Source organism: Gorilla gorilla, chromosome 9 (assembly GCF_029281585.2).
Source record: "Gorilla gorilla gorilla isolate KB3781 chromosome 9, NHGRI_mGorGor1-v2.1_pri, whole genome shotgun sequence".
Classification (NCBI taxonomy): Eukaryota; Metazoa; Chordata; class Mammalia; order Primates; family Hominidae; genus Gorilla; species Gorilla gorilla.
Window position 1 is genome coordinate 110,423,819 of NC_073233.2, and position 144,179 is coordinate 110,567,997.

Sequence of the window (144,179 nt, forward strand, 5' to 3'; positions counted from 1 at the left end):
ACAGGATTTTAATTTCAAATGGAAACATTTTATATTCAACAGCAGGATTTATGCAGAGAAAGGGAAGGTGGTGGAGCACCTTAGTGGATGCACCTGATGATATGGGTGGCCCTCCCTCTATTTGGGTGAGAGGCAAATAACAAGGTGACAACTAAGCCTTTTGCAAGGCAAGTGTGAACTGCTGCAGCAACATTGCCTCTCAGTGCAGCTGCCATTGCCCTGGGGCTCATGCATCAGTGGATGGAAAGTTCTAGAACTACAGGAAGAAGGAGCATAAAGAGGAAAGGACAGTGAAGGAGAGGATGGTCTGAGAGACTACAGCCTTCCTCAGATGCCATGCTATCAGAAGCTAGCTCTCTCCACCACCAAAGGGAGAAAGCAAAATCAAAACCACTTATTCTTCCTTTCTGTCTATTCCTTCCTTTCCCCCCAAACTCCAGCCTATGAAGAATTTAGACGTTAGTTAACTAAGTACCTCTCCCCTCCTTGCAAGAGGAAGGGCAGGGAAACTTTCAAATGGGGCTAGATATTTTTTTCATCAGTGCCAATTTTTACAAGTTACACTTCAGAAAGAAAGTGAAGTAATAATCCTTGTCCCAGCCTGAACTCTGAAGTGGGATGTAAATGTATGCTTGACCTCCTCCATACAGACTCACAGAAGTAGCTTTGTATAATAGATTTTACTGGTGAGTAGGGAGTAGGGAGAGGCAAGTTTCAGCCCAGGATCATACTGTAGATAACTTAAAAATTAATATTAAGCTTCCCTGTTCTTAAAAAAAAATCTTTCACCAAATAGATCTTCTGATCCTGCCCTGGCTTTTCCTATTCTATTTTCCTTCAGTCCTTCCAATGAACTTTCATTCCTTTTTTAAAATTAGGGGCCCTTTACTAATCTCTAGGCTGTCTCCTTATAATCCAAGCACTCAAGGCCTTACTTTCCATTGTCAAGCAGTTAGTTAGGTTTGTTGTCATTGTTGTTTAAACAAAGACAGTTATTTCTCTAGAGAAACTCTGTGCCTACTGGTGAAACAAGAACTTAGCTGCTCAGCTACATCAGATAACATGAATTCCCCTTGGAGTTTGTATAGAGGTAATCATAGTTATGACTATATTTTATTTCATGATTAAAAAAATAGAAGCAAATAATTTACTTCAGATCATGCCTAGAACTGTGATGGCAAAAATTCTCTGAGTAAGTACTTGGACTATCTGAGAATATTTTTGTCTTTCAATGAGTTACTCTCAGAATATTTGACCTTCCCTGTCCTCTCTTTTCTCATGTTTAGATTAATATTGAAAATGAATTAGATTGATGCTTAGAGCCAAAATATTTATTGGGACTTTTTATTGTATTGTTTATATCCATAGCTTTATGCAGTTTACAAAGCTAAAATCAGCAATAATTTTTGAAGAAATCCAAGCACCTAGAGCTTGGGCTGACTCAGGAGGAGGAGGGATAGAGATACCCAACACACCGAATCAGCTTGCCACTAACTAATCTGTCAAAAGGGCAGCCCCTGGACTCTGGCTGGACCACACCACCACACTCTCTGGTTCTTTTGAGGCCAGATCTGTGGTTCATCAAGGGTGGTATCTTCACTCATTTTTCTCATGTGGTTATGGCTGAGGGAATTTGCAAGTTTAAGACTGGGTTCAAGTTGGGCACAGTGGCTCATGCTTGTAATCCCAGCACTTTGGGAGGCTGAGGTGGGAGGATCACTTGAGCCCAGAAGTTCAAGACCAGCCTGCGCAACATAGGGAGACTCCTGTCTCTACACAAATAACAAAAAAAATTAAGCCAGGGATACTGGATTAAGATGGCAGGTAGGAGGCAGGACTAGCTTTCAGCTCCCACTCTGATGGACAGAGCATGTGGAGACTCACATCATGAACTTTTGCTCCAAGAAGTATGGCAGGAATATATCAGGACAGCTGAGAGAATCCACAGACCCTTTGAAGGAACTGGATCACCTCTGCAAACTCCCTGACACGCCAAAAAACTGTGAGTCGGCTTGCTTTCTCAACAAGGAGGCTCATGATCTGGGGCAAGTTCTCAGCCCTGGTCACCGGCTGCCTGGAAATAGTGCTGTTGAGGTGACATGGTGGGAGTGAGACTAGTCTTTAGGACTGAAGGCTGAGTGGGAGTGGGGTGAAGCCTATGACTAAACAGAGGCGGCCATAATCCCCCTGCGAATGTAAATACATTAGCCTGGGAACCACATTCCCATCCCTGACAGTAGCTGCAGCAACTCCCACCCAAGAAGAGTTTTGAGCTCAGACACACCTAACCCTGCCCCCACCTGGTGGTCTTTCTCTACCTGTTCTGGTAGCTGAAGACAAAGGTCATAATCTCTTGGGAGCTCTATGGCCCTGCCCACCACCTGAGAAACCTGAATACTTAACCAGGTGTCCCTAGGGCATGTTTGCATCCTCCCTATAGGACTGCAGCTGATGCACTTTTGAATGTGCCATTTCCTGGCTGAAGGCCAACCAACACAAAATCAGCACACTAAGCAAGAAACACAACCAAGGACCCTCAGAGTTCACTTTACTCCCTTGCTATTTCCACCAGAGCAGGTGCTGGTATCCATGGCTAAGAGACCTGAAGATGGATCACATCACAGGACTCTCTGCAGACACTCCCCAGTACCAGCCCAGAGCCCAGTAGCTACACTGGGTGGCTGGACCCAGGAAAGCAATAACAATCACTGAGGTCTGGCTGTCAGGAAGCCTCATTCCTAGGGGAAGGGGGAGAATACCACATCAAGGGAGCACCCCGAGGGAGAAAAGAATCTGAACAACAGCCCTCGATTCCCAGATCTTCCCTCTGATGTAGTCTACCCAAATGAGAAAGAACCAGAAAAACACTTCTGGTAATATGACAAAACAAGGTCCTTTAACATTTCCAAAAGATCATACCAGCTCACCAAAAATAGATCTAAACCAAGGTGAAATCTCTGAATTGCCAGAAAAATAATTCAGAAGGTCAATTATTAAGCTAACCAAGGAGGCACCAGAGAAAGGTAAAGTCTAAATTAAAGAAATCAAAAACATGATATAGGATATGAAAGGAAAATTCACCAGTGAAATAGTATAAATAAAAAACAGTCACAACTGGAAATTAAGGACACATTTAGAGAAATGCAAAATGCACTGGAAAGTCTCAGAAATAGAATCAAACAAGCAGAAGAAAGAACTTCAGAGCTAGAAGACAAGACTTTTGAATTAACCCAATCCATCAAAGACAAGAAAATAGAAAAAAAAAATGAACAAAGCCCCCAAGAAGTTTGGGACCGTGTTAAACATCTAAACCTAAGAATTATCAGTGTTCCCAAGGAAGAAGAGAAATCTAAAAGTTTGGAAAACGTATTTGAGGGAATAATCAAGGAAAACTTCCCTGGCCTTGCTAGAGATCCAGACACCAAATACACCTCAAAGAACACCTGGGAAATTCACCATAAAAAGATCATCGCCTAGGCACATAGTCATCAGGCTATCTAAAGTCAAGACAAGGGAAAGAATCTTAAGATCTGTGAGGGAAAAGCATCAGGTAATCTGTAAAGGAAAATCTATCAGATTAACAGCAGATTTCTCAGCAAGAACTTTATAAACTAGAAGGGACTGGAGTCCTATTTTTAGTCTCCTTAAACAAAACAATTATCAGCCAAGAATTTTGTATCCAGTGAAACTAAGCTTCATAAATGAAAGATACAGTCTTTTCCAGACAAACAAATACTGAGAGAATTTGCCACTGCCAAGCCAGCACTACAAGAACTGCTAAAAGGAGCTCTAAATCTTGAAACAAATCCTTGAAATATACCAGAATAGAACCTCCTTAAAGGATAAATCTAACAGGACCTATATAGCAATAACACAATGAAAAAAAAAAAAACCAAGATATTCAGGCAACAAATAGCACAGTGAATAGAACAGTACCTCACATCTCAATACTAACATTGACTCTAAATGGCCTAAATGCTCCACTTAAAAGACACAGAATGCGTAAGAATTCACCAACCAAATTTCTGCTGTCTTCAGAGACTCACCTAACACATAAGGACTCACATAAACTTAAATTAAAGGGGTGGAAAAAGATATTCCATGCAAATGGACACCAAAAGCAAGCAGGAGTAATTATTCGTATGTCAGATAAAACAAACTTTAAAGCGACAGCAGTTAAAAAAGACAAAGAGGGACGTTATATAACGATAAAAGGACTAGTCCGACAGGATAATATCACAATTCTATATATATATGCACCTAACACTGGCGCTCCCAAATTTATGCAACAATTACTACTAGGCCTAAGAAATGAGATACATGGCAACACAATAATAGTGGGGAACTTTAATACTCCACTGACAGCGCCAGACAGGTCATCAAGACAGAAAGACAACAAAGAAACAATAAACTTAAACTATACCCTACAACAAAGGAACTTAACAGATATTTATAGAACATTCTAGCCAATAACTGCAGAATATATATTCTATTCAGCAACATGGAACGTTCTCCAAGATGGACCATCTGATAGGCCACAAAACAAGTCTCAGTAAATTTAAGAAAATTGAAATTATGTCAAGTACTTTCTCAGACCACAGTGGAATAAAATTGGAAATCAACTCCAAAAGGAACCTTCAAAACCATGCAAATACCTGGAAATTAAATAACCTGCTCCTGAATGATCATTGGGTCAACAATGAAATCAAGATGGAAGTTAAAATATTCTTTGAACTGAATGATATTCCTCAGAAGGAAGTCTAACACTATGTCACATCCTAGTCATTCCTTGAAGTGTATTATCCCTCCTCTCTTCATTTTCCAAGCTCCCCAAGACTCATTCTTCCTTCATCAGCTCTTAGGATCTATATAGGTTATCTATGCCTCAGTGAGATCTTTAGCCTCCATTAACACTCCCACTTACATTTTAATTCTATGTCTATAACCGAGGATGCTCATCTCCTTTTCAAGAGATGTCAAGCATCAGGGAATACATAGAGTCATTTTGGAGAAAGAGAGCTCTTCCTTACTGTTCCCATCTCCCTACTTTTTTCATTCAGTTACCCTCTGCTTTGCCAATGCCTAGGGACCTGTTAGTCTGTCTCTGGCCTTTATTACATGATGAGGGTCTTGTTACTAATTTTTTATTGCCTATAATTGGGGCTCTCAAACCTCTCTACTCAGGCGCCCTTGGCTATCCTAAGGGTGTGGCATGAAGTATCTCTCCATAGGTGGGGAAAATTCTTTGATATCTTAGGCTTCGTTTTTAATAATTCATGCCAATTTTGCATTTTAATTAATAATATCTTTAATTAAAAAATCTTCCATTACTAAGTCTTTAAGCAAAAACACAATAAAAGAATTAACAAACAGATACTTCAGGAACTTTTTTTTGAGGCACTGTTCTAATGTTTTATGAGTATTTAATCTTTGCAATCCTATGAGGTAGCTATTGTTAATCTCATTTTTACAGATGAGGAAAACAAGGCACAGAGAGATTTAGTAACTTGCTCAAGGTCTCATGAGCTCCTAAATATTGGAGCTGGGATTTAAAACCAGACAAAATCTGATGCCTGAGTCTAGAAATCTAGACTTAATCACTTCTATGCTCTTAAACACTTTTGGTTAAGGGTCTGAACCACTTTTCTGAGCCCTTACCTTGTCTCTCCATTACCGACCCTTTTTCCACCTCCCATTCACCCTTGAAGGTATAAGTGACCTACATTTGTGAAGCTGAAACCTAACAATAAAGACAAAATTATTTTAATGTGGCATTAAAAGAGTTTTAGGATCTGATAACCATTTACCTCTCCAGCCTCATTTTCTGTCACTTCTTCTCACTTAATGCTTTAATTATACCAAGCTACATCTGGCTTCCTGAACTCGCCACACTGTGCCTTTCCTGCTCTCCTTCCTGAATTCCCTACCCACTGCACCCTAACCAGAAAAATTAACCGTCTGGAGAATCTCATTTGTCTTTTACAACATGTTAGATGTTGCTCCCTCTTGAATCACTCTCAAGTCCCAAGGAAACATTATTCATGTTTCAATATTTGCATGTCTCTCACTATAGCACAATTTACACTTTAGCACATCTGTCTAGACTCTGAAATCCTTGAGGCAGGAGCTGTCTCATATCATCTCTTCTGCCCCATGCGTGATACATACAGTATTTGTTTCCCGGGTTGATGTAGACAATGCCTGAGAGAAGGTCACTTTCCTTTTTTTTTTTTTTTTTTTTTTTTTTTGAGACAGGGTCTTTCTCTGTTACCCAGGCTGGAGTACGGTGGTGTGATCACAACTCACTGCAGTCTCAAACTCCCAGGCCCAAGCAATCCTTTTACTTCAACCTCCTGAGTAGCTGGTACTATAGGTTCACGCCACCACTCCCAGCTAATTTTTGTATTTTTAGTTGAGACGGGGTTTTGCCATGTTGCCCAGGCTGATATGCAACTCCTGAGCTCAAGCGATCTTCCCACCTTGGCCTCCCAAAGTGCTGGGATTACAGGCATGAGCCACTGCATCCAGCCAGTCTTGCTCTTTTTCTGCAATGTGAGTTATAAGGACTATACAAACTTGGAACACATAGTGGCCATCTTGTTAGCACCTGGAGAAAATCTGTATTCAAATAAAACCAAGCAGAGGTCATTAGATTCCCAGTAGTAGAGTTTGAATCCCTTTTTTCAATCAGACTTAATGGAAGTTACGCTACGTGGATTTCCCAATTATGCAAGTCAATAAAATTTCCCACAGTTTTAGTTTGTTATTGATAGTTTGGGCTGGTTTTCTGACACTTTCAACCAAATAAGTTCTGTGTGATACAGGAGGTTATGATTGTATCTATTTCATCCCAAAAGTTATGTAGTTAACACATGTAGAGCTTGGGTATGAATTCAAGCCTGCTTCTCTGTTAAGCTCATTTTCCTTTCAATATTCCATGTTACTCCTCATTCAGTAATTCAGACATTTTTCATTCATTCTACAAACATATAGTTAGTATATGTCTCATGCCAGGTGCTAGGACTATAGAGACACATGACAGAATGACAGATTTTTTTTTTCTTTTTTTGAGATGCAGTTTCACCCTTGTTGCCTGGGCTGGAGTGCAGTGGCACAATCTTGGCTCACTGCAGCCTCTACCTCCTGTGTCCAAGGGATTCTCCTGCCTCAGCCTCCTGAGTAGCTGAGATTGCAGGCACATGCCACCATGCCCAGCTAATTTTTGTATTATTAGTAGAGATGGGGTTTCACCATGTTGGCCACGCTGGTCTTGATCTCCTGACGTCAGGTGACCCACCCGCCTCAGCCTACCAAAGTGCTGGGTTTAGAGGCATGAGCCATCGCACCCTGCCGAGATTTCTAACACTAGGTTTTTGTGTCATTGTGATAATCATGGCTATTAATAATGAATATACAATATAATGGTTTCGCCAACCAAATTGCTACCTGTTCTGATTCTCCCTGTATCCTGAGCCCATTGTAGTTATGAAAGGCTCCCCCACTCTTGGTGTGGTAACTGTGAGGGGGCATGCCCTCAGAGTCAAAGGACAGAGGATTCTCCAAACCCACTGCTACTGCCCTACTTACAGCTCTTAGTATCCCTCATTTGGGTATTTGCATGAGTTTTCTCTCTTTCTCTTTCTTTGTCTTTCTTTCTCTTTCTCTCTTTCTCTTTCCCTTCCTTCCCCCCTTCCTTCCTTCCTTCCCCCCTTCCTTCCTTCCTTCCTTCCTTCCTTCCTTCCTTCCTTCCTTCCTTCCTTCCTTCCTTCCTTCCTTCTTTAAAAGACAGCATCTTACTCTGTCACCAGGATGGAGTGCAGTGCTGTGATCATGGCTTACTACAGCCTCAAACTCCTGGGCTCAAGGGATCCTCCCGAGTAGCTGGGAGTACAGGCACATGCCACCAAATCAGCTATTTTTTTTTTTTTTATTTTGTAGAAACAGTCTTGCTATGTTGCCCAGACTTGTCTTGAACTCTTGGCTTCAAATGACCCTCCCACCTTGACCTCCCAAAGCATTGGGATTAAAGGCATGGGCCATTGTGCCCAGCTGCATGCACTTTTTATTCTTTCATTTACTTACCAAATATCTATAAAGCTTATGCTATGTGGTCTGGCCCTGTGGTAGGAATGGGGAACTCATGAAGAATAAGACCTGGATTTTACAGACATACAAAACTGGAAGGCAATGTGGGCTGCACAATGGTAAAGGTATTTGCTGAGGTAAAGAAATATACAGAGGATTTAAACATTTAGCAGGGTCTCTCTGACGGATGCACTGAGGGCAATGAAGGCAGACCCATGCCTGTAATCCTTGTCAGTCCTAATAAGCATGATTTGCTGTCCCCTACAAGGTAGAAGGGCTCTGACTTAATTAACTTGTAACCAAGTGACTGGTTGGTGCCATTGAAGGATGGTACCATATTGAGGGTTTAGATTCAATCCTTAATGCTGCCAAGTCAGACCTCCAGCAGCAGCAGCAGAGGCTAGGTCAACTGTAGCAGGGCTCATGAGTCGCCTCCATGCCTATTACCATGGCCATGCAGTTTGTGGACCCAGTGTTGTTCCTTGGGTAGCTGAGGACACAGGCCGGCTGACCCCCAGTGGATGCCTCATCCTATCCACACAGGTGTTCAGTGCTTCCTCCTCAGGAGATGTTCTGTTTTGGGCATTGATCTGAGACACAAAGATCCACACATTTTATGCTTAAAATTCCATAAATTCATTCAGGCGCTACTTTCCCAAACATCTCTGTCTCTGATTTTATAATCTTGGTATCTTGTTTCATCCAGAATGTGACAAACCAGCTCAGCAACTTGTGATTACCCAGTAATCTATGTGCACTCTTAACTATGATCACTTCACTTCCCCCGCCATGCCGGGTTGGTGACTGCTTGTCATCATCATCATCAACACCAAATGTACTCAGCGCTCTGCTTACTGGAAGCGGTACTCTTCCCCATCACCTTTCACAGTCCCCCTGTGTGAGGTGAAAGTGCAGCAGTAGCCTATTTTCAGTCAGCCAGGCATGAACTTTTTCTTCCTACTTAGTGAATGAAGGGCAGCATAATATGCCACCCCAAAACATGCCACTTTGGCATAAGGATCATATTAAGCTGAAGGCAATTGAGAAGAAGCAGATACAAGAAAAGCTCTCTGCCTTTTCCCTGTTTGCCTAAAAGTGTGACATGAATTTGTAAACTAGCTATTATCTTCCATTAGTTAGTTCCCTTGTGCATTTCCCTTCACATAATTTGCAGCTATAGAAACTCAAAGCCCTTTTCTTTTGTTGTGTCATTTCTCTAAAAATTTGTTGTTCTTCTGTTAAGATGCTATTTAAATCCAAGTTCTTACTACTGCTTTGAGGTACTCATCGCTGAATGCTCCTTTGTGTAAACACATGTTAATCAACGTTTGTTTGTCTTTTTCCTGTGAATTTGTCTTTGTTGGTCTAATTTTTAGGGCCTCAGCCAGAGAACCTAGGAGGGTAGAAGGAATAATATTTTTTCTACCCTACATTAGTCATAGGGAACTCCCACAGGGCTGAAAGTATGGGCTGGGGAAGAGCTATTGGTGCAAAAGACATAGGTGACGTGAGAGTTTTGGCTACTTGGTCATGTGAAGAATCTCCTACGTTTCCTTAAACTCAATAGCTGTTTTTTTTTTTGATAATTTGCATTTGATTATTTTTGGTCTTTTTCCTCTCAATGCAAATCATGATTGAATTATATAGCATGCCACTACATTTTTTTTTGTGGCATTTAATAATCGATTCAATACTTTTGCCATCAGGATTTTCTTTTGCCTACTTTTTTGTTTTGAGGAAGTTGTATTCATTTGTGGTGAAGGAAAGAATTCTCTAATGTTTTATATACTCCTTGGAAGGAAGTCTGACATCATGTTACATACTAGTCATTTCAGTCTGAGAATTTCCTAAGGTGTTTGTACCATTAGAAGTGTTCTGCTTGGTAAATACAAAACTCCACCAGTTCTTCTTTTTCAAGGCCTGCTTCATTGACTGAACTTCCCCAACCTGCATGTGTAGCCTCATCACAGATTCCCTAAAATGATGTCACATTGCCATACATTATTAGCAGAGTTATTTTGTATAAGGGACATTCTTTTTCCTTAGGGACCTGTGTTTGGAGTATGCTTATGAGCCAGACAGAGAATTGGGGAAGCAGAATTGAAGTTCCTGGTTGGTTATAAATAATGTGTGTGGGTAGCATGATGCTGGAGGTGTTGGTACAGCCCCCACGATGCACTTGACCACATTTATGAGTCCCTTGAGGCGGTGACCGATCATGACCCTGGTTTGTGTTCACAGAGCTGGTTTGTTGCCTGACATGCAGGAGGTAATGTAGGGTGGTAGAAACAACATAGACTTTGAAATAAGGAACCTCTGGATTGAAATCTCAAAATTTAGATGTGGGTAGGGTATTAACTTCCCTGGGCCTAATTTCTTACCTCAAACATGTTAATATAGAAGGTCTAAAACTTTCTTGTTTCTGGCCTCCCGGGTCTTATTGATTTCTTTCATAGTGCCCTTAGGCCCGAAAAATGACCAACAATCCTGTTTATTAATGGTCCTGTTTATTTAGTTAGGTCTAAATCAACTTATTAAGTATGTCCCAACAACTTGGTAGCTATTTAAAAAAATACCCATAAACTGAAAGAAAAAATAAATTTTTATTTTATTCTTAAATAGTCACAATTCCTTATGGATGGAATTTGTGTGCCTTTTGGATACCATACAATTTCTTGATATTTGGAATAAGGTCAATTGATTTTCATTCAGTGTTTCCTTTTTTTTTTTTTTTGAGACGGAATCTCGCACTGTCACCTGGGTTGGAGTGCAGTGGCGCGATCTTGGCTCACTGCAACTTCTGCCTTCCGAGTTCAAGTGATTTTCCTGCCTCAATCTCCTCAGTAGCTGGGATTACAGGTGTCTGCCACCATGCCCAGCTAATTTTTAGTAGAGAAGGGGTTTCACTATGTTGGCCAGGCTGGTCTCGAACTTCTGACCTCATGATCTGCCCACCTTGGCCTCCCAAAGTTCTGGGATTACAGGCGTGAGCCGCCGCACCCGGCCTCACAGTGTTTGCTTTTTATTACAGCAACAGCAGAAAACCCAGCTTTGCAAAATTCAGTGATATCTAATGGAATATAGCATCATCTACTATTGAAATTGTGAACTACTTCGAGCAGTTTGTGAAGTGTCCAGCAAACATTGAGTATCACTGTATTTCCCTTGAAAATTTGAAGTATTCTGTGAGTTCACATTTGCAGCTCAGGTTTCTCAACATGCAGTTTGAGAACTGTGCATAGAATTGAGAAGGTGTAAGTGCAGGGATGTTGTGAGAATGAATGTTATAGTGATTAGGCAGTGCCTGATGCATCATAGGTGCCCAATAAAGCAGCTAGGGACATGTGCTTGTTGAGAGAAGGAGAAGGGGAGGGGAGGAGAAATGGAAGGAGAAGCGGAAGGGAGGAGAAATGGAGGGAGCAAGGGATAGAGGACTCAGAAAAATATGGCTCATAACTTGATCCAGCAAAGATTCCTCTGAAAAATAAAATCTCAATATGCCAAGACCAAGTCTTCTATGTATACCTCTTGCTGTTGCACTGACATGGGCTATGAGGTGGTACTGTCTCTTTGACACACACACACATACACACATACACACATGCGTGCACGCATGCAATAGGCAGGTAGTGCACTGGAAAGAACCTGGGAATTCTACCTCAGAAGATCTGAGGTGGTGGTTTCAGCTTTGCTGGTTGAGTAATCTGGGGGAAATTATATGGCCTCCCTGAGCCTCAAGGGAGAACAGAACAAGTTGGGGACACCTTCAATTTGTACAGTAGTTCATGGCAAACCAAGTGCTAATTGGCAACCAAGTGTCCAAGTGTCAGCCTCCGGGTCAGGGTGGTGATAAGGGAGAAGTGGTGACTGCATTCAGCTGGAGAGCCACGGCCATGCTGAGTGGGGCAATTGCTACTCAGCTCTAATTGATTGTGATGGAATTGTCTGATTTTTCAAGAGATGTCAGAAAATGTTAACGTTGCATGAGAACCCTGATTTGTAAGTATCAACTAATTAAAACAAATACATTTTTAAAAGAACACTACTGTGTGGTCAAACACCATGACTATATATGTATATATACATATATGTATATATATATATGTGTATATATATGTGTATATATATGTGTGTATATATATGTATATATGTGTGTATATATATGTGTGTATATATGTATATATATGTGTGTATATATGTATATATATGTGTATATATGTGTATATATGTGTATATATATGTATATATATGTGTGCGTATATATATGTGTGTGTGTGTGTGTGTGTATATATATATATATATATATACCCACATACATTTAGGTTAACTTTCACCCAGGGACCACTCCTTTTCAACCCTGGAACCAGTCCAATCCCTTTACTGCTGGTTGGCAGAGGCAGCAGCAAACCTAGCATATACGGCCCATGGATTGGACCATCTTTTGACAGACCATTCTCTATACAACGAAGTTATTTCCCATAATAATCAGGAAGTTATTGGCTTGGTGGGATGGCCCAACATCTAATTGCAGCACTTTGGGAGGCTGAGGTGGGAGGATTGCTTGAGCCCAGAACTTCGATAGCAGCCTGGGCAACGTAGGGAGACACCGTCTCTATTAAAAATACAAAAATTAGACAGAGCAAGACCCTGTCTCAATATATATATATAAACTGAAAAAGAACGGAGGAAGCAAAATTTTCAGTTACTGAACATTTTATAGATAAGCATGCTAGGAAAACAAATAGAAAATAAAATACATATTCAAGTACAAAAGGGAAAATTATATTAATGTTGAAAAAAGGAAAAAATGTATTCCCCCCAGCAATCATCGTAGTAATAAATAATGTTACGGTTTTTATTTTTGAGCCTGAACTTCATCATAATTGATCTTTATGTATTTATGTTAAACAATGTGTCAATCTATTTAGACTCATGGTTAATTGAAGAACACACTTTTTATTAATTTTAATTTTGAAAAGTTTCTTCACATGGAATAAGTAATATATAAATAATTAAGAAAAGTCTTAAACATAAGATTAAATTTGTCAAAGTCATAATAAATCCCACTGTGCCTCAATTCCAGAAATCACAATGCTATCATGCAATTTCATATTCTCTCTACAATTGAAAAATTTTAAATACAAATAAAAGCTCTATGTGTCACAGACAATGGCAAAATTGGTGAAATTCAAGATCTGTTTTCCCATCTTTATAATCCCATGCTTCTATTGTTAATTTTGAATCAACTGTTTAAATGCAGGCATGTGTAGTGCACAGGAATTGGCAGAACAAATTGTGCCAGAGTGAGCAGAAGCCATTATGGACACACATTCAAAGGATGTGTGTGTAGCTCAGTCCTCATTTGTCCGAGGCTAACTGAATAGCTAGAAGTCCTCCAAACTAACTTCCATGTGGGACACAACATCTATTAAGTGATAAATATATGCTAGTTTGAAGTATACATATATATTAGCAAAATTCAACAGTCACTTCAGCATTTGTTTAGAACATAGACCTATACGAGATTAGTGGGGAAGGAAGATTTTGTCAATGATATTGTTTAGAATTTCTGGCACATGGTGATTATAAAATACAGACTGAGTTTTAGTTAGTCTGAAAAGATGCAGCAAGTCATCCAAGAACACAGAGCTCATCAGCAGGACAACTGGACTAGAACCCAGATTTCTTATTACCTGGCACCAAGTAACAAGATGGATAGCACCACCACATGGGGCAGGTCCTTAGAGATTTAGAAGCAACATAAAAATACAAATTATTCTAATATTATACCAATTATTAAATGATTGCTTTTGATGAACTAGACATTGTGCTAAGATCTTTATCTAGATTATCTCAATTCTCATAACATTAATTCTATAATTATTATTCCCATTTTGCAGTTGGGAAAACTGAGGCTTAGAGAAGTAAATAATTTGTTCCAAATCACATAGCTCTTACTGGCCTGATTACAGACCCCATAGCCAGTGATGCATTAATAAGGTGTGTGTCATCGGAAAGGTAAAGGAGGACAAATAACAGAACCACATAACTAACTGCCTAACGTTGTGAGCTCCTGCTGTAGCCACTGCCACCTTCCCCCAGTCTCCACCCATCTAGCAATTTGCCTTTTAACTTTTGGATTCTGGGAACATACGCTGGGTCTGAGTTTTAGACTCTATTTGAGAAGCTGTGGGATCACAGACATGTTATTTAACTTTCACTGCCTGATGAATGATGCAAGAAAGTGGGACAGATGTCATCAAGGGCCCTTCTGGGAGTGAAGCATGAATCCCTTATAATAGCACGTTGACCATAGCAGCTCCAATGGAGTCCAGAGAACGTGCAAGGCAGCTCTCTCAAGCTGCAAAATCCTGCTTGTGTCTGGAGTTTTCACAGATAGCCAGGGAGACTTTGAAGCTGCTTTGTCTCAGGCGTGTGGTGCTTGGTCACAATGCATTGCTTAGCAGTCTACATCCCCTGTACACTGACGCTTTCTTCTCACTTCTCAATTGACATTCTTCTCACTCATGGCTACAACAGTTGGGCTGGAAATCCTGCCCTTCCTTCACAGTATTACCCATGAAAGAGGATAAAACAAGAGCCTTAGCCCCTGTGTTTGCCTCCCGGGAGACGGGGAGACTAGAGTGTTAACAGTTCTCCTTCTACCTACGAACTCCTGGGAGGGGAAAGCCTAGGTACTTTTACCAAGACGCTAAGAAACTGGAACTGGAAACTTTGAAGCTGTTAAAAAAATAATAATTTCAGAGATCCAGGCTACCACTGAAGTTGGAAGACTAGAGTGAACAGTTTTCTCTTGAGAATATAATTTATGGCATTTTGGGATTATGAAAGTCATGATCCAGGAAATAGGAAATGGAGGCAAAGGAAGTAAAATTGATTGATGTAATAAAGCAACAGGCCTTTTCTCTTCTTCATAGTGGTCCCAAGGAGTATTATAGGGTCACTGAATGTGGAGAATTAGGAAAAGGGAGAAGAGACGCAAGAGGAGAGAAAAGAGGCCACAGCAACTGTTAGGGACTAGGGCCCAGGAAGAGAAACAGGAGCAAACAATATTGAGATGAGAATGGCCAGGCAAGGTTACAAGAGTGAGGTCTGATACTCATTTGTAAATTGTTTCCTCTCCTCTGCTCTGATCTCCCTCTTGAACCTGCTGCCCTCATCAACATTGTGAAGAGGTGAGATGGAGTTGAGGAGGAGCTGTGTCCACATTGAAGAACTCCAGACTCAGGAAAGGTGACAAGCACAGACAATCACGACAATGCTCAGGGGTGGAGCTTGGAGAGGAGATGGTGTACACAATGTGGAGAATGCAGGCATCCCCCTGACAGAAGTATTCTCAGAAGGATTTGGGTGCTGGTGTTGTTTTGGCAGGAAGGGGATAACTAGAGAACCAGTCAGGATGGGGGATTTCGTCATTGTATTTGGATATTAGAGAAATGTGTGGCCTCAAAGGCGGAAATCTGGAGACACTTGAGCTAAAATGTAATGCTATAAGCTGGCTCAGATAAGTGTCCTCCAAAAAGTAAGGCCAGGCCCTGTCTTGGATCTCAAAGAGGGAGATTGAGTTTCCCAGGGTTTTCTTCCCTCAAGGGAGGTCCAAGTGTTTTAAGAGGGGAAAACCGATGATCTGTGCACAGAAACACTCCATTTGTGGGTTGTGGAAGGTGGTTAGACAGCCAGAGGTTCAGGGCATCCTTCCAGGAGTTTACCTTAGGTCTGCAAGGCGAGGCTTATCAAAGAGACTGCCGGCATTTTAAGAGGAATTCCCATCAGAGTGGTGACAAGCACCAGCGGAATGAGGAAGAAAGGAAAAAATCACACTCAGAAACAATAAACAGCAAAAGAAGGAGTTCCAAGGAGAGACAACTGAGTAGTGTTCTCCCTTGGGAAAGGTGAAATATCTGGAAAAATCACTCCTCCATTTAAGACCCTGGGGTCTGTGTTATTCTGGGGAGAGCTCCGGAAAAATTAGACAACTCACTGCTAAGGATGACATCGCTGCATGAGGCTGGAAATGCAGAGGGCAGAGTGAGCCAAATGCATAGAGCTCTTGACCTTGCTTGCATATGCTTTACCTCCCAGCCTTCCTGGGCCATCCTTTCCCTCCTTCCAAATTGCCTATCTTTCTTCCTTTGCTAACTCCATCTGGAAGCCTCTTCTCCTCATCAGCCCTGTGCAGTGCTGATGGTTAACTTATGCACAAGATGAAATGCTGCTCTTCGTTTAGTGTGCTATGATGGTTATTTTTCACATGTGTTTTCTCTGTGGCTATAATTGCATTGAAATCTGTCTCAGGAGAAGCTTAATGGCTAAGAGCATTCGACATGGGTTAAAATCCTGGCTTGCCTCTTTTTAGTAAATGACAGGGGCAGGTTCACGTAATCTGAAAATGGAGAAAACAGTAATACCCACCTCACTGAACTGTTGTGAAGATTAAATGAAACAGCACATGTAAGGCACTTAGTGGCTGGCATATAATAAAAGCTCAATAACAAAGATCATTCAGTAGAACTCAATAAAAACTCTCACACACTGCTGTTGGGAGTGTACATGAGAATGACTGCTTTTAAAAACAATTTAGTGGTATATATTAAAGCTGAACGTATGCATAGATTATGGCCAAGCAATTCCACTTCCATATACTCTTAGGCCTTTACTTTCCCAAATGCATGCGTATTAGTTATCTAATAATAAATCACTCCAAAACGTAGTAGCCAAAACAGCATTTATTATCGCAGGTTCTGTGGGTCAGGAGTTCAGGTGTGGCTAAGCTGGGTCTTCTGTCTCAGGGTATTTCACAAGGCTGCAGTCAGCCAGGGCTGTGGTCACCTCAAGGCCTGTTTGGGGAAAAATCCACTTCCAAGCTTACCAATGAAGTTGTTGGCAGGATTCAGCTCTTCATGTGTTGTTGGAATGATGACCTCAGGTCCATACAGAAGTCTGTCCTCAATTCCTCACCACTGAGACTCTCCATAGGGCAGCTCAAAACAAGGCAGTGGCTTCATCAGAGAAAGCAAGCAAGAAGAGTGAGAGTGAGAATGAGCAAGAGAGAGAGAGATCCCCAGCAAGTCCAAGGTCACGGCCTTTAATAACCTAATCTTAGAGAGCAATGCTCCATCATGTTTGCCATATTCTGCTTGTTATGAATCACTACATCCACTTCACACACAAGGGTGGGGATTACACAGGACAAGAATAGCCGGAGGCAGGAACCATTAAGAACTGTTTTAGAAGCTCTCTACCACATGGAGTTTCACTAATAGATACTCACAAGAATATTCATAGTTGAACTGTTTGCAACAGTTAAAGCAGGGAAACAACCCGATGTCCATTAGCAATAGAATGGACAAATATATTACAAATCAATTGTAATATATTCATACAATTAAATTCTAAACAACAGTGAGAATGAACAAATTATACCTACATGCAGCAGTATGAATAAGACTTTCAGACATAATGATGAGCAAAAGGAATCAAACAAAAAAGAATGTATATTATACATGCTTGTTTCATTTCAAGGGTTTTATTCTTATTTAGAAATAAGTATAGCATAGATAACAAGCTTGGGAAAACTACTAATGTTCCCAATCTAACGAAGTAAAATCTTACAAAGCAGTTGCCTTATCTAACATCCTGACTCCCTCCATTTTGTGTTATAGCTGGAAGTTACTGGAAACCTTACTGAAATTCTTTTTCCCCTTGGATCTTATTTCTGAGAGACAGAGACACTCTTCAAAACTTACCCTCTTCCTGGGTAAAGAAGCAGTCCTTTCCATTAAGACTTCCTTTTCAGAACTTTGGTGATACTTTATAATCTTTTTCTATCGTATTATAAAATAGCAATAGTAGACATTACCAACAATATGGATTTAGTAACTCACATTGATCTAGACCACAGAGTACCTTTAAAGAACAGAAAATCTAAGTAAAAAATATTAGATATATTGAAAATTTAGTTGTGAGGCCTTTTGGGGTACAGAAAGCGATACCCCAAAATATGGTGCTTTGGCATGTTGAGTGCTTGGAATTAAAGAAAATTGAAGGAGCTTAGAAATAAGCCTCAGAACCAAGGTCTTTCTCTGACCTTCCCCTTCCTCCCTGTCTCTCTGATCCTTTTTCTTCATGAAGAAAGAAGGGACTCTGTGGAATTTTCTCTTCTGACTAAGAAAGCTTCTTACAAGAAGAATTGCAATTGTCTTAAAACACCCTTCCTAAGAATCACATGAAATAACCAGAAAAGATTAACCACCAGAGAAGAGGAGATACTGGGAGTCATCACCATGCCTAGACAGACTTTCCATCTTTTCTTCTGAGGGCAGCTCCAGGAGATTAACTGGGAAGCTTTAACTGGATAATAAGACTACCTTTGTTCACTATGAAGTTCTGCCCCTTGCCTTCTCGCCACCTCCCTCCGAGCTCAAAGGAACTTTGTTATTTACTCCGTGCTGTATGAAGAAGGCTATATAAGCATCCAGACCTCATTGGATTATTGGGCAATCATTTTCCTGTGATTCTCCCATGCTTATGCACATTAAATACATTTTTTATGACTTTTCTCCTATTAATCTGCCTTTTGTCAGTTCATTTTCAGCAAACCTTCAGATGGCAAAGGTGAAGCTTTCCTTCTTTACCCTACAGGCCCTTGAGAGATCTTGAAATATATTCTTCATTACATTAAAGCAGTTCTGGGCTGTGAGAAAGAACGGCAACTAGTCTCTGTCAATGTATTCAAAAAATTATTAGGAGGCTATTATGTGATAGGAAATATTTTCAGTGGTAGAGATAATTTTTCCTTTTCTACAACAAGCTTAAATTGTACTAAGTCACTTAATATTTATTTGTGTAGTCATTTATTGAACTACTACCATGTAACAGGTTTTATGCACATTAGTAATCATTATTTTATTGTATCAGCTTTTGCTATATAATAAATCACTCCAAACACAGTGGCTTAAAATAAACATTTTATCTAGCTTTTGGGTATCTGTGGTTGGCTGGGATGTTTGGGAAGGCTGGGACTTTTGAGGCAGCTAAAATGGCTTAAATGGCTGAATTCTCTCTGTATAACCTCCCATTCTCTGGAAGACTAGCTGATAATTCTTCACATGGTGGTCTCAGGGTTTCAAACAGCAAGACAACTCAAGCTCCAATGTGTACATATTTTTCAATCCTCTGCTTGCATTACATTTGATAATGCCCTGTTCAAGCCCAAATTGAAGTTTAGATTTAAGGAATAAAAAAATAAATTCCACTTCAATATAAAAAGAGTGGCAAATTCACATTTAAGTGGGCACATGTACAGGGCTGGTAAGAATTACTGTGGCCATTTCTGCAAACAGTTTACCGTGTTTAGCATCCCCATTTTTCATTCAGGAAAACAAACTCAAGGAGTAATTTGAGCAAGTTTATAAAGTCGGACAGGATTTGAACATAGAGGAGTGACCATCAACTTTATATTCTTCCCATATATCACCCTGCTTCTAGGTGGAGCGAGCTTCACAAAGCACTTTTCAGAGATTGCCAACTCTGAGAAAAAGGAAAGATGTGACTTTGCGACAACCATTTTGCCTGCTGTAGGAAGGCAGTCAATACAAATGCACTCTTTTATGTCATTATGTCAGTGCTCTGGGCATAGTCAGTGCTCTGGGAAGTCTCCCAGGCAGCCTATTTTCCAGTACAGGGACTAGCTTAGACCGAGGCAATGAAAAATTCATGACAAGAGAGTTCAGAAAATGTAGTGTACTTGCTGCCTTCAGGTACCACTTGATTGACTTCTCTCATATTGGGCTCTGCAGTAGCCATGTAATAAAGCAAGGGTGGGAAATTCCATGTTGGAAGCCCTCTTCCTGGGGCTCATCCCTGAAGGCTGTACGGTTGCTGCCTAAGATGGTAAGGGTATCAGGCAGGTTTACACGATGTCTGTGGCTGTGGCAGTACGTACAGAGGACAGTGACCATACTAGTGTCATGGAGGGGAATCTTCCTAACAAGATTTAGTTTACTAAGTTAACATTGCAGGTATTACTTGAATTGTATTCCCTGCTATATGCAACTATTAAATTAGATTTTTTCTTAGGGATGATCCTCTTTATATTTTATTGATAAAAATTTAGTGACAATACTTCATCCATTTCACAGAGTTGTATCTGCATTCTGACTAGTTAGTTCAAAATGTTACCTCTAGTCTGGGCATGGTGGCTCATGCCCATAACCCTAGCACTTTGGGAGGCCGACACAGGAGGATCGCTTGAGCCCAGGAGTAAGAGACCAGCCTGGGAAACATGTGAGACTCTTGTTTCTACAAAAAAAATTTAAAAATTAGCCAGGTGTGGGGGCATGCACCTGTGGTAATAGCTACTCCGAAGACTAAGGTGGGAGCATCACTTGAGCCAAGGAGGCAGAGGTTGCAGTGAGCTATGATCGCACCACTGCACTGCAGCCTGAGCGACAGAATGAGACTTGTCTCAAGCAAAAACAAAAACAAGAACAAAAACCCAACAACCAAAATGCTGCCTCTAGTTTTCTGCCTATTTGTGTAATGCATATGCATATTTCTGATATGTTTATGTTTGCAGAATGAATAGACTAATCAAAGCTAAAGCACAAATGCAAAAATTGGCATTGATGAGAACTGATTCTACTTACGTGACATTCTGGAAAAGAGAAAATATACGAACAGAAAACAGATCAGTAGTTACCACGGACTAGAGAAAGCTGAGGGAATTGACTACAAAGGGGCACAAAGGAACTTTTCTGGGTGATGGAAACATTCTACGTCTTGATAGCGGTGTTGGTTACCTGACCAAAACTCATAACTGTACACTTAAAATGGGTGAAATTTACCATATGTACCTCAATAAGCCCAACTTAGGAAAACAATAAAAATAATGATGCCCCAACCATCTTATTTAAATAATCTACAGTTTAAAAGATGCTAATTTAGGATAAATTTTAAAATTTTTCAATGAATTTTACTGTATAGAAATTTATCATTAAGGAAAACTATTCCAAACTTAGAAAACGTAGAGATAGTTGTGTCCTTTCAAACTCATATAAAAGCATTGTCTAACAAGCTGACCTGAGGGACATCTGATGGTTTAGAATGATGTTACTGATAACAGCAGGAGGCAGACATATTCCTAGGCAGACAGGGGTGGGTCTGCAGTGAAACCTGACCCTCAAGCCAAAAACAGCCTGAAGCCTGAAAACCTGGCTCCGGATTCCAGATAGAGTCCACAACCCAAGTGAGAACTATTTCTGTGTGCCTGCTCTTTTCTGATTGGTTATTTCTGAAAACTTCCTTTTAATCGATCAAATGTTGCCTTTTCCAAGGGTACCTACAGCCCACATCTCCCCCATTCTGAGCCTATAAAAACCCCAGACTCAGCTGCATGGAGGGACTACCCAACTTTGAGTAGGGGCTACTCACTTTGGGAACCCTCTCTGTGGAGAGCTGTTCTGCCATTTGATAAAACTCTTCTCTGCCTTGGTCACCCTCTGGTTGGCTGCATAACTCATTCTTCTCGAACGTAGGACAAGAACCTGGGACCTGCTGAATGATTGGTGCAAAAAAGACTGTAACATGTTCCTGGCTGGCTCACTGAGCTGTGGGCATTGACACGCTCCCATTCTCTGGGCCGTGGGAGAGAAGAGCTGCAACCCTTCTGGAGCCCAGACCTCAGGACTCCCCAAGCTGGAGCTGTAACACCCCCTTTGGGTTCCACAGTTGCTGATGTCTCTGAGTTTTTCAGGCACCACCATGTTCTTCTCATCCAGATGTTGGTGCCCAAGGTGGAAGCCACTTGCAGTATTCCTGGTCCAGCTGCAGACTTGTACAGAGCTGGCCCCTGGAGTTGCCCCGCACTGCTGTAGCAGCTGGTGCTCCTGGCTTACCCTTGGTGGGTGTGAGATCCAGGTCGGCAGCATGAGCACAGCACAGCCTGCTGGGCCGAGTATGTGGGGCAAGTCCAGCAGTGAGCCCTGAGTGGAGTGAAGCTGGGGCACGAGTGCTGCCGGCCGCAGAAATTTCCACCTGGAAAGCAGCACCTAAAAATCCTGTCATTTCTTTCGTTAAAATTACTATTTACTATTGATTAGGACTAGATTCTAGGAATTAACATCTATCATTACAGAGTTGAAAATAATTTTCATTTGGTAGAGATGAAATTGATTTCTGTGTGATTGTGTAGGGGAGGAAAAAATGCTCCCTTCTACCCTTCTATGTTCCGTGGCTGGTCTAAGAATTAAATGGACATAAAACACATTAGTAGGAGAAAAATAACTTTAATTTATGGACATATGCATGGGAATCCCACTAAAAATGAGACTCAAGGAAGTACCCAGATAACTGAGACATATGTCAGCATAAGCTATAGGAAAAAATAGGGCTTTGGAACTTCTGGGGAGTGGTGGAGGCAAATGATGGGAAGGTGAGAGGAGGAAATGTAGGGCGAATATAGTTTAACTTCTTATGTGGATAAGAGTCTCTCGGGCAATAAAAATTGTCTTGGAGTTGTTCTCTTCCTGGTATGGATACCTTTACTAATAGAAATTTTCTTTGTAAATGTAAATTTTCCTTACAGAAGGGGAAGTTTATACATTATTTTAAGCAGGTGAGGGGGAAGTGAAGAGCTTTTTCTGCATTGGCTGTTTCTTAATTTACTTTAGCTTGAAATAAGCAATATGCCAAGTGGCATATTTTGAGGGTAGCATGTTTTGAACCCCTTCAGTAGAAAACATAATCCAGAGGTTATGATTTTATAGCTCTTTACGACATTAGCCAGTTTTGCTCTGTTGGGAGGAAAACTTTCCCCTAACCCTCTTAGGTTTGAATGGTCTAGGCCTTTGGATTAGCTAAGAATAGATTAACAGAACAAAAGTTTTTGTGCCTACAGAAGTACTCAGTAATGAGTAACTTGTTTAGTAGCCAGAGATAAAGGTTTGTATTCCAATTTAGCAAAAATGGAGGGGAGGTTTAGGGCATCAACAGGAAAGTATGAAAGGCTCTATTTGGCTTTTTGATGCTAATAGGCAGCTAAATTCATACTTCCTGGTGCTGAAAGTCAGTATTTTCTGAAACAGGAAACTCATTGGGTGAGGGGGTGTGGGTAGTGTCAATGGCAGGTATATTTTTGTGAGTACCTGCATAAGTGTAGATAATGTTTTATTTTTATTTTTTGGTGATTGTAGATTAAGATGTTCTCAGTTTAAAATAATTTTTATACCACTTTGGTGAGCTGTTAATCTACCCAGTATCTAATTTAGCAATCTTATTTTAGCATCTTTTCTTTTACTAATTCTGTACACCAGTCTTGCATATACTTCTTTAAACAGCCTTTACCATCCTAATGGTTCCCTCATTAAGTTTAAATATTTGAAATGTGCTTACTATGTATTCTCATAAATATATTTTTGAACATTAAAAAGTTTATACTTTGGCAATTTTCTATACTTTTTCATTCCTAGTACACAGTAGTTCTCTTACATATGCATGTATTAGCCTTTTGTTAGTTTATAATATCATCATTATGGGAAAAGTATTCCGAGTTCTGAAGAGCCAGTGAAGAAAGTTTTGAAACACACCCGATTTTAACTTGGGGACTGTCTGTACTATATTTTTTAATAGTCTGTGGTTTCGTGTTCTCTGGTACTTAAATTCCTAAGCTTTACTGCCTTGAAGTTCTTGGCACACCATAGGCAGATTAGCCACGTGGTCATGTTTTGGAGTTTGGGTTGTATTAGAAGTTTGGGTTCTGTTAGAAGAATAATTAAATCTTAGGCAGAAATTGGCTGACTTCCTAATAGGCAAGGTTAAGTCTCATGATGCTAGGCTACTAGGCAGGGTTTCTTGGCATGACAGCTATTACATTGAAGTACTTGACAGTTTTCATTGTAAAGAACATTCTTATTTATAAAGTAGCTCCCTCATATTTGTGGTTTCACTTTCTGCAGTTTCAGTTACTCACGGTCAACCGCAGTAGGTTATTTTTATGAACATAAGATATTTTGAAAGAGAGAGACAGAGAGAAAGAGACCACATTCAAATAGCTTTTATTGCAGTAAATTGCTATAATTGTTCTATTTTAATATTAATTATTGTTAATCACTTACTGTGTCTAATTTATAAATTAAACTTTATCCTAGGTATGTATATATTGGAAAAAAATAGTATATATAGGATTTGGTACTAACCCCCCACTGCAAGCACCCACTGGGAGTCTTGAAATGCAACCCTTGTGAATAAAGGGGGACTGCTGCACCTCATTAAATTCTCACCTGGTAAATTTAACCTAGTGTTCTTTTATTCCCTCCTCAGTGGAATTTTGACTCTTGGTTGTGATATTTTATGAAAAAGCCCTTATTCAAATAATTTTTGATGCAGTTATGAAATTGATCGCCAATTTTATTTTTTCCTCCTTCCTTCTTTTCCTTCTCTGTGGTATTTTAAAATATTTCACAAAACTAGCGTATAGAATATTAACACACTTTACAGATGATAACTTTTAGTCACGGCATCCTCAGTTTGGAAACTTGCTGAATAATATTGTTCATATGATGGCAAGTTTGAAATGAAGGCACATTATTTTGAATGGCTGTGTCCTATGGCCCAGGGTTACCGAAAATGTGGTCCATGGGCCAAGGCCTGCCTGCAAACTGTTTACTACCTGTCTGTAATGAGATTTCTACAGAACTTGAAAGCATTTGTAAACTTTTGTAAGCAATTTCTCAGAGTAATTTTATGTCTGTTGAATAAACCTATAATGTTTTCCTAAGAGAAGGATGTGGTTTGTCACTTGCTGTTTCTTCTCCTCCTCCTTACTTTCTTCCACTCCTCTTTCTCTTTCTTCTGTTACTGTTACTGCCCCTGCTGCTCATCTTCTCTTTCCTGACTTTATTCTTTGTCTTCTTATTCTTCTTTTTGTCTTCCTTTCCCCCTCTTCCTGCTCCTTGTGATTCTTCTCCCTTGTCCTCCTCCTCCTCCTCTAGATACGAAAGTCCACTATATTCACACAAGGTATGTAAGTAATTGTTCCTTTCAGTTACCTTGAGGAGAACTAATTAATTTAAAATATTATTTTAAACACCACCTTTATCTTATAACTCCAGTGAAAAACTGCATTTTGTAACCTACATTTTTTTATGGAATAAATTCCAGTTTTTCAGCTTGATTTTCAGGATCTTTCCAATGTAAGCCCAATATAAGAGTCCTAACTCTTCATAATTCCCTTAAAAATTATGACGATTTCCCCTTTATTGTGTATTTATACCATTTATCTTCTAAGAATGGATTCTCCGCTGATTTATAATTTGATTCACCCATCTAATGAGTATTTAGCATCAATTAAATGCTGGGCAATAAGTTCCTGCCACTCAGGAGTTTAACATCCAGAACGTAGTCAAATACTTACCTCTTCTTTGGGGGCGTCTCCATGAGGTATAATTAGAAAAAGCAGAGCCAGGCACAGTGGCTCACGCCTGTAATCCCAGCACTTTGGGAGGCCGAGGTGGGCAGATCATTTGAAGTCAGGAGTTCGAGACAAGCCTGACCAACATGGTGAAGCCCCGTCTCTATTAAAAATACAAAAAAATTAGCTGGGCATGGTGGCACATGCCTGTAGTCCCAGCTATTCAGGAGGCTGAGCAGGAGAATTGCTTGAACCTGGGAGACAGAGGTTTCAGTGAGCTGAGATCACGCCACTGCACTCCAGCCTGGGAGTCAGAGTGAGCCTCCGTCTCAAAAAAAAAAAAAAAAAAAAAAAAAAGCACTAAGAGTTGTCAGAAGAGTTGAGAGTCACAGGGATTGGGGACTGGGATATAAATCTTAGCTGGTCACGACCCCTAACTCCTTGGGTCTCCTTTGTGTACTCATCTGTAAAGTGGGTATGATGCTGATCTTTCCTTCATAAAGGATTTTTTAAAAAAGATTATATTAAATAATAAGATGAAAGAACCCAGCACAATGTAGAATTTATTCAATGCTATTTTCTTCTTGTCACCTATGAAAAAATTTTACTTTCTATTTACTTTAATTCTGACACCAAAGGCTATCCTTTTCCTGTTCTACACCATTCACATTCTAAACTAGTTCCATTTCCTGGTACTATCTTCCTGTTCCAACTCCCCTTTTTATTTATGCAATGCCCACTCTTCCTTTTCCATCTGCCCAAATTGTGTACTTCCTTCAGGATGAAATTCAAAACCTCACTCCTCCAAAATCACTCATGGGCCCCTTGACTTTTCTGGAATTTTCTTATAGAACTACTTCAGCTCTTGGCTATGTTATCTCTGGTGTTGACCATTTTATTAATTTCATCTTGCCTTCCCAATGAAAATGAATGTTCTTTGATGGTAAGGAATTTGTCTTTTTTCTCTTTCTTTCTTTGCATTTTTTCTTTTTTTTAAAATAACAACCTCCTGTCCAATTATATCGTATTTGTATTTTTCTGTTCCCTAGAGTGTAGAGCATACGAAAGATAGTTAAAAATACAGCAGAACCTTGACACTGGTGAGGGATATGGGTAAGCCATGCTATAATATGGATGCCCACGGGCCAGGGGGATTTACTGCTCATGTACTTCTCCCATCTATACCATCCTCATGATGCAAGTGCACCAAATTTGCGCTATAGCAAAATGGCAAACTCATGTCCTTGGACATCTTGTGCTTGCAAAAAGCTGAAACCTCAACTGTCAAAACCTCAAATGCCAAGAGTTTCTTATGTTTTTGATAAAATTGTGGTTGTACCTAAAAGTACTTGATGAAAATTTTTTATTTAGCCCATTATTTTGGCATTGTACTGCCTCAGTACTCATCTCCGATTACCTATCAGGTGTGGGTTTGAAGGGTGGTTCCAGGGTGAATACAGACAGGGGAATATCTTCTAGTTCTTACCTGGAGGCTCTGGACCCACCCGCACTTTCCCAGACCTGAAGGAACAGCAACTACCAGATGCCAAGCACTGCCTTTAGGTGCTCAGATGAACTTCTGAGCCATATCACCTGTCCTCAAAAGCCCTGACCCAAGCAGTGTCCCTTCTCTCAGATGTCCCCTCTCTCAGTAGGTTCACCCAGTAGCCAGTTTTATGAAGAATAGTGTTCTTCAAAATGGGAAGAGAAAGCAGTGCTTTGACTTAGAGGACTCTCTTCTGTTTAACTTTAACTTTCAATATATAGTTTTTAATTGTAGAAATTACTTCAAAAGGAAATTAAAGAATTGAAACCCCAAGTCCCAGCATATTAGGAACTAATATTAGAGCTTACTTTCAAATAATGGCTAACTCTAGTGGAATGCTTACAAGGTACCTGTGTTGGTTTTTCATCGCCCTGACACATACATGAAAGTATGTCTCTTCCAGAGAGTATCTGATTCTATGACTTTCTCTGATGACTCACCTATGACTTTCTCTGATGACTAGGCTATTTTATAGCTCCCTAGAAATAGAAACTATGTTGTAGAAAACTGATAACAATGCAGGTTTTTCCTGTCCACAGTAATGCAAATCATTCTTTTTTTATTCTTATTTTTATTATTATTATTATTTTTTTGAGACGGAGTCTCACTCTGTCGCCGAGACTGGAGTGCAGTGGCGCGATCTCGGCTCACTGCAAGCTCCACCTCCTGGGTTCACGCCATTCTCCTGCCACAGCCTCCCGAGTAGCTGGGACTACAGGCGCCCGCCACCATGCCAGGCTATTTTTTTTGTACTTTTAGTAGAGACGGGGTTTCACCGTGTTAGCCAGCATAGTCTTGATCTCCTGATCTTGTGATCCGCCCGCTTCGGCCTCCCAAAGTGCTGGGATTACAGGTGTGAGCCACCGTGCCCGGCCGCAAATGATTCTTGTTCACAGAAATGCAAAGGCATATTGCATTTAGAGATAAAACTTTATTATGTTTTATAAAACATTATAGAGATAAAACTTGAAAATGTTTACTGACCTATGGGATATCAATCAGTTTTGCATTTATTAGCAAAACCATTTTAGCATTCCTAATTGCATGTATACATTCTCCAAATTCTCCTCATTCTCCAAATTCTGTTTCCTCATTAATTAATTAAATCAACAAATTATTTGACACCGGTTCATTTTACATTTGTTTGAGAGTCATGATTTTACTTTGTAAAAAATTATAGTTTAGCAATTTTGAAGGTTCCACTGAAAAGCCCAAGTGGGCTTTCCTGACAAAGTAAACTTCTGATGGGGTTCAGGACACATTACTCCAAAATATAGCACCTTGGCATATTAAATATTTTAAGCTGAAGACATTTGAAAAGCAGGAAGTTCACTCCACTTTCCTCCCAGTCTTTCTCTCCTGAAGCAGACCATGAAACCTAGGAAGGATTTTCTGATCTTTCCCTGAAGAAAGAGGCCGGGTGCCCTCCCAATACCTGGAGGAAAGGAATGTCCTTATCTTTGAAGATAAAATGACACTGAGAATAATCTGTACAAACAAGATGAAACTGCCTTTGCAAAATTATGACAATAAGAGAAATCTGACATAGTTGACTCCATCTTGTTTCTGACCTCCAAGATGTCCTTGGTCATTCCTGGGCATAGGCCAACTTAACTTTGGGAGAAGTTTATTTTTTTTCTTTTTCTTTTTTTTTGTGATGGAGTTTCACTCTTGTCACCCAGGCTGGAGTGCAATGGTGGTCTTGGTTCACTGCAACCTCTGCCTCCTGTGTTCAAGCAATTCTCCTGCCTCAGCCTCCTGAGTAGCTGGGATTACAGGTGCCTGCCACCACGCCAGGCCAATTTTTGTTTTTTTTCGAGATGGAGTCTCGCTCTGTCACCCAGGCTGGAGTGCAGTGATGCGATCTCGGCTCACTGCAAGCTCTGCCTCCCGGGTTCACACCATTCTCCTGCCTCAGCCTCCCAAGTAGCTGGGACTATAGGCGCCCACCACCTCACCTGGCTAATTTTTGTATTTTTAGTAAAGATAGGGTTTCACCTTGTTGGCCAGGCTGATCTTGAACTCCTGACCTCAGGTAATCTGCCTGCCTTGGCCTCCCAAAGTGCTGGGATTACAGGCGTGAGCCACCGCACCCAACCTGTTTATAATGTAACTTGCAAGCAAGGATGAGAATAATCCCTCAGTAAACAAATCCCCTCCTTGTTTAGGGACCAAAGACCATCTTTGTAAGACTAATGAAAGGCCCCAGGAATAGGATTATGTGGGGTGGTGGGCTGAACTCTGCTAAGATGTAGGCATCTTTCTATAATCCTTTACTGCTCAGGAGTCATGTGGCCAGAGGTCACAAGATTTGTGACTTCCTTAATTGCTCCTGTAGATAACATCACGATTGTAATACCTAAGATTATTTTTTTTTGAGACGCTTTCTGACAGACCCAACATGGACTCATGACTCAACTGAACCTGTGGCCCCACTCACATGTTGACTCAGGGCTTGAGGACTGTTTTCCACACCCTTATGATTTCATCCCCCGCCAATCAACAGCACCCATTCCCTAGCCCTCTGCCCACCAAACTCCATAGAAACCCTAAACTCTGAGCCTTTGGGGCTATTGATTTAAGTAATATTATAATTCTGTTTCCTGCATGGCAGGGCCAGCCTCGTGTCAATTAAACTCTTTCTTTACTGCAGTGCCATGGTCTCCATGAATCAGTTTTGTCTGTGCAGCAGGCAGGAAGAACTCATCAGGAGATTGCAAAGATTTGCTGTTTTCCCCATTTTATTACTATTAGATCATACATTTTGTCCAAACATATTTCTCCATGACAGTTCACTTGTCATCAAACCTAATATAAAAATATGCAGATTTTACCATTTTTTTCCTGGTCTTCATTTTTTTAATGAAAGCTTCTGTGTCATGTGAAACTTATATTAAATAAATTGTATATTTTTGTCTTGAGAATCTGTCTTTTGTTAAGGGGTCTCAACTGTGAACCTAGGATGGTTACAGAAAAGATGGTTTTCTCACCTTGCACTATGTTGCTGGAGAAATTTACCAATGGTTGCTTAACATTGGCACATCTTTTCTTGATTGCCAGAGTAAATTCCAAGTAATAGTAGAACTTTGGCTTTGTTAACTCACTCTCTGTTTATCTAGTTTTATCCCTCTCTCTCTAGTAATTTTGTGTTTAGTTCTTGTTTCTGGTTTGCCTATAGTCAACGACTTATTCTCAATTGGTTGTTGCAATGATTGGGAATTTGGTTTTTATGATGTAACCATTTGGTGATTGCTGTACATGATGGAGAAGATTTTTTTGTTGGGTAAAAAACAACAGAGAATCTGGTAAGTTTTTGTTTGTTTTTCTGTATGTTCATCTACTTGTGAACTCAAATCAATTCAGAATGTTGTGCCCACTGGGAAGAAGACTAGATTTTTTATATCAAGCCTAGTTAGTGTTCGTATTTCTGTGTTTATTCTTGACTCATGGCAGAATTGAAAAACTGAAGCCACAAGCTCTCTACATATCAATGTGTCTATATGTATTAGTATTTGTCATTGGGAAAGATACTGCCCTTTAATTGTAAGAGTTGGAAAAGTTTTTCAGCTTTTGGAAAGTATTAATACTAGAAAGTATTTATAAATTAGATTATAATGTCTCTTAAAGAAGCTCTCATCTTATTTTTATAGAGATAAGTAAGCCCTTATATAATTCTAATATTTCCCCAATTCACAGAAAATAAGAAAATTGAATTTTTAATATGTTAAATGTACTTGATTTTTTAAAAAATTCTTTTTACAAAGACTGTTAGCTCAAAAAAATGATAAGACTTTAAGTTTACATAGTAACGTGAAATCTTTGGCAGATCTGACTGATTTAGTAATTTTTTTAAATAGCTGAAGCTTTTATTTGATTTATCAATATTGGGTAAAATATATGCATTAGTCCATTTTCACACTGCTATAAAGAAATACCTGAGACTGGGTAATTCATAAGGAAAGAGGTTTAATTGACTCACAGTTCCTCATGGTTGGGGAGGCCTCAGGAAACTTACAATCATGGCAGAAGGTCGAGGGGATCCAGGCAAATCTTCACAAGATGGCAGGAAAAAATGAGAAACAGCAAAAGAAGGAGGAAGTGCCAAACACTTATAAAACCATCAGATCTCCTGATAACTCACTCATTATCATGAGAACAGCATGGAGGAAGTCACCACCATGATTCAATCACCTCCCACCAGGATCCTCCCACCTGGGGAACATAATTCAAGATGAGATTTGGGTGGGGACAAAAGGCTTAACCATATCATTCTGCCCCTGGACCCTCCCAAATCTCATGTCTTTTCACATTTCAAAACTAATCATGCCGTCCTGACAGTTCCCCAAAGTCTTAATTCATTCCAGCATTAACTCAAAAGTCCAAGTCTAAAGTCTCATCTGAGACAAGGCAAGTCCTTTCTATCTATGAGCCTGTAAAGTCAAAAGCAAGTTATTTATTTCCAAGATACAGTATCAGATAGTATGCTCCCATTCCAAATGGGAGAAATTAGCCAAAACAAAGGGGCTACAGGCCACATGCAAGTCCAAAATCCAGCAGGGTAACCATTAAATCTTAAAGCTCCAAAGTGATCTCCTTTGACTCTGTGTCTCATATCCAGGGCATGCTGATGCAAAGGCTGGGCTCCCAAGGCCTTGGATAACTCTGCCCCTGTGGCTTTGCAGGGAACAGCCTCTGAAGCTGCTTTCACGGGCTGGCATTGAGTGCCTGCAGCTTTTCCAGGTGCATGGTGCCAGCTGTTGGATCTGCCTTTCTGGGGTCTGGAGAACAGTGGCCCTATTCTCACAGCTCCACTAGGCAGTACCCCATTGAGGACTCTGTGTTGGGGCTGCAACCTCACATTTTCCTCCCACATTGCCCTAACAAAGGTTCTCCATGAGGGGTCCACCCCTGCAGCAAAATTCTGCCTGGACAACCAGACACTTCCATACATCATCTGAAATCTAGTCGGAGGTTTCCAAACCTCAATTCTTGACTTCTGTGCACCTGCAGGCCCAAAACCACATGGAAGCCACAAAGGCTTGGGGCTTGCACCCTCTGAAACAACAACCTGAACTGTACCTTGGCCCCTCCATCCACAGCTGGAGCTGAAGTAGCTGGGATGCAGGGCGCCAAGTTCTGAGGCTGCACAGAGCAACAGTGGGGACCCTGGGCCAGGTTTATGAAACCATTTTCCCCTCCTAGGCCTCCAGGCCTGTGATGGGAAGGGCTGCTGTGATGATCTCTGACATGCCCTGGAGACATTTTCCCCATTATCTTGACTGTTAATATTCAGCTCCTTGTTACTTATGCAAATTTCTGCAGCCAGCTTGAATGGGTTTTTCTTTTCTACTGCATGATCAGGCTGCAAATTTTCCAAACTTTTATCCTCTGCTACCCCTTTAAATATAAGTTCTAGTTTCAGATAATCTCTCTCAAGTTCAAAGTTCACTGATCTCTAGGGCAGGGACAAAATGCTACCAGTCTTTTTGCTAAAGCATCGCAAGAGTAACCTTTACGCCAGTTCCAGATAAGTTCCTCATCTCCATCTGAGACCATCTCAGCCTGGACTTCATTGTCCATTATCACTATCAGCATTTTGGTCAAAACCATTCAGCAAGTCTCTAGGAAGTTCCAAACTTTCCCACATCTCCCTTTCTTCTTCTGAGCCCTCCAAACTGTTCCATCCTCTGCTTGTTATCCAGTTCCAAAGTCACTTGCAAATTTTTGGGTATCTTTATAGCAGTACCCCACTCTACCAGTAACAATTTGCTGTATTAGTCCTTTTTTACACTGCTATAAAGAAATACCAGAGACTGGGTAACTTATAAAGGAAAGAAGTTTAATTGACTCACATTTCCTCATGGCTGGGGCGGCCTCAGGAAACTTACAATTATGGCAGAAGGTGAAGGGGAAGCAGGCACCTCTTTGCAAGGTAGCAGGAAAAAGAGAGAAAAAGCAATAGAAGGAGGAACTGCCAAACACTTATAAAACCATCAGATCTCATGGGAACTCACTCACTATCATGAGAACAGCATGGAGGTAACCACCCCCAAGATTCAGTAACCTCCCAGTAGGTACCTCCCTCAACACCTGGGGATTACGTTTTGAGATGAGATTTGGATGGGAACACAGAGCCACCCAGAAAAGAAAATGGATTTTCTTTCTCATTAAGAAGCTATTTTACATCTTCTTAGTGAGGGCTTTCCTGGCTGATCTACTTAAAATTACAAGCTACCTCCCCAGCTCATGATTCTCAAATGTCTGAGCACTGCCCTACAGTTATTATGTTTTCTATAGGCCTTATTTTCTAACATGCTATATAATTTGATGACTTATTATGTCTACTGCTTATTGCCTGTCTTCTCCTTGTACATTGGAAGTTGTACAAAGGCAAGGGATTTTGTTTTGTTTCCTGATATAACCCAAGGGTCAAATAGGGATTCAATGAATATTTTTGAATAAATTAATGTGAAATTGATGTTGGATGTCAGCAGAGATGGGATGTCTATAACAAGGTGTGTAGTCAGCCTCACCAGCTCCTGAGAGACCCCTTCCTTCACTCCTCCCCAGGCTAGAGACTGGGTAACTTATGAAGGAAAGAAGTTTAATTGACTCACTGTTCCTCATGGCTGGGGAGGCCATTATAGACATAGTAGCAGCCCCCAGAAATACTCAAAGCCTAAGACTGAATTTCTGAGGGGTCCCTGAGAGAAGGATTCACTGATAAGAGTGAATGAGAATGACAGGGATTGAGTCCAGACCTCATTACCAAGAATGCTGCCCAGAGGTGCTTCAATCCCATCCCAGCCTCTGCGCTCATCAAGCAGGGAACAAAAAAGATACAGGCTTTCACACTTCTCCTAGCTGGGGACACTGATGATTCCATGAAAATGTGAGCTCACAGGGGAAATAAGTGAGACATCCGAGGAGAACAAGATGTGCAAAAGAAAGTTCACTTACTGAAAACCTATATCTGAACACACAGCATTTACAAAAATTTGTAATCATATGGTAAGTCAAAAGACAAATTTAGGTAAGTCTCAACAAATTTAAAAAAGCTTGTATCATTCAGACCACATTCTCAAACTACAATGCAATTAAATTAGAAGTTAATTAAAAAATTAATTGAAAAAACTGCCTTATTTGAAAACTTTATTAAGGGAACTTGCTACTCACTTTCTCTATAAGACGTGATGAGATAACAAACAGAACTGTTTTTACTGTAAGAATAAAACAGATGTTTTTAAATCTCAAAAATTCTTTTATCCTTCTTAGTAAGTTCCTAAGCTACTTATTAGAGTATTAATACGTTCTTAGGCTACTTATTACTGTATTAATAAGTAATACTTATTAGCATAGGATCTTGTTAGTTCCTGAAGAACAATCCTTAAGATTTTCAACAACTTTCATTCAGAACAATCTTGAAGATTTTATATTTTCTTTTCTGATTTCTTCTTTGATTTTGGAAACAAGAAATAGAAAAATGAAGACTAAAAAACAAAAACTTCAAAAAAAGTGTGCAACTTTTGTTGAAAACTAAACTATGTTCTTGAGGTGGGAAAGAATGCGCTTACTAACACCCGACAATAATTAAAATCTTGAGATCATTTTTCACCTGCCTTCTTATATTTTAATAATTTATGTTGTCCTAAATTCCACATAGAATGTGGAGGAAATCAAAAGGAATGTAGATAACAATTTAAGGCTTAACTCCTAAATTTCTATTGGGTCTCAAACTCTTCCTTGAACTCAAGCTTTTTACATCTATCTACCTACTTAAGCTTTTTATGTATGGACATTTCCCCTTGGATGTGTAATAGGCATCTCAAACTCAATGAATTCAAAATTACACTCTTGACCTCCAGCCCCCATAAACCTGCTCTTACTTTGGTCTTTCCATTTCACCACTACTCTTTCACTTGTTTAGGCCAAAAACGTTGGAGTCATTGTGGATCCTTCTCTTTTTATTAAATTCTGCATGCACTTTAGATACAAATACTGTTGGCTTTACCTGGAAAATATTCCTCAATCTGACAATCTTAGCATTTTCACCGACACTTCTTTGGTCAGTGCCACCATCATTTTTACCCTGGCAAATGGCACTGTCTAGTGTCCCTGAATCCATCATGTGCTTTTATAATCTGTTTGCTACTCAGCAGTCAGATCATGTTATGAACCTGCTGAAAACCCTTCTTATCACAGGGACCCGCAAGGCTTCCATAGCTTGGTTAGCTGCTTCTCTGATCTGATCTGTTTCTACTTTTCTTCTCCCTCACTGTCTCCAGCCACACTGGCCTTCCTGGTGTGCCTAAAACAGGTGCAAATCCTTCCTACCTACCTCAAGGTCTTGCGCTTATTGCTTCTTCTACCTGAAACCTCTAGAGACTTCCACAGCTTCCTCCCTCCCTTTAGTTATTCTGCATGAATACCCTGGACCCAGTATGCCCTTTTCCTAAACATATTTTTATAAAATGGCACTCCAACATTCTTTATTACTTGCACTGCTTTATTTATTTTATCAAAGCACTTTCACTATCTTTCATTATAGATCTCTATTAATTTGAATATTGTGTGTCTCTTTAATAGAATGTAAGCTGCTTGAGGGCAGAAGTTTATGCAAGAAAGCAGCTGAGCATAGGTTGGTGCCAGCACAAAGTAGGCACTTAGTAATTATTTTCTAGTGTATTGAGAGTGAATATTAAGGGTAGAGATGAGGGGGGTAGCTAGATCCTTCAAAAAGGCTGAATTGGCTGTTTGTAAAGATGAACTAATTTTAGAAATTAAGCATTTCAAAAGAAACCACTGATAAAGTTACTCACAGAAATTGCTCATTCATATATGGAAATACATTTAAAATCTGGCAAAGTGACATGCTACAATCATTGAGCAGTCTGCAGTTCAAGTGGAATGGGCTGTAATGGGACTTTTGACATCCATTCTCTATAGAGGCAGCTGTAAACACATTTAATACCCAACTCAAAAACTCACATTGTTTATCACTGCATTACAGACCTGGGACTTTCCAAGAATAAACAAATTGCTAACTATTTATACAGACATTCTTTTTTTTACGGACATTCACTGCAAATGATCTGAGATGGACTTAAGCGTTACATTTCTTAACTGATGTTTTGCAATTGTTTTCTCATTAACTCCCTCCCATGTTTTCTCTTCTCATCTCTCCTCAAACTCTTGTCAGAACAACATGCTGCATTGTGCAACAAAAGTTTACTTTCATCTCCAAACATGTTAAATGATACATTAGATTAAAGGGAAGAATGTTAAGACTAATGGAGAAGACATTAAAATGAAGAGATGTTGCATTAAAAAAAAAAAAGACTCCTATTTTGGATCCCAAAGCCATTCACTAATTTCCCATTGTAATTTATTTACCAGCAAGCTTCCCAATTCTGCTTCTAGTTCAATTCCAAGGGTCTAGGTGTTGGGAGCAAACCCGAAATTATGACATTTTGAGTATAACAGGATACCTTTTAAACTGATCTTGTTGACAAGCCACGTAGGGATTGGAATGAGACCAAAGACAGGAGACTTGGCAGATGACAGATGATCAGAAGATGCTGTTTCTACTTTTTACCCAGACCTACTGGGGAGAAATGCGGACGATCTTTTGGCCTGGACTCTTCTAAGCTCCATTATGGTAGTCTAAAACACCAACCTATTGGCCAGCAGTATGCATTTCCTCCCAAATGGCACTTCACTGGGTAATTTTAGCTATGAATATTCACAAAGAACCTTCAATATCATTGTCTGTAGAAGAAAAATAACTAACAGGAATAAAGAAAAACATCTGGATAATATATAAATAAAAGCACCCTGAAGACCCTGTGAGCATTTAAAAATATTACACACAGAACTCTGAATGAAAAACTGCATAGTTTTTTTGCCATTTGCTTTGTGAAATGGACATCTAAGGTGTTTTGCAATAAACATTTGAAAAGAAACAGAAGACCCAAAAGACAAACTTAGGTCTTTCATTTAGGACTCGGCTAAATGGAAGAGGGCTTGGTTTATACCGGAGAAAATTTAATATGGAGCTGTTAGGAAAGCTCCCCATGGAGGTGAATCCATTCATCCTTAGTAGCATGTGTAGTGCTTTCAAAGGTTCTGCCCACAAAGAGTCATCACTGAGATTAATAGGATAATGCATAGAATTCATCAGGAAGTGAACTCTGTTTTGCTACCTCGTGATCCTCAAGGGAGTACTTCAACCACACTTTGTCCAAAACTGTTATTTAATGAGTCATGTTTGCACTCAGTTACTCTGAAGTCAAATGAGTAGTTTATGTTATAAATTACTTCTGCACAACGTTCTTGTATCATATGAGGATAAGTGCTCTGTGTTATGACACAATCACCCCTTCTTGTGCTTTAGAGAGACTGCATCTTTCCAAAATACATACTAATTTTATATCTGAGAGCAAAGAGCTTTCTTTTTAAGACAGGGTCTTGCTCTGTCACCCAGGCTGGTGCAGTGGCACAATCTCAGCTCACCGCAACCTCTGACCCCTAGGCTCAAGTGGTCCTCCCACCTCAGCCTTCCAAGTAGCTGGGACCACAGGCATGTGCCACCATGCCTAGCTAATTTTTTGTATTTTTAGTAGAGACGGGGTCTCACCATCTTGCCCAGGCTGGTCTCAAACTCCTGAGCTCAAGTGATCCATCCACCTTGGCCTCCCAAAGTGTTAGGACTACAGGTATGAGCCACTATGCCTGGCCTAAAAGCCAAGAATTCTTTAACTCAACAAAAAATAATGATTTATAAGAATTATTTTTTGGAGATGGGGGATAAACATCGTATTTTTTAATTATTTGATTTAATTTGACATTTGGAAGAGAAAAATTTCAGGTCATTGATTATCAATTCTTGTGATATTATAGCTCATCAGATGTTTAGCTATCTCAAGGGACATATACAAATTCTCCAAAATATCACCAAACAAAATGAACTCTAATGGCTTCAAAAACAACAATTATAGAGCCCCTGTAGAGTGCCAGGGACTACTTTGCATATTCTGACTCATATATTTAAGGCTCTAAATATCCTTAGGAGATAAAAACTGCCATCATTCCAATTTTATAAAGGAAGACACTGAGACAGAGAATGAGGATGAGGGAATTTGGTCAACATCACACAGTTGAAAATAGAAGATCTGGAGTTTGAATCCATTAGTCAGACCTGAGAGCATATGCTTTATTGCTTTCAGTGAATTCATTGACTAGCGAAGTGTCTTCTGTATGCACAATTCTGGGCTAGTGCTGGACATGAGGAGGACATCTGGCTGGTTGCATGCAGCACTGGATGTCCTCAGGCTGGTGCTTCATTGTCATGTGGTCCCTGACACAGTTGCCAGAATGCATGACCTCCATGGATCATCACACTACTTTGATCTCCTTTTTTTTTTAATGTAACAGCTTTATTGAGATATAGTTAACATAACATATAATTCACTCATGTAAAGTGTACAATTTAATGGCTTTTAATATATTCACAGAGTTGTGCAACCATCACCATCATCAGTTTTAGAACATTTTCATTATCCCCAAAATAAAAACCTCATACCCATTAGTAGTCACTCCTTATAACCCCCTCCCCCAACTACTGACAAGCACTGGTCCGCTTTATGTCTCCATAGATTTTTTTTTATTATGAACGTTTCATATAAATAGAATCATACAATATGTGACCTTTTCTGTCTGGCTTCTTTCATTTAGCATGATGTTTTCAAGCTTCATCCATGTTACAGCACGTGTTAGGACTTCATTTCTGCTTATTGTCAAATAACATTCTGTTGTCTGAATTTGCCACATTTTACGTATTCATTCATTACTCAATGGACATTTTTCCACTCTTTGGCTATTATAAATAACGATGCTATGAACATTTATGTGCAAGTTTTTTGTGTAGACATGTTTTAATTTCTCATAGGTATATACTTAGGAGTGAAACTGCTGTGTCATGGGGTAAGTCTACGTTGAATATTTTAAGAAATTTCCAGCCTGTTTTTCTCCTTGCTTATTGATAGTAAGAAGTCCTTCTTAGCAGTTTTTGCAAAAGTGACTTTTCTCCTCTATAGAAGCACCTTGACATTAGAAGGCAAGGATGCCAGACCTTGTCTTCAACAAATATTCAACATCTGGTGGACTATAAGTGGCCACTTTCAGTAACAGAAACCAAATGGAAAGCGTAGAATAATCTTGAGTAACTACCCCATCCTTTCTTAATATTAGGTCTTTTAAGTGACTATATGAAACAAATTTAATAAATGATGGTAACAATAGTAGCATCTGTTAAACACTGTAGATGTATCAGGAGGTCTATGAAGTATTACAAGTATTTTATCATTAAATTTTAGAACCACTAAAATATTTTAGAATCTTTACATTCTAGAGAGTAAGATTAAAGCAAAATTATAAGAATGACAGAGCCATAGTTTTATCTATTCTGATGACTAGGTAGGGGAAAAAGGTTTAGCTTGACGTAAGAAAAACTAAAACAAAAAGATGAACTGCCCTGAATGTAAGACTATTCAAAAGACGCTCACTTAGCTGGGTAAAAGATAGTTTCGCTGAGGCTGTTTTCAGGAAGCAGGAAGTAGAATGAGTTACTGTTATTTCTTTCCGGGTCTGTGTACTTATGATGCTATCTTACGGTTTAATTTTTCTATAGGTACACAGGATGTGTGGGTAGCCAATTAAAGTATTATAGAAGCTAGTAAATATTAACAGAAAAAAGAAATGAGGAACTGTTCTATTAAAACATTTTATTAGCTATTGTTAAAAAATTTTTCTGTTGCAAAGTGCCCATCTCTTGACTAGTATGAAAATTTGTTTGAATAGGTTTATCCACCTAAGCCTACATCAGAGACAAGTGAGTAGACACAAAGTTAAACACACAAGAAACAACTCTTATGCAGTATTTTGTTGTGATGTCTTTTAAAAAAATTGGGAAATTTATATTTATTATAACAAATGATGGCCAAATGATGGCCACAAAAGCCATTGCTTGTAAATAATTATAATTCATACAGTAATGACATTTCCTATGAAAAGAATTACAATATATGTCATGGAATCCACCACTAGTCTTCCTCCTGGAAATAAAAATCAAACTGATCAATTTGCTTCAGTATATTAGGTAAGAAAAAAATAATGGTGTCTAACTGCAGAGTGCATTGTGTTGATTTGGATTTCGTATAAAGTTGCCCATATAAAAACTTTTCTAATGTGGATTAAAATTCTGATAATATAACTATGAAAAAAATTGGAAGTATTATTATTCTCAGTGAATTCTAATTTGATTTGAAGGCCTTTGGAAGAATCTCTCTCCTACATTCTGCTTTAGTCCTTAAGATCCAGTTAGAGGCTGCTTGTAGTCATCCTCATTGCTTGAGAAGACTAGGCTTTTCTATTTAGCAGCCAATCCAGGAACTAGATTTCACCACACTAACCACATCTTCCTTCTCTGTGTCATACTTGTATGTTTTTGGTCCTGAAAAGAAGTAAATGTAGCCTAAAAGAGACAAAGTTGAAATTGGGTTACTGAAGATGTCCAGCACATATATAAATGGAAGGATTTGTCACTGTCACTTTCTTAAAGTGTCACCAAAGGGGAATTGTGAATTTGTCAGGTGGCAGTTAGCTTGTCTTCTGTCTTCATGCCCTAGAACCTGACTCCTGAACTTCTCAGTCATTTCTGAGCTTTCTCCTTGTTCCAGCCGGGGTAAGGCCTTCTCGTTGGGGTCATCCAATGTGCCATGCTCAGTTATGTGCTGTGCTTCTGCTCAGGCTGCTCTCCTCCAGGAAGCCCCTCCCCTTTTCTTTCCCTAGTTAAGCCTCTGGCAAATCTTCAAAACCCATCTGAAGTCCCACTATAAAATTTCCAATGACTGCTGCCGATTCTGATATTTTAATTCTCAGATCAGCTCTTGCAATTATTGTGCAGTCTACCACATGACTCAACACTAAATTATAGATTGTCTGTTTTCCAGTCATTTCATCTGTGTTGGGTGAACCATTCTGTGAGAGCAGTGGCCACATCTGGAATGGTCTTTGCACTTCTGAACAGTGTCCAGCCCTGTGCTATTTTTTCAAGAAGAGTGTGCTAACTGACTACTTCAGAAGATTCAATTAAATTTATTCAACAAAGTTCTATTCAACTTTCCTAGCTATGTGTTAAATTGCAGGAGTTGGATGATGGAGTGGGAAAAGCACTGAGAAGCTCGAGACAGATTTTTTTTTTTTTTTTTTGAGACAGGGTATCACTCTGTTGCCCAGGCTAGAGTGCAGTGGTGCAATCACAGTTCACTGCAGCCTTGACCTCCTGAGCTCAAGTAATCCTCCCATCTCAGCATCCTGAGTAGCTGGGACTACAGGTGTGTGCCATCATTCTCAGCTAACTTTTTTGTAGAGACAGAGTTTTGCCATATTGCCCAAGCTGGTATTGAATTCCTGGGCTGAAGCGATCCTACCACCTCATCCTCCCAAAGTGCTGGAATTACAAGTGTGTGCCACTGTGCCCAACCAAGACTATGTGTATTTTAAAGTTAGAAAAGGTAATCTTGACCCCGCTAGACTTTATGATCTAGCTGACTAATCGATTAAAGCTATACTTTAAAAACTTTCCGTTAGGTGGCCAACATGGTGAAACTCCATCTCCACTAAAAATACAAAAATTAGCTGGGCCTGGTGGCCGGCGCCTGTAGTCCCAGCTACTTGGGAGGCTGAGGTAGGAGAATCGCTCGAACCTGGGAGGCGGAAGTTGCAGTGAGCAGAGATCGCGCCACTGCAGTCCAGCCTGGCCACAGAGCGAGACTCCGTCTCAAAAAACAAACAAACAAACAAACAAAAAACAAAAACAAACAAAAAAACACAAAAACAAAAACAAACAAACAAACAAACAAAAACTTTCCATTAGGAAAGAGAGAACTACAATACCAGAACTTTTATAGTTACTCTTTCTAGTGGACAATCTGTTTAGATAAACTTATGAAAGGACCTAAGACCAAATATAAAAACCAAGGACTCCCACTTGGAAATCCACTTTCTGTTGTGTTAAAGCAAAGCCCAGATTTCTTATGATAGTTTTCATGAAGAAAGTTTTCAGTGGAAACACTTACCATTTAATTCTACAGCAGCATCGATTTGGCCATTTACTCCTGAAAATTCTTCTTCAGTATTCTTTGGATAGTCTTTTTCCATTTTCCTTTTCCTTTCATCGTAGCTAGAAAAAGTATTATTTCATAAATAATATTACTAAGAGGTTTTTACTGGTTGTAGATGACACTATACTGGTCAGGCATATGGACACATAACTTATTTAGGTGTTCCTCTCTCTCTCTCTGTTTCATATACACATACACATGCATTTATGTTGTTATTTATTTTTTCTTTGTTGTGTTTTTGTTTTTTTTTTGAGATGGGGTCTCACTGTTGCCCAGGCTGAAGTGTAGTGGTGCCATCATGGCTCACCACTGCCTTGACCTTCCAGGCTCAAGCGATCCTCCTGTCTCAGCCTCCTGAGTAGCTGGGACTACAGGCATGTACCACCACACCCTGGCTAATTTTTATTTTTTATAAAGACAGGGTCTTGCCATGTTGCCCAGGGTGGTCTCAAACTCCTGGTCTCAAGCAATCCTCCCACACCTCAGCCTCCCAAAGTGCTGGGATTACAGGAATAAGCCACTGGGCTTGGGCCTTGTTGTTTAAATCGGGCTCTCAAAATACCTAAAAGAGATTATAGACCTTTATCACTATGCTCCCATGTTCCTGAGATTCTGGTACCACAAGCTTGGAAGTCACTTGCTTAAAGCAGTCTCCAAAAAATTTCCACATACATTGTTTAGAATTATTCATTCTATATATTATAGCAACATGTTCTGTTAACTCAAAAAAAAACTTGCCACTTGAAATGAACTCTATATTTTTTATTGCCTTATTTATTGTTGTAATTATTTCTCTATCAATTCCTTGGTTCATCAAACCATTGAAAGCCTTTCATAGGTGCTTTTATTCACGAACTTAGTGCTATGTATCCGTGGAGAAAGGGTTGAACAAATAATACACATTGAACAAATAAAGAAATGTGTGAACAATAAGTAAATAAGAAGCAAGTAAATATGTAATAATTGAACTTCTGCCTTTTAAACCAATTTACTTGAATTCCATTGCTTTTGTTTCCTGGAAAGCTTATATGACTGACTGAATAGTAGACCTGATTTCTTTTTCTGGATCAGCAACCAGCATTCAATGATAACTCTGAAGATTGATTAATATATCTCTTTGTGATCTAAATTACTCATTGTTAAAAAAGACTGTGACTGTGTGAGTCAGCATGACTTGTATGAGAATCAGACTTCATTTAAAGTTTGAGGAAGTCCCTTCTTCATTAGCACAGAGTTCCAAATGGGGACACTCCCAGGTGGACACCCCACTCCTTTCCCACCAAAAGGTCAGACAATTTCTCCCAGTGCCTGGGCTACTGAAAAATTTCCTGTGGCAGCAGATCCCACCCACCATCTCTTGAAATGTGCCTCTTGTGTGGCTATGACTACACAGGCCAGGGATAACTCTCTAGTGATGTTGAGCCAAAGGCACACATTGAAAAAGATGTACTCAGGCTGAAACTAAGTGCAAGTGTGAGCTGCTTTACAGAATGTTTGGAGCTAGGGGTGGAAGCTAACTGTCCCAGCATATTATCCATATTAACTATAACCATTAATATTTCATGTGGACCTTACGTGTAGACATTATGCAGGGGCCTGCATAACAAACACAAGGTTACCTACTTTTCATTTTACTAAGTAAGGACATTACCATTTAACCATCAAAAGAACTACTACCACCTGTTTTCATAGTCATTTCATAAAGACAAAGAAACGTTAACACCAAAAAGGCAGGAAGGACATAAACTGAGAATAAAAGATGGTTCTCGCCAATAATCTGTTTTTACGCTGACACAGACTGCAGCTCCCTGATTTATAATATTGTGCTGTCCTTATTTAGCTGTGAACTGGTGAGAACTTTGTGATGATCTAGCCCTTTGTTTGTGGACAGATATTTAAGGATTTCTGTTATAGTCCAAAGAGCTCAACAGATACAGTCTGATGGTACTGGGTTTGAATTTCTGACTCTGTTACCTGCTGACTCCGTGATCAGGAGAACGTACTTTGAGCTCTGAGCCCTGGTTTTTCTCATCTGGAAAACATTGGTCATGAGGGTAAGAGACAATTTACACACACACACACATACATGCACACACCACACACACACACACACACACACACACACACCTGGCACATGTAGCACCAAGAGTAGGCCCAAGCCAGCAGTCTTTGTCATTTATTCTGGCCCCAAGAACAATGAACTCTGACTTGTCAGTATAAGGTTGAGTGAACTTCATGGTTTGATCTGGGATTCTAAGTCACTAAGGAGTTTAATCTTTAAACTTACTTTACAAGATAATATTTGCGGTGGTAGGCAAGGTTGAGAAGGGGTGAAAAAGGAGGGCTAAAAAGTGTTGGAGGCAGTCCAGAGAACCAAGTCAGAGAGGGGATTAAGATGAAATAGGTCTGCTGGTGTGGTGAGGATTTTGCTGACAGAGTAACAGAAAAGGAGATTATATGATAGGATGAAGATCACGGGGATTTTTACCAATAATAAATAAATGATGAAGAGAATTGAAGAATGAAAATATGTGGTGGTTGGGAAGGCCCACTGAATTTGAATTCAGAGGACATGAAATACAGCTTCAGATGGACCACTGTATCTGTGTGATCTTGAGTGAATCATGTAACCTCTCAGAGACACAATGTTCAATGAAAATAAAAGAAATACCTACTTCTCAAGATTCTTGAAAAGGTAGATGGGACAATGAGAGAATATGAGAAAACGCTCAGCATGATTCCTGGCACATAGTAAGCCAGCCATCAAGAAATAGTAACTGAATTTCAATATTAAGGAAATAAATACAATTTTTATTGAGAATCAACTGTATCTTGAGTATCTGCTAAAATCATTGCATATATCCTCTCATCACTGAGGTCTTGTTTGTGAAACCTAAATACCAAACTAGAAATAGTGATCTGAATTATGTTTACTTCCTTTGTGGGCATTTGTTACATCATTTAATATTGATTCAAGGTATTTACATTTAATATATATTAAATAAATCATTGCCTGCAACAGATATCTGATGTAGTTTTTCAGATATGTTATCTTACTCTCCACATTTGTATTGTAAGGACTCAGGGACTGTTTTGATAAAGTGCCTGCATTTTTGTTTAACCTAATCTGCATGCTTAGAACTTAGATTTGTTAAGTATTTTTGGTGTTTTGATTGTGCTGATTTCAGTCACATGTCAAGGGCATAACTGACTCCATTCTACCCTCTTAGAAGCACTAAATGGGGAACTGAGTCTGCTAAAGGATGCTTAAAGAGAATGCAAGAAAGGGTGGCAAAAAGGGGAATTTGCTGATAAGGTTTCTAAGATGGTTTCAGGAAGTTTTCTCAAGGTGACCTTTCCAGTGTGGGTCAGGAGGGACAATGAAATAGAAATCTGAAATTCCATTTTAAAGTTAATGATTTCAGCCAGAAATCACATGACTTTCATGAATGAAGTGGCCTTTGTGATCTATACTAGAGAAGGGCAGGTAGGACAGTGATCGGGAATGAAGAGAAGGCAGGAGAGGAGGAAGCTGCCATGTACAATCCCAGGTGAGGGTCAGGAAACAGGACCCCATGAGGAAAATGATTGTGAGGAGATTCTGGGACAAATAATTTGTAACAACATAGAAAAATATGTATCCTATAGTATTAAGTAGAAGAATGTCAGGACACAAAATTTCATACATAATTACTTAAAAATGGGGAAAACTGCAGGAAAAAAATAGAAGAAAAATATTAAATGAGTATCAAAAGATGTTGCAAGTGTTGGCCATTGAAGAATTTCTTTCCCTTTCATATATTCTGTGTTTTCTATAACAAACATCACATGCTGTCCTTGGACCCCATCTTCCTGGGCAGTCTTATATCCTCACATGGCCTCAATCACCATCTGATTACATGATGAATTCCAAACTTATCTTTCCAGCCTGACTGCTCTTGAGTTCAAGACCTGTATGTCCAAATCTCTTCTGATATTTTTCTTCTCAGTTCTCACCAGCATGTCAAACTCCATATGTACAAACTGAAGCTGCTTCTTGTTCCCCTAAATCTGCTTCATTTCTTAAGTTTACTGTCTTGATAAACGCCAAAATTGAAAACCCATTTATTAAGGAAATGACCCCCAACTAGTCAGTCATCCAGACCTGTGTTTTCTACTGTTTGAAGAACAATCAAATCTACCCCAACTCCCAAACCCATCATCTCTGGCAGAATTCTTGCAACAGTTCTCTCTCTTATTTAAACAATTCAGTGGTTTTTTAGTGCACAGTCATTTGCCATATGTTGACATTTCAGGAAATGACAGACCATGTACAAGATAGTGGTCCCATAAGATTATAACACTGTATTTTTACTGTACCATTTCTAAGTTTAGATACACAAATACTTACCATTGTATTACAATTGCCTACAGTATTCAGTACAGTATCATGTTGTATAGGTCTGTAGAAGCTATAGGAGCAACAGGGTATACCATATAGCCTAAGTGGGTAGTAAGCAATACCATCTAGGTTTGTGTAAGTACAATCTATGATGTTCACTGATTGACCAAATCACCTAATGACACATTCCTCAGAACACAGCCCCATTGTTCAGCAAGCGATGCATGACTATAGTCACAGAATTGTGCTACCATCAACACAATCAATTTTAGAATGTTGCCATCACCCGCCCCCACAAAAACCTTATGCCTTTTCACTGTAAGTCCCCATATCCCACATCCTCATCCCTCCATCTCAACCAGACCTAGACAATCACTATCTACTTTCTGTCTGTTTTAACTTGCCTATTATGGACATTTTATATAATATGCAGATTTTCATGACTGACATCTTTCATTTAGTATAATGCTCTCAAGATTCACCCATGTTGTACCATGTACCAGCATTTCATTCATTTTTGTGGCCAAATAATACTCCACTGTATGAATTTATCACATTTTATATATCCATTCAACACTTGATGGAGATTTGGGTTGTTTCCAGCATTCATCTATCATTAATAATGCTGCTATGAATATTTGTATACAGCTATTATGTGGACTTATGTTTTTACTTCTGTTGGGTGTATCCTCAAGAAAGTGGAATTCTGGGTCAAATGATAATTCTATGTTCAATTTTTTGAGGAGCAGGAGACTGCTTTCCAAAGTGGCTATATTAATTTGCATTTCTACTACCAATGTATGAGGGTTCTGATTTCTCCATATTCTCACCAACACTTATTGTTATCTGACTTTTTGATTATGGCATTCTAGTAGGTGTGAAGAAGTATTTCACTGTAGGTTTCATTTGCATTTTCCTCATGACTATTGATGTTGAGCATCTTTTCATGTGCTTATTGGCCATTTGTATATCTTTGTTGGAGAAATGGCTATTCAGATCCTTTGCCCATATTTTAACTGAGTTATTTTTCTTGTTATTAATTGAATAGTCCTTTATATATTCTAGACACAAGTTCTTTATCAGATATATGACTTACAAACATTTCTTCCCATTCCCTAGGTTGTATTTTTACTTTGTTGATAGTGTACTGTGAAGCAGAAAAGTTTTCAATTTTGAGTAAGTCCAACTTGTCCTTTTTTTCTTTTTGGCTTGTGCTTTTCATGTTGTATCTGAGTATTCATTGCTAAATCCAAGATCACGAAGATTTATCTTACATTTTCTTTTAAAAGTTTTGTCAGATTAGCTCTTATATTTAAGGAATTTGATCAATTTCGAGTTAATTTTTGTATATGTTGAGAGGTAGGGGTCTAAGTCCATTCTTTTGCATTTGGCTATCCACTCCTTCCAGCATCATTTGTTGAAGATACCATTTTTCTCCTTTGAATAACTTTATATCCTTGTCAAAAATCAGTTGCCCATAGATACATGGTTTTATTTCCTTACTGTAAATTTTATTCTATTAACATATATGGCTATCCTTATGCAAATATCACAGTCTTAGTTACTGTTTCTTTGTAGTAACTTTTGAAATTGGGAAGTATGAATCCTCCAACTTTGTTCTTTTTAAAGATACTTTGGCTATTCTAGGCCCGTGAATTTCCAGTTTCAAGAAAAACTTGTCAATTTCTACAAAGAAACCAGTGGTATTCTGATAGAGATTGTGTTGAATCTACAGATCAATTTGGGGACTACTATCATCTTAAAAACATCCTCATCCATGAACATGAGATATCACTCCATTTAGATCTTGCTTAATTTCTTTCAACAATGTTTTGTAGTTTTCAGACTACAAAACAACATATTCCATTTCTTTTGTTAAATTTATTTTTAAGTATTTGACTCTTTTTGATGCTATTCCAGTCGGAATTGCTTTCTTAATTTCATTTTCAAATTGTTTGTTGAGGTGTATAAAAACACAATTGATTAACACATTGAATTCATTCCTTGCAACCTTTCTGAACTCATTTATTAGTTCTAAAAGTTTTTTTAGAGTATTCTGTAGGGTTTTTCTATATAAAAGATAATACCATATGCAAAAAGAAATAGTTTTACTTTCTCTCCTATCTGGATAATTTTTATTTCATTTATTCTTGCTTAATTCTCTTGGTTAGGACCTCCAGTACAATGTGAATGGAGAGATGAGAGCAGAAATTTTTGTTTTGTTTTTGATGTTAGGAGGAATGCATCCAGTCTTTCACCACTGACTATGCCATCAGCTATGGGTTTTCATAGACACTCTTTATTGATTTGAAAACGGTTATTTTTATTCCTAGGTTGTTGAATGTTTTTTTATTATGAAATAATGTTGAATTTTGCCAAATGCTTTTACCGCATCTACTGAGATGATCATATGATTTTTGTTTTTATTCTATTGATATGGGACATTACATTAATTGATTTTTGGATGTTAAACCAACCTCGAATTCCTGGGACAAATCCTACTTGTCTTGGTGTATAATTCTTTTCATGCGTTGCTGGATTTAGTTTGTTAGTGTTTTTGGAGGATATTTGTAGCCATATTCACAGTAGATATTGGTCTGAAGCTTTATTTTCTTGTCATGTTTCTGTGTGGTTTTGGTATAAGGATAATGCTGACTTCAGTGAGTTAGGTAGTGTTTTCCACTCTACTATGTTTTGGAAAAGTCTGTGAAAAACTGGTATTAATTCTGTTCTTTTCTAAGGTTTGGAGGAGTTTGTAAAAAAATTGACATTAATTCTTCTTTCAATGTATTGGTAGAATTTACCAGTGAACCCTTCTGGGCCTGGGCTTTTCTTTGTGGATAGTTTTTGATTCCTGCTTTAATCTCTTTTCTTATTGTAGGTATATTCAGACTGTGTATTTCTTCTTGACTCGTTTTTACTAGATTGTGTCTTCTTAGGAATTTGTCCATTTCATTTATCTAATTTATTGGTATACAATTGTTCATAGTATTCCTTTATGACCTTTTTTATTTCTGTAAGGTGAGTAGTAACGTCTCCTCTTTTATTTCTGATTTTAGTAATTTAAATTTTTTATTTTGGCTGGGCGCGGTGGCTCACACCTGTAATCCCAGCATTTTGCGAGGCTGAGGCGGGCAGATCACGAGGTCAGGAGATCGAGACCATCCTGGCTAACACTGTGAAACCCCATCTCTACTAAAAACTACAAAAAAAAATCAGCCGGGCATGGTGGCGGGTGCCTGTAGTCTCAGCTACTCAGGAGGCTGAGGCAGGAGAATGGTGTGAACCCAGGAGGCAGAGCTGGCAGTGAGCCGAGATAATGCCACTGTTCTCCAGCCTGGGGGACAGAGCAAGACTCTGCCTCAAAAAAAAAAAAAAAATGTTTCTTTTTTATTTGATCAATCTAGTAGAAAGTTTGTCACCTTTGTTTATTTTCTCAGAGAACCAACCTTCAGTTTTGTTGGTTTTCTCAAATTATTTATCATCTATTTTATTTATTTCCATTATAATGTTTATATTTCCTTCTTTCTTCTTGCTTTAGGTTTAATATGTTCTTGATTTTCCATTGTCTCAAAGTGGAAGGTGAAGTTATTGATTTCAGATTTTTCTCCTTTTTAAATATAGGCTTTTATAGCTATAATTTTTTTCTCTGAGTACTGCTTTCACTGCATCTCATAAGTTCTGGTATGTTGTATTTTAATTTTCATTTATTTCTAAGTACTTTCTAATTTCCCTTGTGATTTCTTCTTTGACCCATTGGTTGTTTAATAGTATGTTGTTTAATTTCCACATATTTGTAAGTTTTCTAGTTGTCTTTCTGGTATTGATTTCTAGCTTTATTCTATTGTGATCAGAAGAGATACTTGTACGACTTAAGTTGTTTTAAATTTGTTGAGACTTGTGTGGTGGCCTAACATATAGTCTGTTCTGGGGAATGTTCCATGTTCACTTGAAAAGAATGTGTATTCTGCTCTTTTTGGGTATAGCATTCTATAGATATATGTTAGGTCTAGTTGGTTTACAGTATTGTTCCAGTCTTTTATTCTTTATTGATCTCTCTGGTTGTTCTATCCATTATTGAAAGTGGGGTATTGAAATCTTTAACTATTATCGTTTCATTATTGACTTATCCTTTCATTTCTGTCAATTACCGCTTCATACATTTTTGGGGCCCTGTGTTAGATTCACATATGTTTATAATTACATCTTCGTGGTATATTGACTCTTTGTCATTATAAAATGTCCTTCTTTATTGCTAGTAGCATTTTTTATTTCAAAGTCTGTTTTGCCTGATAATAGTATAGCCATTCAAGCTTTCTTTTGGTTGCTATTTGCATGATATATTTTTTTCCATTCTTTTACTTTCAATCTATTTGTATCTTTGAACCTAAAATGTATCTGCTGTAGACAGCATATAGTTGGGTCTTGTTTTTTACAATCCAACCTGGCAGTCTTTGCCATTTGATTAGACTGTTTAATCTATTTACATTTAATGTTATTGATAAAGTTGAATTTATGCTTGCCATTTTACTTTTTGTTTTCTGTATAAGTCATGTCTTTTTGGTTCCTCTATTCATCCTTACTGTTTTCTTTTGCATTAGTAAAAATTTTCTAATGTAACATTTTAATTTCTTTTATAATTGTTTAACTATATTTTCCTAAGTGATTTCCTTAGTGGTTGATGTAGGGCTTGCCATATACATCTTAACTTACAAAAATCTGCTTAAGACTTATACTAAATTAATTCCAGTGAGATATAGAAACATTACTCCTATATAACTCTATTTCTCTCCCCTTCCTTCTGTGTTATTATTGTTATACATATTGTATCTATATACATCTGAAGCCCTAAATTAATTGTTATAATTATTATTTTATATAATTTAATGTCTTCTAAAGAAGCTGAGAAGAGAAAAGAGAAGATGTACATATTTGCAGCTTTTGTTATATTAATTTTCTTAGTTGCCATTTCTGGTTCTGTTCTTTTGTTCCTGTGAATTTTAGTTACCAACTAGTGTCTTTTCTTTAGCCAAATACAGTTTTGCTCCCACCTACTTCCTTCATATTATTATTGACAAGTATATTTCTACATGTTATTCCCTTAACAATACAATTATACAATTATATGCACATTGTTTAATATAATTGATTTTCCATTTTTAAATTAAGAGAATAAAGAAGAAGAAATATGCATTTATACTGTCTTTTACATAATTACACTTACTACTGACACTCTCTGGATTTTTGTGGGGGCTTGAATTGCTATCTAAGCTCACTTGCTTTCAGCCTAAAGAACTTTCTTTAGTATCTCTGGTCAGGCAATCTGCAAGTAACCAATTCTCTCAGTTTTTGTTTCTCTGGGAATGTCTTTATTTCTCCTTCATTTTTGAAAGATAACTCTAGTGGATATAAGATTCTTGGTTGAGTCTTTTCTTTGAGAACTTTGAGTATGCTTTCCACTGCCTTTTGGCCTAACTAGTTTATCTGGCTTCAAGTCTCGTTTCCCTCTAATTCAGTCACATTGCTGGGGGAGTGTTATTTTTATAACATTAATCTTATTGAGTTTCTCCCTTATCGAAGGTATTTAACATGTCCCTCTTCTCTGCAGAATAAACACTGATCTCCCTAGAAAGGCATTGACACTATATGATCTGTAACCTGGTTTCCTTGGGCCACCGTTCTGATTTTAGTCTATATTCTAGTCATACTGAACTGCTTGAGGTTTTCCCCATGCTCACATGCTATTTTGTGCATCAGTAACTTTGCTTCAACTGCTTTCTCTGCCTGGAAGCCACCCACCCGCACCTCACCCTCTGTCTGGGAAACTCCTACACAACTCTCAAAGTGGAGCTCAGCCATCACTTCCTCTGAGAATTATTTCCTGAAAATTTTGCTAAGTTGGCCATTTCCTCTTTGTTTTGACCCACTGATCTTCATGAAGTCTTGCATCAGAGCACTTTTGGCACTTGGATTTCTGTTAGTTATTTATCTATATATTTACCCTCAACTGTAAGATCTGTTGAGGGCATTAATAACACCCAACATGAGCTGAATGCTTATTATGTGACAGGCATTTCACATTTTTCCCTTTCAATGCCATAATTCTAGGAAGTGTATACTATTTCTACCCCCATTTTGCAGATGATGAAACAGACAGAAAGGTGATCCAAATTGCCAGATAATTGTTGGTAGAGTTAAGATTAACACTAGGACTCTTTTACTTCTGCCCATTCTTAACCAGCAAACTCTACACCTTCTCTTGAATGTCACTAGTACACAGGCTGACACATAATATGTCTAATAAATGTAGGTTGAATGTGGTAGCTTAGTCATAAGTTTTTTAAAATTTAAAACATGAAAAAACAAGATTTTTGAACCCTATTTTATCTTGTTTTTATTACTTATTATTTATTTATTTACGGTGACTATAAAGTCCTCAAATAAAAACATCTATTTCTAGTATTTCTAAGGCATTCAGGAAGAAGAGAATGTGGAAGACGTATTCTACTTTGCAGCAATGATGCCCCGAGTCTGACTGTACAGAAAGAGTGATTCAGGGTAGAGGGGCAATATGATTGAAAAGGGGTAGGATCTGCAGATTTGCAAGTCACTTTGCATAAAATTCAGAAATCATTGACTATCTTGAAGAATTATGGAGGTGATGACACGCCCTGCTGCCAGAAATCCCTTGATGTAGCCACTGCTCTGCTACTGGTAGGCAAGGAAGAACATCTAAAAGGAGAAATCAGCCATAGGTAGTGGAAATAATGTAAAAAATGAAAAACTGATGGAACCATTAGGGCCTGCTAGAAAGAGAATAGGAAGGAATAAAAGTAAGGCGAAGTGGTTCTAGTTGGCAAAGTTTAACCAATATGTCATTTGCTGACGTAGCATGTAACGGCATCAACATAGTAGAGCCTCCTATTTGGATTTGACATTGTGGTCCTCTGTGCGCTGCTCCCCTGTAAGTAACTACCACACAGAGACATGGGTCCTCCCTTTTAGAGCCTAATCCAACCTGGCCCCAAGCCAACCTTCAATCCTCTGTGGAGGAAGTTCCTCGGTCATTTCCTCATGGCATTTCGTTCACTAAAACTGGGTCCAAACTCTGGGAGTTCTTGGAGAATTTCCAGAGACTTTTCTTCCCTTGGCACATTACTTACGTCACAGACTGAACTAGCATGAGGAGCAAGGAAGAACTTGAGAAATGTCTAAGACAAATAAGACCTAACACACTTTCAGTGGATGTCAATGTAGTGAAATTCTTATTCCATAACTTGAGGCTTGGGACCTTCCATATTTTTGAGTCTGGCCATGTGCTTACCTACAAAACTTCGTTTATCTCCTTTGTCCTTTCTTCTCAGTTCCATCCTTCTACAGTAGGGACATAATGACTAAAGCTTCCCTGGCCACCTCGAGTCATGAGGCAACCACAAGAATGGAAGTATGTGTTAAGAATAGCAGAGCAAAATGTTTAAGGGAACTTGGGTCCCTGGTGATCACCAGCCTGCCATACTGGCTCTAAACTGTCAGACTTTTTACACATATGAGAAAAAAAAACCCTCATGTGTTTAAGCCACAATTATTTTGGGGTCTCTGATACTAGTGGCTAAATTAAATTTCAAACCAATAGACGGCTTCACATGACAATAAGATGTCACACATATGAGGCCCTGTAAAGCACACTGCAGAATTCAGGGGTGTTTATGAATAGGGCCAGTACAATAGCTTTCTCTAAACTTTTGAGCTATAGATCGGGGTTGTCTTACTCCTTGTTGCATACACCAGTGTTATGTGTTGGAGTGCGTAAAGTAGAAGACTGCCATTGCTGAAGGGATTGCCTATGTTTTGCCAAAAGCAGCAATTTCAGTCCAATGTTAGGAGCCTCCATTATTTAAAAAGGAAATTCCCTTTGACCAGATTTTTGACTGAATCGCCGCTCAGAGAAATATTGAGGTTTAAGCAATTTGTTATGCATCACAACTTGTTAAGAAATTATTTGTTAGTTACCATATAAGTTCTGTTGCTGAAGAATAACTCTTTTTGAGCACCTGCTCTGTGCAGACCCTGCTAGGTATCTGTGTCTTGCATGCATTACATCACTTAATACCCTCTGTAACCTGAGAAGGTTAGACGTGCCTACCATGGTTTCCTTCCTTAACCAGAAAAATGAGTTGTTAACATTTTAGTTAATGCCCTAGACCAACTTTTTGGTGATTCTATTTATCCAGATTACAAAAGACTTCTCCTTAGTAGACACTCACAGAGGCCCAGTTGGAAAGGTACAGTACGATTTTCTCTGGGGGCAAAGAGCATCACTAAAATCAGAGAGCCTTGACCTCCCCATCCTAAAACTTACAGAGAATTTTGAACCTCTGCCCACATCTCTTAACTTAGCTGTTAAGTTTCAATCCAGCCTGGCTGAAGGTATATGCTTTACTGCAGGTGCTGGTGGGTGGTAGATTAGACCAAAGATCAGGTGATAAATGGGCGAGAGAGACAATGGGAGAGTGGAAAATTCCCCCATTGAGAATCACACTGTGAATACCCTTTAAAAAATTAACTGAATAATCCTAACATAAACACCCTCATACTCCAACACACGTGCTTACACATGCATCTCTTGATTTTATTCTCTGAAAATTCACCAGGGGAATTGGATTTCTCAATACCTATCTTCCTGTATATCTGCTCTGTGACTACAGCCACCTTAGCTTAAAGAAAGACTTTAGAGAATCATACTCTGTCTTGCAGATATTAGGGCCTTAATAAGTGAATTCCTGTCATCATGTTTTAAAAAGGAAGGTCTGAGAGAAAAATAGCTAGCCTAGTGGTTTAAACACTGGTCTGGAAGTGACAGCTCATGACACCGCATGACACTGAGCAATGCTTCCAGGGCTCTCAGTGGCCCAGAAGAGTCAGCAGAGTCCATATTTGTTTGCAATTCCTTCTTTATAAAAGAAATTTGCTTTCTTATGAAATATATTTATGTGCCTCACTTATATTATTTTCTCAACTCCAAATTGGGGAAGAAAATATGAATCAGATAGAATAAGATGACAAATATTTGTTTTGAAATTTCTTTTATACCACAAAAATGATTATTTAAAGTACGTGATAGAAAATAAAATGAAAGCTCTTGGAACAAAGTTGGGTGCTCTCCTGTTTTCTTCAAGACCCTTTCATGAGCCTAAGGTGTCTAGCATTGTCACCTGCTTAGAATCTGCTTTTGCTTTTCTCTTCGGATGTTTAGATAAACAGGCAAAAAAGAGAAAACTGGGAACAGAGGAAAGCTGTGCAGAGGCAGAGGTGATCTTTGAAGGAGCTCCACTCATTCCTCAACATGAGTCAACTAAGGATAGAAACTCAGTAGCTAAGATAAGGTGTGACCCTATGTGCAGTGATTGGATGACAGATGACACCTGATTCAGATTTGCTCATACGAAGCCCCTGAGGACAGGAATTGAAATTATATGGTTTCCTTTGGATAAGAAGGATCTTCATATTCTAGGCTGGATAAAAGGACTAAGTAATAAGGCCTTTTCCTTCGGGCGGAACTATCCTTCAAAGAGACCCACGGTCAGGACCATCTCCATTTTGCCCCAAATCATGGAATATTTGGGATGCATTTGATGCTCACATAACAGCAAAGTCAGGCATTCTCAGTGGGTAGTTAGGGATTTGGTGATGCTGCATCTACTCTTTTAGGCCACTAGGCGTCCGGTTAATGAGTGCATTGAAAGATCAGGATGTGTCAAGTCCTACAGACCAAACAATGGGATTATTGAATGAAGGTTTCACTCATTATTTGGATGGTTCCATATCTTGAAGACAGTCAACCATCTGTAAATCGCACCCCAGTGGCCGAGAAGAGTCAACGGGCCTATTGCAAACTTGCTTTGCATTCTTTCGTGGAAGGGTTTTTTCTTTTTTAAATCATTCTCATTAAATAAAGATAGACAGTAAAAAGGAAAAAAGCCATACCTGTAGTATTCATCTCCCACAAAGAAAAGGGTCTTCTGTGGCTCCCTGAGGTAGACAGCAGCATCTATTTGCTGCACATGCCTTGGAAATCCAAAGTCATAAATAGTCCGAGGAGGACCCTGCATTTGGAATCCTCTTGTTATCCAGTAGTGTGGACCTGAAAACAGAAATTAAAGTTTACGAAAACTCTGCACCACTTGGTGATGCACTTCTCTCATAAAGATTTCTATGAAGGCTCTTAAATGGGGTTAGTTTATGTGATACTTGCCACGGTTATAACCCAACAAGAGATATAAGCTTCTAACTATTCAGTTCAGTAAAAGACTTCAAATTTCCCTGGAGGCAAAAGTCCCTAGTTATGCCTTAAGAAAGCAATAACATTGATAAAATTGTGTTTTACATTTAACATATTATGTCTTTCAAGATATCCTTCATTTATAATCTCATTTCACCTTCATAGATCTACGAGAGAGAATGGGCAAGTGACATGCAAATGTCATGATTTTTACTTAAATTGGCACTTGCTTTCTAACCTTATCCCTCAGTATCAAGAACATATAAGCTAAAACTGATAGTTATCACCTACTGGATAACTTCCATTGGCTCGCCATTGTCACAACACATCTTCAAGGTTTATATTGCTATAATCACTTTGCAGAGGAAGAAATGGAGCTCGGAGCCATGAGATAACTTTCCAAAGTCACTCAAATAGTAAAGGGCTAGAGCCAGAGATTGGTATGTGTGTCCACCTCCTGAAGTCAAAGGCGTCCTCCTCTCCTGGCTGCTTCTGACCGCAGCATAGAAGTAAGGGTATTGTTTACCTTCCACTGAGTTCCACACTGGCTTTTATTTATTAAAGGGTCTCAGTAGAGTATACACTGTCACTCTGAGCAGAGGTCCTGTGTGGCAGGGACCAGGTTTCTAGCTCCCTAGGCACTATCACCTAACACAGTGCCTTACTAGCCTAACAGGCTTGGTTCTGAGGGCCACTGCCATCATTTCCACTGTTACACAATGTCGGGTATAAAAAATGTAGGGTGGCATTTCATACCCAACCTGAGGACAAAGAGCAACTGAAATGTGCTCCATGATGACTGGAAAAATGCTGGCAGGGCTAGATATGCCAAATGAATGGGGCACTGCAGCCCTGCCCTTTCTTTCATTGAGGGATCTTTAGGGTACCTTTGAAGAAGTAAGCAGTGCCCCTCTCAGCCACTTCGTAAGCTGCATCCACATTGGACATGAGCTGGGGGAAGGAGCTGGTAATAGTGCTGGGCCGAATTCCTGTCCGCAAGTGAACCTGCCGTCTCCAGAAAATCCTATGGGACATTCCAAAAAAAAAAAAAAAAAAAAAATCAAGATCAATGATTGATTTACATATAAAATTGCACTTTGACTGAAATGTACTCAGAGGCCACTCACTAAATGCCCTTTGCTCTTGCCTTGCCTTGCCTTGTTTTTTTTTCTTTCTCTTTTCTTTTTTTTTTTTTGAGATGGAGTCTCGCTCTTTGGCCCAGGCTGGAGTGCAGTGGCATGATCTCGCCTCACTGCAACCTCGGCTCACTGCAACCTCCACCTCTCCAGTTCAAGCAATTCTCCTGCCTCAGCTTCCTGAATAACTGGGGCTACAGCTGTGTGCCACCATGCCTCGCTAATTTTTGTACTTTTAGTAGAGACAGGGTTTCACTTCACCACATTGGCCAGGCTGGTCTCGAACTCCTGACCTCAAGTGACCCACCTGCCTCGGCCTCCCAAAGTGCTGGGATTACAGACATGAATGACAGTGTCCATCCCACTCTTGCCTTGTTTTTAAGGAAAAACACAACTTTTTGGACCTTGGTAAACAGTTTCTACTCCCTTTTCATTGTCTTAGCATTTCTGCGATCCCCTCTTCTTCATTTATTTAAGGATGTTCAAAATAATGAAAGAATATAGCAAAGTAATAGTATCAATTATTTACACATTTAAGCTATGCACCCCCCCATTCCAAATATCACTTGATACAAATTTCTCTTTCCTTTTCTGATCTTTTAAATGTTAAAATCTTACAAAGGTAACTATGATCCAGAAGGTGGACATTGTGAATAGTATGTAAATGAACCAGAAGTCTGTGTTCGAGTCATGCTAATTATACCCTGTAAAAATAGCGAAAACATTAATAATCATAAGTTATGGTGTTGCCTACATAATTGTGTGCTGGAAGCGTTTACATCTTTGAGCCTGATGGCTAGTTAACAGAAAATCTAGTACACACATATTGATTTAAGGCTTAGCAATTCATCTATCCATTTACCCAATATTATAGTCATAAAATTGTGGCAGTATACCCATGAGGGTACTGGATTGAAACTGACAATGTAATGTGCTCTATTTTATAGTTTGAAGATGAAAATCATTTTTATAGAACACGAATAATTTACTTGGCTTCTTAGGAGCCCAGAATTACTGCACAGGATTATTTGGGGACTGGGAAACTGTAATAAAATTTTGACGTTGAACTTTCCTAGTGGCTAATTTAGGAATTCTCCAAATTTTTTGTAGAGTTTTCCTATTCAGTTAATCTAACAAATATTTATGGAGCACCTATCATCAGGCACTGTGGTGGACATCAAGGATGAAACACTGAAGAAGATGTCGGCCCTGCCCTCAATATGTTTACAATCTAGTAGTAGACACTGATTAGTAACGATCACAGTGATTGGTGCTACGAAGAGTTAAGTTCAGGATACTCTGAGAACACACAAGAAGTATATCCCATTGCATTTAGGGGCTTAATAAAGGTATCCCTGATGAGGCAACTTAAGCTGATGATAAAATCCAAAAAAGGAATATATTGAGAAAAGATAAATATTTCCTCATGTTTCGTAAGAGGCATCATGGTGCAGAAGGAAAAGCACATTGTGTTTGAGAAGATGTGGGCTAGAGTTTTAACTCCACTGCTGACCAGCCTTTCCAAGCCTCAGTTTAATCATCTTGCATGGGAAAAATAATTTCCTGGCCAATATCATGAGACCATTATAAGGATAAAATGAGATAAAGAATATGAAAGTGTATTATAAACTGTAAGGTGCCATATGGATAGATACTGTTAGTTTGAAAAGGTATTATTTGCTTAGGCCTTAATTACCTGCTAATTGGGCACCCACCATAGACAATACACAAGCCCCAAACATCACAGCCTTATCTAAAGCGTATATTTTAACTGATGAAAAACTGAGATCCAGAAGGGCTGCTGGCCCAAAGGTCACTGGCGGTGAGGGGCAGAGAGGGCCCAGCTCAGGCTCTAGCTGCCTTGATGTTAGTCACATGTCCAATCTCACCTACTTGCTCATGCTCAGTCTCGTGACCTCTGGTTTTTTCTTTGTTTCTACTTTGACCCTTGGTCCAATCAGACCTGGGCTTTTCTGAAGGCCAGAGGGACTGCTTCCCTTTTCTCTTTTCTCTCCACCACCTCGTAATGAATACAGTTTTGGGTATCCAGAATCCCGCAACTACTTCTTGGATTAATTGGGAACCTGGGATGAAACCTGAATAGCAAGTGTGTTCCAATTAATGCAATTCAATACATAGCTCTGAAATGTTGTCTCTTATAAGTTGCTGTGCTAAGACACAAAGTGTGCATTTCAGAATATTATAATGATGAGGCCATGTGGGGAAAGTGGGGAGGTAGAGGAGCAGATATGTCTTCCCAAAACTAGGCTCTGTCTGAATGATGTCTCTGATGAGGTGTAGTAGACTTCCAGCTGCTTTCTCTTTGATCACTCTAAAGCCAGATGCATTTTCTTGCATTTCTCACTTAAAAATCAACAAGCAACTCTAGGCAAAGCTAAGTCCTACTTTTTATTTGAAGTTATGGGACAGTGACATCTTGAGTGACTCAACATGAGAGGTAGTAAAGGGCAGTAGTTACGAGCTCAGGCAAAGGAAAACTGTACTCTTGAAACTTTTCACAAGTGGTAGACTCTCAAATTCCTTACTAAAGAAACATTGATGTAGGATATTGTGAGGACTAAATTGAAGTAGTCATTCTAAATCAAGTGTGATTTTGCACCCTGGGGGACGTTAGGCAATATCTGGTGACATTTTGGTTGTCACACGTGGGGATGAGCAATGCTATTGGAGTCTAATGAGTACAGCCAGGGATGCCACTAAACATCCTAATGCAAAAGACAGCTCAACACAACTAAGACTTATCTGGCTCAAGATACCAGTAGTGTCAATGTTAAGAAACCCTGCTTTAAACACAACTATGATGTAGTGTAATGTATATAGTGTGCACATAGGATAGAAATAAATGCTATCCATCACTTATATAAATTATGACAAATTTCTTTTCTTTTCTTTTTTCTGAGATGGAGTTTCACTCTTGTTGCCCAGGCTGGAGTGCAATGGTGTGATCTAAGTTCACGGCAACCTCCGCCTCCTGGGTTCAAGCAATTCTCCTGCCTCAGCCTCCCGAGTAGCTGGGATTACAGGCATGTGACACCACTCCCGGCTAATTTTGTATTTTTAGTAGAGGTGGGGTTTCTCCATGTTGGTCAGGCTGGTCTCGAACTCCCGACCTCAGGTGATCCGCCTGCCTCCACCTCCCAGAGTGCTGGGATTACAGGCGTGAGCCACCATGCCTGGCCAAATTATCACAAATTTCAAAAAGAATCTGTAGTCATGAAAAATTTCAGTAAACTAATGAAAGAAATGATGTCTTGTGGCAATAAAACAGTAACATACTCAGACAATTTGCATCCTTAGAGCTATAGATTGTAGTAATAAGTGAAGTAAAACTCACAAAAAACAATGATAGCAAGTAACTTCCTTATACATCTGTGAATGGATTTAAAATATAAACAAAAAAATCTATAAACCTCTTGGAAAAGAACAGCTGCAGGATATATTGGAATGAAAATAAACAGATTATATCACTAGTCTATAATTTGATCTTTGATAAGGAAGGCAAAACAATGGAGTTTATTGATATTTTAGATCTGCTGATTAGATATTTAGCTGCACTATTTATCTTCATGTACCCACTATCTAATGCTGTGCTGGCACATAGGGTTCAATACACATTTGTTGGCTAAATGAACGGGTGCCAGAGAGATGATTGGAACTTACTTGATCAACAAGTTTCATATTCTTTAAAATTTTCACTCACTTTTACCAAAGAACAGTAACTGACTCATCAAATTTGAGATTCGGTCTCTGATAACTTTCACCTGGCCTCTTGCAGCTCTTTGCTAGTTCCTTGAATTCCTCCTCCAGCATCATGTATTATTCATCTTTTTATCCTTGGGCTTAGCATCCTGCCTGGTGCATCCAGGGACTTGATGCATGTTGTCGAGCCTTAAAGGTCTTCTTTTGTTTTACCCAGTCATCATTCTCCACCTACCTAAGCTGACCCCATCAGACTTTCATTTTCAGGAGATGCCTTCACCCTTTATTTGCTGGACAATCAAGGCAACTCAGCACAAGCTGAATGAGTGGCCCAATTTTCATCCTCTTTAGTCTCACACTCTCTTAGATTCTGATCTCTGTCATCTTCTTTCCTATTTGTGGGAAGGGGTGTCTTTCTTCTATCTTTTTTTTTTTTTTTTTTGAGATGGAGTCTTGCTTTGGTGCCTAGGCTGGAGTGCAGCGGCGCAATCTCAGCTCACTGCAACCTCTGCCTCCTGGGTTCAAACGATTCTCCTGCCTCAGCCTCCCGAGTAGCAGGGACTACAAGCAAGTGTCACCACACCTGCCCAGCTAATTTTTGTATTTTTTTCAGTAGAGACGGGGTTTGACCATGTTGGCCAGGCTGGTCTTGAATTCCTGACCTCAAGTGATCTGCCTGCCTCGGCTTCCCAAAGTGCTGGGATTACAGGCATGAGCCACCATGCCGGCCTCTATTTTTTGATTCTCTGTTTAATTACTGCTCACTCCCCTGAGATCAGGTGATGTGGTGCAGTGAACAAAACAAGGAATGCTTGAAACCTTGTTTTATAACTGGCTGTGTGACCTCGTGTGAGTCATTCAATTTTTCTGAGACTCAATTTCCTACTGTCAAATAAGAGTGAGAATAATATCTGCACAAACACTTAAAAGGATCAATTGAAATAATGCATATGAAAGTGTTTTATAAATTCAGGACTACTCTTATTTGTAGACACTTTAAAAAGACATGCTTTTACTCTACAAATTTATTAATAGATGATATGCAGAATATAAACTTAGAGTTTATCAATATAGCCAAGTTTCCTTCTTAGTTTGTTTCACTGGAAACTTTGAAATACAAACTGTCATGTCATTGGCTGAGAAGCCATTCATTCTATGGGACTCATTAACCAGGGCGGCTTAGTTCAGGATGAGTCAGAAACCAAGAAATCAACCATGAATCATCCACCTCACTGAACCCAAGAAAAATATAGTTCATACAACTAAAAACCCATCTGTAGCCAGTGGTGTGGATTAATGATAGTCAAAGCTGTGCATAGTGCCCTTAAATTAAGAGTGGTTGTACCCATCTGAAGAGCCCGTGAAAATCCATATTCATAAGCCATAACCTGTGAACATGTAAAGGGCCCCTCCTCTCTCAGAATCAGGTGGTTCAGAAGAAACGACAATGAGTCAGGGATGTTACTTCACCTCTGCTTCTTTATCTGAATTCTTAATAGATCACAGAGAACCGCTCTAAGTAAACACAATGCCATTTGTTGGCTTTCAGGGAAGTAATCTTACAGCCAGAAAAGACACATCCCCAGGGAGAATGCGAAGGAGGAAGACTTCCTCCTGTTCCATGGTGGGCTTACCTCAAGCCCATGGCATCCTGGGAATTCCCAATTTCAAATCTACTCTCCAGAAATAGTGGTTACTGTTATTGTTTTCCTTCCTGGAGCATCTTGTATTTCTTTTTCTCCACTGTCTTCAAACATGAACAGTTCCCCCTCTGAAATCCTGTCTTGGCCCTGCTGCCACTGCCAACTATTATCTTAACTTCTTTTGTTATTAACAAGCTTCTCAAATGAATGATCTATCTCAACTCTTTTGTTTTCCCCCATTTGCTTCTTATTATTTATTTATTTATTTTAAGACAGGGTCTCGCTCTGTCACCCAGGCTGGAGTGCAGTGGTGCAATCTCAGCTCACTGCAGCCTCTGCCTCCAGGGTTCAAGTGATTCTCCCTCTTCAGCCTCCTGAGAAGCTGGGATTACAAGGCACTGCCACCACATCTGGCTAATTTTTTTTGTATTTTTAGTAGAGACAGGGTTTCACCATGTTGCCCAGGCTGGTCTTGAACTCCTGACCTCCAGTGATCCACTCGCCTTGCCTCCCAAAGTGCTGGGATTACAGGTGTGAGCCACTGCGCCTGGCCCCATTTGCTCTTTAACCCCTTTCCATGATCTGGCTTTCTTCCTCACTGCTCTGCTGTGACTACATTCCAAACTATCCTGGCCACTCAGTCCCTTTTCTTCAGTCCTCAGTCTGGTGACCTTGGCAACATTTTCCACTGTTGATCACTTAAAAAAAATACACCCTTTTTTCCCAGATTTATTTGGGATTTCACCACAGGGGTTTTGTCTCTGATGTCAAACAGAACTAAGTTATAATTCCAGCTGAGGACAATGACAGTATGGATTAAATGAGTGAATATCTGTAAAATTCTTAGCACAACACATAGCACGTTGCAAATGACCACGAAGTGTCGGCTATTCTTATCGTTATTATTTTCGGAGTGCTGAATCTCTCTGGTTGTTATTAAATAGTTTTCTTCCATTTCCTAGGCTCATTCTTCAGACTTTTTTTCTTTCTCCTCATTCTCTCTACAGAGCTGTTTTTCATCTCCACATCTTTAACTGTCTCCTTTATGTGGGAGATTCAAAACCCACGAAGCCTCCAACTGTGACCTCTTCCCTGAGCACTAGCTTATTTCTATGAAACTCCGTGAAAATTGTCATTGCTTTAAATCCGATACATCTAACCCTGTTTACATCGTGTTCCCAACAAATCCTCTGAATTTTTCTAAGTGAACAATGCTGTATATTATACTCTCAGCCATGAGGCTTCTACCTGCTTTAACTTTTCCTTTTCCATTGTTCTTCTCACCAAATTAGTGTCCTAATCCCACTGGTGAGTCCTCAGAATGCCTTTTATTAATACATCCATTCTTCTCTCCAATTCCTACTTGCATAACCCTTAAAAATGCTTTTCTTTTTTTTTTTTTGAGACAGAGTCTTGCTCTGTCGCCCAGGCTGGAGTGCAGTCGCGCGATCTCGGCTCACTACAAGCTCCGCCTCCCGGGTTCACTCCATTCTCCTGCCTCAGCCTCCGGAGTAGCTGGGACTACAGGTGCCCGCCACCATGCCCGGCTAATTTTTTGTATTTTTAGTAGAGACGGGGTTTCACCGTGTTCGCCAGGATGGTCTCGATCTCCTGACGTTGTGATCCGCCCGCCTCGGCCTCCCAAAGTGCTGGGATTACAGGCTTGAGCCACCGCGCCCGGCCAAAAATGCTTTTCTTTGCCTTCTAATTTAAGACACATAACATCTTTTAAAATGTGACAATTAGTGACAGATTAAAAAAATATATAGAATCCTATTTTGGAAAAAAAATGTGAAGAAACATATTAGACATCCTTGGGAAACCTAGATAGTCTATGAACATCCTCCTCTTTGTGACTGGTTGCCCCACCTGCAAGCAGAGGGCGTGGAAGCAAAGGAACAGCTCGGAAGTGCTCTTCCTACTAACTCGAATGCATAACAGTCAATGGGCATATGTTCATTCAGGTTAAATTTCAGTGCTTTTCTTGGTATTTCCATTTCATAGGCAGAAAGCTTTCTATGTTAGTACTAGGATAGATTCTGGGCTGGAGTCAGAAGACCTGGGTCTCATGGGAGGGTCTGCTGAGGCTAAAAGACCTGTGCCTATTTTCCTTATCTCTACACTGAAGGATTTGGATATGATCAACCTTTATGCTTACTCTATTTGTAAAATCTATTGTACTTCTAAGATTTATAGATGATTGTGTGTGATATTCTTGATTTTACCCTTAAAATTATATTGGGCAAAACCCAACATAATATGATAGATGCTGATATAATTTTGGTATGGCTACAATTCCAGTCATTTCTCTCTTATTTTCCCTAAGTGACTGAGGAAATCTGATATAGCCTTAATAATTTTGCCATCTATTATAAAAAGTAAGTGTATGTTCATTAAGTATATCTAGCTCTATATATGCCTCTCAACTTATTATAGCTAACACTTATTTCTCTTCACACAGAACATTTGAATGTACATTTATACACTATGGAGAATATCTGACAATCTCACGGTGACTTTAAAAGGTACTGCATTCCATCTTGCTTTGGAAACAAACCATGTGGTTATTATGCCCACAGCTTGAAATGTCCCATCAACAGATCATTGTTGGTGATGGGGAATTCCAGGCTGTTGAGTGGGAGAGAAGAGACTGGGAGCGCTTTCATAATCAGTGGCTCCCTGGTTGCCATTAGAACTGTGGCTTGAAAGAATTCTTTGTTCTTTGTCCAGGCTTAGCAAGCACTCTGGGACTTTTAGCGGCAGCTGGTAGGGGATCAGAGCTATAGAGTCATGGGATTCCAGCTCTGGACAGCACCTTAGGAGGCAGGGTAGTTAGGAGCACGGACTCTGAAGTTTGCTAGTTTGGGTTTGAATTCCAGCTCCACCCCTTACTAGCTATGTACTCTTGAACAAGTTGCTTATCCTTTCTATGACTTGTAAAAGGAATAATACTTCAGGCCTCACAGGGGAATTGTAAGGATGTGATAATATAGTGCTTTGCATAGTAAGTACTGAACACTTTTAAGTCACTATTATTGCAGACAACTCCCTCACTTTATAGAAAAGGAAGAGAAGCTCCAGGTGCCACGGTGAGTTAGTGGCAAGTCCAGTGCTGGGACCACTCCTGACTCCCCATCCTGCTTATAGCTTGTTCTAGTTCTTTGGAATCATCTGCCCTACCGCAGTAGCTCATTGAGTCTGAAATGGAAGAAGATGAGAAGGTGGTGACTAAGCAGATACTTACATGGTAGCAGGCCATCTCTCCTGTAGTCCCTCTGCTGATTTTTCATTTCTAGACGTCTCTTGCACCAATGTCTCACTTACTAGTCTGTTATCACCCTCAGTATTTGTAATCAAGACTATGTCAAAAGATGTATTGACTTTAAGTAGTCATTAGTAATTGCTAAATGCTCACAGTTTGATAAACAGAGGGTTTTTTTTTTTGCTTTTTTTTAAGAAAACAATGATCATTGAATGAAATGGTATCATATGTTTGACTTCACTGCCTCCTTTGCCCCCACTGCAACCTCTGATATTTACCACAAGAATAAGCTACACCCTGCATGATGGCTAGCACCTCACTGCTTTATCACTGAATGAGTGCTACATGCTATTTCAGTGTCTGGGAGTATGGAGCCTGACAATGATATCCCTTAGGTGAAGCCAAGGTTACTCAGATCTGTGCTTCAAGCTCCTCCTGCCCTGCCTGGTCTACCACTCCCAGGTCATTGCTTACCAATTCCATTTGGTGTACTTTTTGGTAATATTCAAGAAAAATGTCAATGGTCAGTGTCTTAAAAATAAAAAATCATCAGAAAATTAATAACACAAAAGAATCAATTGGGTTCTCTAAATACCTGAAGTTGTTTATAAGCCTCCCCGCCATTGTAAATATTTTTTGATTCCCACTCTTAAGAATAGTAACTGCCATTTATTGACATTATGTGTCTGGCACATTACTTGCTGGGGATCACCTCATCAGTAAGCAGTAGGGCCACCCACTGACTCTGCTGTGAAAGCCTGGGTTCCTGGGCTCGGCTCTAATTTGCCTTTGAAAAGTGAATGTCTGTTCATTGTCAAAGATTTAGTTCAAGATGTTTCTAATTTTTAAAAATTAGAAATAATCCAGTATGGGATTGATTAAGTAATGATATATCTATTCATTGGAATAACATATAATATATAAAGGATGAGAATTAAAATCCATTGACAGGAAAAAATAAAATTTTGTGAGTGAAAAAGTTTATAAATCAACACCACTAGTAAAATCCTATTTTTTTGGAAATCATTGCGCCCTACTCCCATATGTACAATATCTAGCTCTCTATCCAGAGAAAATGTCAGGAGGGACATACAACAATATGCTTAACAATGGGAATGCTCTGTGTTATGTGCCCTCCAAATTCCTATGCTGAAGCCTTAACGTTCAATGGGATGGTATTACCTTCAAGAAGTAGTTAGGGTTAGTGCTGGAAGAGGACATTCCTGACTCATGAGGTCATGAGGGTGGGGGCCCCATGATGGGACTAGTGCACTTGTAAGAAGAGAAACTGGAAATCTCACTCCTTCTCCCTCTCTGTACATGAAGGGATCATGAGAGCTCACAGCAAGATGGCGGCTGCCTACAAGCCAGGAAAAGAGGCCTTGGGGTGAAACTTACCTTGCAGTACCTTGATCTTGAACTTCCTACCCTCCAAAACTGTGAGGAATAAATTTCTGTTGTCTAAGCCACCAGGTCTATGGTACTTGGTTATAGCAGCTCCTGCAGACTGATACACTCCAGGTGGTGGGATTCTGGGTAAATTTTGCTTTTTAAAAAACACTTTGTTACTTTCTCTCTGTGCTGAAGGAGCAAAAAGTATTCTTATAATAGTAGCTCAACAATATATCCCCAAAAGCATACAAGATAAGGAACATCACACTTCTCAAACGTCTGCTCCTCAGGGAACTCTCTCTAGATCTTCCCAGATACTTGCTTCTTGTTTTGTTTCATGGGCCTAACTTTTAGAGCTTATGTCTCACTATCTTGCAGGTCTTTTGGAGTCCCCTACTCATACACCTTCTCATACATGAGACTACACTGCTTGAAAACCACAATGGGCTCCATAAACAGTTTTGCAATAGTGAAGAAGAAGAAAAAATAATGCCACACATGAATGCTCCTGAGATGCCTCTGCCTATTCTGGTGTGATTGAATTCTGTCCCCAGCAAAGGGAGGAATGGGGTGAATGTTGCTATGTTTCTCTTTGCCTCCACGGAAAGAAGTATTTGGAGTAACCAGCATCATGGAGACAACAGCCTTACTCCCCAAGAAACCAGAGTTGGGGGAGAAGAGGGATCTGCCTTCTCTGTGAAAGGCCCGGAGGCACTGAAAAGGAGCAGTTTCGGAAGAATGCTGGCCTTGGAATTATCTACCTACCTATCTATCCATCTGATCATCCATCCATCCATCCATCCTTTTATCCAATCTCCTATCTGTCCATCTGTCCAGCTAGCCAACCCTCATTCACCAAATATTTATTGAGCATTTGCTATGCACACTCACTAGGGATAAAGTGGTAAACAAAATGGACATCAGACCAATTCAGGCTGGTGTCCTAGCTCAGCCATTTAACTGTCACCTTGGGAAACTTGCTTGCTGTCTTTGAGCTGCTTTCTTTATCTGCACATTAGGGATTCTAATCTCTACAGTGAAAAAGGTTACAATAAATATTGTCCATATACGGACATAAGTTAGCACAGTAGCAAGACCACAGTAGGTGCACCACAAACAGTAGTTTTGGCAGTTCTCTATCTCTCCCAAAGACCCCTGCCTCCCACCCTTCTGCTGCATAGGACAGCATTTCTGCATGATCTTCATACACGGCAGCAACAAGGACCTGTGGGATGACGTTTGTCTGGGAGTGGAGATGAGGCCCAATGAGAGTTGGTGGCGTGTCTGAGGCTTACCGGTCCTTGAAGAGCAGGAGCTCCTTCCCCAGCATTGTCACAGCGTCAAAGGATGAGCTGGAGTCACAGAGGTCAGGGATGGATGGCTTGTGATGGGGGGCATGGGGCAGAGTGGGCTTCCCCAGGAATGCTTTCCGAGGTCCTAGGATTCAAAATGAGTTGGTCAAAATGGTAACGGGAATTTGGAGTTCACACACTTCTGCTCTAGAGCCCCAGGGGAGGTTGTACACTTTCACGCTGGACATGTGATCGTGATCATGGCTGTTGAGGGCAGGTAGACCTGGGTTTGAGTCCCAGCTCTCCTGGTTGCTGAGCTGTGTGATTTGAGGTACATTATTCAACTTTGCAAGCCTCAGCTTCCTCACTTGTTAAAAGGGAGGGATAATAATAGTACTCATCTCAGAAGGCTGTTGTGAGAATTAAATAATTCCTGTAAAGCAGGTAGCAGAGTGCTTGGCACATAGTAAGTCTTCTAAAGATTATTATTTTATTACAGAACTTCTTTGATATCTACAAGTGTTCCAAATTAGAAATGTAATTTAAAAATTGGCATGGATTGTTTGTTTGTAATTAAGTTCTTTTTTTCTCAATAAGAAAACTTTCTTGTGTGTTTTCCTATTATTTTCATAGACTCCTTGGCATCCTGCCCTGTGCTTTTGTCTTTTACTAGGCATCCAGGAAAAACTGAGCAAATTCTTGTGAAACTGAAGTACACTGAAGGTGTTTGCTATTTAAAGGTATCTTCTGGTGGATGGTTTTGGAAAACATGGACCCGAATCTTGCGAGAGCTATCAGCGAGTCTCCTCTCCTGCTCCGCATCTCTCAGGACTGTGTCCCAGCTCCAGAAGAATGAGCCTGCACAGCTTGGACTGTCACCTCTGGCAGGTTCCTGCTCTTTGATGAAGCCTCGTCATAATCACAGGTGAGAGTCAGGGAAGGAATGAGGCACAGGGAAGGGAAAGGTTCAGGCCTCTGATAAGGGTCAGATGAGGTTTGAGATCAGGGATGGAGTAGGGTTAGCATCAAGGCGAAGATCAGAGGCGGGGTGAGGCTTTGGGAGAATATCGAAGCTGGAAATTGGAGAGGGTCAGCAGCGGCAAGCGATCGGGTGGGTGATATGAATGCTCCCTTGTAACATAAACCCATGTTTTCACATTTCGTTCACCTGTGTCATAATAGCTGTGCCAAAATATGTGCTTTGCCTCCTGGCTGAGTGACAGTGGCCATCCGAAGGCAGTGACTTTCCAGGGCACAAGGACCTCTAAAGGCAAGTGTTTGAGCTCAGCCCTTCTCGGTGGCCCACAGGAATCGCTTCCCATTGGAACACTGCCACCAAGGCTCTGGAGCTGAGTTTGTGACATGGAGACATTCACGGCATTTTTCCTGTCCCTCAAGGGTCAGGCAGATCTGGTGCTTTCCCCCTCCTGGAAATGGATAGAGCTGGCTGAAGCTTCTTGGGATGAAATTTGTCTTTTGTGCCTCAGGTGAAATCTGACCGATTTTGAATGGTGTGCCCATTTCTGGGCTTCCCACCCTCCAGATCCCCTGGGGCCAGATTCCTAGCACCCCAGGAAGCTGTTGGGGGATCTGGGTCTCTAGGCACTGAGAAGATGGGGAAGGCTCTGATAATCAGAAGCCTAATAACCAGGTCTCCAGGGCTCAAGGGAAAAGCAATTTCCTAGATCTTTTTGCCTTTTATCCATTAAAGAAAAATTGTCAAGGTCTAAGGATGTTTCAAGATTCCTTCTGATGGATTAATTGGTTTGTTTTTCCCTTAAGGAAAATTGGATACAGAGTTTCTAATAATCCCTTATTACCTTTTGGAAGAATATTAATACTTGAGGTAACTCATCTTAGGATATCTTAGGATACTTACTGTCTTCAAACCTCAGCTTTCTCAGCTATCAAATGAGGAAAACACTTCACACCCCACAGGTTGGTTGTGAGGCTGGTGTAAGACTACACACATGAACCTGTTTTGTAAACTGCAGATCGGCTACATGACTGGGTGCAGAGTTATTTTAATCATGATTGCTATTTTTAGGGAGATAAGGTCACTTATCTGCAAATGGGTAAGCACCACATATATGAACTATAAACTATATCCATCCTCTCCCAATGTGTAAATTCTAACCTGCACTCAAAGGAAAAACACAAACAAACAGACAAATGACTATATTTTCTAAGGCTATCCAGGACTAATATGCTGTAAAGGAAAGATGCAAAATTTAATCACACATCACTCACATATTTATAACTAGCAAACCAGCTCTTCACAAGAAGGCATAGTTGGGGCTATGGTTTCTAGATTGATCTTTACCAATGCAGATAAAATGCACTTTCTTTAATTAGGAGACTGAATGCCTGCCAATTTCAGGGTTAGTCATCAAAGAAGGTAATAATCTTACCGTATAATGCCTGGATCCCTTTCACATCATCTTTGGGGAGGTGGAATCTATAGGGATTCTTGTACTTATAAGTTGGGTACATCAGTGCTGATGGGTCTGTGGAATGGGCCAGGCCCAGGGCATGGCCAAATTCATGAGCAGCAACGGTAAACAAATTAAAACCTAGACAATATGAGAGAGAAAAAAACAGTATCAACACAGGTTTTTGTTTTCTCCATCTTCCATCTTTATAGTATAATTTATGCCCACATTACAGTTAACCCATCTCCTTTTCCTAACTGGATTATTCAAAGGTTGGTAGGTTATTCTGGCACTTAGCTTTGGTGACTTTAATTCTTCCCCCCTTGGCTAGAAGGGGGTTGGGGGTGGGGGAGGACGGAAATGCACATCAATCCATTTTATTCATCATCAGTGATGTTTGGTAGACTGATAAAGGAGAGACTTGGAGCAAATAGTGGCAATGCTATTTGGCAATAATTCATAAATTTAGACCACATATGCCTTAATAGTTCCCTGCTATTACAGCCTACACCTTTTGATCCACACGTTTCACACTGAAGATTTCCAGATGACCTGTATGATATTCTGGAAACTTTATTCCCATCCCCAACACACTTCTCAGGACAGTACTGATTCTCTTGGGTCATTTCTGAATGTAGCCCATTTCCAAGAACAAGTAAGAAATCATAAATACTAGGTTGTTGAAGGAAACGAGAGCAGTGCGTTGAGAAGGGGATGACTGGTTCTTCAGATGATATGCTATGAAACAGATCAGACAAGTCTACAACACAATTTGGGGTGGATTTTTTTCCCTTATGTGATCCCTTTTGGATTTTTGGCTTACTTGTTTTTCCTAGCCAGCCCCCCTAGTTAAAGGGTGGCTTGGGACGTTGAACCTCAAGGTTTCATGATGGAGCCCAGAAGAAGGTACAATATTTTCCAGGTTATGGTGAATTGTGCATATATACCATTCGTTCCCATAGTCCACTTCTCAGCATTGTCGAAATGTGTATCTCCTCCCAGGCCTTCTCCAGGAGCAAATGCATGGGCTAGAGTCCCCCGAGGCCCATCGAATGGATAGGAATCCCCGTGATCTAAACAAGTGGGGAGAAAGGCCAACAAGATTGAGTCCTTCTAGCAATTATGAGGGGCGCATCATATTACAGAAAAGGGACATTTTGAGTAGCATTGACACTTAAATTCACTTTTCAGTATTTATTTGTTATAATGGGAAGTTCATTTGTCAATGAGTAACTGCCCATTGAAAAATAAAAAAGGCTAATTCATACTGCAAAGATAGTAAGCATTAGCAATAAAAAAAACACCTGTTTTGGGTTATTGTTGCTATCATGACATCTGTTAACTGACACATAGGATACTGTGGACTTTGCATGTGCCACAGATTACAAAAGGAGAACGACCGGGGTGGGGCGGGGTGGGGGAGGGGGGCGGCATTCGATAGCAAAACCTACCCCACTGATTGGAATGTGAACCTGTTAGCAGAATGACCTTTCAAATTTGATTCAGCTGAGACAGTGATAGTGAATTTAACAAGTGTGTGCTTTCTGTTTCTATAGCACAATACAGTTTAAGGAAGTGTCAAAAATCTCTCTGTAATTTTGACATACTTTCATGTGGAAAACATATGAAAGTCATAAAGGTGTTTATAAAATCCTAACTTTTAAAGCTTTTTAAGTTTTTGTTTAATTATCTATTTTAACTAACAATTCATTACAAATTTAATAGAAGAGGAGGAGGAAGAACAAAATGAGGGATATAGTTTACCACTTAAAAAAATCTTAGTAAGGATACCCAGTTTTAGTTTTTTTTTTTTTTTTTTTGAAAGCCGACAGAACAAAGTTCTGGTATGCCATTTCTCAGGTTTCAGTGAAATGCAGTCTACTCAGGTGCACACACCGAGGACTTCATGCAATGGCAGCACAGTCCCTGGTTGGCTTGTGTATTAGGGGACAGACTGTAAGCTTGAAAGATCAAGAGAGAGCCAGACATTCATTCCTTGGCCTTCAAAGCTACCCCGAGTCACACTGCTCTCCCTGCCACTTCACCAGGGGTGGCCTTTGTCTTCTGGGAGGAATAGGACCTAACCTGGGCCAGGTCACGCCCAGGGCCATTTCTAAAGGCTTTATTCTCAGGACTTGCTTGATCTTCTTTTTCCTAGCTCCTAAGCATGTTTTCCCCCCAGTGACATCAGATTAAAATTAAGATCTGGGCTTGAAATGACAAGGACACTAGAAATGTTATCTGAGGAGGGGAATAGGTAATAGCTTTCACCCTGACTATTAGGAAGCTGAGAAGGAAAAGAAATTTTATGAGCCATTTGGCCCTCCCTTTATCTATTTCCTAGACTTGCTTCCCTGAAAAGGGCTCAGAGCTCTCACCACTCCCTGCACAAACTTACGCCTCTACTCCTTAACGGGGTGAGCAATAGAATGGAGAAGAAGTGGGAAAGTTGGAGGCAGATCTCTTGCATATCTCCCAGAAGGTGGTCTGCAAGTGTGGGCAAGACAGAAACGACACTTTCCTAACCATTGCTGCAGGGGGAAAGCTGCTTCAAGGTCACTGTGGAAGGTATTTGCTTCAGTGAGGATTCATGGTAGGATATCCTTGGCTAATATAGAAGGGGTTATATAAGTGATAAACACTATCATGGGAATGGATGAGTTCATGTGGCTAACGGGAAAGCAAAATCTGCAAGAATTTGTCCCCTAGTGGGGCAAAGTCATAATGAAAGTTTGTTACAGTCAATCTACTCTACAGCTGTGTCTGATGATGACAAGACATGCTAAGAACTCCTTTGGTTCTATTTTCCGGCCAGATGAAGATCATGGCTTTGCCATGGTCTTGGCCTTGGCCCGTCACAGCGCTGTGTGAAGGAGGAGTGTGTGATCACTCGAATTAAAGATGTAGAAGGAACAGTATTGGGACAACTCTCCTTTGAATTAGTATATGGAATCCAAGTACCACAATACCTCCATTTTCAAAAGATATCATAATATCCGCTTCTCCTGAGTTTATTCTGACAAAGCTCAGAGGGACGGCGCTACTCCAGGCCTGCAAGGCCATCTCCACTGCTTTGTCCACCTCGACAGAACTCATGGAAGGTGTGTATTTAGATATTCTGTGAAAACGGAAGGAACATGTTTTCTTTTCAGTAACTGCTCCGAAGAAGGCAAGAATTATCTGTTGTATTCAAAAAACGTTAAATGTAAATCTACAATTTAGATTTTTCTCTGAAATAATAATTCTTATTTTGCTTTATTATATGTTAAATTTCTGCATATGAAACAACAAGACAAATGAAAGGGAGAGATGAGAGACAGTTGGGATAATCCGGTACTGAAACCATTTAGCTTTCATTGTTGTTATACTATCACCGACTTAAAAGAATAAAATTTGTGGCCGGGCGCAGTGGCTCATGCCTGTAATCCCAGCGCTTTGGAAGGCTGAGGTGGGAGGATCACTTGAGGTCAAGAGTTCGAGATCAGCCTAGCCAAGATGGTGAAACCCCATCTCTACTAAAAATACAAAAATTAGCTGGGCGTGGTGGTACAAACCTGTAGTCCCAGTTACTTGGGAGGCTGAGGCAGAAGAATCATTTGAACCTGGGAAGTGGAGGTTGCAGTGAGCCAAGATCGGGCGACTGCACACCAGCCTGGGTGACACAGTGAGACTTCACTCAAAAATAATTAAATAAATAAATAAGATAAATAAAACTTGTGAAATGTTACAGGTAGTAAGTAGTCAATTTTTCTTAAAGTCATTTTCATTGACAGAGGACCTCTTTTTCCCCAAAGGGACTGGATGTTTTCAATTATAAAAAATAGAAATGTGGAGTTTTGAAGTGTTGCTAATTTTTATTCAAAGCTCCTCAGGATTTCCCCAGGGCTATTGGGAAAGGTTTTTTTTTTTCCTCAGAATAATGCATTCTTTTCTTTTTTCTTTTTCTTTTCTTTCTTTCTTTTTTTTTTTTTTTTGAGATGGAGTTTTGCTCTTGTCGCCCAGGCTGGAGTGCAATGGCATGATCTCTGCTCACTGCAACCACTGCCTCCCAGGTTCAATTGATTCTCCTGCCTCAGCCTCCTGAGTAGCTGGGATTATAGGCGCCCGCCACCACGCCGGGCTAATTTTTATATTTTTGGTGGAGACGGGGTTTCACCATGTTGGCCAGGCTGGTCTTGAACTGCTGACCTCAGGTGATCCGCCCTCCTCAGCCTCCCAAAGTGCTCGGATTACAGGCGTGAGCCACTGCCCCCAGCCCAAAATAATACGTTCTTAAAGAGGAAGGGCTAGCTTTAAAAACGGAGGCTCACTGGAACTGAAAAAAGGGTGAGCCTTTCAGCAATTACTGGTGTGACAATGACACCTGAAGGCAGAAAAATGTAGTGCTTTTTGGACTGTGGGTGGAGTCAGAGTTGGTGATTGTTAGAACTTTCTGCTCTGAAGCCCAGGGTCTGGGGATTTCTGGCAGCACACAAATGAAAGGCAGGGAGGGCAACTTCTACCCGAGACCTTGGGCTGGGCTGGAATATGATGCAAAGTGAGAAGCTGTGTCTGTGAGAGCCAACCCCATGAGCAGGGACCGGCCCTGCTTTCTCTCTCTCTCTCTAGCTCCTAGTTTAGCGCCTTGCACATAGCAGATGCTTAGCAATTGCTTGATAAATAAATGAATGAATTAAAGAATTAAAGCTAGCTGTTTTGGGGCCCACTCAGTGGCTCTCGAAGTTTAGGACCTGTGATAATTACCTAGGAAGCTTGCTAAAAATACAGGTATGATCCAGAAATCTGTGTTTTGAGAGGTATCTTAGGTTATTATAATGCAGATGGTACAATTTCAATGAGAAACCAACAGCAGTAATCCTAGGGTCCCAAATGAAAGGACTGTGCCCACCGAAAGGATAGCAAATAGCTCAATTCAGGACTTGAGAGGGAAGGAACAAGGAGCTCTTTAACCCCAGGTTTGGGGCCAAAAGAAGAGAGCAATAGAATTGGAGGGGGGAAACCAGACAGATCCTTAAAGGGACTATTTAATGCTTTCAAAATATGCCAAGCCCACTGCATAATATGAGTCTGCAATTTATCACAACTAGGTGGACTTAGTACTTTGACATGCCCTCGCATTTTTGATAAGTCAGCCATATCTTTGAGCTGACTTTGTGTGTTGGCCTGGAGAAGACAAGGAAGGAGAGAGGGATAGCACCAGAGAAGAAGAGAATATGGAAAAAGGGATCCCCGAATCAGGGTCTGGAGCTTGATAAAGCAATAGTAATACTAGCCAATATTCTTTGAAGTCATACTATGTGCTGTTGCTATATGCACTTTTTAATGTGGCATTTATCTAATCCTCACTTCGACCCCTAAGAGGAAGATCATCATCATCATCTACATGTTATGATTAGTCAGGTTTGAGCCCAGTTCTGTCTGACTCCGAAGCTTATGCATATAAGCACTATGCTGTATTTTTTTTCCTTTTGTAATCCTCTGGGTTATGTTGTAAGAAGTTATTCTGAAAGTCAGTAGCTACACAGGCAGAGTACTGTGATAGCCTCTAGTGTCCTTTTTCATGGGGAGGGGATGGTAGAGTTGTTGGGGAGCAAGAGTGGATAGGCAATGTGTGTGTTGAGGGGGTTTTAAGACTGCCCAGCTTATCACAAGAATATTATACTTCCCTAAGCATGACATTATCTTGACCCATGCTTCTCGTCTTTGTTGTACATAGTCATGGACTAAAATTCCAGAACACAGTTTACTTTAAGAAAACTATGAAAAGACTCTGTCGATGCGTACACATTTTTCTTGTCTTATTTTTACTATTTCAGAATCACTTTTGTGTTCAACTCCTATGAGGTTTTTCTCCCCCAATTGCTTTGATTTTTTTGTTCAGCCTGCCACCTTATGGATTTATTGGCTGATAGCAGGTAACAAGTGGCCTAGGGGATTCATGACTGTTCCCTGGATTCTGGCCCCTCCTTTGATCAAATGGACTCACTGGTGTGCTGGAACAGGTTAACAAGTGGCTCTACAAGGAGAAAAAAAAAACCCACTTGATTTGTATGACTTGCTGATTTCTGTGTTGTAAGTATTCTCACTATGGCTAATTCAAGCTACCAATTTACCATCACTGAATGCCAGGTTGTGAAGAGATGAGCATGAATGAACCACCCAGATTATACAGATGTACATAGCCTCATGAACAGAGAAAATAATAAAATGTAGTGAAATAGGAGGCAATATGTTTTTATTACCTTTATTTTTAATATAATTTATTTAATATAATTTATTATATTAATGTAATTATTTAATATAATGTATTTAATATAATGTATTAAATAATTATACATATTAAATAATATAACATATAATAATAAATAATGTATTTTATTTATTATTATAAAATAATATGTTTTAATAATATATTATTAATAAATAGTATTTTATTTATTACTACAAAAATATATTTTAATAATAAATATAAATATGAAATAATATACTTATTTAATATAATTTATTTAATATAATATAATTTAATTTATTTAATGTAATTTAATATGATTTATTTAATTGTAAATTTACATAATTTAACAATGGCTGTCTTAGCAACCAGCTCACAAAATTCTTGGGAGCTTAACAAGTGGCTGCAAAATTCCTGACATTTTAAGGATTGGCTTCTGTGAGCTATTAGGAGGCAGCTCTACCATACCACTGCTTAGACTATTGCACGAGTCCAGCCTTTCCCCATCTCCAGTTATCATCTAGATGTGCTCATCCTAAAAGCGAAATCTGATCCTGGTCCTGGCCTGGCTCTCCACTGCCCTGGGGATAAAGTCCAAACTCCTTGACATCACGCTCTAGTTGCCCTTCAGGCTGCCCCTCCAGCTCATTTCCTGCCATTGCCCTTCCTGCACCCTCTGCTGCAGCCGCATGCACTAGGCACTTGTGGTGGGAATGCTGCCCATCAACATGCCAGTCTGTCCACTCTCTGCTGCTATATGCTTGGTCTGGTTTTCTTCTTAGAAAACTCCTTACATGTGCAAGGCCTGGGGCAGGACCACAAAGAGTGGAGGCCACTCTTCTTTTCTGACCTGCACCCATCTGTCATGCATGAGGCCCACGCAGGCAGGCACCATCCACTCCTACCTCAGGCTGAGGGGCAGGTACCATACATAGTTTGCCCTTGGTTGGACCAACCTGGGGAGGAAGTCTGCGCTGGCTCCCAGAATCAGGTCTGGCTCTGGGAGAGGGAATTCCAGACTCCGTACCCTGAGCACAGCAGGGAGGGACAGAGGTTCTAGTTGGGTGTGTCCCTTTGGTTTATAAGGGATGAAGCCAGAGGATTAGGGGAGGGAAGAAAGAGGGCAGGGAGGGAGTGAGAGGAGCCTGGGGCTAAGAGTGGAACTGCTTCTGCTTGGCCTTCGAATCAGGCTCAGATGTTACTGCTGGTCCCTGGGCCACTTGATAGCTCTGTCCATGTGAACTGTGGTCCCACAGTTCACTGCTTAGAGCTATGCTTTTGCACTTTTCACACAGAGCTACAGCTGTCTGTTTGCATGTCTGTCTCTCCTTAAAGGACTGTGAGTTCCCTAAGGTCAAGAAAGTTGACCTGTTCACCTTTATAACCCTCAAATGGAATGCATTTCTTGAATCATCAATAAAAGATTTTTGGAATCAATGAAATAAATTATTAGTAGGTTATTTTTTTCTTTCTCATTAAGCAGGTTGTTTTAAGAAAACTGGTTTGTACTGCCAGGTCATTAATCCTAGACTAGATTAAAGATAATTGTGTTGTTTCTCGCTGGTAAAATTGTTTGGAATGCCTAAAATAGCCAGTCATTATGATAATCCTAAGACCATATCTTCTGGTGAATTGCCCATTGTCATTGCCTGACGGATGGACCTAAAAAGTTCTTATTCTTATGCTTGTGAGGTGTCAGGATTTTTATACGGATGAGAAGGAAAATATTTTTTCAAGAAAAGGGAAAAAGAGAGAGGGGGTGTTTTTCTCTGAATTTGGAAAGACTTGATCTCATTACCTGTATGTCAAAGTATTTTTTTTCCATTTGGGTTCACCAGGGAAGAGGCGATAATTGGCCACATCAGGAACTCCACAGCGAGGCTTCTTGATCACGTTCATTGTGGTCTGGTCTAACTTCCCGGTGACTTGGAGGCCAAAGAACGCTTGTAGCTCCTTAATCTTCCTTATCATGGAATTGCTTCCTCTTGCAACCATCTCACCAATCTGGTGTCCTTCTTTATTTGTGTAATATTTGTCAAGATACGCCTGAAATGGAGAGGCAGGCTGACGCGTCTACAGCGTAGTCTGGGAAATACTCATGCTCAGGTAAGGCAGGGGACAGCATTCCTGATGTATTAAAAGCAGTGTGTAGAGTATTTTCCCATTTATGAAAAAAGTAGACATATTTGTTTACATAAAGCTTAGCTATACTCCAAATTATTAACGATGATTGGTTTTGGGTAGTGGGGATTATAGATTATTTAATTATTTCCTTTTGTCCACCTGCATTTTATAGTTTTTCTACAATGCAATGAATATAACAAATACGCCTTTTTGCTTCTAATTTTTTTAAAAGAAAAAAATTCAGGGAAGGAAGCTGATGTGAACATTATTTCCATGGATCACTTATTTGTCACTGAAGTTCTTTACCCAATTTGCAAAACAAAGGCTATCTGATTTCTTTGGTAAACAGTTATTGGTATCATCTTTCCACTGTACATAATGCAAGATCAGTATGCTTTTAACTCTTAAAGGCATTGTATTGCAGCCTCTCATACTTTACAAAGGCAGAGGGTCCACCTTTTCTTCAGCTGAGGATTTTAATGAGTTCAGATGTGTTTAGTATGTGGGCTGGATTTTGTTTCCATGAGACAACTTTCCTAGGCAAGGCTCTTTGTCTCTTGAAGCAAATAAAATAAGCCATAAATTACAAGGCTTTCATTTGCACAAAAAGACATAAAGCCCCTCAGTATATATTGTTCAAAACACTTTTCTATGACTCAGGGCTGGGATTAGGGTAAAATGAGTGATGCAGGGGCATGCAAATACAGGGTTGAGGCCTGCCTTTGGCTCAGGAATTTCACCTACTCAGCTGATTTTAGGAAAATAACCAAAGAGCAGCTAAGGGTTCAGTCCTCCTTTCATGTCCATGGGGGAATTGGTCCCAGGACCTCTCTCAGATACCTAAATCCACAGATGCTCAAGTCTCTGATATAAAATGGCATAATATTTGCATACAACTTAAGTACAGCCTCCTGTATGCTTTAAATCATCTCTAAATTACTTATAATACATACTATAATATAAATGCTATGTGAATAGTTGTTATACTGTATTGTTTAGGGAAAAGCTACAAAAAAAATCTCTGTTTTGAACATGTCTTCCCTGAAACAGATGCAACCGTCAATTTTTTCCTGAATATTTTCAATCCACAATTGTTTGATTCCATGTGTATAGATCCCATGGATACAGAGCACTGATTGTATTTAATTATATACAATTTTATATTTATATAGTATAGACATGTTTATTTATTAGATATAAATTACATATTATTAGCCTATATATTAACCATATATTACCACATATAAACTATGCAAATTGTTTACTTACATATTATACACACACATTTTTAACATATATATAAAGATAATAAGTAATTGGAAGTAACCTTAATGTCTGATGTCAGGGGATTTATTATATATATTATCCTATATTTATATGAGACAGTACTAGGCCTCTACTAAGATCAGTTTTGAAAAATAAATATTTAATGGTATGAAAGAATGCTCTTTATGTAATGGCAATATACTGAGAAAAGAAGAGGAGAAATCTTTATAAGGTTATAATAATAATTTTCTGAATAAATCATACATATACACACATATACACACACGCACACACATACAATAATAAAAGGAAGTCTGCCTGAATATTAATGTTGATTATGTCTGGGTAATGAAATTATGGATGACTTAATTTATTCTTTATTCCTTCCTATATTCCACAATTTTTTACAATGAGCATGAACCATTACTGCTGGGGAAAAAATAAAAAGGAGTAAGTATCACTCATATGTTTGGAGAGGGTATGCTATTTTTTCACTGCAGGATCAGCTGATCCTTTACTCCCTGCCCTTCTTGTGAGAGAAGATCACTTTCCCCATTGTTGTCCCTTGTAAAAACCTTAGGTGAGATGAGAAGCCAAGAAGAGGAAAAGGGAGAGGGAACATGGGGTGCCCAGGCTCTGAAACCTAGCCCAGGTGTTCTGAAACAAAGCTGCGACTATTTGGTTCCATTCCGTCTCTAGTTAGACCACCTTAAGTATTGATGTTTCTCATCTTTTTTTTTTGCAAATGAGGTTGACAGGATGAATTGTTCCTGTCTGTGCAAGTTGATGCAGTGATAATGCAATGCTTGTGGTAATGTCTAAATTATACTCCTCAGGGTTAAGCTCCATGTATAAGACCAGGTCCTCTGTGTCTCTGAGATCATTGATTTCAAATATTTTGTTCTCCTGTTAGGTTATGTATTACACTCTACATTCTAGTTTTTGTTTCACAAATTAGGTTATATAAGGGAAGATGTTCATGATAAATTAAGTGGAAAACATGTTTGCCGTGGTTACCACTGCTATTACAACATGAGCCGTGTTTATAAACATAAGTGGTATCTAGTCATACCATCCCAGTCATATCACCAGGGCTGAGATGAGGCCAGTGGTGGGTTACCAAAAACTCTGTAATCAAGATAAATCATGATTTAATGCAGAATTAAAAAAAACAAAATAAATGCCAAAAAATCCATGATAAACAAAATTTCAAAATTTTAAATACAGGATGCATTCCTGCTTCGGTTGTCTCACACTAATCCTGGCCCTGAATCATAGAAAAGTATTATGAAAGATATAGTCTAAGGGACTAACAGTGGTTAAACCTTAATAATGGATTTAAGATGATATATTTTTAAAGATAGGGTTTTTACTTTTTGTTTTTTGACTATGAACCTGCATAATTTTTATAACCAGCTGTTTGTTTCTTTAAAATATGCACAAGATATTAGTCTTAGAGCACAAAAGGTTTCTGGCTGGTCATATACGCAGGATTGAAATAGTACCTTTTAATGAAGTAAAAATAAAATTAGAAACTATTCCTTCTTAAAAACAAAAATTCATCACTGCAGTGATATAAACAAAATCTCTCCCTAGTTGGTGCTTCCATAAGATGTGATTCTTGTACTAGTAAAACACTTGTCTCATTGCACCATAAACCATCACTTCCTACCAATTTCTTATCACTCTCACTGCTTGTTTGCAACCTCCTTCCAGTCAGGCACCGTTTTGCCTTCACAGATACAAACCCTGTGTTTGACTCAGTTCTAGGCTCAGAGTAGATGCTCAGTTAATGTTTGAGCTCTTTTTCTTTAGGCAAAATATGAAAGTATGTTTCCTTGAAGAATTATCAGATATCCTGAAGTACTGAGAGCTCAGAACTCTGGGCACTTTCTTGCTAAAGTTACTGACAAGGTTTTGGCATACTTTTCACAGTCACAATATTCTATCAGGCACTTAGGTGTGTACTCAGAATTGCTTTCATGTGATGCTCTAACACTTGCATATGTTGGCTCAGCACTTAATGTTGGCACTGGGACAAAGAATTCAGAATTCACCAGAGTTGTCCCATTTCCCTCCAATCTTCCCCACTTCCTCATTGTTAAAATTGTAGAATTTTTGGGTCAATTATCAGGTGGTCTTCTCTCCACTTCTCTTCCGGTGTCTGACAGATAAAAGTACGGGAGGCCAGGGGTTCCATTCCTGCAGGCTAGCAGCTTAGGTCTCCCTCCCAAGCCCTCATTCAGTGCATTTTCCTAGTGTCCTTCCTGAGACTTAAGAGTTTAAAACTCAGTTTAAGTACGCTCCAGGACAGGGTGAAACTTAAGGTACATTTCCTCAACATTTTTCTTTTTTGGCAAAGTCACTGTCAGGTTCCAGGGTCAGGTTTGGGGCCACGACTATGATAAATGTCATGCTCAGTGTCAGGTTCCAGCCCATGCTGAGGTCCGAGGGGAATGGGTGGGTGGCAGATAGCTGAAAGAATCCTCAGGGAGGGGGTGAGGGCGTAGGCAGATGAATATGGTTTTATTCAGCAGCTCTCTCATCAGCAGCTTTCTCACACTGTCTGCCCTGTTTTGGCTGCTTGAGCCGGCTGCTCCCACACACATCTGCATGGCTGGCCCACCCTTCAGGGTCAGCAGCTTAACTCTTTCTCTGGGCACAAGCCGGTTCCTGGCTCCCTCCTACCCGCCTGCAAGATGGATACCTTTGGCTCTCTCTCTATTTCTCTGGGTGAGAGGACTCCTGTACAATGTCAGCAGGGCAATTATACCTTTTACAGACAATAGTGGCTTAGAGCTAAGTGATGGCCTTCCCATGTTATGGCTACATGGCTGTGATAACAAGCGGAGATGTACGCCTGCACCCGAAACTGGCTGAGTCACGCAGGATGTTTACCTTGGCCTATGCCCGCTTGGCTGCAGCACAGCCATGTTCCTTACAGTCACACAAATAGATTTGTGAGAACTTTTAAAGCGGTCTAAAAAATCCTAGGTTCTAGTCCAGGCTGTGTCACTAACACGCTTGGGCAATTCTTTTAATTTCTTGTGGTTTCAGTTTTCTCATCTATAGAGTGGTTTCTGCCCTACTGGCTACGTGAGTGTGAGGATCCAATGAGGTCCTCAATATGAATGCTTTTAAATGTGACAAAATACTTTCAAATGCCCTTTTACTCATTAAGTCCATGTCTGGAAACCTATCCTGAAAAAATAATTGTTTAAGTTAGCTTGATGTACAAAGATGCTTACAGAAGCCTTATTCATATGGAAGTAATCTGTTTGTTAAATAAAGGAAATGGTCAAATAAATTATAACTCATATTCTGGAATATTTCTGACTGTTTAAAGTGATGTTATGAAAATAGTATAAAATCAAAATTTTCTTATGACATAATAGTTAGAAAAGTAAAAACCACATTTTGAAGACAATAACAATTTTAGAAAGTCTTTATCATAGAAAATAAAATGGTAGTAAAAACACCTGAATTAACAGTGTGTATTTTCATTTTCTTTAGTTATGAGTTCATAATAACATGGTAGTTAAAATTTTTATTTTTAAACATAATTTAAAAAGTATGTTTTAAATGTCATATTGATACTAATTTTGTTTAACAAACAAACAAACCCAGAATAAAATGCTGGATTATGAGAATAGGTAAGCATTTTGTCATCTTACCATTTTCAAAGCACTTAGGCAAATTAGCAAATCAGAATTTAAAGGACACAAGTGGACATTAAATAAATCAAGAAGCTGTTTATCTTTTCAAGTGTAGATTTTTTAGGGGAGGGAGAGGTGTATGGTGTTTGGAAACATGGCTTCTCTGGTGTTTCCAGGAGCCATTTGTTCTTTCTTAGCGAGTGACCTAACAGATCACTTAGCAAGAAGAGAGCATCCCTAAGCACGCTCTCTACTTAGCATGACCCAGGCCACCAGGCACCAGAGGACCTGCTGGCCTCACCTGTCGTTGGGACTCCTCTGGGACCCTCTTCCCTGACCTCTGAGCTCTAGTCACATGGGCCTGATGATTGCATTCCAAGCAGCTGCTGTTTCCTCCGCCTGGACTGCCCCATCTCCAGGTCTTCACGTGACTGGCTCTTTCATGCAGCTCAGGTTCATCTCAAAGTTCACTTCCTCTGAGAGGCCTTCCTGGACTACTCCATTAAAAATACTCCCTCACCAGACCACTGTCCCAGTCAGCAACTCTCTGTCATCCTGATTAACTTCTTTACAGTCTCACTGATCACTTTCTGAAACAATCTTGTGCACTCATTGGTTGACTTGTTTATCTTCTCCCAGCACCTTCCCACCAGCTCCCTCATCCTCATGGAAGGAGCATAAGAACAGGGGCTTGATTTGTTTGATTCCCTCATATTTCTCCAGCATATGCCATGCTGTAAGCATTCAATACATGAACTTATGCTGCCTATTTTACTGCTTTTGTTTGTGATTTTATGAGGCTGATGAGGTTGTTATATAATGTTTCTATAAATTGTAAGGTGGGATGTTATTAAATAATTCTTTCTTGTCATTGTGATCCTCATTAGAGGTTCGGCCAGATCATTCCAGACTCCTAAAGAGTGACGAGTGTCCCTGCCCGGAGCTGAGGACCAGGGCCATTGCAGGCAAAGGTGCTGTGTGTCAGGTGAGGAGATGTGGACAAGTTTCCCTGCTCCTTGGTCTAAGGTCTTTCTGAGAGTATGTCATAAGGAAGACAGAGAAGGGTTGATTTATTTTGGAGAGGAAGAAGTAAGGAATCACTAAAGGTCCCCAATATTCCCAGGCCATGCTACTGTTTCTAAACGTGCCTAGCTGACTCCTGACCAGCTAGAATAGCAAGAATGGCTCCACCCAAGAGTGTCTAGCCCAGGGGTCCCCTGCTCCTGGGCTGCACCCGGAAACCAGTCTGTGGCCTGTTAGGAACCTGGCCCCACAGCAGGAGGTGAGTGGCGGGCCAGCATTACTTCCTGAGCTCTGCCTCCTGTCAGATCAGCAGAGTCATTAGATTCGCATAGGAGCAGAACCCTATTGTGAACTGCACATGTGAGGGACCTAGGTTGCATGCTCCTTTTGAGAATCTTATGCCTGATGATCTGAGGTGGAACAGTTTCATCCCAAAACCATCACCCCTCCAGCCCCCTACTTCCCACGTCCATGAAAAACTGTCTTCCATGAAACTGGTGCTTGGCTGGTCTAGCCTTATTCCTTAATAGACTGGTCAGGGGTGACTAATTTTTTCTGCAAAGGACCAATAATTAATATTCTTTGCTTCTAGGCTAACCTCTGCCATTGTGGCACAAAAGCAATCATAGACAATCTGTAAACTAAGGGGCAGGGCCAACTGTAGTTTCCCTGAACTGTGGATTAGAAGGGAGGTCTCCCAACACCTCAGATCCATTCTGGCCTCAGCATGGCTCTCCTTCTGGAGGTCACAAAACCTCTTTAGTTTCAAAATCACAGTGGCATGAGGCAGGGTAGGGAAAATTACATTTGGGAAGAAGGCACCTAAAGCTAGGTGGCATGGACAAAATACAATTGAATAAGGATCCCAGTATCCTGAGTTATTTTGAATTTAGTTCATCTAAAAGTGGGCTAAAGTGAAAAGAAGTTCAGTTCAACATGGTTGTGCTGGGCATCAGCTGTGCTGTTCATCTGCGGGGCTGATATTTAAGTGTTTAATGACTGGTATGGCCGGGGAACTGACCAGTTAATAAGGATGAGTGGCAGAAACAATCGGTAGGGACATGCCATTGCACATGGGTGCAAATCAGCTCTACGATGCAGACAGCCAAGCGGTACACAGGTGCAGCCTGGCAGTCAGGAAAGCAGCCCTGAGGCGGAGCTGGTGATCACAGATGTGCTGTAATGCTGGCAGACTCTTGAAAGAGAGGCCTGTGTGCAAAAGCATTTCCTCTACATATCTTTCACTAATGTTGGAAATTCCATCCGTAGACATCCATTTCTTTAGGTTAAGGATGCCACCCTTCTTTTAAAAACAAAACACGCTTGGAAGCATATATATATATATATATATATATATATATATATATATATAGCATATATATATATGTGGAAATCATTTTGAGTCAAGTAGTCTTTGCGAAATATTTGAATATGGATCATTTCTATCAGACCCTTTCCAGCAGTCATAGAGGAGAGATCTCAAAAGAGGAAAATACACAAAGTTTAAGTACATAAACGTTGTACTTTGTACTTACTAAATAAACTTTGTTATGTACTTTGTACATAAACTTTTACTTCATTGGGGAATATTCTTTAGGGAGAAAAGGCCCTCAAATGAGAAGTGGGTTGGCACCCAGGAAGAACTTAGTCCACTTTAAATTTTGATCAGGGTTACCTTGAATATAAGAGCCATTTAAAAAGTGGAAACACAGGAAATCTCCTTGTTGTGACTGCTAAAGCTTAGCACTAAATTCACAACCTGCCTCCAGCGTGCGGATTATGCCTCGGTTTTTATTTTTCTGCTTCTATTTTTCCTCCTACATCATTCCCGGGAAGTACTTGTTTGCTCCTTTTATATTGCATGGTTTTCACAAGCCACCTGGAATTCTTTATGAAGCAAGATAGCTAGGTAGATATATACTCATGTATTTATTCAGTCATGTAACATGGTACACCTAATATGCACCAGACACCAATCTAGATGGACAGAAGATAGCATCAGTTAGACTTCAATGGACTTATATAAAATGATTTTAAAAGAACAATATAATTTTTTTCTTATTTTCTCACTATGCCCTTTTAGGTTTTCTAGGGCAGAGGAGCAAGAAGGAATTGGGCAAAAATTCACAAACCTGTGCGAGGCGGTAGTTGTTCCTCCAGGTCCTGGGGGAGGCTGCAACTAGGGAGGGGGCTGCAGTGGAAAACTTCAAAGCCATGATGAGGAAGACAGCAAGGCCAGATGCAGGGAGCACCTTCATCCCCTCACAGTAGCTTGGTAATTATATCAGCCTGGGGGATGGCAGACAGTGCACGTTTGCACTTCGACCTTGAGCTCCTTTTATAGAGTCAAACAGGTCTGGACCCTCCGAGCAAGGATGATTCATGTCTCAAACAGTAATTATACAGCTCATTTCTCTCCCTGATGATGGGGTAACACAACTGTACACAGGAATCAGGGAAAGCTTCATATTTTTTTTTGTTATTTACCAAGTGGCAAAAGGAGAAAAACAGTCACTTTTAATGAAGTTGGTCAGCTAGTTACAAAAATTGAAGTAAACTTGATTGATTAGAACCCAACTCAACTGAAACATTTGATTAGTCTTCATTTGGGGGCCTTTTTCCATTCTGATTACAGAAAAGTTAGATGATTACAGTATAATTGAATTTGTCCTCCAAGTAATCCCAAACTCCCCATGCATTCAACCCAATCGCCTGTATCTCCTGCATTCACTTCAGAATTTCTCAGTAGCAACTGCTGTTCATAATGACGGCTCTGAGACACATAAGATCCTGAATCATCAAGGCAAGATTACATTATACTGTGCTGACTTAGGGTGGAAAGTGAACTGGTAACTGTTAGAAAGCTTTTGGATGAATTAAGGCAAGAGTTACATCTTCGTTAACCAAAACATTAGCCGGAACTCCCCAATCTCTGTGCACTCTGGTTAATTGGAGTCATATTGTTTTTCCTGGGTCTGATTAAGATGGATTTGGATCCAGAGATGATATGGTGAAATGGTGTCATATGGTGGGAAAAGCACTTAGAGTCAGACAAAGCAAGACTAAATATTTAAAAAGATATTTCCTAGCTGTGTGATGTTGGGTATGTCATTTAATCTCTGAATATCAAGTTTTTTTTTAATCTACAAAAGACTGACAATACTACTACTATGTATAAACTTTTCAGTGTTATGGAGTCACACATATAGCATGACATCTGCAAGCACCACTTGGCATCCATTAGATGTGGATTCAAATCCTAATTTTGATTTTAGACTAGATTCAAGGTTATTCCTATAGTGAATACAGTGAATTCCTATAGTCTTTCTCACTCTGTTGCATTTTGATATGCTTTCTTTGCATGGAAGAGAAGGTGGTGGAGTTACAGCCAATGTGTGGTATCTAGTGTAGAACCCCAGGCACTGAACAAGAGTTTGTCACACATTGATATGGTTTGGCTCTGTGTCCCTAACCAAATCTCTTCTCGAATTGTAATCCCCATGTGTCGAGGGAGGGAGGTGATTAGATCATGGGGGTGGTTCCGTCATGCTGTTCTCATGACAGTGAGTGAGTTCTCACAAGATATGATGGTTTTATAGGTGTTTGAAAGTTCCTCAATTGATCTTCTCTCTCCTGCTGCCTTGTCAAGAAGGTGCCTGCTTCCCCTTTGCCTTCCACCATGATTCTAAGTTTCCTGAGGCCTCCCCAGCCATGTAAAACTGTGAGTCAACTAAGCCTCTTTCCTTTATAAATTACCCAGTCTTGGGTATTCCTTTATAGCAGTGTGAGAATGGACTAATACACACATGCAAACAGAATTTCTGGCATGTACTGTGAGATACACGAAACATGTGTCTCAGAAGAAGAAAAAAGAAAACCACAGATTAGATTCATTCAACTAAATTGTAAGCTCTTTGAAGACTGTATTCTAAAAAATGTTACTTAATCAAGTTTGTTTAAAAAAAGAATGAATGAATGTACAAACATATACTAATCATCGCTTTTTGGTTTCACGAAAGGAATAGGATATTGCAATAATTTTTCAAAATTTGCATTTATATGGTCTCCTGTCTTCTAGAGCCCTATCTTCAACAGCTGCCAAAATTGAAGAACAAACAGAATCTTTGAAACTTCCCTTCAACTGGTCATCCTCTTCCCTTTTTTCTCCTTTAAACACTGTTCCAATTCATTATGATGGCCCCAAAGCAAAGACAGACATGGAAGTGAACATTGGAGTGGAAGGAATGACAGTAAGAAATTCTGGGACCAATAGAGAGAAAATATTCTCACCTCTAGGACTCTAAAGAGTATTCTAAGTTCCGTTTTTGGAAGCACATGGAAGTTAATAATTGCCTATAGGGTGTGATCCAGGTACTTCTAGAAGGTTCCAGTATCCACTTTTCTAACACATAAATGCAATCAATCCCAATGTTCCTAAGTGCAACATTTTAATTATCAAGTGCAAAAATTTTGAAGAGGAATAGCAATTTATGTTCTTATAAGTCATTTATATATTAGTGTGACTAAATTTCACCTCAGAGTCAGCACTAGGCAACATCTTTGACCTTTCTAGAGAGAGAATAATAGAGTAAATGCCTGGTAATTCCTCACTATGATTTCCTTTTCCTGATTTTTCTTTCTTCACAGGGGAGCAAAGGTCTGCTTTCTTTCTATCATTCTTGTATCAACTCTAAATTGAAACCCAAATCACTGAAATCTAAAAAATCACATGAAAGCAAGTCAATGACTAAAAGAAAATGAAATGAGAGATCCTATCAGAGAAATATGAAAGGGAAAATACCACTGATTAAATAAGTTATGGGAAAAATAAATCATTACACCATTAAATGTATACGTTGACATACTGTATGTTGTTATGTGCTTATTGTCTTTCACCAGTAGAATGTAAGTACCATAAGGGTAAGGACTCTATATATTCTTTTCACAGCAGCATCTCAAGTGCATGGAACAGTCCCTAGCACAAAATAAACAGTTGTTGAATAAGTGAATGTATGAATGAGTGATTAGTTAATGATTAAAGACAGAAAGAAGAAAAACAAGATTGTCCTTAGAGGGATAAATTTTAAGTCAACCCATATAATGGATCAAATGAAGGTGTGTAGCATCACCCTAAGAAACCAGAACCTTTATTAAACCCACATTATATGCCAGACATGTAGCCAAGTACCTTATGTGCATTTTTCACACAACTTTATGACACGCTGTTTTTCAAGTGAAGAAATGGGCTCATGGAGGATAAATGATTTGTTAATTTTATATAGATATTAAGGCGATGGCTCCAGGATTTTCACACAGCTCTGTTAGACATTGAAGCCTGTGTTCTTAACAGTTACAGGAAGCATACGTTGGTGCCTTCGTGGAGCAGTGACTTGGGAACATGGTATTTCAAGGTGGCTGGCAGGGAGATCCCTAGGCTTATTCCAGCTGCCCTGTAGCTCCCTGGCACTCCCGTGTGTCTGGCCTGAGCAGAAGTTGGGCCGACCAGACTGCGCAAGCTCCCTGGCTGGTGACGATGTTTCTTATTGCAAATGACTCCTTTGTTACTCTGGTTTCTGTTTTTCAATCTTCAGTGAATTTAACTTTCATAAATGATTAAATTTCTAGATTTCCAAAGAGTTCAGTTACAACCTGGTAAATTTTTCAGAGTAAGGGATGCTTCCCATTGAGGCAGGATTCTGAGTGATCAGTCACCAGCTACGTTTTATTCTATACCCAGACTTACCATGGCCATTCTTTCAAATGACTCCAGTAAATATATACCACTTTGAATGGCCGACTCTAAAAAAAGTTTATTTATATAACTTGTAAATCATATCGTATTCTATTTTGTAATGGTTTTTTTAAGTTTAGAAATTTATGATTAGAATACAGAATAACATGAAGCATATTCTGAATTTCTAGAGCACACATATTCTAGAATCAGATGGAATAAAAATAGAGGAAAGAAAAAAGTGTATTTAAAACCAAAGACTACCCCCAGAATCTCATATAGAAAATGAGTGAATGATCTTACCGCATTTGTGAGAATGAGAAGCTCAGAGGGGACCTGGCAAGCTTATATCCAGAAGCCAGCTGGTTTGTTTTCACCAAGAACAGAAAAAGAAAGAGAAAAGGGAAGGGAAGGGAAGAAAAAAAAATACACTTACTTTGTACTGTAGGTAACTTTGGTTAGAGAGGAAGAAGCAAACAGCCTTCTGATTTGGCAATTATTCGCATTAAAATGAGCTATTAAAGAAGGTTGTGAGGTTGCCTTCAGCAGTCTTTGAGTATAGTATAGAACATCATGCTTTTAGAAAAGATTTGGTTCAGTGGGGTTTTGCCTATCTGCTCAGGCTTGGGGTATGTGAAAAGAACTTAGATTAGATTGCTCCGCCAAATTTTATTCATATATATATATATATATACACACACACAAATATATATAATTTATAAATACTTATTGATATAATTTTTACATATACGATAAGTAAAATACCTTCATATTTTCAACAAATATTTATTAAGTATCAGTTGTTTGTTAGGCACCAGGAATACAGAGATAGGAGTCACTGTTTTAACACTCTAGGAGCTCAAAATTTACTGCTGCAATAAAATTGAACTTAGAGTAAAATCAGATAAAGATCGACTTAATCTTAGTGATAAAAAATGTGTCTTTACATTGCAAATTGTTAGAATCCTTCTAAAAAAGTATAAATGATTTATCAATGTGTAAAATATTAAAAGGACAATTTTAACCAAAAAGGCAAATAAAAATTACACAACATTTGATTCTGTATCTGCCAAGGAGAAGTATATAGGCAAAAAAAAAAAAAAAAAAAAAAAGAAAAAAGGAAACCTGGGGTAAAGAAAACAGTAGTGTGAGCGGGTAGGGCCTTACACCTACCAATTCTTATAAAATTTCCTTTAATGCTACTATGCATTACATTTCAAAACAGTAAGTGAAAGTGTGAAAGACTATATCAACGTACCCTTTATATTTGTACTTGAGTAAACAGAAGACATACATGATGAACTCGGTGGCATATTTAACTCATTCTTTTGTTCAGCTGTGATTCTTCTTTCTATTTACTCAGTCTAGAACTCTTGTATTTATTCTACATGCTGGCACTAGACTTAGTCCTGGAGGTACAAAAGGCAAATAAAACCTGTCCTTAACCAGAGTCTTAGAATCTCCAGGGAGAGACTCAGATATACACTCAAAATACCTTACAGTGTAATTAGTAAAAAAAAAAAAAAGAAAGGTATTTAAAGGTCCAAATGAGGGCAGAAGAGGGAAAGCCCATCTCTGCCTGGGCAGCTGAGAATGAGAGTAAAATGGAGGAAAGTAGGGGCCAGGGCAGACTTTCCATGGGGATGGGGCTTTAGTTGAGGGCTGATTGCTAATGGAATTAGAACTCACCTGCAAGAAGGGTGCAGTGAGAAGGAAGGAGAGTGACAGGTAGTGGGAAGGCGGAAATTCCAAGCAGACGGGGCAATGAGGTAAGGAGATGTTAAAGAAGAGCATCTCTTCTAAGAAACTGAAGATATTTCTATGTACAAGGCAGTTTGGGGGCAGCCAACAGGAGGTGGGCAGAAAAGAAAGGCAGAGACCGGTCTGTTGGAGGACGCCTCTCACCCACAGTTCCAGGTACTGACACAGAAAAGCAGAGGCCAGGAGTCATTTGCCGGGTGAACCTTGGTCAAAGGGAAAGCCAGAGAGCAATTTCCAGCACAAGCTGCAGATCCAAAGGGCAGGACTGACATGAGGCTCCAGGGTGCAGAGCTGGAATATGGTTGGCAAAACAGAGAAGGCAGAAGATGGGCAGAATGGCATGGAACAAATCCGGAGCAGCCACAGTGCAGCAAAGGCTTGGAGGGCTTGTGGGGTTTTATTTAAAGGGCCTGGAGAGGAGTGTGCTGGGCAACGTCACAGGCATCTTGTGTGCCAGGCTAAGGCATCTAGACATTAATGGTTTGTGATGGGAAACCACTGGAGAGTTTCTTCCCCAGCAATGACTTGATGAGGTTTGCATTTACAGGAAGATTGCTCTGAAAGGAGCATGCGGGATGGATCGGAGGGGAGTGAGGATGGAGGCTGCCGGGGGCACCAAGGGGAGGGTTATAGGAGGTCCAGTCAGAAGGCTTACCGTTATGTTTATCTTAGGTCATGAACTGTGAGAGACGAGCTGTCAGTATAAAGAGCATTTTGTTTATTCTTGTAAAATCTCTGGCATGTATTGCAATGATCACCAATGTGAGCTTTTGAGATTGGATAGTAAATGTGTTTACAGCTGCCTGTGCAGAGGGCGGGATGTCAAAAGTCCCATTAGAGCACATTCCACTTGCCCAGTCATTTTAGTGAGTCAATTTGCTAAATTATAGACTTATTTCAGCATACAAATCAGCAATTCTGGAAGCTGATAGTTTGCCTGGCAGCTTCTTTTGAACATCTCCATTTTTTCCTAGAGTGTTGTCTACAGGTAAAATCAATTTAACTACTTTGAAAGATACACCGTATCCCCAGTGCTATCGTCTGAATGTTTGTGTTGCCCCCCCAACCCAAATTCATATGTTGAAATTCTCTCTCCCAAGGTGATAGCACTAGTAGGTGGGGCCTTTGGGGTGTGATTAGGCTGTGAGGTTGCAGCCCTTGTGATTGGAGTAAGTGTCCTTATTAAAGATGCTCCGGGGAGCTGCCTTGCCCCCTCCAGCAAGTAAGGACACAGCGGAAAGGCACCATCTATGTATCAGGGAAAGCTTCCTTGATCTTGGGTGTTCCAGGCTCCATAACTGTGAGAAATAAATTTTTGTTGTTTATAGGCCACCTAGTTTATGGTATTTTGTTATAGCGACCCAAATAAACTAAGACAAACCTGGAGCATATTGTGGTGCCAGGTAGTAGAATGATGAAGGAGTGTTTAAAGAACACGATCCAGCTTGTTGGAGCCCCCTCTGGGGTAATCTAAGACACTTTGAGCATCAAAATCCATAATGATAGTAATGGATTGTGGTCCATTGAATGAAATAAAAACTCATGAGTCTGTACTGATATAAACAAGCAATAATGGGGAGAAGAGAAAGCGCTTCCTTATGGTTAAAAGGTAACATAAATACATGTAGAAAGAATGATGGCTTTACAAAATATGCATTTGGTCAGCAGGGAAATGCAAACCAAAACCACAGTGAGATATCATCTTACCCCAGTAAAAATGGCTGTTATCAGAAAGGCAAAAAATAGCAGATGCTTGTGAGGATGCAGAGAAAGAGACACGCTAATACGCTGTTGGTGGAAATGTAATTTGGTATGGCCACTATGGAAAACAGTATGAATGTTTCTCAAAAAACTAAAAATAGATCTGCCATGTGATCCAGCAATCCCACTGCTGGGTAAATATCCAAAATAAAGGAAATTCATATGTTAAAGGGGTGTCTTCATGTCCATGTGTATTGTGACTATTCACAATAGCCAAGATATGGAATCAACCAACGTGTCCATCAATGGATGAATGGATAAAGAAATGTGGCATGTATACACAATGGAATACTATTCAAGTGTAAAAAAGAATGAAATCCTGTCATTTGCCACAACGTGGATGGAACTGGATGGAGGTCGTTATGTTAAGTGAAATGAACCAGGCACAGAAAGACAAATATGACCTGTTCTCACTCCATAAGTTGGAGCTAAAAAAAGTTAATCTCACAGGGGCAGAGATATATGCTCTGGAGGACATTATGCTAAGTGAAATAAGGCAGTCACAGAACAAATACTGCATGATTCCACTTATTAATACATGAAATACTTAAAATAGTTAAACTCAGCCAGGCATGGTGGCTCACGCCTGTAATCCCAGCACTGTGGGAGGCCGAGGCGGGAGGATCACTTGAGGTCAGGAGTTTGAGACTGGCCTGGCCAACGTGATGAAACCCTGTCTCTAATAAAATGCAAAAAAAATTAGCAGGGCATGGTGGCGTGCGCCTATAGTTCCAGCTACTTGGGGGGCTGAGGCAGGAGAATTGCTGGAAGCTGGGAGGCAGAGGTTGCAGTGAGCCGAGATCGCGCCACTGCACTCCAGCCTGAGCGACAGAGCGAGACTCCATCTCAAAAAAAAAAAAAAAAAAAAAAAAAAAAGAAAAGAAAACTAAAAAATAAATAAAATAGTTAAACTCATAGAAACAGGGCAGAATGGTGGTTGCCAAGGGTTGGGTTGGGGTGGGGGAGAATAGAGAGTTGCCATTTAATGAGAATATAAAGATCACATATGTGCTGATGAAACCTTAATTTTTATCGTCAGCTCAGATTTTGTTTTAAGATATATTCAAGGGTTTCCTGCAATCTCCGCTTGCATCTCTCCCCACAGGGACTATGAAGTGGCCACCTACTATACTGTCTGCTTAGAGTAGCCACACTGGTCCAATGGGAAGCTATCCTTTCAAACATGTAATTTGAATGAAATTTCTTATTGGTTCTGTCTCTCTGGAAGAGAGGGAAATGCTCCAGGTAAGAAAGGCCCCTGACCTGTGCTGGGCCAATCATAGTTCCTCATTTTCCTGGCCACCTTCTATTGGTCCAAGAATGGGCCAATCAGTGACCCAACTGGATTAATTAGACTGGTTTCCCAGTATTACTGAATTTGGGATTAGAGATTGGGCTCTTTCTGGGGATGGAGAAGTAAGGTTCATGAATCATTTGTGGTCATGTTCCCTGCTCATTGGAAATGCCAGGTGGCAGTAGAAGAGAATGAAGCAGGGATGAGAGAAAGAAAGAGAAAGGGAGACTGAAAGTGTTTCATCCTCAGCGAGGCTCAGTAAGCATTCATTTTCTGTAGTTATGTGAGCCTCCCAGTAAATTTCCCCTTGATCTTAACTAATTCTAGTGGGATTCCTGTCACTTGCATTTCACCTTCAAATTGAGGTCAATTCAGAATAAAACTTGCCATCTTTCCCAACATGCCTTTTCTGCTCGTTCCCCCACCACCTCCCCCGCTTATTTCTCCTCTTATATTCTCCAGTTTAGCAATAGCACTAGCCTTAGCTGATGTGTACTGGTAGAACTGTCATGGTTGCTCATGGGCTTTTGCTGTGTCAGTACCAATGCCATGCTGGTTGAAAAATACTTGGAATATTACCCCTGCCAACGTCTATCCAGAAATCAGGAATTTATTCTTGATTCCAACTTCCCTCTATCTCTATGTATTTTTTCCTCAGCTTTTGAAATTTGAAATGCTTTACTTATTTAATGTTTACTACTGTATTTTTAAATTTTGCATTTTGAAATGTTTTCGGGCTTACAAAAAAGTTGCAAAAATTGGCCGGGCATGGTGGCTCACGCCTGTAATCCCAGCACATTGGGAGGCCGAGGTGGGCAGATCACGAGGTCAAGAGATTGAGACCATCCTTGCCAACATAGTGAAACCCCATCTCTACTAAAAATAAAAAAATTAGCTGGGCATTGTGGCACGCCTGTAGTCCCACTACTCAGGAGGCTGTGGCAGGAGAATTGCTTGAACCTGAGAGGCGGAGGTTGCAGTGAGTCAAGATCACGCCACTGCACTCCAGCCTGGTGACAGAGCGAGGCTATGTCTCAAAAAAAAAAAAGTTACAAAAATAATACAAAGAATTCACCTGTACTCTTCATCCAGATTCTTCAAATGTTAACATTTTACATAATCTCAGTCTCATTGTCAAAATCAGGAAACTAGCTTTGACACAATGCTATTATCTAAAGCAATGGTTCGCAAAATGTGGTCCAGGAACCCCTAGGGGTTCTCAAAAAACTTTCAGGGAAACTATCAGGTCAAAACTTTGCTCATAATAATACTACATATGATTTTCCTTCTTCGCTTTCATTTTCTCATGCGTTTTCCTGAGGCTTTATGACATGTGAACGGACTGTGTGCACAGGCAGAGAAACAAATTTCCTTCCAGAAAGCCAGACATTAAATGGGTTTTCAGAAGTGTAAAACAATGCCACTCTTCACAATAATTGTTCTTTTTGGAAAATATAGTTATTTTTTACAAAAATACGTTACATTAAGAAGTAATATGTTATTATTTTAAAATAATAATATTAAATATTGTCAATTTTAATTTATAATATGCTTAATGTGATAACTATAGCCAGCCATAAACAAGAGCTTTTGGGGTTCTTAATATATTTTAGACAGGTAAAGGGATCATAGGACCAAAATGTTGAGAACTGCTGATCTAATTCATGGACCCAATTGTCTTTCTAATTTTTTTTTTTCTTATCTGGGATCCAATCCAGGATTTTACATTGGATTTAGTCATCATGCCCCTTTATTTTCCTTTAGTTTGAAACATTTCCTCTTTCTTTATCGTTCTTTATTTATCTATCTTGATACTTGATATCTACTCTTGATATCTTGATACTTTTAAAAAGTATTGGCCGGGCCAGGTGTGGTGGCTCACGTCTGTAATCCCAGCACTTTGGGAAGCTGAGGCGCGTGGATCACCTGAGGTCGGACCAGCCTGGCCAACATGGTGAATCCCTGTCTCTACTAAAAATACAAAAATTAGCCGGGTGTGGTGGCATGTGTCTGTAATCCCAGCTACTCGGGAGGCTGAGGCAGGAGAATCTCTTGAACCCAGGAGGCGGAGTTTGCAGTGAGCCAAGATTGCACCATTGCACTCCAGCCTGGGTGACAGAGCAAGACAACATCTCAAAAAAAAATAAAAAGGTATTGGCCAGTTATTTTAAAAGAGGGCCCTTGATCTGGAATTTTTTTATGCCTCCTCTTGGTTAAATTCAGATCATACATTTTTTGTAAGAATACCACAGAACCTGTGCTGTGTCCCTTTGGTACCTCACATCAGGAGACAAATGATGTCAATTTCTTTCATTACTGGTGATGTTAAATTATAATTTGGTCCCCGTGAAGTCTGTCAGATTTTTTCACCTGCTGTTTTACCCTTGTGAGAAGATACTATGAGACTTATAGAGCTATTCTGTATGTCATTCATGATACTCCTGTCCACTGATTTTAGCAACTGCTGTTGATTCTTGCCTGAAACCATTTTTACAGAGGTGATTTTCTATTTTCTTTGTTCCTTCTGCATTGTTTCGTTGGAATTCAGTGGTAAGGAAGTGCTTTTTCTTCTCCCTCACCTGTTTACTTATCCATTCCATTATTAGAGTTATAGAATCAAGGATTCTTATTTTATTCTCTAGATTATAATCTGTTGGTATGATGATTTTGTTTATGAAGTGTAAAACAACTCTTCACAACCAATTTTTTTGAAAATATAGTTATTTTTTACAAAAATATGTTACATTAACAAATAACATATTACTATTTTAAAATGGACTATTAAATATTATTTTTCAATTTTAATTTATAATATGCTTAATGTGATAACTCTAGCCAGACAAACTTGGCTGATGAATTGTTCAAACTTGGCTGATGGAGGCCCCTGTTTCCATTTAACATGCCTCCAACATTTTGTCAGGCACTTTCTTGTGTCCTGGCATCACGAGATATTTAGGGCTCATCTTGTACTTACCCTGGCCCAGCCCTGGAATCAGCCATTTCTCCAAGAAGCTCTGTTTCCTCTTATTAGAGAACACTATCTAGAAATAAAAATCTGTCTGGCTGTGCCAAATGGTACTGTGCTGTCTTTGCTTATTTTTAATAATTGTTTTTTGTTATTACAAAATTTGTATAAGGCCTCTGTTAATAATTCATAAGAAAACAGATTTTAAAAAGTAAGGAAATTAAAAATCACCTATAACATTACCACCTAATAATAACCATGTTATTTAAAAATAACTGTTATTTAAAAATATTTTTAATATGATTTTAAATATATATGATATTTTATGTATATGACAAGGAGTAACAACTCAATTTCTAAGTGGTTTACTAAGTCCTGCGGAGTCTAGTTTTGTAATGTCTTTGGAGTCTGTTTCCTTCTTTCCTCCTTCACTGCCTTTGTTCAAGCCCTCATTATTTCTTACTTGGATTCTTAAAATAGCCTCCTTACAGTCTCCCAGCATCAGTCTTGTACTGTTCTGATCCAAACTTTATCCTGTTACCAAAGTAACATTTAAAAAAATAAAATATAATCATGTCACTCTGTACTTGGCCTTTAAGAACATGCCCATCATCCTTGGCGTGACATTGTTCTCATCTTGCAGGCTCCAGCCTCTTTTCCCACTTACACTGCTTGCAGCCTCTGCTACGGCTGTAATGAACTCCTCGTCACCCCTGTATTGTGCAATGAACTCTAATCCCGCCCTGCCTTTTCAATGTTGCCCTCTCTACCAGGGACACCCTCATCCACATCCTGCCAGCCTACCTGTCCCTTGAGACTCAGCTTAGATATCATTTCTTTATCTGTCACTTAATACTTTTCATGCTATTGGGAAAATTGTCTCTCTTTCTATCATGCTTTGAGCGCCTTAAGAAAGGAAATTTGGCATCAAGTAAATACATTTGTTGAATAAATTATAAACAATTTTAAAAGTGAACAAAATGCATTTGTTGAAGGAATTAATGAAATGACTTGATTAAAAAATGGAAATAGAATGAAGATTCAGTATGTAAGAATAACACCATATAGTAGTTTCTTTAGATTCCAGAAAAAGGTTAAATGTAATGTTGTTTGGAATTGAAATATTTAACAAATTAAGTTTTGTGGTACCTTTGTCAAAGTGAGGATTTGTCTGTTGTCATAGATTGAGTTCCCCCGGAAGCCAACTCTGAGAGGGACACGAGAGTGTAGGAAGTTATTGGACAGTGCTCTTGGAGCACCACATGTAGATGGGAAGGGAAGGGAAGCAGGATATGGAGAGGGAGAAGATGGGCTGTAATGGAGTCTCAGGATTGTCTCAGCGTCCCAGGGATTGGGAGCTAACATAGCCCTTGTATTAGTCTGTTTTCACACTGCTGTAAAGAACTTCCCTGAGACTAGATAATTTATAAAGGAAAGAGGTTTAATTGACTCACAGTTCAGCATGGCTAGGAAGGCCTCAGGAAACTCACAATCATGGCAGAAGAGGAAGGAGTCACCTTCTTCATGAGGCAGCAGGAGGGTAAAGAGCCAGGAAACCACCAAATAAAACCATCAGATCTCATGAGAACTCACTCAACATCATGAGAACAGCATGGTGGAAGCTGCCTCCATGTTCCAATCACCTTCGTCCCTCAACACGTGGGGATTACAATTCAATATGAAATTTGGGTGGGGACAGAGAGCCAAACCATATCAGCCCTTCAGAGTTTTCCTGGGTTGGAGCATGGTTGAAGGGCCTTGTTACCCCTACATGGACCAACTGTCGGATGTGGTCTGCTCTGGGTAGGTGATACGGCCTGGGGAGAGGTAAATTCTCTTCAGTTGAGGCAATTCAAAATAAATTCTTTAGTCCAGCTTGGGGAACATCTAGACAGTGTACCATAGCATCCACTACATCCACAAATACTATGGGCTAGGTGGATTGGACTCCATTATTACTCAGTGTAGTCACTAGGGAGAGTACATCGTTTCTTAAGAACGCTCTAGACTTCAGCCAGGGGCACAAATCCAACCTTTCCATTGAGCTCGAGGGCAGTAAAACAACAACAAAATCCTTCAATTTGGAGTCAGGTGGGCAGAGTGTTTCTTTCACTGAGATCGCTATGAAGGAGGCATACTGGAAGCTATTATGAACTCAAACATTTTCTATCTGGGAAAGAACAATGCAAGGAAGACAGAAGAGAGCTGGGTCATACAATGCCAGAACCATCAGCCGCAATTTCTGTGAGGGAGGACAGAGAACTCAACGAATCTTCCATTGAGAACTGAATTGAAAATAAATTTTGATAATGACTTGAAACAATTTAATTCTAGCCTTTTAGTTTTATTGCTCATTAGTGCCCATTATTACATTTAATGTTTCTGCTCAAAGAATATAAAAGGATTTTAAATATTGAATTCTGCAAAAGCAGTCATTTCAAAATTTTGAGACAAAGGATTTTAATTGAATTAAGAAGTCACTAAACATAAAGATTTACATTTTTAGATAAGAAAAATGATGAATAAAGGGCAATGTGAGTAGCAGTGATTTCAAAGAAGCATATATAAATAAAAATAAATTGTCTTAAACCACATAATCATAGTAATTCATGAGCACACAATGAAACAACCACAGAACTTCCTGCTCAGTGTTCCCAGCAAATAAAAAGGGATTTTGCATTCATTAAACTTCTTAAGTAATTTTATTTTAATCTTTAACAGTCAGAGCCCTAGATCTCTCTATTTTGTAATTCTGAAGTACTTATGTCAATAAATGTCTCAAGACCCACATGATGGTTAAATTATGAGGTTGAAACCTCAATTTTGTTTTATAAACCTTTCCCTAAAAATTTTGGGACAAATTTCAAGGAAACAATTCACTAGTTGTGATTCATTTGTAATTAACCAGAATCTAAATAAAGGTAGCATTCCATTTTGAGGAAGAATTATTGGTGTGTTGGAGACACAGGCGATGTTTCTGTAAAAGACAATAGTATCAGCAAACTCTTTCCAAGAACATCTACTGTTTGGATAAGTCAGTTTATGTATGGTGATGGGACATTTTAGTTAACTAATTTATTCATCTTTTTGATTATTTAGATATATGCAAGATAGGTAGGCACTATAGCTGTGTGATCTTGGGTAAGTTATTTGACTTTTCTAAACTTCAGTTTCTTCATTTATGAAGTGAGGATATTAATACCTACTATATCAAGTTGTGTGAATTAAATGAGAAAGTGTGTGTAAATGCTTGGCACAATGCCTTGAAAGTGAAAAGTACTGAATAAATGATTGTTATTATTATACAGCATTATATATTACGTATACATATATAACATAATTATATTTTAATTTCTTATGTAGTCATTATTATAATCGTAAGATATAATTTATCTGCAAAGCACTTCTCAACATCATTCCCTTTTGACTTGAACTCCTTCAAACGTGCTTAGAACTGTGAAGCAAATGGCTACAGCTTAATGAGTGGTTATAAGAGTACTCTGTTTTTCTTCTCTTTCATGCTTTTCTCCTTCCCAAACTTTTAAACATATCCTAAATTTATCTCCTTTACCCCTGCCCAACCACCCACCCCACAATTAAAAGGAATTGTCTTTAAGGACACAGGGCTCACTGTGGATTCCCTCCCTTTCCCTCCCCTCCCTCCCTTCCTCGTTTCCTTTCTCTTTTCCCCGTTACCCTCACAGTCCCTGGAACATTGCTTAGGAGGTTTTTGCCAGCAGAAGTTGAATAAATGTCTGAATGAAAGTTTACAAATATCCCAGTTATTTATTCACTTAACGAAGGGCCACATGCCTGGATCCAATGCTGTTGTAGTAAACATTGACCCAGCCCTGTCCAGGTCACTAGCTGATCCGAGAGACAGTCATACAAAAGTGCAGTTACAAAACAGGGGTCAAGGTTCATTGTTATGGGATTACTGGGACGTGAGAGAAGACTTCCTGAGCATGAGAGGATGGGCAGCCCTGAAGCAGGCAAAGGAAAAGTGGCACGGCAGGAAGCAGGTCAGATGAGGGGGCCTGGTTTGTGCGAGAACATGACAAACCAGTGTTCCTGAAGCCTAAAGGGAAAGTGAGACAAGGCAGAGGAGGCTGGCGGGGCCAGGTCACGGAGTCTCCTGTGCCACACTGAGAGTCCGGACTTGAGCTTGTGGAGGTGAGAGATAAGTGTTGAGCGGTTTTGATTTTTCTTGCATTTTTCACTTTAACTTCTTGACTTTTTCCTGTTTGTATTGACTTCCCTCTATTGCCTCCAGTGTCAAGAATAGAATCTTCGCTCTCCCGGAAAATGTGTATTCCTGAGAAATTGGAGTCCACAGGGAACAGAAAGAAGCTATCGGTGTATTTGCTACTGGGCTTTCCCTGGGGACGTGTGTGTTTCTTTTCAGTTCAGAGCTTATTTTCACTTTTTAAATGATCTATCATCAACTTTATTTTTCTCTACTCAAGTGGAAAGTTTCTAGATTTTATTCTCATGTTTCATATTCCTTATTGCTGTTTTAAAAGAAAATTTCTGACTCTTAAATATGATTATTCTATTAGTAAAGTGAGAAGGCCGGGTGTGGTAGCTCACACCTGTAATCCCAGCACTTTGGGAGGCTGAGGTAGTGGATCACCTGAGGTCAGGAGTTCGAGACCAGCCTGACCAACATGATGAAACCCCCATCTCTACTAAATAAAAAAATTAGCCGGGCATGGTGGCGCATGCCTGTAATCCCAGCTACTTGGGAGGCCCAGGCAGAAGAATTGCTTGAACCTGGAGGCGGAGGTTGCAGTGAGCCAAGATCGCGCCATTGCACTCAAGGCTGGGCAACAAGAGTGAAACTCTGTCTCAAAAATAAATAAATAAATAAAGTGAGAAAAACAATTATTCAAAGGCACTTATTTATTGTAATAGACAATTATATTTATTATAAAAGTGGCCTCTTCAAGAGCTACTGCAATAACAATGACAACTTCGACTTTAGCTAAAGTTGTGTTCATTTACTCAATGAATTCTTTTTTCTTTCTTTCTTCTTGGAGATTGAATTTAAGGGAAATTTAATCCTAGCTAATGCTTTCATTTTTCATTTTGTCATTGCTATTGGCTTTGTTTTCCCTCAGAACTGATTGTCACATATCTACATATTATAGTCTTTGTCTGTAACTTTTTTTCACAGTTTTTTAAAATTTCTTTTTCTTATTATTTATTTATTATTATTATTTTTTTGAGATGGAGTTTCACTCTTATTGCCTAGGTTGGAGTGCAATGGCACGATGTTGGCTCACTGCAACCTCCACCTCCTGGGTTCAAGTGATTCTCCTGCCTCAGCCTCCCGAGTAGTTGAGATTACAGGCACCTGCCACCATGCCTGGCTAATTTTTATATTTTAGTAGAGATGGGATTTCACCATGTTAGTCAGGCTGGTCTCAAACTCCTGACCTCAGGTGATCCACCCACCTCAGCCTCCCAAAGTACTGGGATTACAGGCATGAGCCACTGCCCCCAGCCTCTTTTATTTCTTAAAATAGGTGTTCCTGTTTTTTTTGAGCACTGAAGTTTTTAAAAAGCATTCTTGTATGTGTAATTTAAAATTCAGTGTCCCTCTCTGTCACCCCTAAATTTTATTAAAAAGGAACAGGTAAAAAGTAAAATGAGAAAGAAAGGGCACCCTGAGTGATTTCTATTTAATGTGGTTTCATATATTAGTTAAAATATATGATTTTAATTAGGAAGCAAACTCAGCTGTGCTTTCAGATTATTAAGCAATATTAATTTTTCCCGTCCAGAAAGCCTTTCAGATGTTAGTCATTGATTTATGATCATGGGATGTGGCTTCTTTGTCTGCAAATAACCAGTTGGCTTTAGTGTCTTTTGGTAGGAAGAGCAGAGGTTAGGGTCATCTATAGGCAAATAAGGATGGTCACCTTGTGGGTTTTCCAAGTCCCAAGGTCAAGCTGGCAGTGCTGGGCATGACATAATTGCTGGTGGAGCTAAAATGATCTGAAGCATTTGCATTTGTTGCACCCCCAAGACCATCATCACCAAATCTAGTCAAAGTCATTCTGTACTTCTACAGACCATCCTGAAAAAGTGGCAAGTTGTCTCTTTACAATTTCTTTCTTTCTCCTTTGTGTTCGTCTTACCCCGATTTCATCTGAATGAAGTGGCAGCGGCAGTGGTGAGCTACACCTACTAAGGGCTGACTTTTACTAGGGTATTTAGTATCTTCTGACCCTTTTGATCCCTTGAATGGTGAGGCCACGCTTTGGCTTATACTGCAAAATAATCCAACAGCCAGGCTGGTGGCCCTTACAGAGTTACACTCCAACTTCTGGGCTCAGAGCCTTGTTCTTTCTTTTATTTGGCATTATCAGCTATTGTAGTATTTTTGGCTCCTTAAGGCTAGCTTGATACAGTGTCATATTTTGATATGAAAGATAACAGGATATGATAGTACCACAAAGGGCAATGCTTAAGATTTGCAATGGATGTATTTTTCCTTGTCTCCAATAAGAATTTTTCATTAGGTAGCATTTTCATGTGACTCCATTTTGATATTTATCTCTTTTATTTCGGCTATTTATTATATGTCTGTCCCTCAAACTAGATTATGAGTTTTCTAAAGGCAGAAAGCATATTTCACCCACCTTTGATTCCCCATTCCCACAAGATCTAATATGAATTACAGAGAGCTGTTCAGCAAATACTTGTTGCATCAATGGAATTACAGCAGTAACACATATATTGACCTGGAACCAGAATCATGTTCTGAATGCAGAAGTATGTACTTTCTTTTTCTTTCTTGAGAACGCTGGATCTTTTTAAAAATGTTAATTTGCAGTTTGAAGCTGTTTAGGTTAAAAAAAAAATACAAGAAGCAGCAGCAAAAGAGACCAAGTAGGCACTTTTGGATACTATAATTACATATGAGGCTTGTTTTTATTATAGTTCTTCAGGCTTAATCATGCTTTTGATTCCGTGAAATGTCATAGAACCACAAGACGGAGAAGGTCTCAAAAGACCTCTTAGTCTCTGTGTCTAAAGAGACATGAGTTTAAACTTCTGCAAGCATTTGCTTACCCTTTAGTTTTCTTTTAAAATATCCAAGAATAAAAGGACACGTCAAGGTCCAAACCATTTTTAAATAAATACTTTTTTTTAATGCCTTTTTCACCTATGGTTTAACCATCAGGTATGACTTTTTATTTCAGTTCCTTCTTTTCTTGCCAATTATGGGAGATTTTTTTTCTCTGATCTCTTTCTTTTTTTCTGTACAAATTTTTATTGTGTATATTTGAGGTTTACAACATGGTATTACGTGATACGTATAGATAGTAAAATACATACGGCCAGGCGCAATGGCTCACGCCTGTAATCCCAGCACTTTGGGAGGCCGAGGCGGAAGGATCACGAGGTCAGGAGATCGAGACCATCCTGGCTAACATGGCGAAACCCCGTCTCTACTAAAAAAAATACCAAAAATCAGCCGGGTGTGGTGGCGGGCGCCTGTAGTCGCAGCTACTCGGGAGGCTGAGGCAGGAGAATCACTTGAACCCGGGAGGCAGAGCTTGCAGTGAGCCGAGATAGCACCACTGCAGTCCGGCCTGGGTAAAAGAGCGAGACTCTGTCTCAAAAACAAAAAACAAACAAAAAAAACTTACTATAGTAAAGTAGATTAACACATCTATCATTTAATAGTTACTTTTTTGCGTGACAATAACAGCTGGAATCTATTTATTTAACCAAAATCCCCAATACAATACAATTTCATTTTATTTCTTATTTATTATAATTATAATTATATTTGAAATGGAGTCTTGCTCCTGTCACCCAGGCTGGAGTGCAATGGCGCTATCTTGGCTCACTGCAACCTCCGCCTCCCGGGTTCAAGAGATTCTCCTGCCTCAGCCTCTCGAGTAGCTGGGATTACAGGTGCCTGCCACCACGCCCAGCTAATTTTTTGTATTTTTAGTAGAGACGGGGTTTTAGCATGTTGGCCAGGCTGGTCTCAAACTCCAGACCTCAGGAGATCCACCTGCCTTGGCATCCCAAAGTGCTGGGATTACAGGCATGAGCCACCGCGCCTGGCCACAATTTTATTAACTGTAGTTCACATATTGTATCTTAGATCTCAAGACCTGTTTATCTTACATATCTACTATTTTTTATCCTTTTACCTACATTTCCCAATTTCCTACCTTGCTACTCTCATGGGAACTACTGTTTCATTCTCTATCTCTGTGTATTTGAGCTTTTTTTTTGTTTTTAAATTCCACATATAAGTGAGATCTTGTAATATTTTTCTTTCTATGTCTGGCTTATTTCACTTAGCATAACATCCTTCTGTCTTCCTGGTCCATCCATGTTGTGGCAAGTGGCAGGATCTCTGTTTTAAAGCCTAAACAATATTCTACTGTACACACACACACACACACACACACACACAAACACACACACACACACAAACACACACACACACACACCTCACCACCACATTTTCTTTATCTACTCATCCATCTATGGGCATTTAGGTTGTTTCCATATCTTAGCTATTGTTAATAATGCATCAGTGAACCTGGGAGTGCAGATATCTTTATGAAGTGGTGATTTTGTCTCCTTTGGGGATATACCCAGAAGAGGGATTTCTGGGTCTTATGGTACTCTATTTTTAATTATTTTTGGAATCTCCATACTGTTTTCCATAATGACTGTACCAATCTACATTTCTAACAACTTTGTACAATGGTTCCCTTCACTGCATACCCTTGTCAACATTTGTTATTTCTTGACTTTTTGATAATAGTCATCCAAACAGGTGCGAGGTGATAGCTCATTGTGGTTTTAATTTGCGTGTCCCTGATAGTTAGTGATGTTGAGAACATTTTCATATACCTGTTGGCCATTTTTATGTCTTTTTTTTGGAGAAATATCTGTTCAGCTCCTTTGCCCATTTTAAAAATCAGATTATTTGCTTTTCTGCTATTAAGTTGTAAGAGTTCTTTATAAATTTTGGATATTAAGCCCTCCTCAGATATTTGGTTTGCAATTATTTTTTCCCAGCTCATAGTTGCCTTTTCATTTTGTTGTTTTCTTTGCTGTGTATAAACTTTTTAGTTTGATATTTATTAATTTTGTTTTTGTAGTAAAAGCTTTTGGTGTGTTATCCAAAAAATCATCACCAAGACCAATGTTAAGGAGGTTTTCTTCTATGTTCTCATCTAGGAATTTTATAATTTCAGGTCTTACATTTTTGGTCTCATATCCATTTGGAGTTTCTTTTTGTATACGGTGTAAGTTAAGGGTCTAATTTTATTCTTTTGCATGTGTAAATCCAGTTTTCCTATTGAAGAATCTTCCTCATTCTGTCTTCTTGGTATCCTCGTCAAAACTTCATTGACCGTATCTATTTAGATTTATTTCTGAGCTCTCTATCCTGCTCCATTGGCCTATGTTTCTACTTCTATGCCAGCACTATACTTTTTCCCTTCCCTTTTTTTTTTTTTTTTTGGTTGTTGTTGTTGTTGAGACAGGGTCTCACTCTGTCACCCAGCCTGGAGTGCAGTGGCACGAACATGACTCACTGCAGCCTCTACCTTCCAGGCTTAAGGCATCCTCCCACCTCAGCTTCCCGAGTAGCTGGGACCACAGGTATGCGCCACCACTCCCGGTTAATTTTTATATTTCTTGTAGAGACGAGGTTTTGCTGTGTTGCCCAGGCCAGTCTCAAACTCCTGAGCTCAAGCAATCCTCCCGCCTCAGCCTCTCAAAGTACTGAGATTACAGGTGTGACCTATCACACCCAGCACTTTTTTGCTTACTATTGCTTTGCTATATAATTTCAAACCAGGAAGTATGATACCTCCAACTTTGCTTTTGTTTCGTAGTACTGCTTTGGCTATTTGGATTTTTTTGTATGTGGTTCCGTACAAATTTTAGGATTGTTTTTTCTATTTCTGTGAAAAAAGCCATTGGATTTTGGTAGGGGTTGCATTAAATCTGGGTATTGCTTTGGGTGGTATGGACATAAACAATCCGGTTTCTTTTCCGCTTGCATAAATCTTTTGGCTTTTCTTCTTCTCTTTTCAAATAGAACTTTAAACTCCTCACTTTTCTACTATGCAGAACAATTTAACAGACAGCACTTGTTTCTTGAACATGCACCAGCAGGATATGGGGTGAGTCTTACCCTTGACCAGTAGTTATTAATCAAGACATCTATTCCAGGACAAATACGATGCTTTCCCTAACAGGGATTTGGGTGAATGAGATTTTTCTTCATCTCATTACGTTTTCACATATACTTCTAAATAAATGATTCCCTTCCTTTGTTCTTTCAACATAGTGCTTAATTTCCAGAAATACAACCTTGTTTCCTCTCTTTTTGGTTCTCTGCTCAGGTCAACACCCATCATCTAGTTTTAGACCCACAGCTGATTACATGGTTCTAAAATAAGCCAGACTGCTCCAGATTGTAGCATTTATAGGTTGTTGAAAGTGCTGGTGACTCAGTTCCTGGAGTTTGTCAAACACCACCACTGGCAACACAAGCTATGTTTTGCCATCATCTTCATTATTATTGTCGTCATCCTCATTATCTTTTGCTTTCCATCGGATTTCTAGGTTTCCCACTCTGCTTATTTTGTTCTACTAGTGAGCTGTTCTTTTTTTTTGGTACTCTTTAAAATAATTCTAAAGGTTAAAATAGTGTATGTAATAGTTGCTTGATGGATTCACTTTGGCCGATTCAAGGCATATTGATCATATGAAGGCTGATCATTTGGTTGTGGACTTCTTGTCCTCCTGTCTTAAGAAAGACTTTTGAAAAATATGGTGATAGAAGCACCATGCAGCATGCTAAGGGAGCCATGCTATGGTCTGAATGTGCCCTCCCCAAATTCATGTGTTGAAACTTAATTGCCAATGTGATAGTATTAAGAGGTGGGGGTCTAAGTCATGAGGGCGGAGCCTTTGGGATTAGCATGTTTAAAAGAGGTGTGAGGGAACTGTTCACACTTTCTGCCACATGAGGATGCAATAAGAGGTGCCATCTTGGAGATAGAGAGCAGTTCTCACCAGACACTAAATCTGCTGGTGCCTTCATCTTGGACTTTCCAGCCTCCAGAACTGTGAAAACATAGATTTGGCATGGCCACTTTCCCCTTCCAACTCATCCATCAGGGAGTAGGTAACAATGTGTTATGGCTGCGGAGCTTTCTCCCTACAAAGGAAACACCAGGAATGACGAAGCAATCATTTCCCCCAACAGTCCTTTGCTTCTTTTTTTTTTCTTTTTTTTTTTTTAATTATATTTTCAATTGTTTTCAACTTTTATTTTAGGTTCATGGGGTACATGTGCAGGTTGTTATATGGGTAAATTGCATGTTGCAGGGATTTGGCGTACAAATAATTTTGTTACCCAGGTAATCAACATAGTACCCAATAGGTAGTTTTTAAATCCTCACCCTTCTCCCACCTTCTACCCTCAAGAAGGCCCTGGTGTCAATTGTTTGGTTGTTTGTGTCCATGTGTACTGAATGTTTACCTTCCACTTATTTTATTTATTTATTTATTTTTTATTTTATTTTCTTATTATTATACTTTAAATTTTAGGGTACATGTGCACAACGTGCAGGTTTGTTACATATGTATACATGTGCCATGTTGGTGTGCTGCACCCATTAACTCGTCTTTTAGCATTAGATATATCTCCTAATGCTATCCCTCTCCCCTCCCCCCACCCCACAACAGTCCCTGGTGTGTGATGTTCCCCTTCCTGTGTCCATGTGTTCTCATTATTCAATTCCCACCTATGAGTGAGAACATGCGGTGTTTGGTTTTTGTCCTTGCGACAGTTTGCTGAGAATGATGGTTTCTAGCTTCATGTCCCTACAAAGGACATGAACTCATCATTTTTTGTGGCTGCATAGTATTCCATGGTGCATATGTGCCACATTTTCTTAATCCAGTCTATCATTGTTGGACATTTGGGTTGATTCCAAGTCTTTGCTATTGTGAATAGTGCCGCAATAAACATACATGTGCATGTGTCTTTATAGCAGCATGATTTATAGTCCTTTGGGTATATACCCAGTAATGGGATGGCTGGGTCAAATGGTATTTCTAGTTCTAAATCCCTGAGGAATCGCCACACTAACTTCCACAATGGTTGAACTAGTTTACCCTCCCACCAACACTGTAAAACTGTTCCTATTTCTCCACATCCTCTCCAGCACCTGTTGTTTCCTGACTTTTTAATGATCGCCATTCTAACTGGTGTGAGATGGTATCTCACTGTGGTTTTGATTTGCATTTCTCTGATGGCCAGTGATGGTGAGCATTTTTTCATGTGTTTTTCGGCTGCATAAATGTCTTCTTTTGAGAAGTGTCTGTTCATATCTTTCGCCCACTTTTTGATGCGGTTGTTTGTTTTTTTCTTGTAAATTTGTTGGAGTTCACTGCAGATTCTGGATATTAGCCCTTTGTCAGATGAGTAGGTTGCATAAATTTTCTCCCATTCTGTAGGTTGCCTGTTCACTGTGATGGTAGTTTCTTTTGCTGTGCAGAAGCTCTTTAGTTTAATTAGATCCCATTTGTCAATTTTGGCTTTTGTTGCCATTGCTTTTGGTGTTTTAGACATGAAGTCCTTGCCCATGCCTATGTCCTGAATGGTAACGCCTAGGTTTTCTTCTAGGGTTTTTATGGTTTTAGGTCTAATATGTAAGTCTTTAATCCATCTTGAATTAATTTTTGTATAAGATGTAAGGAAGGGATCCAGTTTCAGCTTCCTACATATGGCTAGCCAGTTTTCCCAACACCATTTATTAAACAGGGAATCCTTTCCCCATTGCATGTTTTTGTCAGGTTTGTCAAAGATCCAATAGTTGTAGATATGCGGCATTATTTCTGAGGGCTCTGTTCTGTTCCGTTGGTCTATATCTCTGTTTTGGTACCAGTACCGTGCTGTCTTGATTACTGTAGCCTTGTAGTATAGTTTGAAGTCAGGTAGTGTGATGCCTCCAGCTTTGTTCTTTTGGCTTAGGATTGACTTGGCAATGCGGGCTCTTTTTTGGTTCCATATGAAATTTAAAGTAGTTTTTTACCTTCCACTTATAAGTGAGAATATGCAGTATTTGCTTTTCTGTTCCTGCTTTAATTCACTTAGGATAATGGCCTCCAGCTGCATCCATGGCACTGCACAGGACATGATCTCATTCTTTTTTTATGGCTGTGCAGTATTCTATTGTGTATATGTACCACACTTTCTAAGTCCAGGTTGATTCCATGTCTTTGCTATTGTGAGTAGTGCTGCAATGGACGTACATGTGTGTGTGTCTTTATGGTAAAACAACTGATATTCCAGTAATGGGATTGCAAGATTGAATGGTAGCTCTGTTTTAAGTTCTTTGAGAAATCTCCAAACTGCTTTCCTGTGGCTGAACTAATTTACATTCCCACCAGCAGTGTATAAGCTTTCCCTTTTCTCCATGGCCTGATCAGCATCTGTTATGTTTTGACTTTTTAGTAATGGCCATTCTGAATGGTGTGAGGTGGTATCTCATTGTGGTTTTGATTTGCATTTCTCCAATGATTACTGATGTTAAGCATTTTTTCTTATACTTGTTGGCAGCATGTATGTATTTTGAGATGTGTCCTTTGCCCATTTTTAACGGACTTATTTGTTTTTTGCTTGTTAATTCTGGATATTAGAACTTCAGTTCCTTATAGATTCTGGATATTAGACCTTTGTCAGATATGTAGTGTGCAAATATTTTTTCCCATTTTGTAGGTTGCTTGTTTACTCTGTGATAGTCTCTTCTGCTATGCAGAAACTCTTTAGTTTAATTAGGTCCCACTTGTCAATTTGTGTTTTTGTTGCAATTGTTTTTGGAGTCCTCATCATAAAATCTTTGCCAGAATGGTATTTCCTAGGTTTTCTTTTAGGATTCTTTTAGGATTTTAATAGTTTTAGGTTTTACATTTACACCTTTGATCCATCTTGAGTTGATTTTTGTATATAGTGAGAGGAAGTGGTCCAGTTTCAATCTTCTGCATATGACTAGCCAGTTATCCCAGCACCATTTATTGAATAGGGAGTCCTTTCCCCTTTGCTTGTTATTCTTGGCTTTGTCAAAGATCAGATGGTTGTAGGTGTGCAGATTTATTTCTAGGTTCTCTAACCTGTTCCGTTGGTCTAGGTGTCTTTTTTTTTTTTTTTTTTACAAGTGCCGTGCTATTTTAGTTACTGTAGACTTGTAGCATAGTTTAAAGTCATATAGTGTGATGTCTCTAGCTTTGTTCTTTTTGCTTAGGATTTCTCTAGCTATTCAGGATCTTTTTTGGTTCAAAATTATTTTTAGAATAGTTTTTTCTAATTCTGTGAAGAAGAATGTCTTTGGTAGTTTGATAGGAATAGCATTAAATCTGTAAATTGCTTTGGGTAGTATGGCCATTTTAACAATATTGATTCTTCTTATCCATGAGCATGGAATGTTTTTCCATTGGTTTGTGTCATCTCTGCTTTCTTTCAGCAGTGTTTTAAAATTCTTATTGTAGAGATCTTTCACCTCCCTGGTTAGCTGTATTCCTAGGTTCTTTATTCTTTTTGTGGCTATTGTGAATAGGATTGCGTTCTTGATTTGGCTCTCAGCTTGGATGTTATTGGTGTATAGAAATACTACTGATTTTAGTATATTGGTCTTTTATCCTGAAATTTTGCCTAAGTTATTTATCTGATCTAAGAGACTTGGGCAGAGATTAGGGGATTCTCTAGGTAAAGAATCATATCATTAGTAAAGAGAGACAGTCTGACTTCCCGTCTTTCTATTTGGATGCCTTTTATTTCTTCCCCTTGCCTAATTGCTGTGGCTAGGACTTTTAGATCTCAAGTTTTGGTCAATCAATTCAGTGACTGGGACATTAACCCTGTGGTTAACCAACAGTGGGCTATCTATCCCCCTCATGGGAGGAGATCAGCAGGCTTTCACAAGGTCCTTGCCTCAGTCACAACCTCTGATCCTCTGGCTTTGATCCTGGGACTATCGAGAGGCAATGTGAATTTTCACCTCTACAAGGTTCTGAAATAAGTCAGAAATGTATGTTAATTAAACCAATTGTAAGTACCTTCTACATCCAAAGCTAAGAAAATCTATTATTCTATTTCCCATCCTAAATTATCTGCTATACTCCCAATTGTGGCTTATCTGAAAATGATTTCCCAAGAGAAGAAACCCTCCAGTGGATATTCCACCCTTGGTTTAGGCTTGGTGTGACTTATTATTACGATGCACCAACAATTCTGAATAATGTCAACGATTGAAAACACTCTTCACCATGAAACACCTCTTACTGCTTTCCTCTTTGTGTAGTTAGTCAGTGTTGTCAGAAGTTCTACAGTGAGATCAAGTGATATCATAAAATGCTCCAAAATGAAGTGCATGGAGACCCTGTAGTAATAAAAGGCCTGGCAAGATAGAGATGTTCCACATTTGGGTATAAGCCTCCTCCCATCATCAAATTCCCAGAGAGGAATTAAGGCCTGAAGATTAAATCCCCTTGCAAGCTAAAGTTAAAAGACATGAAAGCTTCAGGGAATCGAATCCCCTCAGTAATTTAAATTCTCCTACTCTTGTGAGTTAAACATCTAAAGACGTGAAAGTGCCCTCCTCAGTTTCTTTTTCTGCTCAGTCTCATTGAGAGCGTGGGGTGGGCTCCTGTGGCACCTACAGCTTGGGATTCCTCTCCCAGGGAGGAGTATGTGTCCTTCATGGACTCCAAAATTGTTCTGAAGCAACAATTTGGTGTTTCATCTTAATATGCTGCACACATTTGTCAATACTGGCCATATTCACCAAATTAAAAAAAAATCAATTCTCAGGCTCTAGAGCAGTTATCCCAGGGACAGTTATTTCCCTAGAACCTGGTATTTTATGTTACCAAATACTCTAAGGTTCCTGAGTGAAAAGTAGAAAAAGAAAGCCTTCTTTGTTTTAATGTCTCTAAGACACAAGAAGGTCAATGTCAAGCTTCTAGAATCCTCTTAACAATGCATGCTGTGAGCCAAAGCTGAGTAGGGAGAAATCTCCAAGAGAAACTAATATGACCTTGCATATCTACCATACCTGAAAGGAATATTCACCTGTACATCCATTCTCATTTCCAACAGAATATCATTTGAGGCCAGGTGCGGTAGCTTACACCTGTAATGCTAGCACTTTGGGAGGCCAAGAGGGTGGATCATGAAGTCAAGAGATCGAGACCATCATGGCCAACATGGTGAAACCTCGTCTCTACTAAAAAAACAAAAATAAGCTGGACAGGGGTCACACACGGGTCACACACGAGTCATTCATGGGTCAGCAATGATTCAGTCATGGGTCACACACCGGTCACACACGTGTCAGTCATGTGTTGGTCACATGTCAGTCACATCCCCCCCACACATCAGCTATGTGTCAGCACATACCTGCCAAGTATCAGAAATGTGTCAGCTGGGTGTCAGTCATGTGTCACACATGTGTCAGCCACATGTCAGCCACGTGTCACACACATGTCATTTAAGTGTCACGTGCCACACGTGTTAGTCATGTGCCAGTCATGTGTCACCCATGTCAGACTTGTGTCAGTCACGTGTCACACACATCAGTCACCTGTCACACAAGTGTCATACACCTGTCAGTCTGTGACACACGTGTCAGTCACGTGTCACACATGTCATGTGCCAGTCACCTGTCATTCATGTGTCAGTCACGTGTCACACACATGTCATTAACGTATAACACGTGTCATACACCTGTCAGTCACGTGCCACACATGTGTCACAGACGTGTCAGTCATGTGTCACAGACGTGTCAGTCATGTGTCACGCACCTGTCAGGTTGTTTAGGTTAAAGAAAACTGCATCCTGGGGAAGGTTTCTTCCTCATAAGAAATTAACCAAATGGGGTACCACTGAATGAGGATGATCTTGAATACATATATAAGACTTACTAGTTCAACCTTAGACCTTGTTGCAGTTTTCCCCTTGGGAATGTAGAATGGAAGCTGAAACAGCCAACCTAGTACATCTTATGTTGGCTGGACACGAATAATATAAAGCTAGTATGGATATATGAAGCTAGTGTGATATAAATGATGATAAATGATATAAAGCTAGCATGGATATATGTGAATCTCCCTAGTGCTCTGTAGTGCACATGAGTTTACCTTCCTTTCAGCTTAAAAAAACAAATGTTGTGCTATAACTAATATCTCAGAGGCTTATAAGAAGGAACACTTGTGTTTCGCTACAACTGGACCCTTGCCTCAGGGGTTCTTATTGACTCAGGCTTCCTAACATACTCCAAGGCATCTGTAGAGGTCCTGCTGCCCACACAGGTATGTTACATGTAGTTAAAGTTTGAACTGCTTTTGCCTCTACTTTGAAGCTGCCTGTGCCTACTATGGGCCTGTAAGTTTGCTGAGGACAGAGCAATCAGTTTGCTTGCCAGCCTCTGGGTGAACTTCCTCCAGTTGCTGTTTTCTTGCCCCCACTGAATATTCTTCCTGGAGATTTTGCTGAGACCTGAGGGCTCCAGTGTCTTTGCTGAGGCCCAGTGGCTTTCAACTGACATTTCTCTGAAACATCCCCATGGGTCATGTTCTTCCTCTGGACTTGGCCTCCTTAAACTATAATCATCCACAAAAGTCACAATACTCTGCAGCCTAGACTTAAAAGTCTTTTGTTCAGGTTGTAGCAGTTAAAAGCCAACTACCCAGCTACAAAAACCTCTATGCAGGGAGCAAGCTCCCAAAAGAAAGGAACTTCTCCTTCCAAATTCACCAATTAGTGAGAAAATGGGCAGATCAGAAGTATTAAAGGTATAGGAACTCCTCCCCGTAGAAGGAAATAGCAGGGGTGGTGAAGAAGTGACTCATTTAGCAGATGCTGCTGCTACCAAAGAAGTAATTTAAAAATCTGAATAATGTCTAGAATCTCATGAGAAGCATTTGACAAACACAGACTTCTGAGCCTGATAATAGAGAAGGAAAATCCTAAATTCTACTGTAGCTTCATATTCCTTTCCAGTGGCTGCTGTTAGCAACCTCTCACAAGCCTGGTTGGTTAAAATAACTGAAATTTATTCTCTTACAATTCTGAAGACCATAAATCTGACATCAGTTTCACTGAGCTAAAATCAAGGTTTCAGCAGGAACAAACATACTCCCTCTAGAAGCTCTAGGGGATAATCATTTATTGCCTCTTCTACGTTTTGGTGGCTGCTGGCATTCCTTGGCTTGTGGCCACATCATTGTAATCTCTGCCTTGGTGTACACATTGACTTTTCTTCTTCTGTGTGTGTCAAGCATTTCTCTGCTTCTCTCTTATGTGGACCCCTATGATTGGATTTTATGCCCATGTTTGTAATCCAGGATTATCTCTTCATCTCAAGATCCTTAATTCAACTGCATCTACAAAGACTCTTTATTCAAATACAGTAACATATACAGGCTCCAAGGATTAGGATGTGGACATATCTTTGAAGAATCATTTTTCAGCCCTCCACAAGTTTCATGGGTATTTGGAGAAATAAGGACAGCAGCATCTCCCAATATTTTCTTGTATTGTAGGTTGGTGCAAAAGTAATTGCAAGTTTTGCCATTTAAAATAATAAATATCCTAGACAGTTGAACTGCCTTCTTTTCTTTCCTTTATCCCCCATCTCCCACTACCTTGTGTTTGTTCATTATGGTTAAATTCACTAATTAATCCAAGATAATGTGATATTGAATAGAAGGTTATCAGTATAGAACCAGAGAAGCATGAACATTACTCAGAGATCCTGGTCTTGGAATGGAAACAATAAATAACAGTGAGACTTTGAGTTGACTGCTTTTTTAATATTAGGGCAAAGGATAAGCATGTTTTTTAGTTGGACAAGGTATTTTTCATTGCATTATGCTATGTAGAAGCATTTTTTTGGAAGTGTAGAAGAAGGGTGAACACTGGTGTAGGATGGATTAAGCGTGGACCTCAGTGGACATTTTTATCCTTTGTGATTGCCCAGCCTCTGAATCCTTATCATACATTTGGGGGATTCCCTACCTTTTGAGGCAGAGCCAGTTTCCAATATTAAAACCAAAAATGTCAAACATTTGCTTGTAACTAGGCCATGGTCAGTTTCTCCAGAATTTGAATTAGCATTTAGTGACAGGAAGACTCAGGTATCACACAGATCCATTCTGGTGAGTCTGGAAGTTGTGATTGCAGCTACTTCCAGCCTCCAATGGTAGATTGGAAGAAATTCTAGTGACACCACACAGCACCCAGTGTTGGTGGCGTTGCAGTGCAAGCTATGCCCATTGAGGGTGACAGTAATGCTTTTATGGATTAAGTTCTGAGAAGTATTGAGGGTGCTCTGGTTTCTTGGCTGTTGTAGCCTCCACGTCTGTTCTTTCATGTTGCAAATATTCTATAAGCTACTCAAAATGTTTTATGTACATTCCCTTTCTGCTTTATGAGCCAGAGTTTCCTTCTAATCATTGCACCTAAGTACCCTGACTAATACAAATGAATTGGTTAATTTTATTAAAATGTAGATAATAAAGTGAAAGATATTGTCCAGAAAATAGAACTAGAGGTTAAAAATCAAAGGAAAAAAGATGAGAAAATTGGAGATCAAACATGGAGAACAAACATCCAACGAAGGAAGTGATCCAGAAAGATAGAACTGAGAAAACGTAAAGGAAGAAATTATCAAATAAATAATATAGGAAAATTTCTCTTTATTGAAGGCTGAAAGTTTCTAGACTGAAAGGGTCCACCAATTACCCAGATCAACAAATGCAAAAAAACCCACATCAAGTTATAGAGGAAAAAACAGGTCACAATCAAAGGATAGCAATTCAAATGGCTAAAATATAGGATTCTAGAAGATAGTAAAGAAATACCTTCAAAATTCTAGGGGATGTGACTTCAACTTAGGTTTCCATACCCCGTAAATCAATCAATCAATCAATCAATCAATCAATCAATCAAGATACATGAGAAGTCCAAAAACTAATTTTTCATGTATCTTTTCTCAGGAAGTTATTGCAGAACATGTTTTAGCAATTGATAGGGTAAAATGAAAAATAGACATTACTTCAAGGAATCAGGGGATCCAATACAGGAGAGAAGTGGAGGGGAAGTTTCAGTATAAACAGCTAAGCATCAGGGCAAGGAAGCTACCAGTTCTCCTTAGAGCTGGATGGACAGTTTCATCCTGAAAGAGAAAAATGATATAACTAAATTAAATGGTTGGCTAGCATTTGAGTTAAATAATTATTGATAGGTACACATGAAAACAGCTGCAGCATTTGAAAAAAACTTGGAATGGGCACAGAAAACCAAGCAGTGATAAATAAAGCAATCACTAACTATGCTTGTAATCAGTAGCAATGATAAATAAAGCAATCACTAACTATGCCTGTGAGTAGCTGGTATTCTGCTACTCGTGAGGCTGAGGCAGGAGAATCAATTGAATCCGGGAGGCGGAGGTTGTGGTGAGCTGAGATCACGCCATTGCACTCCAGCCTGGGCAACAAGAGCGAAACTCCATCTCAAAAAAAAAAAAGAAAAGAAAAAGAAATACCAGAAAACTGTATGTGAATGGGAATGTAATAATAATAAACTATTTGACTTGGAAATAAACAATATTTACATAATAAAAATATAAACACTGTGATATAAGAGGAAGTGTAGGGAAGAAAGGAGGTGGAGGGTTGGTGGGAATGTAATAGAGCTAAATATTAACAGAAGTCACTAGATAATGTATAAGATACATTAATCAGGAAATAAATGCACAAGCACATTATTTAGAGAAATGAAGTTGAATACCAGAAGACATAATTCATTATGTTTGCAGTAGTTACCTCTCGTTGTCAGACTGAGGCATAGTAAAAGACAGCTTTAAGTATTTTATTACTATTTGATTTAATTATTAAGGAAAATTGTAAATTGATTTGCATCACATGCACTGTTAACTTGAAGCCAACTGTAAAATGAAGCCAACTGTATGTATTGGTCATAAAGAGAGAAAACTATATTTATTTGTCCCATTGTACAAGCCTACTCCAGCTTCAATTCCTTCCGTCCTCCCTCTTTTCCTTTCCATTAAAACAGAAGCTTCCCTTGCCCTAGGTAAAGGGAGGTATCAATTGAAAGACAAAGAGTGATTAAAGTCACGTATTATTTGCTTTGGAGCTTCCAAGTGTGCAGGTCTTGATAATTTAGAGATTATTAATAAATAATTTTACCTGACTTGAGTATCACATTACTCATTAACTTTGCAACCTAATCCCAAATTATATTGTGAATTCTTGAAACAAAAGATAATACATCTTTATCCTTATAATAATAGTTATATATTACTGAAAGCTTGCCTCATGCTAGATCTGTTCTAGGTATTTTATGTATTTCATCTAATTTATTCCTCATAGAAACCCTATCAAGTAGGCCTATCGTTAATCTCATATTTAGTGGAAACTGATACTCCATATTGTCCTTGGATTGTGGCTGGAAATATTCTCTGTTCTTTTTTGCTGATATCCAGTAATTTGAGATCATGCACTTAGATATACTTGAAAAGAGTGTATACACCTTACAAGTCTTATGATTGCCATTTTCTGTTCATGAAACCTTTTTCTGCAACATTCAGTGGTGCAGCTGCAGATCAGGGAGCCGGGGTGTAGGCAGAACGTCTTTCTGTAAGTTCCCGCTGGGCTCAAGCTCTAACTCATTTCGATTATGCTACAATAACTGGCATTAATGCTGTATTTCTTTGTCCCTTCTGAACCCATGGCTGCAGGATATTTTTTACAATAGCATTCGAGACAGCAGCTCCTCATCAAATGGAGTCGTCTCAATCTGTTTGCCTTCCTTGATGTATGAGGCCCTTATTAAATGTAATCCTTAGTTCTAAACAATAGTATTCTGGTGAGGTTTGGCTTTCTCCCACTCCCAGATAACTATACAGATTACAAAGTGCTTTCACATGTATTGTTTTATTTTATCAGTGTAGCAATTCTCTGGGCTACATTTATTCAGTATTTATTACATGCCAGGCCGTCTAAATTATATAACCCCCCAATCATTCAAGGTGGACGTTGTTATACCCATTCTATTGATGGGAAAACAGGCTCGGAGAAGTGAAATGGCTTGCGAAGACAACCAGATGGTAAAGGACAGAACTTGGACTAAAACTTGGCCTTCTAAAGCAAGTTCTCAGTTTCTTTCAAACACTGTAGATGCCTTTAGGTCTCCAACCATTGAAGTAAATTCCACTCCTTTAGCCAGTTGCCTGGTGGAATATTGTTGTTCAGCAGGAGTTTCACCCATCTTCGTGTGTGTGTGTGTGTGTGTGTGCGCGTGTGTTTGTGTGTGTGTGTGTGTGCAACATCTACTTCTTTTAGGCCCTTGAAATGGACCTATTTAGCTGGCCAACCACGAAATCTAATGCCTTATAAGCACAATTATTTGTCTTATGAGACCTAAGCTTTCTACCTCTTGGAAAGACCTGTATATATATGTCATTGGAAAATAAATTCCCAACACTGCTGTCTCTTAACCTGTGTAATGATTCTGCTGACAGCTGCTGAGTGAGTATAACTAAAGGGTATATAGATACCAAACCTTACATTAACAAAGAATCAAGGTGAATACATGTGCAGACAACCTTTCTTAAATTTCTTGGACCCCATCTTTGCCTAGTATATCTGAAGCATTTGGATCCTTACTTGAAAGGTGTGTTTTAAAATGAAAACATGGTTATTATGTTTAATTTTCTGTCTCTCTCACCTCTAGGTTTTCTAGTCAAAGTAGATTTCAGGCACTTCTTCTGTTAAGATTGTAATTCTCCATTCTTTTTTTCTTTCATATATTTTTTTCTGCAAATAGAACCTATCACACTATCTTATAGTTGTTTTTTTCTTTAAAATAAAAATTTCTAAGACAGGCACATAAATATTAGAAGGAGTTATCTTGGGGTAGGAGTGCAGGGATTATGCATAGGTATTGTTCTTTTCTCTCTGTACTTTTTTTGTGTTTTGTAATTAGAAAAAAGTTACATAAAAATGTACTTTAGTAATCTCTCTAAGGCCATACTTTATTATTTGTTTATTTATTTTTTTTGAGACGGAGTCTTGCTCTGTCCTCCAGGCTGGAGTGCAGTGGCGCGATCTCAGCTCACTGCAAGCTCCGCCTCCCAGGTTCACACCATTCTCCTGCCTCAGCCTCCTGAGTAGCTGGGATTACAGGCGCCCGCCACCACGCCTGGCTAATTTTTTGTATTTTTAGTAGAGACGGGGTGTCACCGTGTTAGCCAGGATGGTTTCGATCTCCTGACCTCATGATCCGTCCGCCTCAGCCTCCCAAAGTGCTGGGATTACAGGCTTGAGCCACCACGCCCGGCCACATTATTTTTTTTTCTTTCTTTTTTGACAAGGTTTTTTTCTGTCTCTCAGGCTGGAGTGCAATGGTGTTCCAACCTCACTGCAGCCTCAATCTCCCAGGCTAACTCTATCCTCCCACCTCAGCCTCCCTAGTAGCTGGGAGTACGAGAATGTGCTACCACACCTGGCTAAGTTTTTGAAAAAAAAAATTATCTTTAGCAGAAACAAGGTCTTGATATGTTGCCCTGGCTGGTCCCCAACTCCTGGGCTCAATCGAATCTCCTGCCTTGGCCTCCCAAAGCGCTGGGATGACAGGTGTGAGCCACGGTGCCTGGCCTGAGGCATGCTTTTTAAAATGGTGATGAGTATCTCCACAAAACACAGACATGTGAGGAAATAACAAAAATCAGATAAATTTTAAGGAAAAGCAAGGTATGCTCAGAGATATTTATCTTTTCAAATCTGATTTGAACTATACCTGTAACTACTCTGCCAATAAGATTTATTTTCTTCGAGTAGTTTGGAAGAAATTTTTGAGAAGCATTGGGTGAACGGGAAGTGCTCAAGAGATAACCTGATAGGAATGTTCTAAAGAGGATTTCTGTACTGAGAAGAGAGGGAATGATGAGCTCTGTGCTCCTTTTCAGGTCTGTTTTTCTAAAGGCCTTTATGGAAGGCAGGCTTTTATAAAAAAGTGGGGAGGAATCTTAGATTTCTAGTTTGGAGGTGGTTCTACTTCAAGAGAGGTTGTTTGTGTTAACTAGTATTTATTTATATAGCACTTTCTCTTCTTCTGTACAAGATCAGATCATAAATTGAATGATGCTTTTCAAGGGCAAAATACCCCTTCTCCAATTGCTACAGGAAATTCACCATGTTTCCCCACTTGTCCAAGACATAGATCAGCTCTCTAGTTGATGATTATGGAGTTCACACTTTATAGCTAAATTTCATATTTTTAGCTCAATTTTTGTTTGTTTGTTTTCTGGTCATGACCCATATACTTATATTCCCAGAGCACAGAAAAGCAAAAGTGCTTGTGTCAGTGGATTCCCCTGGTCTGCTACTGGTTCTACGATCCCCTGGAGGGACTCATAGGACTCAATGTATAGAATGTATAGTCCTACTCACAGCAATTATTTATTGCAGTGAAAGGATTCAGATAAAAATTGGCAAAGGGAACAGGTGCATGTCCAGGGTAAGTTAGGTGCAAATTTCCAGGGGTCCTTTCTTAATGTAGTCACAGAGGACACTCTTAAATTTCTCAGTAATGAGTTGTGACAACAAGTGTGAAATGTTGTCCATCAGGAAAGCCCGTTAGAGACTCAGTGCCCAGGTTTTTCATTGGGGGCATGCCCTCTCTACCTGCCTCTGCCTCTGCCTGCCATGTACCCAAATTCCAGACTCCCAGAAGGAAAGTAGGTGTTCATTGTAAACCATATTTGCACAGTTTAGGTACAGTGAGCCATTCTTGCCAGTGAATGGTAGGAATCTTCTGAAATCTAAGTTTCCAGATGTCAGCCTAAAGGCCAACCTTGTAAGCAGGGCTTTCTAAGGATAGCAGTTTTCAAGTCTGCTATGTTAACTCTTTTCTGAACTGTGATCTTTCAGACGTTTTCTGAAAAAGGGATCTAGTCTTGCCAGAAGAGGAAGGGCCTCTGACTCTTCTTTTGTAGATTTTGGAGAGATCCTAAGCACTGAACAAACCTCCCTTCCTTTTAACAACAGAAAGAGTAGGAAGAATTATACAGGGATAATCAGTAGGAGATTTTTTTTTTTAATCCTTCAAATGAGACCAAATAAGTAGAGGCTTGTCTGCATGGGCATAACAACTTGGTCCAAGTAAATAACCATAAAAGAGATCCTTTACCACAACCCAGTGTCTGCCTTAAGTATGTGTTGGAGCAAGAAAATATATATATACAAGAGCCCCAGTAAGCACTTAGAGGCATCCTGCTGGCTGACTGACAGGGCCTAAATGCTAACTTTAGGTTTAATACACAGTCATCACATTAAACAGTATTTACTTGCCAGGATCCTATTGTGTCTGGCTGTTACAGCTCCTTGATGTTTTTCTACTCTCCTTGCCTGGATGTCCTATCCAGCACATTGTCTGTCAGCCCTTTTAATTGCCTTTTTGATGACCCTAAGTTCCCTGTGTGTCTCCTAAGGTGCCATCACTGCAGAATCAAGAGAGTTGCCAGTCTCCTTCCTTGCTTCCTTACTAGTGTCTCTTGGTAAAATATGGCTCTCCTGGTTATCTGGTAAAGTAATGGCGGTGGGAGGAAGAAGAGTTAATGGGGCATCATCTCTGAAAAGTTGAGTAGATTGGATTAGACAAAGAATGGAAAATATGTGGCCAGTCCCCTCACTCCAGCCTCCTGGGCCTACGGTGCACAGAGAGCATGGCGTTATTTCTTGTTGTGTCCAACACAGTAATTATTCTGGGCAGCCATTTTCAATTCCTCAAAATTGACATAAAAATTGAAGGCTACTTATTCCTGGCTTAGATTGCTTTTAAAGTCCTTTTAATTTATAAGTTAAGTGATTACTTTATTCTTGTGAAGTGCATATAAGTAAAAACAGGCTAAGTAACATGGCTTAGTACCATGTACTGTGGAATATATAATATTTTTACTAATTACTGTGGAATATCTGATATTTTTAGGTGAAATGTGGACAAACATTTAACTATTGTAAACTTATTATGTGAATGAGGAGAATTAGTGAACACATCAAACTTATTTGTGAAAATGAAATGAAGTTTAGATTTATTAACGTATTATATTTATTTAAGGAAAAGGAGCCAAATTAAAGGTTATTTGGTAAATAACAGTACAGGTATGGCAAAAATCACATAAGTAGATTCAAATCCTTGCTTCGAAATGTCCTGACCATGTGAATTTGAGACAGATACTTAATATCTATGGACTTCAGCCCTTTCACTGGTTGAAGGAAGAAAGTACTGCCCGCTTCCAGTGTTGCTGTAAGGATGAGAAGTAATGATATAGAAGCGGGGAAGGGAAGTGCTGGGAAGGGAAGGGCATGGTCCCTGGCGAGGGCTCCACCCTTGGCCTGTGCCCAGTGACCTAGGTGAGGACAGATACTCCTGCCTTCCCGCCCAAATGTTGCATTTCCCAAGACCACCCTGGCCTGCCATGTCCCCATCATGTGCCTATAAAAACCCTGAGGCCCTAGCAGGCAGACACACAAGTGGCTGGAAGTTAAGAGAAACACATCGGTGGAAGAAGACACAAGTGGCTGGACATCGAGAGGACATGGAGGGGACCATGCTGGAGGAAGAGCACACGACAGATGCTGGCAGGCCAGCAGGCCATCAACAGGTGGAACAAGGCGGCAGTTGGAGAAAAGCCCAAGGCGCCGAGCAGCCCAACTCCACGGGAAAACCATCTCTCTTCTGGCTTCCCCATGTGCTGAGAGCTATGTCCGCTCAATAAAACCTTGCACTCATTCTCCAAGCCCATGCGTGATCTGATTCTTCTGGTACACCAAGGCAAGAACCTGGGATACAGAAAACCCTCTGTCCTTGTGATAAGGCAGGGGTCTAATTGAGCTAACAGAAGCCGCCTACAAACAGCTAAACTAAAAGAGCACCCTGTAACACACGCCCACTAGGGTTTCAGCTGTAAACATTCACCCCTAGACACTGTCGTGGGGTTGAAGCCCCACAGCCTGCCCATCTGCATGCTCCCCCTAGAGGCTTGAGCAGCGAGGCACTGAAGAGGCGAGCCGCTCCTCCATTGCACGCCCTGTGAGGGGGACAAGGGAACTTTTCCCGTTTCGTAATATATGTCAAGTTTCTAGCATTGTGACTGACATATAGCAGACACTCAACAATAATCAGAATTAACTAAATGCTTACTATGTGACAAGGTTGTTCCAGAGCTTTATCTATATCATTCTAATCCTCCAAAAACCTTTATGAGATAGGTACTATTATTGCTACCTTTTTTGCCAGAGAAGAAACTAAGGCATGGAGAGGTTAAGGTGATATAACTTCCCAAGTCACAAGTTAGTAAGTGGTAGAAGGGAGATTGAACCAGGTGGTCTGGCTCTAGAACCTCCAGTTAACTATATTCTAACATCTACCATTTTAAGTACAATCTGCCATCATGTACTGAACGTTACCATTTAGGGGCCTTTCTCCAGGACCCTTTAGGTGGTCCCAGACACGTGCTAACAGGGGCACCGAGGGACACTCAGCCTGGCTGGGAGTGGATGGGATGTATGGGGGACTAATGAAGGGACAAGCTGGTTGCTGTTAATGATAGAGCACGAGGCTCGGATTGTTTTTGATGCATGAGAACCAAGTATAGGTATTGATATGCTGATGAAAGTCAGGTATTTTTTAAGGTACTGGACATAAAAAGTGACATGATCAAGGCCTGCTAGTCTAGAGGTGAAGCAGCTGGCTAACAATCCACTGCAGTAAAGAGGAACAGATGGTATGAGATGAGTCTACATGAAGCACAGCAGAGACACAAGGGGGAGAGGGTCAATTCTGCTCTGAGAGGAAGGGGCAGGGAAGGCTTCATAAGGAGATGACGTAAGCTGGTTTTACAAGGTCCTTGGAAGGTTTTGAGCAGAATGTCATGGCCAGAAACATGCATTTCATTAAATAGCCTATTTCCCATCCACCAAATTAGGAAAAGGAGGGCCTGACTCTGGGTGGCGGCAGTGAGAATGGGGAACAGGAATACGGAGGCCGACTTGAGGTGAGATTATCAGGAGATGATGATTATATATGGGGCCCAAGGGGAGTACTGATCTGAAGTCCAGGGATTGGGGTGCCCCTCTCAGGGACAGTTTATAGAAAGAGAGACTGCATTTACTTCCATCCGAAGCACCTATGAGACCTGAAGGTGTAGATAAAAGACTACAGGAAAGAGATGATGGGTTTTGGGAACAGCTTTCTCTCCAGAAGGACTCTATTAAAATGCATGTTATTGATAAGGAAAGAAAGGGGTCACTCTTGACTTTTACCCATCATCTCAGGTTAGTTTATTGTCACTGAAGGCCCCGGGAACATAGGAGATGAGATGTGATTTCCAGAGGTGACGGGTGGGAAGCCACCTGAATCTTCAGCCCCGCATCAGCAGGACATTGACCATCTCTGGTTCACTTGCATCTTGATTTGCTTTCTCGAGAAGAGGGAGGGTGTCTTCCCAGCTACTGGACGAGCAACTTTTGAGAGTCCTGGGTATTCATTTAACTTTCATTCAGCCAATGTTTACTGAGCACTTACTACATGGGAAGCATTATTCTTGAGGTTGAGTGTGCTGTAGGAAACTAAAACAGCCCCCACTCTCCTGAGACTAACATTATGGAGGCAGGGAGCTAGTATGTAAACACATAAAGGAGTGGGCTGCACAAATGTCTGGAGGGAGAGGGTATGGGAATATGGGGCAGTGAGAGCAAAGACTCTGTGGCAGGAACAAACTAGGTCAGATGAATGAGTTACTTTGTGGAAAAAGTCTTAAGTTGTTCTTCTAGACAATCACCCCTTCTCGCACTCTCTTGAATTTCGGGAAGTGGTCCCTGTATTTCTTAGTTACTAAGTGGACAAATTATCTTTGAGAGACCAGGGTATGGTTCTGGACTGCTTTGTAATTTAAAAGTTAGCCTTGGTGGTGGCCTCTGGGATTTTATGGTCTTTGAGCTCAAATACCCTGGGAGGCAATTGCCATCTAGTGGCAAGGAGAGAAAACACACCTGGTAGCTTGGGAAGGAAAAGAAGTTTCTTTAGGATATCAAGCCTGTAGCTCGTCTTTCAATCTTTGGCTATGAAATGACTTTGAAAATTTGCTAATTTTCTACTTTCTCAAAAATTCAAGAAAGTTGAACAATTGGCCCCAAATTACTTACATTTCCAACAGAAAACGTCATTTCTTTGACATGTGCTATGCATTGTACACATTTTCATATTTAATCTCCACAGCAACTCTGCAAGCTGAACAGTTTTATTATCCACATCTTGAATATGAATATATATAAGATTTAAATAACTTTTCCAATGTCCTAGAGCTTTTAGATGACAGAGTTGGGATTAAACCCTAGTCTTTCTGAGGACAAACTTGAGTTACATTGTCTACCTACCTGTAGGTAGCTTTGAACGTGTGCTAAAGGAACTAGTTCTTATTAGACATCAGCAAGTGTTTGCTAAAACCAAGTCAACTAAATATTGTTATGAAGAAAATGCTCAGATCTAGGATTTATAGAGGGAAATTACCGACATAAAGTTCAGCTGAGCACAAGGAGCTTTCTAGCAATTAGATCCGCCTACAGTGGAACAGGATTCCTTAGCAAGCAGACATGCATGGGTTGCTGTGGGGGACTGGCAGAACACAAATGTGTTTTGTTTTGTCCAAGCCATGTCTTGTATACATTTGTATTTAAATGCTTTGTCTGAGTGTTATTTCTTGTTTGCCACCATCTCAATCTTTTCCTAAATAATACACCTGGCCCTCACATAGTTACTTTACCTTCCTGGTCTGGTAGGCATTTAGGTTGATGACCACTGAGTGACTGACAGGTGTTTAAGAGGATATATTTGATGGGTTACCAACACTATAAAACTATCCTATCAATTTTTTAAATAGGAGTGTTAATACAAATAACTTAGTCTACCATTATCATAAACTTTTTTTTTGCACAAAATAGGTAAAAATGTAAGGAAGAAAAAAGATAACAACAATAACTGGCATTTATTGAGTAATGTTACTCTCAGTGACCATAAACTCTGATTTTCTGAGTTTTGAGCTCGTTATGCTTGTTGTTTCTGTGCAATTATTAATACAGTCCTCTTTCATGTTAAAAATATCCTTTACTCTGGGTTCCCCCAGTCTGTTCCCCAGGGTCAGCTTTTGCTATTAGTATCTTGTCCTTTACTTTGGAAATTTCTGTATATATAAATTATATAGGCATATATATATATATGCATATGTACTTGCACATATATATGCATATGTACTTGCACATATATATGCATATGTACTTGCATATATATATGCATATGTACTTGCACATATATATGCATATGTACTTGCACATATATATGCATATGTACTTGCACATATATATGCATATGTACTTGCATATATATATGCATATGTACTTGCATATATATATGCATATGTACTTGCATATATATATGCATATGTACTTGCATATATATATGCATATGTACTTGCATATATATATGCATATGTACTTGCATATATATATCCATATGTACTTGCATATATATATGCATATGTACTTGCATATATATATGCATATGTACTTGCATATATATATGCATATGTACTTGCATATATATATATGCATATGTACTTGCATATATATATATGCATATGTACTTGCATATATATATGCATATGTACTTGCATATATATATATATGCATATGTACTTGCATATATATATATGCATATGTACTTGCATATATATATGCATATGTACTTGCATATATATATGCATATGTACTTGCATATATATATATGCATATGTACTTGCATATATATATATGCATATGTACTTGCATATATTGCCTTTCTGAAAGAAAAAAGTAAATAGGAGTACATTATATGCGTTGTTCTTGACCTTACGTTCTTTTTTAATCTAGCTTGCCTTAGAAATTTTTTTTCAATACACAAACCAAATGTTAAATTTAGCATGAATGTATGGCTGCTTTTTTAAAACTTTTAATTTAAAAATGATTATAGATTCACATGAAGTTGCAAAGATAATACAGAGGTGACTCATGTTTCCTTCATCCAGTTTTCCCCAATGATTACATCTTACATAATCATAGTACAATATCTAAACTAGGCAGTTGGTACAATATGTGTATATTCTCTGTCATTCTATCACATGTGTAGATTCATGGAAACACTGTTGCAATCAATAGCCACAACTCGTCCATCACCATGAAGATCTCCTTTGTGCTGCTTTTTTATAGTTACACCTGTCCCCTGGCTTCCCACTATCCTTAAACCCTGGCACCGGCTAATCTGTTTTCTGTATCTATAATTTTGTCATGTAGAGAATATACAAATGGAATCATAAGTCTGTGACTTAAAAATTTTTTTAATTAAAAAATATATTTAGGGGGTACAAGTGCAGGTTTCTTACATGCCTATATCGTGTAGCATTGAAGTCTGGGCTTTTAATGTACCTATCATCCAAATAGTGAACACTGTACCCAACAGGTAATTTTCTGTCCCTCATCCCCCTCCCACCCTCCTACCTCTTGTCGTCTCCAATGTCAATTCTTACAATCCGTGTGTCTGTGTGTACCCATTGTTTAGCTCCTACTTATAAGTGAGAACATGCTAGTATTTGACTTTCTGTTTCTGAGTTATTTTACTTAGGATAATGTCATCCAGTTCCATATGGGTTTTTGCAAAAGACATGATTTTATTCCTTTATCCATATTTCCTTTATCCAATTCTCTGTTGATGGACACTTAAGTTGATTCCATATTTCTGCTTTTGTGAATAGTGCTGTGATAAACATACATGTACAAGTATCTTTTTTTTCAACTTTCATTTTAGGTTCAGGGGTACATGTACAGCTTTGTTATATGGGTACATTGCATGTCTCTGAAGTTTGGTGTACAGATAATTTTGTCTTCTAGATAGTGAGCATAGTACTCAATAGGTAGTTTTGTGACACTCACTCTTCTCTTAACCTCTCCCCTCAAGTAGGCCACAATGCATGTTGTTCCTACTTTTGTGTCCATGTGTACTCAGTGTTTAGCTCCCACTTATAAGTTAGAACATGTGGTATTTGATTTTCTGTTCCTCCGTTTATTCACTTAATATAATGACCTCCAGCTGCATTCATGTTTCTGCAAATGACATCATTTTGGTTTTTTAATGGCTGCATAGTATTCCATGATATATATGTACCACATTTTATTTATCCAGTCCATCATTGATGAGCTTCTAGTTGATTCCATATCTTTATTATTGTGAATATCACTGTGATGAACATACATGTCTTTTTGGTTGAATGATTTACGTTCCTTTGGGTATATATGCAGTAATTGGATTGCTAGGTAAAATGGTAGTTCTAAGTTCTTTGAGAAATGTTTAAACTTTCTATAGCTCTTCACAGGGCTGAACTAATTTACATTCCATCAGTAGCGTATAAGCATTCCCTATTCTAGATGACCTCACTAGCATCTGTTATTTTTTTACTTTTTAATAATAGCCGTTCTGACTGGTGTGAGCTAGTATCCATTGTGGTTTTGATTTGCATTTCTGTAATGCTTAGTGATGTTGAGCATTGTTTCATATGCTTGCTGGCTAAGATTATGTCTTCTCTTGAAAGGTGTCAGTTGATATCCTTTGCCCACTTTTTAGTGGGGTTGTTAGTTTTTTGCTTGTTGATTTAAGTTCGTTGTAGATTCTGGATGAAGGGACTGTTGTCAGATGCATACTTTGTGAGTATTTTCTCCCATTCTGTAGGTTGTCTGTTTATTGTTGATACTTTCTTTTTCTGTGCAGAAACTCTTCAGTTTAATTAGGTCCTACTTGTCAATTTCTGTTTTTTTTAGGTGTATTGGTAGTTTCATAGGAATAGCATTGAATCTGTAAATTGCTTTGGATATTATGGCCATTTTAACAATATTGATTCTTCCTATCCATGAGCATGGAATATTTTTCCATTTGTGTCACCTGTGATTTTTGTCAGCAGTGTTTGCAATTATTGTTGTATAATTTGTTTACTTCTCTGCTTAGCTGTATTTTTAGTTATTTTATTCTCTTTGTGGATATCATGAATGGGATTGCATTCTTGATTTGGTTGTCAGTTTGGAACGTTATTGGTGTGTAGAGATGCTATTGACTTTTGTACATTGATTTGTATGCTTAAACTTTACTGAAGTTGTTTATTAATTCTAGAAGCCTTTAGGTAGAGACTATGGAGTTTTCTAGGCATAATATCATTTTGTCTGTGCAGAGAGATAGTTTGATTTTCTCTCTTTCTATTTGGATACCTTTTATTTCCTTCTCTTTCCTGATTGCTCAGGCTATGTTGTATAGGAGTGGTGACAGTGAACATCCTTGTCTTGTTCTGGTTCTCAAGGGGAATGCTTCCAACTTTTGCATGTGTTCAGTACGATGTTGGCTGTGGGTTTGTCATAGATGGCTCTTATTATTTTGAGGTATGTTCCTTCAATGCCCAGTCTGTTAAGGGTTTTTACATGAAAGAGGACGAATTTTGGTTTTGTGTGTTGAACCAATCTTCCATCAGAAGAATAAAGCCTACTTGATTGTGGTGAATTCGCTTTCAGTTTATTAGTATTTTGGATTCAGTTTACTAGTATTTTGTTGAAGATTTTTGCATCTATGTTCATCAGGGATTTTGATCTGAAGTTTTCTTTTTCACTGTGTCTCAGCCAGGTTTTGGTATCACAATGATATTGGCCTCATAGCATGAGTTAGGGAGGAGTCCCCTCCTCAATTTTTTGAAATATTTTTAGTTGGATTGGTACGAGCTCTTCTTTGTACATCTGGTCGAATTTAGCTATGAATTCATGTGCTTTAGGACTTTTTCTGGTTTGTAGGTTTTTTATTACTAATTCAATTTCAGAATTTTTTATTGGTCTATTCAGGATTACAACTTTTTCCCGGTTCAGTCTTGGCAGGTTGTATGTTTTTAGAAATTTATCCATTTCTTCTAGGTTTTCTAGTGTGTGTGCATAGTGATGTTCATAATAGTTCCTGAGGGTTTCTTGTATTTCTGTGGGGTCAGTGGTAATGTCACCTTTGTCATTTCTCATTGTGTTTATTTGGGCCTTCTCTCTCTCTCTCTTTTTATTAATCTAGCTACTGGTCTATCAATTCTTTTTATTCTTTCAAAAAACCAACTTTTGGTTTCAATGATCTTTTGCATGGATTTTCATATCTCAATTTCATCCACTTCAGCTCGATTTGGGTTGTTTCTTTTTTTTCTGCAAGCTTTGGGGTTGCTTTCCTTTTCTTTTTCTAGTTTTTTTAGGTGTGATGTTAGGTTGTTCATTTGATAGCTTTCTAACTTCTTAATGGGCATTTAGTGCTATAAACTTTCCTCTTAACACTTCTTGGCTGTGTCCTAGAGATTCTGGTATGTTGTATCTTTGTTCTCAATAGTTTAAAGAATTTATTGATTTCTGCCTTAGTTTCATTGTTTACCGAAAAGTCATTCAGGAGCAGGTTGTTTAATTTCCCTGTGATTGTATGGTTTGGAGTGATCTTCTTAGTATTGATTTCTATTTTTATTGCACTGTGGTCTGAGAACATGGTTAGAATGATTTTGGTTGTTTTGAATTTGTATGAGAATTGTTTTATGGCTGAACATGTTGTCAATCTTAGAGTACATGCCATGTGCAGATGAGAATAATGTATATTCTGTTGGTGTTGGGTGGAGTGTTCTATATCTTAGATTACATGTCATGTGCAGATGAGAAGAATGTATGTTCTGTTGTCAGTGGGAGTGCTCTATAGCTGCCTGTTAGGGTCTATTTTGTCAAGTGTCAAGTTTAGGTCCCAAATATCTTTGTTAGTTTACTGCCTTGATGAGCTGTCTAACACTGTCAATGGGGTGTTGAAGTCTCCTGCTGTTATTGTGTGGTTATCTAAGTCTCTTCATAGGTCTGTAAGAACTTGTATGAATCTGGTTGCCCCAGGGTTGGGGGCATATATATTTAGGACAGCTAAGTCTTCTTGTTGAACTGAACCCTTTATCATTTCATAACGCCCTTCTTTGTCCTTTCTGATCATTGTTGGTTTAAAGTCTGTTTTGTCTGAAATAAGTATAGCAACCCTTGCTCTTTTTTGTTTTCTATTTTCTTGATAGATCGTTTTCCATCCTTTTACTCTGAGCCTATGGGCGCCATTGCAGATGAGATTGGTCTCTTGACAGCAAACACTTGGGTCTTGCTTCTTTATCCAACTTGCCACTTTATGCCTTTTAAGTGAAATGTTTACACCTTTACATTCACACATATTGATATTGTGAATATGTTGACACCATTCATTGACCTTTACATTCAAGGTCAATATCGATATGTAAGGATTTAATTCTGTCACTGTGTTGTTAGCTGGTTGTTCTGTAGACATGATTGAATAGTTGCTTTATAGTGTGAGTGGGCAATGTACCTAAGTGTGTTTTTGTGGTGGCAGGCTTCAGTCTTTCATTTCCATGTGTAGCACCCTCTTCAGGATCTCTTGTAAGAGAAGTCTAGTGGTAATGAATTCCCTTGGCATTTGTCAGTCTGAAAAGGACTTTATTTCTCCTTCACTTATGAAGCTTCATTTGGCTGGATAGGAAATTCTTGGTTGGAATTTCTTTTCTTTTGTTTTTTTAAGACATAATCTTGCTCTGTTGCTCAGGCTGCAGTGCAATGGTGTGATCTCAGCTCACTGTAGCCTCAACATGCTGGGCTCAAGTGATCCTCCCACATCAGCATCCTGAGTAGCTGGGACTGCAGGTACATGCCACCACACCTGGCTAATTTTCTGTTTTTTGTAGAGATGTGGGTCTCACCTAGTTGCCCAGGCTAGTCAAAATTTCTGGGCTCAAGTGATCCTCCTGCCTTGGCCTCCCAATGTGCTGGGATTACAGCCATAAGCTACAACATCCAGCCTAGAATTTTTTTTCCCTTAAGGATGCTGAATACAGGGCCCTAATGTATTTTGGCTTGTAAGGTCTCTGCTGAAAGGCCTGCTGTTAGCGTGACAGGGTTCCCTTTGTACCTGACTTGCCCTTTCTTTCTAGCTGCCTTTAAGATTTTTTCTTTCATGTTGACTTTGGAGAATCTGATGACTATGTGTCTTGGGAATTGTTGTTCACCATCTAGTGTATCTTGCAGGGGTTCTATGAATTTTCTGAATTTGTATGTTGACCTCTCTAGCAAGGTTGGGGAAATTTTTGTGGACAACATCCTCAAATATGTTTTCCAAGCTGCTTCCTCTCTCTCCAACTCTTTCCGGAATGCCAATGAGTTGTAGGTTTGGTCTCTTTACATAATCCCATATTTCTCAGAGGTTTTGTTCATGTTTAAATTTTTTAAAAAATTGTTGTCTGCTTGTGTTGGTTAGAAGGAGCAGTCTTTGAGCTCTGAGACTCTTTCAGCTCTGAGACTCTTTCCTCAGCTTTGTCTATTCTGTTATTAATGCTTCTGATTTCATTATGAAATTCCTGTAGTGAATTTTTCATTTCTAGAGGTTTAGTTTGATGCTTTGTTAAAATTGATATGTCATCTTTCAACTCTTGGATTGTTTTACTGGTTTTCTTGATTGGGTTTCAATCTTCTCCTATATCTTTTTGAGCTTCTTTGTCATCCAGATTCTGAATTTTATGTCTGTCATTTTAGCCACTTCAATCTGGTAAGAACTATTGCTGGGGAGCTAGTGTGGTTGTCTGAGGGTAAGAAGACACCCTGACTTTTACAGTTGCCAGAATTCTTTTTTTTTTTTTTTTCTGAGACGGAGTCTGGCTCTGTCGCCCAGGCTGGAGTGCAGTGGCGCAATCTCAGCTCACTGCAAGCTCCGCCTCCCAGGTTCACGCCATTCTCCTGCCTCAGCCTCCCGAGTAGCTGGGACTACAGGCGCCCGCCACCACGCCCGGCTAATTTTTTGTATTTTTAGTAGAGACGGGGTTTCACCATGTTAGCCAGGATGGTCTCGATCTCCTGACCTCGTGATCCGCCCGCCTCGGCCTCCCAAAGTGCTGGGATTACAGGCGTGAGCCACCGCGCCCGGCCCCAGTTGCCAGAATTCTTGTGCCGGTTCTTTTTCATCTGTGTGGGCTGATGTTCCTTTAATCTTTGAAATTGTTATCCTTTGAATAGGCCTTTTTGCTTTTATATTTTTTTGATGCCATGAAAAGTCTGATTGTGGTATAAGTTGGGTGTAGTTGACTGGCTTCATTTCTGGATGCTTTCAGGAGGCCAAGGCTCAGCTCAGCACTCTTGAGCTTCATGCTCCAACTATGGGGTGCTGGGACCAGGTCTGCAGCTTTGTTTTCTGGCCCCTCAACGTCAAGCACCTGCTATGCTTGAGGTGCCAAGGTGTTCCCAATTTGCTAGAAGCAAATTGGGACACCCCCAATGGTGGCTGCCAGAAAAGCACTCTAGCAGGGTGGCAGGGGGCAATGGAAGAGTGCACTGCAGTGGGGGCGTTGCAGGCGAGTGAGCACCAACAGGGTGGTGGGGCAGCCATGGGTGAGTGCACATCAACAGGGTGGTGTTGGAACTGAGGGTACATGCCCAGCAGTGTGGCAGCTGTGCAGGTATCTTTTTGATATGATAATTTCTTTCCCTTTGGGTATATATACCCAGTAGTGGGATTGCTGGATTGAATGGCAGTTCTATTTTTAGTTCCTTGAGAAACCTCCATACTGTTTTCCATAAATGTTGTATTAATTTACATTCTCACAGTGTATAAGTGTTCTCTTTTCTCCACATCTGTATCAGTCTGTTTTCATGCTGCTGATAAAGGTATACCCAAGACTGGGCAATTTACAGAAGGAAGAGGTTTAATTGGACTTACAGTTCCATGTGGCTGGGGAAGCCTCACAATTATGGTGGAAGGGAAGGAGGAGCCAGTCTTTACTGATTTGGATGCCCGTTATTTCTTTCTCTTGTCTAATTGCTCTGGTTAGGACTTCCAGTACTGTGTAGAATAGAAGCAGTGATGGTGGGCATCCTTGTTGATATGGTTTGGCTGTGTCCCCATCCAAATCACATCTTGAATTGTAGCTCCCATAATTCCCACAAGTTGTGGGAGGGACCCAGTAGGAGATTATTGAATTATGGGGGCAGTTTCCCCATGCTGTTCTCGTGGTAGTGAATAAGTCTCACAGGAACTGATGGTTTTATGAGGTGTTTCCACTTTCTCTTGGCTCTCATTCTCTCTTGCCTGCTGCCATGTAAGACACACCTTCTACCATGATTGTGAGGCCTCCCAAGCCACATGGAACTGTAAGTCCATTAAATCTCGTTTTCTTTGTAAATTACTCAGTCTTGGGTATGTCTTTATCAGCAGCATGAAAGTGGACTAATACAGTATATCGGTACTGGTAGAGTAGAGTGCTGTTGTAAAGATACCTGAAAATGTGGAAGTGACTTTGGAACTGGGTAACAAGCAGAAATTGGAACAGTTTGGAGGGCTCAGGAGAAGGCAGGAAAATATGGGAAAGTTTGGAACTTCTTAGAGACTTGTTGAATGGCTTTGACCAAAATGCTGATAATGGTATAGCCAATGAAATCCAGGCTGAGGTGGTCTCACATGGAGATGAGGAACTTGTTGGGAACTAGAGTAAATGTGACTCTTGCTATGTTTTAGCAAAGACAGTGGTAGCATTTTGCCCCTTACCTAGAGATTTGTGGAACTTTGAACCTGAGAGAGATGATTTAGGGTATCTGGTGGAAGAAATTTCTAAGTAGCAAAGCATTCAAGAGGTGACTTGGGTGCTGTTAAAAGCATTCACTTTTGAAGGGGAAACAGAGCATGAGAGTTCAGAAATTTTGCAGCCTGACAATGAAATAGAAAAGAAAAACCATTTTCAGAAGAGAAATTCAAGCTGGCTGCAGAAACTTGCATAAGTAATGAGGGGCCAAATGTTAATTACCAAAACAACGGGGAAAATGTCTCCACGGCATACCAGAGACCTTTGAGGCAGCCCCTCTCATCACAGGCCTGGAGACCTAGGAGGAAAAAATGGTTTTGTGGGCAGGGCCCAGGGCCCCTCTGCTGTAAGCAGCCTAGGGACTTGGTGCCCTGCATACCAGTGGCTCTAAGCATGTCTAAAAGGAGCCAAGGTACAGCTCAGGCTGTAGTTTAAGTCCATTGTTTCTTTGTTGATCTTCCGTCTTGATGACCTGTCTCGTGCTGTCAGTGGAGTATTGAAGTCCCCTACTCTTATTGTGCTGTCATCTGTCTCACTTCTTAGGTCTAGTAGTAATTGTTTTATAAATTTGGGACCTCCAGTGTTATATATGTTTAGGATTGTGATAGTTTCCTGTTAGACTAGTTCTTTTATCAATATATAATATCTCTCTTTGTCTTTTTGAACTGCTGTTGCTTTAAAGTTTGTTTTGTCTGATATAAGCATAGCTACTTCTGCTCACTTTTGGTGTCCATTTGCATGGAATATCTTTTTCTACCCCTTTACCTTAAGTTTATGTGAGTCCTTATGTGTTAATTGAGTCTCCTGAAGACAGCAGAAACTTGATTGGTGAATTCTTATCCACTCTGCCATTCGGTATCTTTTAAGTAGAGAATTTAGGTCATTTATATTCAACGTTAGTATTGAGATGTGAGGTACTATTCTATTCATCATGCTATCTGTTGCCTGAATACCTTGTGTTTTTTTCATTGTATTATTGATATACAGATCCTGTGAAATTGATGCTTTAAGGAGGTTCTGTTTTGGCATATTTCAAGGATCTGTTTCAAGATTTGAGCTCCTTTTAGCAGTTCTTGTAGTGCTGGCTTGGTAGTGGCAAATTCTGTCACCATTTGTTTGTCTGGAAAAGAGTGTATCTTTCATTTATAAAACTTTGTTTCACTGGATACAAAATTCTTGGCCGATAATTGTTTTGTTTAAGGAGGCTAACAATAGGACCTCAATCCCTTCTCGCTTGTAGGATTTCTGCTGAGAAATTTGCTGTTAATCTGATAGGTTTTCCTTTATAGGTTACCTGATGCTTTTGCCTCATAGCTCTTAAGATTCTTTTCTTTGTCTTCACTTTAAATAACTTGATGACTATGTGCCTAGGCAATGGTCTTTTTGTGATAAATGTCTCAGGTGTTCTTTGAGCTTCTTGTATTTGGATGTCTAGATCTCTAGCAAGGCTGGGGAAATTTTCCTTGATTATAACCTCAAATATGTTTTCCAAACTTTTAGCTTTCTCTTCTTCCTTGGGAACACCAATTATTCTTAGGTTTGGGCATTTAACGTAGTCCCAAACTTTTCGGAGGCTTTGTTCATTTTTAAAAATTTTTAATCCATCTTTGAAGCATTGGGTTAACTCAAACGCCTTGTCTTTGAGCTCAGAAGTTCTTTCTTTGGCTTGTTAGATTCTATTGCTGAGACTTTCCAATACATCTTACATTTCTCTAAGCTTGTCCTTGATTTCCAGAAGTTGTGATTGTTTTTTATTTGTGCTGTCTATTTCACTGAAGATTTTTTCTTTCATATCCTGTGTAATGTTTTTGATTTCTTTAAGTTGAACTTCACTTTTCTCTGGTGCCTCCTTGAATAGCATAATAATTGACCTTCTGAATTCTTTTTCTGGCAATTCAACAATTTCATCTTGATTTGGATCCATTGCTGCTGAGCTGGTGCGATCTTTTGGGGGTGTTAAAGAACCTTGTTTTGTCATATTACCAGAATTGTTTTTCTGGTTCATTCTCATTTGGGTAGAGTATGTCAGATAAAAGATCTGGGACTTAAGGGTTACTGTTCAGATTCTTTTGTCCCATGGAGTGCTCCTTTGACATGGTGTTCTTCCCCTTCCCCTGGGAATGAGGCTTCTTGAGAGCTGAACTGCAGTGATTGTTTGTGGTCTTCTGGGTCTAGCGACCCAGCAGAGCTGCTGGACTCTGGGCTGGTGCTGTGGAGTGTCTGCAGAGTCCTGTGATATGAACTGCCTTCAGGCCTTTCAGCCCTGGGTACCAGCACCTGCTCCAATGGAGGTAGCAGGGGAGTGAAGTGGACTCTGTGAGGGTCCTTGGTTCTATTTTTGTTTAGTGTGCTGGTTTTGTATTGGCTGGCCTCCAGCCAGGAGGTGGTGCTTTCAAGAGTGCATCAGTTGCAGTACCATAGGGAGGATGCAAACTTGCCCTAGGGATGCCTGGTTAAGTATTCAGGTTTCTCAGGAGGTGGGCAAGGCCCTAGAGCTCCCAAGAGATGCCCTTTGTCTTCAGCTACCAGGGAAGGTAGAGAAAGACCACCAGGTGGGGGCAGGGTTAGATGTGTCCGAGCTTAGACTCTCCTAGACTCTCCTTGGGCAGGGCTTGCTGCAGCTGCTGTGGGGAAAGGGGGTGTAGTCCCTAGGCAATGGAGTTATGTTCCCAAGGAGATTATGGCTGCATCTGCTGAGTCATACAGGTCATCTGGGAAGTGGGGGAAAGCTGGCAGTCACAGGCCTCACCCCACTCCCATGCAGCTAGCAGTCCTAAAGACCAGTCTCACTCCCACCATGCCCTGCAACAGCACTGAGTCTGTTTCCAGGCAGCCAGTGACCAGGGCTGAGAACTTGCCCCAGACCACGAGCCTCCTTGCTGAAAAAGCAAGCCGACTCACAGTTTTTTGCCATCTCAGGGAGTCTGCAGCAGAGATCCAGTCCCTTCAAAGGGTCTGTGGATTCTCTTGGCTTTCTTAGTATGTTCCTGCTGTAGTTCTTGGAGCAAAAGTTCACGACATAAGTCTCTACACGCTGCTCTGTCTGTCCAAGTGGGAGATGCAAGCTAGTCCTGCCTTCTATCCGCCATCTTGTCATTTTATTCCTATAGTATTTTCTGACATGTAGAAATTTAAATTTTTATTTGGTCAAATTTGTCTATTTTTCCATTATGACTCCTAGGTTTGTGACTTATGTAAAAAGAAAAAAATGTTACCAAAAATTCTCTTGTGTTTTCTCTTGCCACTTTAAAAGTTGTAATCTAAAACACCAGTTTAGGTGGAACAGATCCTTTTCACTCAAGGTGTTGTTGAAAAGATGCTCCCTTCCACATAGACATTAAAAGATATGAATGATTTTTCTTTGTTTCACTGGAGAACCTCAGCATGGGCTCACCCGGGAGCTTATTAGAAATGCAGAATCTTGGGTCCTACTCAAGGCCATTTTGAATCAGAATCTGCATTTTACTGATCCCCAGTGATTCATACGCATATTAAAACTAGCAAAACATTAAAATGGGTTGTGTAGGTTTGTGTTTTTTCCTTCATTAAACAATAGTCAGACCCTATAGGATGGATGAAAGAGCACCGTTTCAGCTCATGAAAGTTTTCACTATGTGGTGCACAGAGAATTTTAAATCTTGCTAAAGATTCGAAGATTTAAATTCATAAAATTGTGAAGACTATACTTGGCTTTCTTGGTCCACTCAACTAAGGATTAATTTTATGAGAGATTAAGAGAGAGCTAATCTAGGTCTGTGTTTAAGAGGAAGTAATCACAGAATGTCTGGTTCTGTGATCTGTTTGCATTTCTTTCTGGTCATTGGTTTGAATATTTTCTCTCTGACCAAGCCTGATGTTTTCATCTAATAACCCTGTGGAGATTTGTGGAAACTGACTTGTTGCTATCAAGCTCTAGAAATATCTTTTTTTTTTCTTTTAAACATTCCTTGATAGAATCACCCTCTTTTGAAACTGCCCACTCCAAGCTAAGCCCAGGTAGAATTGGCAGTTGGCTTGTTACTCTTACTTCTCTGGGCTTTTCATAAACAGTGAAATTATATTTACTTTTTTCTCTCCTCCTTCCATGCAGAGCCCAAGGATGAAAACAGAGAAGTAATTAATGGCAGCTTTCCTGGGCAAGAAGAATAAATAAGGAATTATCTTACAAACAGGTACTTCCCATTCCCCTGACCAGCTACATAGTCATGTCAAGCATCATGATTCGAGACCAGCCTGACCTACATGGTGAAACCCTGTCTCTACTAAAAATACAAAAGTTAGCAGGGCATGGTGGCACATGCCTGTAATCCCAGCTCCTCAGGAGGTTGAGGCAGGAGAATTGCTTGAACCCGGGAGGCAGAGGTTGCAGTGAGCTGAGATCATGCCACTGGACTCCAGCCTGGGTGACAGAGTGAGACTTGGTCTCAAAAAAAAAAAAAAAAAAAAAAAAGAAAAGAAAAAAAGAAAAGAAAAATGTTGTTTCTGCCCTTAGATGATTCTTGTAAGCAAATTCTCTTTCCAAGTAGTTTGCCAAATTGATTTAATGAAAGTCCATATGCTTCAAACAGATTCCTAAAGCCTCAGATGCCAGGTGGGTGTTGGTCTTTTCTGGGAAAGATGTTTCACAACTGGCTATAACCTCTCATTCCAGTGTCCCAAACCCTTGGCCCAGCCAAGGGAGGTGACTGTTTTCTTTAGGAACTGAGTGACTGCTTCTGAGGAAGCTTGAGTGAATGTAAGGTTGGCTTCTGTTTGATAAACACGTGGCACTCAATGGGGACTTTTGGACAGAGGAGACTGCATGGGTCATAGCTGGTGGCCTTCACCAAATCCTGAAGTTAAATTTAGGGAATCAGACCCAAGAACACTAAAAGGTTTAGGGGCTCTCCACCTGTCTTCCTTGGTCTTGCTCTCTATGCTCTCAGGTCTTCACTGTTGTAGCCACAGTGGTGTTAGAAGGACGAAAATGCTAGGGTAGGGATGGGGAAGGGGTAGTGTGAACTACAGTGGTTTTCAAAATGGGCAACATCAATATAACCTGGGAGCTTGTTAGAAATGCAGATTCTCAGGTCTGCTGAAGACCGACTGAATCAGGAAATCTAGGGGTGGGGCCCAAGACCTCCAGGTAATTTTGATGCATGCTAACATATGTGAACTAGCATTTTAGAAAGTTTATGCTACTTAAAGAAAGTCTGTGAAGCAACACCCCTCTGGGAACTTGTTAGAAATGCAGAATCTCAGGCCCCACCCTTCTGAGATTCAGGTTTCATTGGTCTAGGGTGGAGGAGCCCAGTTATTGGTCATTTAAAAAACCTCCCGTGTGATTCTAACTTTGCATCCAGAATAGAGAATTACTGCTCTAAGGAAGAAATTGTTAAATGCATTTTATGTTTTCCAGGAGAAAAGATGGTCCCTTCCACAGAGACAGTAAAAGATATGAATGATTTTTCTTTGTAGATTCACTGGAGTTCCACTAGAATAGTGCAGTTATCACATCTTCCTCCAAAGAGGGGTAGGTTTCAGAGTTTCAGCAGTTGAAGAAATCCGGGAGGAATCAAGCCAGTGTGCAACATCAACATCAGTTATATTAGGCTGTTCTTGCATTGCTATAAAGATATATGAGACAGGGTACTTTTTATAAAGAAAAGAGGTTTAATTGGCTCACGGTTCTGCAGGCTTTACAAGAAGCATAGTGCTGGCATCTGCTCAGTTTCAAGGGAGGCCTCAGGAAGCTTACAAACATGGCAGAAGGCAAAGGGGGAGCAG

At 39.6% G+C, this 144,179-nt stretch overlaps 1 protein-coding gene across 1 annotated transcript; it reads right to left on the reverse strand.

Moving 5' to 3' along the window:
- Positions 1 to 38,528: 38,528 nt before the first annotated feature.
- Positions 38,529 to 88,347, reverse strand: MMP20 (matrix metallopeptidase 20). Its single transcript, XM_004052031.5, has 10 exons — positions 88,209 to 88,347; positions 79,806 to 80,053; positions 74,748 to 74,896; positions 72,726 to 72,851; positions 71,758 to 71,919; positions 69,350 to 69,491; positions 57,789 to 57,925; positions 56,607 to 56,763; positions 42,197 to 42,300; positions 38,529 to 40,590 (listed from the first exon to the last, which is right to left on the reverse strand). Exons 1-10 carry the CDS (start codon positions 88,332 to 88,334, stop codon positions 40,490 to 40,492), a joined length of 1,452 nt encoding a protein of 483 aa, XP_004052079.1. The 5' UTR covers positions 88,335 to 88,347; the 3' UTR covers positions 38,529 to 40,489.
- Positions 88,348 to 144,179: the final 55,832 nt, after the last annotated feature.

Excerpts from the sequence above, each read along its gene's own strand:
- MMP20 (XM_004052031.5), bottom strand. The coding sequence starts at position 88,334 with ATGAAGGTGCTCCCTGCATCTGGCCTTGCTGTCTTCCTCATCATGGCT. Across the intron at positions 74,897-79,805 it reads AAAAATACTTTGACATACAG|AATATCTAAATACACACCTT; the intron begins GTAATGAGATCA and ends CCGTTTTCACAG. Across the intron at positions 72,852-74,747 it reads GATATCTTTTGAAAATGGAG|ATCACGGGGATTCCTATCCA; the intron begins GTATTGTGGTAC and ends CCACTTGTTTAG.